We start from the raw sequence: 121,157 nt of genomic DNA, 5'->3' as shown, positions 1-121,157 counted from the left end.
ACGACTCAACCATCTGGACCATTATGTAAATGAACTTCAAAAAACAAACATAATTATGTAGGTATTTCCATCCTTCATCGTGACTCATTGAAACTCATTCGCATTCTCCCCGGAATAATGAAATTAAGATAAGATAACCAGATCCATGCATGAATGGTATTTTCCGCCCTAGGTGAACTTTTTTTGCCATCCTCGTTAAAACTATGCCACTCCCCCTATTTCTTCCACAATTATTCGTTGCCTATTTTTGAAAATTATTTTTAAAAATAAATTCAAACCAATGTTACGAATTTTTTATAAAAAATTCAATGATGAATACTTACACATTTTAACTATTCGAATTGAAAAATAGTGAGCAAACGAGTTCGAAAACGGAGTCGAGCTTCCCATTCTTGTAGAATAAATGCAAACTTAAAATTTTATTGAAGGGCGAAAAAATTTCGAGAAGAAAAACTATCAACTTTTCATACCGACACCGTTGAACAGAAGGAAATCAAGGAATACCTACTTACATCTCTCTTTTTGTTCTTTTTATTATTTTTTGACAAAACATTAACCATAATTTCTTATTTTTTTCTCAAAATTTTGTCGCATTAGGCTCGCATAGTTTCGCCTATCAGGAAATCCAGGCCTGAAGATGAAGATAAATCATTCATCATTTAGAAACCATGTTTCTGTAATTCTGTTTCCTCTGTTTTATACCTTTCTATAACTGTCAACTTACCAATTGAATTCAGAATAAATTCAGAAATATTTTAGGGCTAGGGAGGGCACAGTCGGCTGCCGGTGGAAGGCTGCTGAAAACTGAAAAGTTAAATGAAAAAGCAGCGACTTCTCTTAAGTTTCACATCTCTATCCAGTATCCTCGTCTTACCAAAAAATGATGCTACCAAAACAAAAAACACCACCGGGCTGGCTTTTTAGTTTTTAATTGTGATAATGGAGATTATATTTCGCATTCCTTCCAAAAATGAAATATTCATTGTTCATAATTCCTATTTCCTTCAAATTCCAGAAAAATAATATGAGATCTCATTTCCTAGAGGATTTGTGGTGTTGTCAATGTCATTCATATCATGTACTTATATGTATATACTTATGTGATTCTGAAATCAGTGAAACTGAAATCTGAATAATACGAATGACTAGGTATTTAATAATCTTTTCCTCTTTCGAATATGTACTTTTTTAGGTGAATAATCCAGGGTCACGCTCGTGACCCCACCCCGCCCCCCCCAAAAATAAAACGAAAACGACGATTATAAACGAAAACGAATAAGAATAATCCATGACCAAAGTGATATAGACCAGTACAAGTGTCTCCACTCCCAACATAAATGGCAGTCAGAAACTGAGTTCACGCAAAACTTCTCCAATAGGGTGCGCTGGCAGCGTTGTGGATATTATCCTTATCAATACAACCATAATAAGCAATGCATTTTTTCTGATTTTTCACCATAATTTTAGTAAATTTAGAAAATTTTGACAACATGATGTATGGTTTTAATTAATTTAATCAATAGTTATGCCTTGTTGCTGCGTACCCAATTGCCGAAGTGGTTATCCCGGCGAACCTAAACGGCGAACATTTTCAGTGCCCAAAGTAAGTAGCCAAAATTTGAGTTATGACATGACCAAGTCCATTGGTTTGAAAACTTGATGTTCTATAATTTCAGGGTCCACCAGATTTTTTGAAACAATGGCAGAGAAGTATTCCTCGCGAAGGTGTGAAGCCAGGGGACCGGATATGCGAACTACATTTCCGGGATGATGAAGTGGTGAAACAATTTCAAGTTTTAGTAAATAAAAATGGAGATAATGAAACCTTTAAATTGGAGCGGGATAGAGCTTATTTGAAGGAAGGAGCTGTTCCCAGTATCTTCCCAAACTGTCCGAAATACCTTACAAAAAAATGCATCATGAAAAGAAAATCGCCAAAAAAAAGGTCAATCTCCGTAACATCAAAAACAAAAAGCAACGTGAAAAAAAGCAGGAAAAAGGTAATTTTTCAATTTTCATGGACATTGCTTCTGATGTCCCATATAATATGCTTAAATTTTTTCTTATCCTAGATATTTGATACTGATTCCGAGAACAACCCTCCGTCTACTTCCGAAGAAAACATCTCAATGGATATTGAGCAAAGCACCTATACCTTGGAAGATGAATTCAGTGCAAGGCAACTTCAACTTCCTCCGGGGTGGCATAATTTTTATGCTGCAGAAGATCGGACCCTCATTTTCCTACACTGGGATGGTGCGAAGCGAGGAGTTGATAAAAAAATTATCATAAAAGAATCTCACGAAGTTGAAGTAATAATATAAATCAAATCAATTAAATCAATACCAGATTCTCATCATTATAATACAATGCAATCAGTTTTGAAATTATATTCTTTTATTTTTTGAAATTTTGTACAGGTGATCATTGGGAGGATTCTGTTACCGATTGCTGGGTACAAAAAAATTGAACCAAACAATCTTCAGGCTCTTTTAGAAATTGTTCATCAGATCCATCCTTGTAAGAACGCGGATTATAATTTTAGGTAAAAATCACATTTCTTTTCTCTAACATCTAATAAGTTCTAAGTGAAAAATAAGGCAGGTACACCTACATCTTGAATTTTTTGAATGAATATTCTCTTCAATTATTCAGAATTTTGTGCTCTGAATTTTTCTGTTTTTGAATTTTATTCAATAATTTAATTATGACATTTTTGATTTTTCAAATTTTAGTGGTGAAGGTAAATGCCGTGGTTATGTTGATTCTCAAAATTCCAACTGTGTTATGTGTGGTTATTGTTTGATAAAATATCGCGAAATGAAATATGTTAACGAGAAAAAGAAACGTGATGCTGATAAAAAAAAAATGTATTTTCGGAGATTGAGAAGTTCTTTGAGAACAATTTTTCGTAGAAATCTTCGTTTGCAGTTCAAGGTTTGCATTTGTGTGGTTGTGTGTTTTTCATTTCGGAGTATTGAAGCTTTCAGTGTGTAGTATGCATGTTACATAGCTGTACTTTTAAATACTTATATGATTTTTCTCAACTTGGTTCAGATATGTACATATATGAAAACAATTTTAATGTCACGAATATGCTTTCAGAAGTTTTCTATTTCCAAACCAGTTTAGCAGAAAGGAAAGAACTCTACCAAAAAAAAAAGTGGCTGCTAATAGGGTGAGTTGAAAGCTTTTGATGACATGAATTTGTTTCATAGGTTTCATTTTAATGTCATGCAAGTCTGTATGTACGGAAATACCTACATAGATTATAAATTAAATGGACTTCGCACACTTGGAATACTTGGATCAACTAGAGTGGTAATTTTGTTTTTGTTCACGTAAGCATTTTTTATTTTGGTAAGCCCAGTTATAAACAACTAACAGCACGTGTATGTGGGAATTAAATTTAATTAAGTCAAGGGAAAGTGTTTTGAATTTTGGTCTCAATTGAGAACATTGAGGTGACTGGTAGTGGTAATAATTTCTTTTGCATGTATTGTGATGTCCGCATTGGTTCTTCTTTTGTGAAACTAGTAGCTTGAAATTACTAACTCAACAGACCTTCATGGTTATATTTTCATTCAGCTTTCAGGGATTTAATTTTCTTTCTGATGTAGGTAAAAAAACTGACAACGGTACTTCGTACACAGAAGAAATGTGCGCAGACAAACAAGGATACCTTGGATCGTGAAATAGCGAATCTGTGTCCGGAGCAACAAGAAAATATACGCGCTATTCTCATGGCCTCAAAACGATTTAAAGGTCAGGGTAGACGGTACACTACACACTGGATATATCACTGCCTGTTGTTAAGAATACGCAGTAGAAAAGCCTACGATCATTTACGCAAAAATAATATTATGGCGTTACCATCACATTCCACTTTATATCGTTATCTTAAAAAAATCAAGCCCACCTATGGACTACAGAGTGAAATTTTTGAAGCAATGAAACTGAAATCTAATGATATGTCTGAATTAGAAAGACATGGTATATACATATTTTGCTCAACTTTGTTATATTATTGCTTGGTTTAAAATTTAAATGAGTGGTTTCATTATAGGTTCCTTAGTGATAGACGAAATGTCTTTGACTCCTAATCTGCGATTCGATAAGCACCAAATGAAAATTATTGGGTTCACTGATTTGGGTGAATATACCCCTTTGGACCAGAAAAATTCTGAAGGCGATCATGCACTAGTGCTGTTATTTCAACCTTTCGTCGGCAAATGGATTCAAGCAGTTGGTGCCTATCTCAGTAAAGGCTGTGCTCGTGCTGATCCTTTGAATCACATCTTGTTGGAAGCCATTGCGTTATTGGAGCAGTCTAATTTCTATGTTGATGCAATAGTTACCGATGGCGCCAATTGGAATCGTGGTGTTTGGCGGCTGAATGGAGTGGACGATGAAAATTGTTCCTGTACCCATCCCTGTGATGAAACTAGGCAACTTTATTTTGTCAGTGACTTTCCACATATAATTAAAAATATTCGTAACTGGATTTTGAAACAGGAGAGCTTCTGGGTAATTAAATATTGTTCTCTATCTCTAGTCTATAGAGCATTTCGTGAAAAATGCTACAGAAAACCCATACACCCCCCCCCCCCTCTTCCAAATTTTGAATGTAATTGAACTATTTTGAAAGAATTTTTTGAAAAAATATCACATTTTGATTTTTGTAACCAAAAAATGATTGCAGATTTAATATGTATAAAAAAATCATCATATTTTTGAAATTTGTAAAAAATTGAATTTTTTTAAACAAAGTAAGATCGCATTTTGAGTACTTACAAAAAAGATATCATTTACGGAATTGAAAACAGATCACAATTTCAGAACTTTGAAAGAAAAAAATGATTGCATTTTTAGTGTAAAAAAAAACTTGTCAAATTTCAATATGAGCAATTTTTGAAAAAATGAAGATTCAAGTTTGCTTTTTTTTGAAAATAGGAATTTAGTTATGAGATGATTTTTTTGGATTTATTTATTTACAGACTCCTGATGGCGTAGTTTACTTGTCTCACTGGAAAAAAATTGTTGAAATTCAAGGAGTTGATGGTATTCATTACTGCCCTCGTTTAACAAGATCACATATTTATCCAAAGCAATACCAAAAAATGAATGTTCCGTTAGCATATCAAGTAAATGGAAATTAAATTAATGTTTGACCAATTTCACCCATTGGTTGCACACAGCAACTCAAGTAATTAATCCCTTCATATTTTATTATTTCAGTTTTTTGGAGAGGAAATTCCAGCTGCATTGGAATCTTTAAAAAACATTTTTCAAGATCCGATCGAGGGTACCTGTCAATTTGTTAGTCGTATGAATGATCTGATTAAAGCGATGAACTCTAGAAGTAGTAAAGGAGCTCTACGAATGGATAGTGATGAATATAAGGTAAGCAAATCACTGTTTCAGTGACAAGTTTTATTTTAATTTTTGTGCTTTCACTACTTTATTTACCTATTGTTTTGTATTTGTAATTTCAAGGTGATTTCATCATTCATCGATTACTTAATATTATGGAAAACCCATTCTCCTGGACAATTCATTACTGAAAATTCCTTCAAAGGGCTAATTGTCACCTTGAAATCCACTTTAGGTGTATTCCACTATCTCATAACGGAGTTCAAGCTGTCATTTTTCATGACGGTAAAATTAAACCAGGATTGTCTTGAGGTTGGTATTTTTCCTATCAATCAATTTCAGCAATATTACAGAATATGTAGGTACCTATAGTATATATTTGTAATTTGTGGTCTTATTTTAACAGCATTTCTTTGGTTTGGTTCGTGCTGGTGGTGGTAACAACGATCATCCAGATGCTGTGATGTTTATTTACATCTTCAGATTATTATGTGTTTATTCTCTTGTACAGCCTCCTAAAGGGAGTAATGTTGAAAATAATTATATGGTCGAAAACTTCCTAAAATCTTCAGATGTTCAAAGCAAGGATGACAAAGAGAAATTAGATCACTGGAAATTTACATTAGATCGCATTATTGATAATGGAGGTATACTTAGCCTTGATTATGTATTGTAATATATAATCAAGGATACTTAGTCATTAAAGTGATTATTACTGTTATAAAATTGCTATATTTTTGTGTAATGCTTTCTCTTAATTGCAGATTCCTTGGAAGATGTAATTTTTGAGCCGTTGGCCACGAATGACGCCATGCAACTGTTTGCTGGCTATGTTTTCAAGAAAATAAAAAACTTCGTCCAATGTTCTTCTTGTTTAACTACTGTATTGGGTGAAAAAAGTGATAGAGGCATTTATTTTAAAATCAGAGATAAGTATGGCGTTCTCCACACTCCCAGTAACCAACTTTGGGCATTGTTACAAGTAAGTACATATTATATCTACTTTCAATGATCAGCTGAGGTGATGTGCATGTACACTCACTATACTGTTTCAAATTTCAGATTTTGGAAAATTACGTAGCTGAAGAAAGAGATGAAGGCGGTATGAATTGTGATATGTTCTTCAATATTGCTTATCGTATTCAAGAAGGCGATAGAAAAATTATTTTAGTTGGCTGCGAACAGCATCAGGCAGAACTTACAGCCAAAATAGTTCAATATTATATAACTGTTAGGTTATTCTTTTTATGTTCCTTTGTTAACCGAGAACGGAAATTTGGAGTTAAAAGTAAAAATTTGAGAAAAATGTCCAGGCTTACTAAATGAATTTTAAATTTATTTGTATCTTGTATTTTATTTTGAATAAATGTCTTGTATCAACTGCAACTAATGAATTTCATATTATTTTACAACCTTCACTTTTTTGAACATGAATTTTAATTTTTGTAATTGTATCTCATATCAAATTTTGAAAAAAATGTCACGTATCAACTACAATCAATAAATTTTATATCAATTACAAATTTTTGAAATTTTTCTTCATTTTTTGAACAATTTCATCTTTATTTTGCAGAAATTAATCGCTATTAAAATTCTCATTTCCGTGATGTATTACTTTGTTGAGCTACGATTTTCATTTTCATTCACTTATTTCTAAAAAATTGACCCCATTGTCGGTGAAAATTTGAATTTTGAAACGAAAATAAGAACTGCATTTTTTTCAGTTTTTAAATTTAAATTTTAAATTGCTTACCCAACTTCATTTTTGTTCTGCCCTCAGTAAAAATCCTAGCTATGTCACCGCTTGCAATGAAAAAGAAAAGAAAACTGAAAACATATTGGATTTCTAGATATTTTTTTTTCAGTCATGACTTCTGTTACTGTGTTCTGTAGCTTATTAATAATTTTTTTCATTTCCATTATAATTATTATGCATATTTAAAAAAAAAAAAATTAATCAAGATTTCATTTTCCATCATTCTTCACGTATTATTGCGTAATTTGAATACGAAGTTCAGGAAATTGTTTATCCACCCTACATGCAGCGCCACCTAGGGGTAGAGTTTTGCGTTACATCAAATCGACGGCCATCTACGGAAGCAGCGGCTTATGGGAGTGGAGACACTTGTACTGGTCTATATCACTTTGTCCATGACCATGAAATATTTTTAAGAATTCCCCAAAAATTCTATAAGACGTGTTTTATTACTTTTAAGGCTTTTAAGAGACGTTTTTCCTTTTCAGTTTTTCGTTGCTAGTACGAAAGTTGCACGCGAAAAACAGTGTAACCACATTACGGCACTGCCTTACGAGCATCCTTTCGCGTATTTTATTTCGATTTAAAATTTTTTTCATTGCAATTTTTGTATTTTGGTAAAATAGCTGTTTTCAGTGTTGGGGGGCGTTGTGTCCGCTCACCTCGGCTTCGCCTCGGTTGCGCGGGTCGCTTTGTTGTTCATACTATGTCTGTTAACTTCCCTCGGCCTTCGGCCTCGGTGAGTACAGTTTTTTTATAAACAACCGCAAGTGCTACATACACGGTAAATGTCCAGCCTCCGTCTGAACTCACCAAGGGGAGTAATGCTCATCGAGTGAAATATAAATTTTAAACGGCTCGGCTTCGCCTCGCCTAATGCGCACACTATCCAAAAAAACAGTATTCGTGACGAAAAAGAAGGAAAAAATAAAATAAATTCACATGATCGTTCAATAATCAATTTGAAAAAAATTTGAATCGAAAAAAAATTTTACAAAATTTCCGGATCCGGCGGGGATCGATCTCTAGACCTTCCGCACCGTAATCCGTGTCTTTCACCACCCAGCCACGGACGCTGCTTGCCGATCAGCGTTTTCGTTCGGTATACAAGCTGGCAAACAGCGACGAAAACTACCCCCCCACGCGCGCGTATACATGTACGCGTACGCGCTCGCATACGGCATACTGTTTTTCGCGTGCAACTTTCGTACTAGCCGTTTGAAAAAAAAGTAAAAATCTGTCAATTTTGAGCTTTCTAATCGAACGAAAGAAGCTAGAACTACTAGAAGATGGAAATGGAATGATGACGTCATAAGGCAACCGAGAGGCCCGGCACCTTTTTGTCTTGATCTTCACGTTGAGCTTGAGCTTGAGCTAATCCTACGCTAATTTTCTGGCTCAAGAGCAGTCGCATTTTTATTCTAATCGGGAGAAAGAAGTGCATACGAATGTGCGAAATAATTGCCAATTGCGAAGTGAATAATGTTTAATAAATCGGCGTTATTATAAATCTTTTGTTTCTATATCGTCTATTTGTTTCGAGCTGTACAAATGCTTGAAAATTCAGCTTCTTACTTCTATCGCCGTGTTTATAATTCGGTGTAACTAGTGTTTCCGGCGCGTTTACTATTTACGGAATTCTAAATGTTTAAGATGCTAATCGATTTTAAATGATCAACAAACAAGTTTTATTTTTATATTTGATGTAAATCTGTGATTATGTTCGAGCAACGTTCCATTATTGTCTGCTGGTTGATACTTTGTTTCTACTCGCTGTATACGTCTTCTGAAGGTGATTAGAATATTACTCTTACAATCTATCTTCACTTCTTCATATAGTTATCGACGAAATAACACACACCGCTTTCCCTGCTGCTATCTTTTTTCAATTTTTGTAAAAGTCGTTACTCACCGGAAGTGTTTCGTTTATATTTTCGTTGATGTAATGGGGAAATGAAGGAATGCTCGTAGATTTTAATTTTAATAGAATACTAATTTGAGTCTACCCAAGAATATAGAAAAATTATCATTGATCAGCGACTCGTTTATTGCTCTTATTTCACACCTTTGTGTTTATGATTGCCTCAAGTGATAACACACATGTTCTTTGAATCGTAATCGTGTCTCGCCGAATGGCATTTCTTCGTTTGTTTATGTTTTAGAGTGTTTCATTGGCAGAAAACATTCATAATTATATGTTTGCTATATGTTTGCTATTTTACCTGCCAATTTTTTTCTATATGCCTTTATTCTAAATTTATCTGATGGAGGTATTTTCATTTCAATGTGAACAGATTTCATGTTGCTGAGTCGCGAATGAGTTGAATTCAAGTGAGAAAGGGTGTGAGTAGGTGTGTGTACTCCTCCAGTCAGATTCGGAAGTCTTTATGTATGTACCAATTATCAGAGTTCGCAAATTCGTTGAAATAAAGACAATTTTATACATTAGTAATAAGAGAACACTCATTTCCGAAATATGCGTAACTTTTTTTGAAAGAAAAATAACACTGGTTTTTGATTTATACTAACACAATTTATTTATTTTTTGTTTCAGAATCACTACCACTTCCTCAAATACTCGAAGGTAGAGGAAATAACTACACAACTTGCAGCAATGTGTCTTTAACGTGTCTGATACCTCCTCAAATCAACCCTGAAGACCTTATTGTTCATTGGTTAGTGAACAATGAAACAACCACATTTGATAACACCAGGTAATGAATCATCCTAACGCTCCACTACATACCTGCTTCATCGAAAAAGGATCCGAAATTCCGAATTTATCTAATGAAAACAAACAAACAGAAACTGATCTGAGTAATCAACGATGTACTGATCCTCTCCTTACTCATGAAAATGAGCTACCTATACATAAAAACAACGAAGTCAAATGACTCTCCTATTTTATACATTCATTTGATAAAAATTATGCTCAACACTGTGTGAGCCTACGTGATTCACATAAATTTCATAACGCGTTGAATTATTCATATTTTTATTATTCGATTAAGATATCCTCACGTGTCAACTATTCACTAACTCTAGTTGATTTTCAATTCAGAAAGATGAAAAATTTTAACCTTTGAAATAACGTAATCTGTGTAGGTAGATGTCTCCTTGCTGAATTTTGCCACTTTATTTTCGATGCACTACTTACATATTATTGAATGACCAATTTTTGAAAACGAGGTGTCGTTGAACTCGTAATATTTCACACTACTTATGCTGAAGGTTTTTATTGTGCCACCTGGCTTTGTGGCGGATTCATGACGTAATGTAGTTGGAAAAATGGATAAAAATGCTCAAAAATGCACCTTTAATGCAATTTTGCAAAGGGGCCCGATAGTATGAATGCATATTTGTTTTTAGGGGACCACCCCTTACATAATCCGTTTAGTTTTTTTTCCATCACCAAGTTCAAAGAATTAGGGGTTTTGGCCCCATCCCCCTATTGTGCAACTTGGGATTCAGAAAATTATCATTTTTCTCTCTTTCGCTACTCAGGTTCACAGTCCAGCACAAATTTCCTGTCGCCAAAAAAGTACCCACAATTCCTGTTTTCATGTTGATAATTTTTCCTTGATCATTTCTATAGTGGGTTTATTAACAATTTTTGTAAAATTTTTAGTACGTCTACATGTAAAACTTGTTTTCAGTGTTTAAAGATGTCATGTGATTTTTTTTCGCAATTTTGAAATTGAGTCACGGAAATATGAAAAATGTAAAACTAAAACGTTGTTCATTTTGACCCTGCTTTTCGAGAAGCAGCTTCTATGACGATTAGAATCAACCCTCGAGCTGCTTAGAAACCTGCTCCTTGGTTCTCCCGGTCCGCCTGATTTTCGAGTGTTGAGATCTCGAGATCCATCCGACGAAAATCGATGAAATTTGAAATATAGATACTATGAAGCAATTAGAAAAAAATGTCGGATGCGATTTTTAATTACTTGAATAGTTTTGGAATTATCAATGATTGAAAAGTGTTCAAATTTCGTTTATTTTCAATTTCAAATTCTGCGAAAAATACTCAACCAAATGAAAATCGCATCCGACATTTTCTTTTAATTGTTTCAAAGTATATATATTTCAAATTTCATCAAATTCTGTTCAGTAGATCTCCAGATCTGAAGATGCTTGGTGGTAAGCAAGGTTTACACGCTGCTAGTTTATTCAATTCAAGCAACCGCAACTACCGCGAGTAACTTGATTTTTTAAATTAATTGACGGATTATCCATTCTATTTCACGACGAAAAATAATAAATACAAGTAAATTTATTTATTCAGAGATGATCAAGTACTTGAAAGTAAATGTACTTGAATTAAGTAAACTTGCAACGTGTGAATCTTAGTCAAGGATTCTGCCTGCTGCTTATGCAATAAAGTATGCGGAATCGGCCCTTAATCGATTGAAAACGGTTTCGAACAGTTTTATACTATAATTCAACATTCTGCGTCGATTAGAAGTGGTTTCAAGCCGTTCTGGAGCCTCCAGCGTCATTTAAAAAATTTACACGCTAAATTTGAACCGGTTTTATGACGCTTTTTGATGAACTAGAATATTTTCAAAATGTAGCTGAAGGCTCCAGAACGCTTGAAACCACCTCTAGTCAACTCAGCATGTTGTGAAAATTGGGATATAGAGTGAATTTTAGCTTTTCAACTTTATTTGGTAAAATTTTAACTTTCAAAATCTGCTCGAGACTTCAGAACTTCTCAAAACAGTTTGAAACTGTTCCCAATCGATTCAATGGGTCCAAAATAGTTTGTACTCCAAATTCCAGCTTTCTAGTTCAACTTGGTAAAAAGTTGATTTTTTCCCATTTTGGCCATTCGATTTTTATAAATTCACCATGAAATCAAAAAATGTATTTTAGCACTTGAAGTTTTGAGCAGGTGATACATTTTTGCATGATCTCCCGAACTAGCTTTGTCCGGTTCGAAATTTTTCGTGCTAATTGAGAAACTATGGCTAGTTGTTGTTGTCGTTGACAGGGACGAAGCGAAGGGGGGTCTAGGGGGGGCAGCCTGCCCCCCCAGTGTTCCGCGAAAGTTGGGAAAAGTTGGGAAATTGTGAGAAATATAAGAAAGTTGGGAAAATACAAAAATTCCGACAATAAGTATTTTAGTTTTGGAGTTTTCAAATATTAGAATTTCTTACAATCATCAAAGTTGAAAACTTTCCCAACTTTTGAAGCCAAAACAGTTTCTAAATCCATGATTTTCCCAACTAAAATTCACATTTTTTTCAAAAATTTTTGCCCTCGCTTTGCTCGGGCAATTGTTGTGCCTTTTCACGTCAACATTACAACTGTTTTGCTTCTTGAAATTACAAATTTTTAAAATCTTTTACCCTCGCTTCGCTCGGGCCAATTTGTTTTTTTTTTTCACGCTTGCAAATTTCAAAAAACTATTGATAAATTTCTTAAAAAGTTGAGATCAGAAAAACCGAATTTTTTCATTAAATTTGATATTGTTCTACTTTTTGAATTACAATTTTTCCAAAGCTTTTAGCCTCGATTCGCTCGACCCAATTTGATTCGTTTCTACTAACAAGGGAGGTGCCCCAGGTGACATGCACCGATTTTAATGATTCTTGCACCATTGGATAGAGGACATCGAACATAGTCTACCACAAAATTTTCAGCTGCTGAAGTTGATATTTCGATTTTTCAGAGCAATTTTTCGATTTTCACATAGCAATTGTGAAAATAGAAAAATCGTCCTGGAGGGCTCAAATATCAACTTCAGCAGCTGAAAATTTCACCGTGGGCTAGTCTCATCATATGTATTGAAATGCCCAAATAATATTGGAGGTTTCGGTATGCGACCTCCGCCGACTATTTTTGGCCAATTCTTCCAAATTGCAATGTGAAAATCAAAAAATCGCCCTGGAGGGCTCAAATATCAACTTCAGCAGCTGAAAAATTCACCGTGGGCTAGTCTCATCATAAGTATTGAAATGCCCAAATAATATGGGAGGTTTCGGTATGCGACATCCGCCGACTAATTTTGGCCAATTTTTCAAAATTGCAATGTGAAAATAGAAAAATTGTCCTGGAGGGCTCAAATATCAACTTCAGCAGCTGAAAATTTCACCCTGGGCTAGTCTCATCATATGTATTGAAATGCCCAAATAATATTGGAGGTTTCGGTATGCGACCTCCGCCGACTATTTTTGGCCAATTCTTCCAAATTGCAATGTGAAAATCAAAAAATCGCCCTGGAGGGCTCAAATATCAACTTCAGCAGCTGAAAAATTCACCGTGGGCTAGTCTCATCATAAGTATTGAAATGCCCAAATAATATGGGAGGTTTCGGTATGCGACATCCGCCGACTAATTTTGGCCAATTTTTCAAAATTGCAATGTGAAAATAGAAAAATTGTCCTGGAGGGCTCAAATATCAACTTCAGCAGCTGAAAATTTCACCCTGGGCTAGTCTCATCATATGTATTGAAATGCCCAAATAATATTGGAGGTTTCGGTATGCGACCTCCGCCGACTATTTTTGGCCAATTTTTCAAAATTGCAATGTGAAAATCAAAAAATTGCCCTGGAAGGCTCAAATATCAACTTCAGCAGCTGAAAATTTCACCGTGGGCTAGTCTCATCATAAGTATTGAAATCCCCAAATAATATGGGAGGTTTCGGTATGCGACCTCCGCCGACTAATTTTGGCCAATTTTTCAAAATTGCAATGTGAAAATCAAAAAATTGCCCTGGAAGGCTCAAATATCAACTTCAGCAGCTGAAAATTTCACCGTGGGCTAGTCTCATCATAAGTATTGAAATGCCCAAATAATATGGGAGGTTTCGATATGCGGCCTCCGCCGACTATTTTTGGCCAATTTTTCCAAATTGCAATGTGAAAATCAAAAAATCACCCTGGAGGGCTCAAATATCAACTTCAGCAGCTGAAAATTTCACTGTGGGCTAGTCTCATCATATGTATTGAAATGCCCAAATAATATGGGAGGTTTCGGTATGCGACCTCCGCCGACTATATTCGGCCAATTTTTCAAAATTGCTATGTGAAAACCGAAAAATTGCTCTGAAAAATCGAAATATCAACTTCAGCAGCTGAAAATTTTGTGGTAGACTATGTTCGATGTCCTCTATCCAATGGTGCGAGAATCATTTAAATCGGTGCATGTCACCTGGGGCACCTCCCTTGTAAGTTACAATTTCAAGAAACGTATGATTGAATTTGAAAAATATTGAGACCAGAAAAACTGGATTCCTTTATTAAAATTGATGTTTTACTTTTCCATTCCAAGTCACATATTTTCCAAAACTTTTGCCATTGCTTCACTCAGGCCAATTTAGTTATTTTTTTCACTCTATGAATTTCACAAAACCACTGATAAAATTAAAAGAAAGTTGAGATCAGAAAAACCGAATTCTTACATTAAAATTGATGTTGTTCTACTTTGCGAACTACAAACTTTTCAAAGCTTTTGGCCTCGCTTCGCTCGGCCCAAATTGATTCTCATCTACAAAGTTACAATATTTTTAAATATCTATGATTGCATTTGAAAAATGTTGAGATTAGAAAAACCGAATTCTTTCATTAAAATTGATGTTATTCTACTTTTCAAATCATAAATTTTCCAAAACTTTTGCCCTCGCTTCTCTCGGGCCATTCAAAATACTTGCTGCTTTTAAAAGTTTTAAAAATATGAAAGTTAAACAGAAAATTCCAGAAATACTCATAATATTCAAAGCTTATAAAAAATGCAAATTTTTTATTTCATTCCGAACAGAACCACCAGCTTCTCAAATTTTTTCATCGTACCAGAGTGTTCAGCACGTTAAAATTTTGTTTAAAGTTATAATTTTTTGGCTACAAAATGTCATGATACAATCCCCTTACTACTTGTAACTCAAATACCCTCTTTTTTCATCCAACTTGGGAATTTTCAATCAAATAAGTTGGGAATTTTCAGTCAAATTAGTTGGGAATCTCAGGATCCTTGCCCCCCCAGCAAAACCACTTCGCTACGTCCCTGGTCGTTGACTTATTTTTATAGAAAATTGGAAGTGGGGATAAAAATTTTGGATCTCCAATTTGAACCATTATTTTTCTATGTACCTGGGTTTAAAATTTTGAAATTTACATTGAAAATGAAAAAGTGTTTTCGAAAATTTTTTAGTGTTAATCGATCATGTCCTATCCATTTTGAAGTAAGAAAACCATTTTTGAAAATGTTACACTATTTTAAGGTCATTTTACACCACTTTGGAATAGGTTTAAAAATCGTATTATTTTTGCAAGTGATGAAAAACCATTGGAAAGATGAAAAAAAAATTCAAGAACGGTTTTCTTTTTTTTTTAAGTGGATAAAAAATGATCAATTAACTTACTTATAACACAAAAACAATATTTTTTTTTCATTTTTATTGTAAATTTAAAAATTTGAAACCCTAGTGGAAAATTGAAAGTTTTAGGGATCCGAAATTTTTCATACAGTCTTTCGAAATCTCGATCCGTACAACTTTTCATCAAATCCCCCTCCAACTTTCAAAAAAAAAGGGTCAAAGACGACCCATCCCCTACTAGATACGAGTGCCTTCCTTGTGAAAAGATCAGAATGATGTTTTGGTCACTTTTTGGTTGCTTTTGAGATTTCTTAATTGAGTCAAATCGCTTATTTAGCCAAGTAATTCTGCCTAATTTTTTTTTTAGCAGAAGTGTACTTAATTTAAATCCTGATTGTTCTGACGTGTAGGGTGGGGTGAATTGCTCCTCAGTCCTCAGGTCGATCCGGCTATGACTGAGCAGTGAGCTCCACAGCTCTAGTGTGAATCACTCGAAATCAGTTTCACATCTTGCATGTAGAATTTTAGCACCAACGACAATTCACACCAGCAGGGTGTTAGAGAAAAGTCACGTAATGAAATAATAACAAAATGCTGACGAGTTATCTCGCTCTTTGACTGGCGAATAATGTCGTCGCTCTTCGCGAATATCGTGATTATCACGTGCAATATGCTGAATGCTGTTGTTTTAAAAATGCTTTCAATCTATAGTACTACTATATTCAAAGGAGTCTCCGAGACGTTTCAGTTGACCGATGGGCTGATACACGATATTGCTAATACGGTCAGGAAATACAGACAACGTGATCTTTTGTTGAAAGATTATTGTTTCAAAAGTGATTTAGAAAAAAATATAGCTGAGACGAAATAGGTAGGATTGAAATATGTACGAATAGATCAGATGGCTTATCGAAAATTGACGATTGCGCTGAAAAATACTCGATGCAGGTTGCATTAGGGCACTAGTTGCATAAATCGAGTACTTGGAAGGCGTGGTGATGTGTCATCTATTAACAGGATATACGATTACAAATATTACTCGTTATATGCATTAGAACAATAAGTATACGTAGATAGGAATGGACCGTGGTGTGAATTTTCAGCGACGACCAAACGAACGCGAGCTAATTGATATAATTACAGACGTCAATTCATACAGACTCCAAATGGATATTAAAATTAGTGTCCGCCGAAAAAAAACCACACGACAGGAGAACTTGTACTTTACTTTACTATACTATACCATGTAGGGTAGGGATGTATAGTATAGTATGTGATATTTGAGATGCGAAGCCTGTATGAGACTTTTTAGGAGGGGGATGAGGCTGGAGGTACGATATGTGGAATTGTGGACGAGTCAGCTGTGCTTATTTAACTGACATCTACTTATCGTGTAATTGTTATCGACGATCTTTATATTTGTACGAATGCTTGTGCTATAAAAATTTCACTTTTTTCTCGAACTGATATTTATAGGATACACAATATTTGTACAGGTCGTTGAACTATTTTTTGACAATTTTCATATTAAAATTTTTTTCTCTACATCCATTTTAGAAAGAAAGCAATTACTCTTTCACATGGAAAATTTTGTTTTTCTTCATAAATCTTTTTCATCTGAAATGATCGATTTTGCTCTTTGACGTCTGCGAGCAGTTCGAAAGATGAGTTTCCAAGAAATTAGACTACCATATTGAAAATTGAAATAGAATTTGATTTATCATCTGCTATCCCTTTCAAAATTAGAAATTTCCTCGAAACGATTAAGCATAATTATTTGAATTTGAAGAAGATGCATACCGAATTGATGGTTTGTGATATGTAAAATTTTACCTCCTTGAAAATAATTTGTATCACTATTCCTCTTTCCTTCAATTTTATTTTGAGCCCAAAATTGCATGCCCCATATTATCAATGAATTTGAAAACCTTTTTTTGAAAATTGTAGAAGACTGGTGTGTGCATGAGTAAACTAAACATTTAGTTAGGTACCTGTTCAGATATGATGAAAAGAATCATAATTGGTTTCCAAAAATTGCAGTTTTCTCGCCAATTTTTTTCATTTTTTCAATTTTTTCAAATTTGAATGCTCTTTGTACTTTTTTTGAAAAAATATAAAGAGTCGAAATAATTACAAGTTTGTAACAGATTTTTTTACGTTTTTTTTCAAATCATTTTTTCCATTTAACCCTTTGATTATGTGTGATGAAAAATTTGAAAATTTTTTCCATTTTTTTGTCAACAGTTGATTGGTTTTTAGGAAGAACTAAAAGTCTTGCAGAAAAATGAAGAGAAACGGAGATTTTACCCATAATCACTGAACTAATTATTTTCTTTTTTTGAACCTTGGATACCCATGGGTTATCTTATATACTTAGGTAGTTAGGTACATAATGAATTAATGAACTTAGACGTTTGTAAATTATCCTTAAATATTTTAGCTACATTTTATCTGATTAGTAGTTACTAAACGTTTACAATCATTCCTTCTTTCGAAAGACGTAGGTATGTACTTGAGTACTTACTTACTTACTTACAAATTGTATAATTATGAATTATCGAAAAATGCATCTGTTTCTTTCGTTGATTTCTTACGAAATTACGGAGAAAGGTCAGGAAGATGGCCGGATACACCGATGATTAACCTCCTTATCTAGAAGATCTTTTGAATGATGAGTATTAGTGATAGTAAGAATTAATGAATGAATTTTGGCCCATTCTTGTACGACTGATAACTGATAAGATTGTAATGAATGAACTACATACTTCACTTAATTTTGCTTGAACTAATGTATACCTAATTTTGATTTTAAAAATATGCCAACGAATATAAATTGAGAACGCAATTTGTGTAGTACACAAACATGATGGGAAAAACCCGTTATATGCCTTCAACATGACTCATATTAGGCCATTTTTTAAGTAACCAAGTAAAAGTAACTTTTGGTTACTTTTTTGAAAATTTAGGTAACCGAAAGTTATTTTTTGAAAAAATTCCCAAAATCCAATTTTCCTGAATCTCGTTGCTAAAATGGTATCCAATCTCACGTTTTTTTTCAAAACTGCGAAAACCTCTCTGTTTCTTGCTAAGCATTTCTAAAAATTGTACATTTTCGCAAAAAATTCCAAAAAGTTTCATTTTTTCCGAAAAATTCCAAGTTTTATTGTTTTTGGCAGGAATTGTTAAAAATTGCCGAGTAGAAAATTTTCGCTTTTTTGACAAAATTGAGAAAAAATGTACCTTTTTTGCCAATATTTTCCAAAAAATTATGTTTTTTAGAAAAATTGTCGAAGTCTTTCACTTTGCAAATTCATTGTCAGGAATTCTCAATTTTTAGCAAAATTGCCAAAATTACTCAAAATCCCTGTTTTTTAAAAAAAAATATTTTAAATAGGAGTAAATTAACGAGCAGGAAGATATGTAACATGTCTATTATATACCTACATAGTTAAATATTCGAATTAATATTTTATCGATTGATCCAGAAGGGTTTAGTAAACCTTGTGAACTTTACGTACTTTGAACTTAGTTATCCTGAACGTCTCATCTATCGTGTTGTAAAGAAGCAGAACGTTTTCGTAGTAATGATATCATTAATAAAGTACATTAAATACCTACCTATGTAGGTTACATTCGGTATACATAATAGGTAGATTACAATACGAATTAGAGTGGAGAAAAATCCTCTCAAGTTCGTACGTTGACTTAAACGTTGACTCGGAACAAATTTCTACAAAAGTTCAGTTCCTCTCACAAGTGAACCTTTACAGCTCGCCAACTCCAATTGAGTAGGCTAAAATTTGGATAGTACTTATATTTCTGCAAAAAAAAAAAAATCATTCCAAAATTTCCCTTCTCTCTAAAGTCACCCTCCCCCCTCCCGCCGAATCAATTATAACCCTTTTTAAGGCAACCTGTTGAGTACTTCTAAGAAATTCTAGACTTACGTATACATTTTCCCCGCCCCATCCCCTTGCTCACAATGACGAAAAAACGGTATTCACATTTCGCGTTATTTTTTAAGAAACGCTCACCTAACTACGTTTAAAGTTTCTATTGAGGGAATTTTTTGTGAATTGCATCACTGCTGTCTGTGTCTGGATATTTCTTAGAGACTTGGAGATAATTATCGTCCACTCGGTACGGTACGAGTATTATGTATATTCGTGATTTGATTACATTTATGAGAAAATTAACGCTGATAAATGATGTACAAGTTAGGTATGTCTATGTGAGCCCGTATTGTATGTCTCTCTCTATAATGAACAATAATGGTCAACCGTACGGTTACTTGGTCAATTAGTCATCAATTCATCACGTTTTCTTAGGAAAAAAATATCAGGGTGTGAATTTGTCGATGCTGATTGTCGAAAGATCGATTATTTTCCTACGAGTTTAAAAGCAATCAACTTCAAACTTTCTTAATCTCAATATTTAATCGGATCCTACGGAGCCTTTTTCGATGATTTTTTTTTTCAAAAAAAAAATGCTTACCTCATCATTTTACTAATATTTTTCATTTATTTTTGTGACTTTCTCAGAATTCTGGAAGAATCGGGCAAGGAATGTAAATCGTCGCCATCGTCATTATGCTTCGTTTTGAGTATAAAATGTGTAAATAAAACCGATTCTGCGAATTATTCGTGTCATGCGAGGAGTTCAGATGATAAGATCTACGCGTCTAATTCATTCGCATTGAACGTTCAGGGTGAATTATTACTCATTTTTATCGCAATTGTAGTTTTGCTTTAGAATTTCAGTATCCACAGCTGCGAAATTACTAACGATTTTAATCGGTTTATAGAGCCAATTAGATTGGTGAACAGCTCGGGAGATTTGAGGATTAAGCCGGATACGAGTACCGTCGCCGAATTCTGGTGCGAATTCAGCGGACCTGGCGAATATCAGGTGACTTGGAGTCGACGAGAGGGCAACGATTTGCTCAGTTTACGACCAAGGTAAGATCGATGTAGAAACATAATATCTATTTTTAGATCAAAAAAATGGTAATTTTTATCCCCACCCTCGCATCTTGCTCCCACCAGTAGGAAAATGAGAGTGAAAAATGCATTGAAGGGATCTCTAGGCATAATTTTCTTTGATTTCTCAAAATTTCAAATTTTTCCCAATAATTTATGAATGAGGAATACGTTGAATCCTATACGAAAAAATTGAAAGATATCGAATTATGGAGCGAGAAATTTCGTTGCCATTCAAGAGCGATTTATATCTTGTGTGAGGCTTTATTCTCGAGCTATTCCGAGCAGGAATTAAAAAGTTCAATTTCATTAAACAATTTCAAAAACCTCCGTATGGGTCAAAGCTCGACTTCACCCTGTTGTAATAAAATAGTTTAATTAAATTATATCTGTTTTTTTTTTTTTTTTCAGTGATTACTCGCAGAAAAAACTAGATAATGGAAACGTTAATTCAACACTAACGTGGCGAGATTTTCAATACAAAAAAGTGGCCTTTTTTTGCTCCGTGGAAAATGGACCTAAAAAGGAAAATATTCTATATGTTCTGAGTAAGTGAAATAATTACGATAAATTTTTACACATTTTTGTATGTAAAATCATACGAAATTACTCCATTTAAATTATTATATCATCAACCGATTCGTTTGACTAAAACATGAATCAAATTACATCACACGATGGTCGAAAAAATTTTCACTTCATTGATATTTTGTTTACAGGCGCACCTAGTATAACCCTAAAGAAAGTAATACCCACAGGCGCAAAAACCGTGTTCATGAATTGGACGATTGACGATGGTAATTCAAATATCACCGAATACTGGGTTCAGGTTCGTCAGAGTATTTTTTTTTGCGATTATCGTCAAATGAGATACGAAAAAAAATAATAAATAAATAACGCATTTTATCACATTTTTACAGATGAAAAAAGTTGTCGGTACTGATCCCGGATCATGGACTTATTACGGAGAACAAATTAACGGAGAAAAAAATAGTTGTATCATTAAAAATTTAGAGCCAAATACGACCTATCAATTTAAAATACAAGTTAGAAGTTTACTCGGTTCCGGAGAGGATGCCAGTGTTAATGTTACCACGTTCGATAATGGTGAGTTTTGCTGATTAGGTATGACAGTTTTCTAGAAATTGAAGTTTTTTGACAACGTGTGGAAAGTGACCCGAGTCGAGCAAAGGCAAAAGTTTTTGAAAATCCATTAATCTTTGAGCATTTGGGGTGGGGGGATTTCGAATGATGAATTGGCGGATAATGATCGGAAAGAAGGGTGTTTTTAGAGTTAGATTGTGATTTCTAGATGAAAAAACACTTCTCCATTTTTTAGCCCCCCCCCCCCCCCCCCGCAAAAAAAACCTCAAAAAACTGGTAAAAATAAAAATGAACCAGGTTCTTTGGGATTTTGACACATTTTTATTTTTGTAAGGTAGAAAAATTATTTTAAAAATGAAATTACCTATTTAGTTTGGAAAATTTGGTTAGTATATTTTTTTCGAAATTTTGAAATTTTTTGCTTTTGCTGGTTATACAAGGGTTGATGCTATAGGACCTCCTTCGCCCAAATGTAGGACTCTGAAAGTAAAGATAGGCTCTTCGATATATTTTTCCGGCAAAGTACTAAATAAGAGCTTTCAATTTGAAAGAAATCAGCTCCTTAGTTGAATGAAAATTCATAGAACGTTGTAGGGAGTCCAAAAACTGGCGCATATCTCGGCTCCTAGATGAGACCAAATCCGTTCAAATTTTATATTTGAGGTTGAAACGCAATTTTAAAAAATACATTTTTTCAACATTTTTGGATTTTAATTTTAGGATCCCTTACCACAAATTTTAGGCTCTTAAAATCCAAATTGGCTTCTCGATATATTTTTCATGTAAAGTACTCGTTGAGAGCTTTCGATTTAAAAAAAAAAAAATCAACGTCCTAGTTTTAATGGAGTCCTAATCAAAAATTCGTGGAACTTTTGACTCTCATGTTTATTCGTAAGAATTTTTGGTTTTTATCAAGTAACTCCCTTCCATGATTCAAATATTTTGACGAACTCGGGCCTTATGGGACCGAAGTAGTTCAAATTTTGGATTTGAAGTTGAAAGTACTCCCTAAGGCATAATTCACTTCCTCTTCAATTCAATTTTGAAGGATTGGCCCCTTTTTTGTTTTCTTTAGGCAGGGCAATCCATTGGATTCTAATTTCCGATCATTAAAAATTCACTAACTTCAATTTCAATAATAATCCGAATCGTTTCAGATAACAAATTTACTCCGGATGTGACCATCAAAGGGACCGGACCTCATTCTATAAATATCGGTTGGGTTATCCCTCAAAATGAGATGAAGAAAGATGTGCATTTTTATAAAGTTCTGATGAAAAATAAATTCGATAAAAATGAAGAAACAGCCGTGTATTCGGATTTCAGTTACGTATTCACGAATCTCGATAGTGCCACCAATTATTCCTTTCAAGTAAGTGATACTGAGCTTGGATTGTACATACTTTCAACCGAGCAGATTTCAAATAAATACGATTACATATTAATTTTGTCTACGTAACGATGATGATTTTTTTCCCTCTCAGGTGATGGCCTGTAATAAGTACACCAACGAATGCGGCGATTGGTCCAAGCTGGTGGTTGGAACCACGATGGATGGTGGTAAGACGATTTTTGTTTGCATTACGATTACTCGACTGTCGACTCATAAATCAACGATGTCGTATCTTTGGCGCTGAAAACCTTCCCTCCGCGATTCAAAACGTGATTTATCTGTTGGTTAAATTTTCTACGAAATTCGTACGTGGGTTTAAACTTTCTCCTCGTATAGTTCGCTCGCTAGGTGGGGAGGAATTTTTCCCCTCGGCTCGCAATCAGTTCGCTTGTTAGGTAGAAAAATACAAACACATGTCCGTCCAACGTTACGATTAGTTTACATAGAGTATAAAAGTATGTACTCGAAACTGAATTTTTTTCTTTCGCTCTATTTTCTTTGGTCTTTTCGGTATAATCACATCCGACAATCAAGTACACTACACACCTACATTTGAAAATATTTGAATCTTATTTTTTTACGCGTTGTCAATAAATAAAAATCGGAAAAAAATTGATATCGCGAATGTTCGCTTCTCATTGCGTCATAACGACTATCAAGTTTATGATTATTTACGTGATTTTTTTCCATCACCTATCGCGATGAGAAAAAAAACGAGCTGGTGTGGAAGGGGAAAGTGGGGATTTGAAAAAAATTGTCTGACAAGTGACATTCTCTTACGAAGGAAATGAGATTGTTATTGCGGTTAGTCAGATCCTGAATTGATGTTTTTTTGATGTCCGTGTACTAGCTAATAAAAAGCGTACAGTTTGAAACGTTCTGAATTTGATAAAAATTATTGCGCGTTTTGAAAAACTAGCCATTCGGTTTCCCGATGAATTTTTGTAATAGTCGTCGTCTAAATTTACTTTGTTTTTCGATAATAATTGTGATTCGGCGATGAAATCTTCGATTTTCATTTTCATTTTCATTTTAAACGTATCGAATTTATTGTCTGAGGAAATTGGTGAGTTTTTCAATATTTTTTGGGGTACTTTCGAATGGGTAAAGGGAGGGGGCAGGAAATTATTCATCGAGAATATTATCGCAGGTACAACGACAAAGTTGCTGTGACAGTGATACCTAAAGCTAGCGGGTTGTTTTCAGTGCATCTGCATACTGTCCAAGTTATGTGCATGTTACAAACAAAACAAAAAAAAAAAAAAAAACAGATTCTGAAATCTGTAAACCACGAATTATTTTGTTCAATGTTCAGATAATGTACATATAAATGTTTGATTTAATCGAGTAGAATTTCATTGTTTACCTACCTACTGAATTTTCCTTTATCGTTATTCTGTTTCCGGTGAAAACTTGGTATTTCCGCTTAGAAGTGATGCAGTCATTAAAACATCATGAAAATTGTATCAAATTTCGCGCAGATTCTTCAAAACCACGATAAAATCATTAAAATGAATTTTAAAGACTTTTTTTTTGACATGAACAAATTTTGACCCAACATCTCCTTTCTCTCCAAGGTTGAAATTATCAAATAACGTTTCCTGCCAAAAAAAACTGATCTCATTTTTTGAAAGCTAAATAGTATTTTCAAATATTTTTGATTAGGGGAAGGAGGGTGGCACTTTCGTGGTTTCATTTTTGAAATCTTTTCTTTCGTTATCTTGAATTTATTTCATAATAATGCATCATATCTTTGATTTTATGAATTAATTCGCAATGCGAAATTAATCATTTTCATTTTACAGAGGCGGGTCCTCCAGAAAATGTAATGCTGAATTGTACCTACGATATAGAGTCTATGCAAGGAAAAGTGTTTGTAAATTGGACGCAGCCGACAAACCCGAATGGAGAAATTGATCGTTACAACGTAAGTCATTAAAACCTGTTGAAAATGATTTCGAGTAGCCACTAGTCAGCGTATTGATAAAAATGGTTGTTTTAAAAATATTTTTTCTTTAGATCGTGTTACAAGGCGCTGCGAAATACATAAACGAAAACGGTACCTCAGACAGTTACACCTATGGTCCTAAACAGAAACACGTCAAAACCGATCAGAAAAGCACCCAGTTTGAAAATCTAAATCCGAATACAAATTACACGTGAGTGTATTTGAATTCTCGAGTTCGAAATACAAATAATTTCGCTCTTCTCGTGCGTACCTATTCTGAATTCTGATGATGAAAAATAACACCGTCGTTATGACCAAACAGGGTTTCAGTATCAGCAGTGACCAGATCCAGAGGTTCGGGTATTCCAGCAGCTCGTGATTGCTTCATGTCACCTGCTCCACCGAGTGATTTGGCGTTCCAGTGGTCCAAGATGGAAGAAAAAGGACAATGGTACTTTAAACTCAATATGGGAAATATAAACCAGAGAAATGGAGTTATATGTTGTGTCAGGTATGATGAGATTTTCTGTTTAAGATGACGACCACGTAGATTTATGTCAACTTGTGACATTTGGTTATCTTCTTGCAGAGTATTTGTGGTGAAATTGAAACCTCAACAACGTATTGAAGAATTGGGTGATCCTCGAAGTATACCCGTGTATTCGTACCAATACGTTCATAATATTCTCGAAGGCGGACATGCCGCTTATATCGCCGATATTACCGATAAGTAAGTTGTCCTTGTCCGATCAGTTCGTTCTACGATACCTACCTACACTGTACGCAGATTATTTATTATGGTTGTCTCTTTGCAGTAAAACACTCGTACAAAAACACATCGTATTAGGTGACCAAAAATTCACCGGCAATTATAGTAATGCGACGTGTAGCAAGTGTCCGTATACGCCGCCGAAATTATCAATTGTTCCTGAACCGACAGCTATTCCTGCCAAGCAAGATACATCCACGCAGTCGATAAATTTGACCGAAGATTCTAATTATCTGAATGAGAAATTTGTCGCTGAAGATGCAGGAGCCGAGGCCAAAAGTGCTACCCCTTACGATGGCACATTGGATAGAAACAGCAATTATACCGGATTCGTTTTAGTCACCGGTTCGTTGTTTGGTATTAGTTTTAGCTGAAGGGTGGGTAGAGAAATATTTTAAGATGTGTTTGACATTCGAGTATGTCGGAATACTCTCTTTATTCTGTTATTTTTACTTTAAAAAGTGGGTTTCAAAATTGGAAAAATCGATTTGAGCTGCTGGAATTTTTCAATCATGTTCCCTCCAAAAATAAACAAACACGACACCTTGAATTTTGTAAACAGCACGATCTGAAACCTCCATAACCAAACTTTCGGCTGTACGAATTGATTTTTTGATTCTTCGCGAATTTTATAAAATTCAAAATCGATCATTTTTCAATCGAGCGATGGCTTAGCCCTTTTTGGAGAAATTTTAAGATTCTGGAGAAATCTAAAATTTATTGTACTACGGTACTGGATGCTCCAGAATTGCTCAAAATGGTGAAATTAGGATTCGAGAACATAATTTCTGAAAAGATACAGCCCTTGGCGCTAATTTCAAAAAATTTCTTCATCAATAATTAACTTTTGATTTTTATCATTTTTCTCATCAGAAATATTCTGGTTCAAAAAGGAGGTGTCCGACTTGAAATCGACTCAACTCTGGATAACTACTTTAAATAGGCCGAGAATAAGCCGTAACTCGATTTTTAGCTGTCCAAATTATTAATTTTCATATCATCTGAAAAAATTTCAAAATTCTGGAAAAATTGAAAATCACGCCTCGCTGGAGGGATCTGAATGACCGGAAATTATGTAATTTGGTTTGGGGAAGTTGATATTACTATCACAAAGAAACCTCTTGAAGTGTCATTTTCTGATTTGAACAAGGCCGCAATTTTTAGAAAGAGCATAGTCTAAAGCCCCCAAAACCAAATTTTCAGCAGCGCAACATCATTTTTCGATTTTTGACGAACGTCTGAAAATTCAAAATCAACTGTTTTTGGTGATTTATGCTTTTTTTAAAAAGTACGTAGGTACTTGATCAGTAAAAATTATCAAAATAAGTTCTAAAACTGATATTAATTCCCCAAATCCAAATTTCATCATTTCCAGCCATTCTGGAGCCTCCAGCGTGATTTTCAATTTCTCCAGAATCGCTGGAAATTGCACAATTCGCTCTCGGGGGGTTAGTTCTGGTCAAAATAAAGCGATTCGCGCAAATAAATTTCAAAAATTTTCTCGCGTATGGGAAATTTTTGATTTTTGACCATTTTCCTTATGTATAAATTAGGTCAAAAAACCACTCTTGAGGTGTCACTCCCAAAATCGGCTCAAATGTGGAAAAACTCGTTAAACAGGTCGAATATAACACACAACTCGATTTTTTGCTGCCCAACTTCATATTCACGCCTTCTAGAACAAATTCAAAATCCTGGAGAAATTGAAAATCACGCTGGAAGCTCCAGAATGACTTGAAATGGCGAAATTCACCTTCGGGGGGTTAGTTCTGGTCAAAATAAAGCGATTCGCGCAAATTTCAAAAATTTTCTCGCGTATGGAAAATTTTTGATTTTTGACCATTTTCCTTATGTAAAAATTTGGTCAAAAACCCACTCTTGAGGTGTCCCTCCCAAAATGGGCTCAAATGTAGATAAACTCGTTGAACAGGTCGAGTACAACGCAAAACTCGATTTTTAGCCTCCCAACTTCATATTCACGCCTTCTGGAGCATATTCAAAATTCTGGTGAAATTGAAAAATTGCGCTGGAGGCTCCAGAATGGCTGGAAATGGTGAAATTTGGATTTGGGGAATTAATATCAGTTTTAGAACTTATTTTGATCATTTTTACTGATCAAGTACGTACTTTTTTTTTTTAAAAAAAAAGCATAAATCACCAAAAACAGTAAATTTGTAAATTCAGTTAACTAATCCGAGTCGCCATTATAGTTCATGCTAAAAGACCTAGCTGCATTTTTAAAATGTATTGGCGATTGATATTTCATAAACGTACATACTCACGAGTGTTTTGTGATTATGTTCACAGTGCATGGTGATGGCCAGTTTATCCCGGGCTATAGCCCTTACTTCAGCATTTTACAACCGGGTCCTGATCTTTCAGAAGAATCCGATGACGCTGCGGCCATATTACTGCAGGTAATTAATACTAAACGCGTGTGATATGCGCGTAATGTTCGCATACTGCATGAATAATACATACATATGTAGAAGAGTGCAATGTGATGTAGTAGAAGTAGAGTTGTTGTTGGTTGAATTATTGCGAAGGAGAAAAGGAAACATCAAATTTTGAAAGAGCTAATAGGGATTTTTCTCGTTGACGTGTTTGTCTTCACGTCACACTTCAGAATATCTCTTTTCAGATTCTATGCGGAATGATTGTAATATCGATAATGATGCTGGCTGCGTTCTGTCTGCTGCAACATTACACCAAGCAAGTGGCCGAAGCTCAAGGTGTTGAAATGACGCTACGAAATTCGTTCAGGTGAGCGAGTTCCGCAGGGTGCGCGAATAATATAAGAACTGCAGTTAATCGTTTGTACTGAATGAAGTATCATATTTTCTAGACGCTGGTGCCGCTCTTTACGTGGTAGCCATATGCCAGTTTTGTCAAGTCCGCCGGAAGTGCTACCTATTTCCAAGACCGCCTTGTTGGCCGCGTTTGCCGAACTGGCCAAGGATTCGGATTATGGATTCGAACAAGAATTTGAGGTGTGTTTTTCGAATTGAAAGTTTTCATTTGTTCATTGTATTGAGATTATTTCGGAGCTGTGAGTAATTCTGTGATTTTCTATATCATCTTGCAGATGCTGCCAGACCGATTCACCGATCGTACCACGAAAGCATCGGAGGCTCGTGAAAACACTTGTAAAAATCGATACCCCGATATCAAGGCATACGATCAAACGAGAGTGAAATTATCGCAAATCGACGGTATCATCGGATCAGACTATATTAACGCTAATTTCGTGATAAGTTACAAAGAAAGGAAGAAATTTATCTGCGCCCAAGGTACGAGTAATAATAATTGCTCAAATATTTTACCAAAACCGTTTGAAATTCAAAACTAATATAAAATTATGTGCAACTTTTAGGTCCCATGGAAAACACCGTTTGTGATTTCTGGCGTATGATTTGGGAACAACATTTACAAATCGTCTTGATGTTGACCAACTTGGAAGAATATAATAAAATGAAATGCGCCAAGTATTGGCCCGATAAAGAAGAAGAAAAGAAAACCTACGCTGATATAACGATTCACTACGTGAGCGAGAAACGATATTCGGGTATGTGCAGTTGAATTCAAAACTCTTGAAGTATTTCGATGTACGGTATCTAATTTTATTCTATTCGTCTAGATTACGTCGTCCGAGAATTAAAAATGGTCCGCGAAGTGGCCGGACAAACTCGTGAACCGGAAGAAAGAAGTATATTCCAGTACCATTTCCTTATGTGGAAAGATTTCCAAGCTCCAGAACATCCCTCCGGTATATTAAAATTCATATGGCGTGTCAACGAAGCGTATTCGTTAGAAAAAGGACCTATTTTAGTACATTGCAGGTATGCTCGAATAATGAATAAAAGTCGTACTTGTGCTTTAGTTTCATTTTATAATAAACTTTTTTTTTCAGCGCCGGTGTCGGTAGAACTGGTACATTGGTGGCTATTGATTCGTTGCTCCAGCAATTGGACAGCGAGGGCCAGGTGTTAATATTCAATACAATTTGTGATCTAAGACATCAAAGGAATTTCTTAGTTCAGTCGTTGGTACGGTATTCGACTTGATTATAAAAAATTATTTCTATCGTAAATTATGATTTTTATTATATTTTTACGCTTTGTTTTTTTTTCGATGTAGAAACAATACATTTTTGTATATAGAGCGTTAGTAGAGTACGCTCAGTTTGGAAACACCGAAATCAAAGCGAAGAATTTGAAACCAACGGTAGAAAAAATGAAACAATCTGATAACGGCAAACTGAAATCTAGACTGGAAGAAGAATTCGAAGTAAATTTTATAGTTTGTACACGTGTCACGTGTGTCAGCTTCAATGTTTACAATATTTTTCATTAATTTTTTTTTTCATTTGTAGAAATTAACTTTTACTGTAAACTCGCACGAACATAAATCATCAGCGGTCGGTACTGCGCCGGAAAATGCCACTAAAAATAGATCAACCTCAATCATTCCGTTCGATAGAAATCGAGTGATACTGACACCCATTCCAGGACGAGAACATTCCACGTATATTAACGCGTCCTTTATCGAGGTAAACTGATATCTATGGTGAATGATAACCGAATTCACAATTTTTTCCCAATGATAATATTTTTTGACCACCTTTTTTTCAGGGATATGATAACAGCGAATCATTCATAATTACTCAAGATCCGATATTAGATGTAACTGTGGCTGATTTTTGGCGAATGATATCCGAACAAAATATTTCCACTATTGTCATGTTGTCATCTACGGTAAGATTTTACTCGAATGTGATTCGCCTTGCTCATTTGTTCGTTAAAATTCGAAAAATATCTATGTTATTTTGAGTAGATTTTCATTTTTTCCCTCATTTTTTAAATATATGTATATTTTTTTGAATGATTAAATACTGACCAGCTCTCGCAAAATTTAAAAGGCTGAAAAATTTCGAAAACCTGCACTTGTATTAAATTGGTTGTATTTCGGTGATTTATAAGCGTATTTTTTGGATTTTATCGTTTTGAGGGCTGGTGCAAGTCTGCAAAAGTTGATACGACTCTGAAAGTAGAACGAAAAAACTAAAATTGAAATACAATAAGTAACTGTAAATTGAAAAATTATAACTGAAACTGAAATTGTTCCAGTTTTATTTCTTTTTTCGACTAAAACTAACATTTTTCTATTTTTTCTCTTTTTTCACAAAAAAAAATTTTTTAACACTTTTAGCATTAAGTACATTATTCTTTAAAGTTCGACAGAAAGAAAATGGCCAAAGTTGAGTTGGAAAAATTGATGAAAGAAAACTGAAAACAAAAATCTAAAACTAACGCTAATTCAACTTATATAAAAACAGAAAATTGAAAAAACTGAAACCAAAATTCAAACATTACAAAAAATTTTAACCAATAAATTAAAAAAAAACTGAAATTGGAATTTTTTCAGTTTTATTTATTTTTTTGGCAGTGAAATTGAACATCAGGAATCTTCCTGACATTACAGACTTTCTGAAAACTTGACCGAAAATGACAAAACTGAAACTGAAAAAATTGAATAATGCAAAACTGAAAACTAAAAGTGGAAAATGAAACGAAAAAACTTCATAAAACTGAAATAGAAACACAAAAGCTAAGAATTGAAAAAAATCCCACTGGCATTTTTTCCGTTTAATTGATTTTTTGACGTTAAATAAAATGAATTACCTTTCTGGCTTGAAAAGCGTTTGATAAACTTTACAGAAAATGCTAAAACTGAGATTAGAAAACTGAAACTGGAGAAATCGAACAATAAAAACTGAAAAATACCTGAAAACTTATAAAATTGGAAAATGAAGCGAAAAAACTGAAATTGAGTCTAAAGTCTAAAATACAAAAACAAAAAATTTAAAAAATGAGAATTATTCTAAAACTTTTTTTTTCATTTCGAAAACTTACCAGGTTGCCTGTTTGAAGCCATTGGGAAAAATTGCAAGGGCGAAAAATTTTTGGAAAGGAATTTTGGGCTCGAGAAATTTTATTTCCATTTTTTTACATGTTTTTTAAAAAGAATTTCGTATTTTGAAAAGAAATAAGTAAGAAAGGAGAAGAAGACCCCCCTCTTGTAAAATGACCTTCGTAACCTGTCCATGTCAATTTTCAACCAGCTATATCCCTTCGATTACCCGTATCATACATTTGAAATTAATTTTTTCGTTTATTTTTTCAGTCATCATCAGACGGTCAAAAGAAAACAGGCCGATATTGGCCCGATGACGAAACGGTCCACGGCAACATCAGCGTTAAACATCTCCAAAGCGAAAGTTGCCCTTACTACACCAGACGTGAATTCTACATAGCGAATGTAAAAACCGATGATAATCTAGTCGTCACTCAATACCAATATAATGGCTGGCCAACTGTCGAAGGCGAAGTACCTGAGGTTACTCGAGGTCTGATCGAGCTCATGGATCACGCCACTCAGCACGCCGTCAATGCCGGACCCGGTCCTATCGTTATACATTGCGAACTAGGATCTGATCGTAGTTCTATGTTCGTCGCTTTAAGTATTCTAGCTCAACAGTTGAAAACTGAACGACGTGTCGATGTTGTCAACGTCGCGAGAAAGTTAAGGTCTCAGAGGCAAGGAATGCTGACAGCTTTTGTAAGTTTATGCCCAAAATTACATATACATACCTACGTAGTTAGCGTAGAAAATTGAAGAATAAAAGAACTCATTAATGATGATGAAATTTACTCACTCGTGTTTTCGTTTTTTTTTGTTTACAGGCTCAGTACGAATTCTTATATCGTGCCATTTTAAATTATGTCGATTTGCATCACTTATCCGATTCTGAATCGGATTAATTCAATACGCTCGAGTAGCGTGTAAGTTATATTTTTTAACGACGAACATTTTTTCGAGTCTGTATGTCAAGTATGTGTTGTTTTTTTCCCTCTCCTTTTCAAAGTTTAATTACCATGATAGCATTTAATAGCGAGAAAAAAGGTAAAATTTTCGCGAGTGTTCTAATCTTCTTTTTTTTTTATTAAAAATCGTTGAAAAAAGGCCTTATTTTTAAGCAATATCGTACCTACCCCCAATTTCAATTTATCGATTGATACGAAGAGGATTTCAATTCAATATTATAAATAAACAAAACTGATCAACGATCGAATCGTATTAAAGTTGTTGTTGCAAGAAATATTGCGATAAAATAATACGAATTTAATCAGGAATTAAAATAATTTTTCATTTTTTTACCTTTTTTTTCGAAACACTGCGTGTGTTCTTTTTTTTCTTAAATTAAGCTTTATTTTTTTTAGTTGTGTATTTTATGTTTTTTAATGTTATTTTTATTATTCGTGTTTTGTAGTAATGCTAATAATTTCAAACAATTTTTTTTTAATAAGTTTGGGAGGGTAAACTAGTCATAAATTAGGCTTTTGATTTTATTTGAATTTTTCAATTTTTTTTTTTGGTTTATAGCCTAATTCGATGTGTTTTTTTTTTAATTTTTGAGAAAAAAGTTCCTTTTTTTATGCGTGAAATCAGCATTTTAAATTATTTTTTTATTTTCTCTTCGCTGCATCTTGTTCATCTGTCAGTACTGCCCAAGTTTAGTAACTTTTAATGAATAATTTCCATTTTTGCAAGTGGTCAACGAGATGTAATGTGGTGATCTAGTCTTTAGTTGAATTTAATATATTACTGTTGGTTTAGAGGAATGATTTGATATAAAAAGGGGGTCTGGGGATCGGAATTTATCAGGGGTTTCGATCATTAGAACCTCTTTTAGGTCATCTCAATAGAAAAATGTGAATTTAATATCTATGTTTATATTAACCGTGAGAAAAGTTTATGTGATTTCAAATTATTTTATAATTGTGATAATCGTGGCTGGCAGAGAACTTTGTATGGAGATGGAGGGGATGGTAAAGTACAAAATAGGTACCTCGAATTGATCTTCTGTTATTTAGATCGAAAGATGAGTTAAATATTCAAAACGTCATACATTTTGCATAAAATTTGCATGAAATAGTCAACCTGAACATTTAAAATCATCGCTTGTTTCGTCGTCTCTAATTTATTCTGTTTATTTTCATCGTACGAGTTTCACGCGAAATAGATGTGTTTTTATCGACAAAATCGGTTTTTGCTGCTAGAAGAATATTGAAAAAAAGAAATAACTTGATCCGAGGAAGCTAATTAACGAGAATAAATTTTCATTAGCGTGAGATTTTCTCAGCTCGAATTAAATAGGTACATATACGAAGCGTTATTCATCGTTCGTCAAAATTTTCCACCACCGTTGTATAAGATTATTTCCTCGAAGTGATTATTGCTTTTCGTTTATAGAAACGTACTTTTATCGTTTTTAAAACGCAATTCTAAGAAATAATGATCTCGATTTTTTCGTTCCATATTTCAACTGCTAATTGAAATTATTTTACAAACGCCCAGTTCCGATTATTGATTCTGATCGGAAAATGTTTTCAGTTTTTCTCAACATTTCGTTTTTGAAGCGTTGAAAATCGAAGACATTTTTTGAGCAAAATCGATTGTGACTTTCAAAAATATACTTAATCTACACATTTAGATTTTAAAAAAAAATGATATTATTTCGATGCAGAATTGAAAATTGTTCAATTTTGTCGATTATTTTTCAATTGATTGGATTTTGAAAAAAAATGTAAATTCATTGGATTTTGTCGATTTTTTTCGATTAGTTCGTAATTACACTTGAAATTCATTAAAATGAACACGACTTTTTTCGTATTTGAAATTTGTTAAAATCGAGATCATTTTTCGAGTGAAATACATAAATCGCAATAATTTTTTAAAATTACTCAAATAAATAATTTTAAATTTGACCTTTGATTCGGATTTCGAAAAAAAATTTGAAAATTACATAGATTTTGTCGAATATTGATCACTGTTGATATTGTTCAAATGAGTAAGTTTGCTCTGTATCGATTATCGATTCTGATCAGAAAAGTTATCACGATTTTCCTCGACTTTTTTCATTTTGAAATTGTTGAAAATCGAGATTACTTTTCGAGAAAAATCTATTGCAATTTTTAAAAATAAATTTTAAAAAAAATTGAATTTAAATTTTAAAAAAAGTCGAAAGTTGATTTTTTTATCTGTCTCGATTATTGTTAAAATTGTTCAGATTAAATTTATGCTCGTTTTAATCAATTATCGATTCTAATCAGAAAATAATCACGACTTTTCTCTCTACTTTTTTGTTTTTTAAAATTATTGAAAATCGAGATTATTTTCGATTGAAATCGACTGTAATTTCTAATAATGAATTAATCATTTTTTAACATTATTTCATCCAATTATGGACTTATGTAGAAAAAAAATTGTGTCGATTTTTTTTTGGTATCTCGATCATTCTTGAGAAAGTGTGTTCGAATGAATGAGTTTGCTCGAAATCAATTATCGATTTAAATCGAAAAAACATCAATATTTTTATCAACTTTTTTCGTTTTTGTTGAAATTATCGAGAATAGAGACCATTTTTCGAGTAAAATCAATCATTTTCAGGAATGAATGAGTCATTTGTTTACATTTGATTTCATTTTGGATTTTAAAAAAAAATAGAATGAGAGGTTATTTAGATTTTGTGTGTTGAAATGAGTGAATATGCTCGAAATCAATTACGACTTAATTCGAAAAAATTGAGATTTTTAAAACTTTTTTTCGTTTTTGATGAAATTATTGAGAAAATTGAGATCGTTTTTTTTCATAAAATCGATTAACTTACTTTCAAAAAAACGAATAAATTATTTTTTTTTAAATTTTATTTCATTTTGGATTAAAAAAAGAAAGATCAAAGGTCGATGATAATCGATTATTAATTCTGATCGAAAAATAATCACGACTTATTCTGTTTTTGAAATTTGATTTCATTTTATATTTGGGAGGGGGGGGGGGGAGAGTTGAAAGTTATTCAGCATGTGTCGTTTTTTTTTTTTCAATCTATCTCGATCACTGTTGACATTGTTCAGATGAGTAAATTTATGCCACGTTTTTTTTCGTTTGGGGGGGGGGGGGTTGAAATCGTTGAAAATTGAGATCATTTTTCCAGTAAAATCTACTACAATTTTTCAAAAACGAGCAAATAAATAAATAATTTTGATTTCATGTTGGATTTTGAAAAAAAAAGAAAATCGAAAGTTGTTTAGATTTGTTGATTTTTTTCGATTTTTCTCGAAGTCTAAAAATAAAAAAGGCGATTTCCTGTAAAATCAATTTTCAAAAAAAATCGTAGGTTCAATTTTTTAAATCAATCGGTTGTTTCAAAAAATGATTTCGATTTTTACCATATTTTTTTACTTTCATTTGTGGAAAGGGAGTCAATCAACAGATAGATCTATTTTTTTTCAAAAAATTTTGTTGAATAAATTTCGGTTTTTGTTTCAATAATTTGGGGGGGGGGGACAATGAATACAATTTTTATCAAACAGAACGTTCGATCCAATCGAGAAACAAAATCATTTCAGTAACGAAAAATTTCAATTTTATCCCGCAATACATGAAAAATTCTCTAGTCTAGCCTCGGCATTTATATCAAAAACATGTACGTTTATTTATTTTGTTCGTTAATTTAGGCACATCTCGTTACCACTCAGCTTACGCGTATATTTTAACGAAAGCATTTGCCAATACGGTGAGCCCGCATCTTATACTTTGTTTCACGTATGTAAAAAAAAAAATCTTGACATATTATGCGTATCTATAATAATACCTGAAAAAAAACTCAGCCTACCAACGACCATCATTTTCTAAGTCGTAAATTTTAAGAAATTACATCAAAATAAATAAGAAAAAAAAAACACGAAAATATCTACTAATTTCTCTTATTCGCGTTATTTATGAATAAGCGTAAAAGTTACTTTTTTTTACTAGTCATTTATATGCAGGTATTATTCCCGAAGATAAAAGAGTAAAAAATTTTGAAAATTTTGTAGAACATTTCGAGGCAGTAATAATGTTTTTATAGATAATTCGTCTTGTAGAAGAATTTTCTATGACTTGCGTTCGTAATATTTCTTATAGGTATACATATTATGTAATTAAATAAGAAGTATTACGTCGATACGAGTAGTCGAATTATACAAATTGTATTACATTTGTAAGTACTTATATTAATTAATTAAGCTTTTTACATTTGTATAATTGGGAACATTACCTTGCATTTTGTTTTTTCATTTTGTTTCGTGGACATTTTTTTTTCTTTTCTATTTTAGTCGAATTTTACTTTTATAAAGTAAGCTATAGAGTTATTTATATATCGTTGTACATAGAAGATGGTCTGTATTTTTATGTCAATTCGCGAATGGATTACCACGTCATGTACGATGATGAGATTATAATGGGCGATTTTTTATTCCTTTCACGGTGTGTAATGTAGTATAAATGTATATAAGCCTTCGATGGAAATAGGCTACGATACAATAAGCTCAGTGTGTAATGGACTGATGTTCGAGTACGCGATTTTAAAATGCTCAAGTGCTCTGTCTATATCAAAAAAAAAACGCTATAAGCCATCATCCGTTCAAGGGTTAGATCCCTTCAAGACTGATATGGTGCTTAATAAGTTATCTACGCTGATTGTCAAAACATGAGAATTTTTATAGTCTTCTATAGACGATCAATGTATTGGCAATTTTGCGCTTCTGTGTACGTAAAGTATATATGTATAACGTAGCATTTATCTTATCCTCATCTTCCCCCAATTTTGTATTTATTTTATACGTAATTTTTGTTCGGACTGGCGGCCATTTTGTTGCTACTTTTTTTTGTCTACCTATTTAAGACGCACAATGCTCGTTTGGCTAAATTTTACTTGTATCTGTGGTTTTTAACAATTTTTTTCCCCCTACGTTGTGATAGCGGTTCGAGGAGGTTGGAAAAAAGGCCCCCTGGGGGAGCCAATTTTGCAAATTTTTATTCGTAAAAGATCGAAATGAAATGTGCCTTATACGAATAACTAGACGTTTTTGTATTTTTGATACGATTTTTTGTATGTACGAGAATGATACGATACGAACCGCTGTCGCTGTTGACGCACATTTCAATTTTGGTTGTGTTAATTTTAATAACTAATTTTTTTAATTAGTTTAAGTGGTTATTAGATACGAAGTGATTTTTAATGCGTTATAGTCGTCGTAAATCGATTGGATCCTAATCATTATACAAGTACTCGAGTTATCAGTTATCAAATTGCAAACCGCTCTCGAAAATATCAATGTAATCGATCAAATTTCTAAGTACACTATTTAATGTACTTGTAAACATTTTTATTATATTATACATTTTAAAAATTACTGTATATTGAAGTTTTTAATTTTTTTCATCGCCGTAATTTTTCACGCTTTTTTTTTTTAGTATTTTTTATTTTGAAAATGTCGAAGCTTAACGATCAATGTATATAGCTCTGCTAATTTGCGTCTGGTTGAAATTTTGTGTAAATACGAGTGAAATATTATGCGAATCGTGGACGTTCATTTATTGATTTTTTTGTTTTAATTTTTGACCAGTGAATCATAATTCATAATGCTTAATGTAGTTGTACTAGTTACCTACTCTATTGGGTTTTTGTTTTTACCGTACCTACATAATTTTTAAAACTTTCCCCTTGTAATCTCAGATTTACATATAAATAACGCGTATACCAATAATTTGAAATCAAAATTTGTAAGCTAACTTGTATCTTGTTTTGTCTTTTTTTTTTTTTTTTTTTTTGAATAGGTAATTTAAAGCAGCCAGTTTTTTTTTATATTTTTGTAATGATTTTTAAATTTTGCTATTCATTTGTATGATGATAAGACTATGAATATTCTGTTATATCGTTCTATGTATATGTATTCTAATAATATATTAATTTTTATGAAAAACATACCTCGTTGAATGTGTTATTTTGTGAGAGTCGATGGTTTTGGATATCTCGTTATTAAGCTTTTTTTTCTTCAATTTTTTTATCTTTTGGTCTTTTTTGGGTGTACAGCAAATGCATAGTCGAAAAAATACCAAAAAATGTTCGAACACTTTTTTCTCGATTTTTTTTTGATATTTTTTATCATTTTGCAATGAGATGGTCAGTTTTAAAAATATTGTCATAAATTAATTGAAAAAAAAAGTTTTAAAATTTTAATTTTGAAATGGACAAAAAAAGATCTACCTAGGTGATTGAATTTGAAAAATCCGGAAAAATTTAATAGACGAATATTCGAAGAACTGAACTCGAGAAAAATTCAACATTTATGGTGAAATGTCGGTTTAAATAGGTACCTAATGAAATCAAAAAAATCGTCCATTTCCTTCTTCGGTATCACCTTTTCTCTCAACAAAAAGTGAGTATATTTTTCTACTTCTGAAGTATTTTCAAAATTCAATATTTTTTTTCAACCTCTTTTATACTATTAGAAAATAAATGTTGAAAAAGCAAAAAAAAAATTTGAGAATTTATAAAGAATGTAACTTGACAACATACATTTTTATTTTTTTTATTTTTTTTTGGGGGGGGGGTGTTTATAATTACTAGATTATTACACCCTACGTGAGATTATATTGAATTTGTCAGGTTGTGTTTTTTAATAAGAGTAATAAATTTTTCTATTTCGGAGGGGCTGTCAGGAATGGATAGAGAGTTTTCATCTAATTGGAGAGATAATCGGTCTTGGTGTAATTGGGGACAATAGAATAGTAGGTGTTGAACAGATTTCGTTGATGTGATTGAACAATTTTTCTGATCAAATATCAAAATATCAACGAATTGCTCCCCTCGCTTCCTCTCACATTTTTCTGAAGAAATCGCTATGCATAAAAATTGTTACCTTTTTGAACTTTTTGAAATTTTAACGACTTCTTTTTCTATTTTTTTTGTTTTTTTTTTGTTTTTTGAATCATATTTGAAAATATTGAATACGGTTTTCTCGAGTACCAAGCATTTTTCTGGTTCGATCATAAATACCAAAAAAAGCAAAAAGTTTCTTTCTTCACTTCCCTCCCTTTTACGAAAAGAAAATTGAAAACACCAATAATTTATTACAAATTTCTGAAAATTATCACATAATCACTTTTTAAAATTTTTAAAGTGTTTTCAAATCCCTTCTATTTTGTGACTTTTGTTGCAGTTTTTTAAAATGCATAATTAAAGTAGAAGTACATATCATTTAAAATATCCTATCCCAAATAAATGTCAAAAAAAGGAGAAATATTGAAAACAATTTCTAAATAACATTGAAAAAAATGTAATCTCTTTCACTGTTTTTGTATTTTGTTCAAATGTTAGAAATCTAGGAATTTTTTTGACTGAATTGCAGAATATTTAAAAAAATTACTCCTCACCTTTTCTCCCCTTACCACAAAAAATGGCAAATATCTGACATTTATTTTCTGGTTTTTGAAAATTGATATTTCTCTACATTTTGAATATTTTTTGTGTACAGTAAAAATATCCACTTCTGGAGAAAAAACATTGAAATAATTTGCAAAAAGTTTTACTTATCCACGAAAAATTATTTTTATATTTTATTCGTTTTTTAAAAACATTTAAAAACATTTCTTATTCACTCTTTGAAAAATGAGCATGAAAATTGAAATGTACAAATTCTATTACTTTCTGGTTGTAAATCCATTTTTCGAGTTGTTTTTTTTTGTTTTGTGAATGAACACTTTGTCTCGTTTATTTTTCATCATTTTTTATTCTTATTGAATTTTTTTGCTTATCTCGCTTGAAACTCATCCCACTTTCAGGTATGAAAAGTTTTTTTTTTTTTTTTTTTTCCCCAATTACCTAAGTAATTGACTAGGTAATGAATGACTCTGTTTGTTTACAGAATAATAACGTTCAAATTGAAATTTTTTCTACAAAAAAAATGCTCCCTTCAGATTTTTGAAAATCAATACCCTTTTATATGGAAAACTACTCGTATTTAATTTCGTTTTCAGGGATGTCGATTCGATTTGTCGTTAAAATGTCAACCTACGAGTACTGAACTTGACCTTCTTTAATAATTAAAATATAGATGAAAAAGGAAAATATGAAAAGTTTCAAGCAGGTAAACATTAGGTAGGTATTCACTGAATTTTTGAAAAGGCCGTTTATAAAAATTAAGTAGGTATAATTAAATGAGCATTGATCGAGAATGCTACGAAGTTCATTTATCGAGAAAAAGAAGCCTGTTCATTCTCATTTTTAATTTAATGGATAAAACATTTACTTCCAATTCACTAGTGATAATTTCTAAACAACTTTTTTTTATCGTCCGGATTGTGAAATTGATACCTATACTACCTAATACGATAATTTTTGAAGAACTTTATTTTATTGATAACTAACTAGGTTCCTATTTAGTATGTTATGGTAAATAATATTTCATTCTTGGATATAATTATGTATCTAATTGGAGAACAGACTGCACAGAATGTCTCGCTCAATTAATCAATAATATGAAATAAATTAACTCGATATCTCTGTCTTTAGGTTATCTACGTTCTTGATTCTCCTCTAGAGATATACTCGTACCAATCTAATGTTTTAAACCAATTTTCAAATTCAAATTACATTAACAAGGTTGTTAACTGGTGAATGCGATAATTCCGCGTACAAATCAGGGATGAATGTATGCAGATAAAATTAGATAATCGGATGAAATTTTAATTCATCACGCAACGTTCAAACGAATTCGAGGTTAAAGAAATGTCTCGAGTCATTATTATTGATCCATGATCGATTTTAACTTCATATCTCGACTCGATCACGCGAGAAAAGCTTGATTCAAATTTCAATCCGCGCAATATTTCCGTGCCAATTTTTCTCAACGTAAGTCGTAAACCTACCTTTATAGGCTGTGTGAACTGTGAATTGAATGAATTGATTGATAGTAGGGAGGTTGATGCGATCAATTTTTTTATACGATGGTTTTAAATTATTATTAGGCGTAAAATGGTTGAATTGTTTGAACAACTGATACCTACGTATTACGAAAATTTGTAAAATCTTATACGGTTTAATTATCGACTTGACGTGAAAATTTTGAAACGTATTTATCAAATAATCAAACAAGGAAATAAAAACTTAAGGTGCCTATACGACGTGAATGACGGTTCGATAAGACGATACGAATTAGGTTTTATTATTCTAGTCATTTATATTACTTACATTTGTAGCGATTGTACAAAAATAAAATAATTGAAAAGTCTTACGCGTGTGTCAACATTGGCACAGAAAAAGGGATCGTAAAACTGATATAATTAGGATCCGTATTTACGATCCCTGCACTCCCTCATCCTCCTTGTCGTAGATCTCCTTTCACCAAGGCATGTTGGTCTGGTTTTGTACTCATTAAATCATAAAACAGGATTAAGATATGAATTTTTGTGAGAAAAAAATGAAAAAGAATAACTTAAGAGTATAGACTATAAAATTGTCTTTATTCTTCAATTTTTTATAAGCCAATTTTTTAATCTTTTGCTCTTTTTTCTTTCATTGTGAAAATCATTTTAAAAAAAAATATCAAAATGCGATGAAAATCATTGAAAACCCCAATTTCTTTCTCATATTTTTTCTACAATTTTCTTTAGGTTTTCTTCCTGATTTCAAGGGGTTCAACCCCAAAATTGGCCCATTCCAGAAAATACTATTATAGCCTGGCATCTCAAAAAAAAAAAAAAAACGTAAACAATCAAGATTTTTAAAATGGTTTACTTTATTAGTAGGTATTCTTAGATCTAACTATGAAAAAAAGAAGGTGCAATCTACTTGAAAATGAAAAATAGTCTTATTTATAACGATTGATTTTCCCTTCAGTTCATCAGTTGGCCAATTTTTACGGAAAAAATTGCCTTATCATATTTTATAACGAAAAGTTTGAAGTAATCACCATAAATTTTTTCAAAAAATTTCATCAATGCCAAGTACTATCTTACTCAGAACAGTCAGAACGTCACTTAATTTTCAAATTACCTCAACTCACCTCTACATAAATATTTTTTTCCAAATAAATTAGAACCCAGAACGATTTTGAAGTTGAAATAGTGTGTTTTTTTTTTGACATTCAGTGTACCCTTTCCTTTAAAATAATTTTAAATTCTTGAATTTAAAAAAAAAAAAAAAAAAATACAAAATTTGCAAATTTTTCAAAATGATTTTTAGAAACAACCTTTTAAATTATTTTTATTTATTACATATTTTTTCATGCCCACATTTCAAAAAAATTTCATGATATTTCAATTGTGAAGTTTTTTAACATGAATAACTCGCCTTCGAAAAGAAACGTCCCCTCTCCCCTCTCTCCTCTTTGTAATAATTTCAAAGGCTTGTAGATCAAATGAATGAAAAACAATAAGCCAAACAGACATTTCAAAAGCAGCAACAAAATATTGACATTGGGCTTGGCAGTTAATCTTATCTACCCCCTCTGGCCACCCCTCAACTAATATTCAATCTTCAAGATAATGAATTGGACTCCATAATATTTTTTCCTTACACTTGTTTTTTTTTTTTAAACTGAAATCGGTGATTTAGAAAGTGGGAAGAGAGGGGGTATTTTACGCTATCGCACAAACTTTAGACTGGAAAACTGTATTTTCAAATGTCCAGTCCAGGGTAGTGGCCGGTGGTGGGGGGATTTTATGATTTACAATAATTTCTTCTGCTTTATTTTGTTTAAAGTACATAATTCTTCTTGAAACAAAATTTTCTGTAATTAGAATTTTTTCAACTTTTTTTGGATGGGGAGGGGGGTGTTTATTATTGCATGATTCTTACACCCGTTGTGTGAGAGTGTATATCAAGTTGGTTAGATTGAGTTTTTTGATTAGATAATATCCCAGAGAACCTTTTTTTGCAAAAAAAAAACAAAAACAAAAAAAACGATTGTCCTGTGCATCTGTAGGGATATTTTTAGTTTAAGTTGAAAAGTTCAACATAAATTGATTGTTTGTGATTATAAAGTCGTCATTTTTTTCAGTTTTTAAATCACAAAACATCGATTTTTGAGACAGAATAAGGACCTTGTGAAAAAAAAATTAGAAAGAGTAAGTACCTGTTTGTGAAGTGTAAAATTTCCAGCATCGACTACAAGTCTGGTGAAGTGTGAGGGAGATTTTGATTCAGATGATACGTACTTGAAATTGAAACAAAAAAGAAAATACTTTACACTGTTTTGAATTTCTGTTTTTTTTTTTTTTTTTCATTAGGTACATTACCAATCCTAATCAGACTACATTTTTCAATTTTTTTTTTGAAACTTTCTGTCTCATAATGTCTTGTTAAATTTAAAATTAAAATCGGGTTAAGAGGGCTAATTTCAGCATGAGAGGAAAAAATAGCTTTTTTGGTGCTCAATTTTTTTTAAAAAATACGAATTTTCAAAAAGTAGGTACCTACACTTTTTCATCTCGTCTAAAAAGTGCGTAAGTGAAACGATCAACGTAAATTTTTCCCATTTTTTTCACAGTCTCCTGTTTGTGATGGAGTAACTTAGTTTTAGAGCCCACCATCACAATCTTTTCATCTTCTATAGAATGAGGGGGTGCAGGGCTGACTTCAAAAACCAAGACTTCACACTTATAGGTCCATACTCCATACTGGGTATATTTTGGTCAAAAAGTACGAAACTTGACCCGTCAGTAAAGGTCATCCCATACAAATGGTTCTTTTCATTTTTTTTTTTTTTTTTTTTGTATCTTTTATGCTCCAAAATTTAAAATTTGTATCCACTCGAAAAATGATTTCCATGACCAGAGACCCGCATTAATATAAGATATCATTCTCACGTGACTCTCTTTCTTCCTGGTACATCAAAAAAACCTAGCCAATTGCCAATACAGACAATGTTCTGTTACAACTCGTTAGTAAAAAAAAAAAAAAAACTAGGCTACAATAATTCGTAGAATGCAAAAGAACAACGACCGGCGCCACTTTACACCGTATATACAGTATGCAATTCTTAATTAATCATATCGAACGATGATTAGATACTTTTTTTAAAAAGTCGATTCGATCAAAACAGTACGATTTCGGCCCGAAGTAACTATAGAAGCATTTATAAGTACATACGTAGATGTACTACTGTGAGATTGCAATCAGCCCAATATGGAGGAAAGGAGGTAAATTCATTCATGAACTCATCAACTCACGATGATTAATCAGCAGTTATTGTTCCGATTGATGGTTTTGTTCACTCTCGCGCGGTATACTTAATTAACAATAAACACCAATAAACAATACAAGTCGAAAAAATTGATAAAAAAGTGGAGTACGACTATACGAAGACCGTCGATAGATTCCGACAGTGTAGGAAAAAAAATTGTTTTCTATTACGTAATAAATTTAGTTCACCGTTAAATAGGTAGTGACAGTCGACTGCCGACGAAAAGCGACGACTTGACGAGCCTCAAGTTTTAACCTACTTGGAACATGACAATAATTTTCACTATGTAAACACAACTCCCGCTAAAAAGCGAAAAATTTGCATCTGGCAGAAAGTGAAATGAAATTTTTCGTTACGATTGGTCGATGATTATAAAGCGCAAGTCTGTAACATATTCGCGAAATTTTCTTAACATAAAAAGTGGGGAATGGTATTGGCAAGGTCAACCCGCCGCTACAACGTATTGACTTTACCCCATTATCCATTGGTGTTGTTAAGATGCTTGGTAGCTAGCATGTTTTAGTATTTAGCATTAATTAGTATTAATGAAACTCGTATATAGGAAGTGTTGAGTTAATGCAACTCGCGATATTATTGAATCAAACTCGCGTGTCGATTTAGTACATAATCGATTATCCCTGACCAGTGTAATGTACCCGATATTAAATCGTTTCGTGCGATCGAATTATTTATTTTAATTTTTTTTTCTATTTTTTTTTTTTTTTTTTTTTTTTTTTTTTGGTTTAAAAACCGAGTCTTGGTGAAATAATGAACGAGGATGATTCCAACGAAGGGTAAGTTTGAATTTCTTTTCTTATCAGTGGTAACCTGTAGCTGTTGTTTATATTTTTACGAAGCTCTTATTATCACCTCGTGACGTTTTTTTGACTAAATTTTTACCTACCTACTTACCTAATATGTGATAATTTTTATACTTCGTTGGTGACTTTTTTTTTTTTTAAATACGTACGATAAACTCCTTCGTCGTGATTTTCTTCCAATTGTTGGAAAGTTATTGCCGGAAGTTATTATTTCCTTTTCGAGAATTACCGTAATGATCGAAGTAGTTTCCTGTTATAAAATCTATGCCTAGTTCGTTGACTTGGATATTATTCCATAGTGTTACGATTAACGTCGTTTAATTCGTTTTATTTCAAACTACTTTCAGTGTAATATTTTCCCTTAGTGGGTAAGTTGTCTTATGGTGAAAATTTTTTCCCCTGTTGCCTAATCGGTTGTAATCGACTCGTGGTTTGATGAAAAAAAAAATTCAATACGTGGTGTTTCTCTACCTACCTTCTTGTTCTTGTATAGTTCAATAAAAGGTAAAGTAAATTGTGATATACTTTTTTTTTACTCCAAGTGTACCTTGCCATCGAATATGTCAATTTTTTAACACATTGATAAGACGACACGAGGTTGAATTTTACCGGTTTATTGTATTGTAAAGTATGCAGTCTAAAGAATAAAGATAATAATGCGAGATATAGGTACCATAGACATATTGTTTCAGTTGTACGATGTTTAAATGAAAAAAGGAAGAAAAAAAACAGAATCATACAGGTCACGTGTTTTACTTGGCACATACGATTAATAATCAATCATCGTCCTACAATCGCATATAGCGGTCGTTTATCTATTTACAACTCGAATATTAAATTGATTTTTTAATCATATTAAGATATAAACTCGAACTAACCAGAATTTACCGCTTGACTTAAAATAACGAAAAAAAATTTTCGAAGAGGAATTTTTCCTGGATCAAGTTTATTTTATTGAGAAACACACCTCACACCTGTTTAATTGGCAGAGAATTTAATAAACAGAATTTTTAAAGTTTATTTTGAGGTGAAATTGTACGTAGGTAGGTAACTAGGTTTTTTTTTGAGGGATTACCTAGTACCTACCTCAAAAGTAATTTTAGATATCTGGGATGTAAAAAATGTCTAATTTGGTTCCATGGTAGTAATTTTTTCTAAAACTGCTATACATGATGGGTTCTCAGAAAGAACCAGGCAATTGTCCACTGTTTTAATTTTATGGTAGTATGTTTTATGCTCCAACTTCTTGATAAAACTGAATTTTGCGATTCGTTATTAGAAATGCATCACAAACCTCTCTCAACCACAATTCGAAACGCAAGCAAAAAAATACAGTGGAAAAAAATGGTTAATTGGTCTGTTGGTAGGTTGGTTACTTGGTTCTTGGACTTTAAATCGAAACATTCTTGTTATTATCATATGAAACTGAAAAGTTTGCATTGAAAGTGAAAGGTCCTAGATGTCAATTATCTTCTTTTTATCACCGATTTGAGTTGTTCCATCTCATCTTAAATGGGTATTAGGTACCTCGTACCTCATACTCGTATTATCTACTCTATTTTTCAAAACAAAGTACCAGCATATCCTGAACATGGACGTTTCTGCTTTTTCATTAACGTGGACCCTACAATTGCAGCATCAAAAATTCAAAATTTTAATTGAAATATTAAATATCCCAAAAAGGCAATAACAGAGTTATTTCAATTTTTTCTTCCTTTCAACTGGTTATCAAATTGTTTTTTCTTTCGTTTTGTAAAAAAAAAAAAAAAAAAAAACACACACACAAAAACTTTACTTGAAAAGGAAAAGTTTTAAAATTATAAGAAATTAAAAGTATAAGACGTAAAGTAGATAAGCAAGTGAACTGGTACTAATAGCCAAAAAAATACGAACGAAGGTACAATTTTTCGAGAGAAATTCAATGAAAATGAACCTTCAAATTACTGTGTAACATACCTATTGGAAATACATAAAGTTGCTTCCAACGCATGGAAATAATGGAATTTTCACTAATGATGAAAAAATGAAGGAAAAAAAGAAACATAATTGTCATTTTTTGTACGTTTTCAAGTTGAATTTTTCACTCCTACGAGTACATATTCCCATGAAATTTTTGGGTAAACGGTTATTTCAAAATTTAAATTTTCAGTAAGTACATATGACTTGAACCATCTATGTCTTCGATTTTTTTTTTTTTAAATTGGTACAGGATTCAATAAAAGCTTGTGGAGGGGCCCCAAAAAGCTGCAGGAAAAATTTTAGACCTCTGGCTTGAACTAGCACTGTTCTAACTGGGGTCTCAAAATTTAAAATTTACATTAAAAATTGAAAAAAAGTTTTTTTGAAAACAATTATTATTTTTGGCGATAATTAATAATATTAGAGCCACTTAGAAGTACCTAAGAACACCAATTTAGAATTTGCATGAGGAAAAAATAAGCACATAAATCATAATTGCTAAAATTATGAAAAAATTTCAAGGAAAAAAAATTAAAATTGGACGAAAAGTTGAACGATAATTTGAGCCATTAAAAAAATGTCACTGCGTGAGATATACCTACTTAATTTTTTGTTGATATTAAGTAGGTATGTGGTGTCAACTGTCAACAGAGAGGTTCATTTCTCTGGCGTTATCGCAAAAAAGGTAAAAAAATCTAAACATTGAATTCATTTCACGCAAAAAAATTCAAACTTTCAAAATATTTGCCCCGTTTTTTTTTTTTTTTGAAAGAAATTCTCTAGATTTACAATAATAAAACACAAAAAAAATACGACGCAGATAATTTATTTGTGTATTCATTTAACAAATTATACCTAATAAAAAATAAAAAATAAAAAATTGTGTTGAAATAAGTTTTTTTTTTTTTTTTAAAAAAAAACGGTTCTTCAATTTCTTTGATTTTTGCGTCCAAACTTTGGTAAAAAAAAAAGTATGAATTTTGAATCTGCAATCAAAAATTTGGTTCCCTTTTTAGCACTTATTCAATAGATATATTTTTTAAAGGAGTTTGAAGACTCCGAATAAAGTGTATTGTATACAATTTTGAATGTTTCGCCTCTCATCGCAACATGAAACTGTTTTTTTGAAGAGGGAGGGGGGAGGGCTAAGAAATGAATATTCCAAAAAAAAAGAAACAGAAATAGAGCATATGAAATTTCTCTTACTGAAGGGTGCTTCATGTTTGTCTGATATAGGCTTTGTTTTTGAGATATTTTGAGCTAAAATATTTTAGGGATTGAAAATTTGAATTTTTTCATCACCAAAAATCGATTTTTCAGAAAATTGTTCAGAAATTATCCAAAAAATTAAGAGAAACAAAATTAAGTTACAGAACATAAAATTTCTTATGGAGGAGGGTTTTGGAGGGGGGAGGGGATAGAAAAGCTAGACTTTATTGAACAATGAAAACTAATTAATGGGTCATTCTCATTACGTACATTTGAAAATTGTGCATCTGGGATAAAAGACCCCCGCCTCCTTACCCTTCCAACTTTCTATGCCACACTAGTCTGAATCAATTAACCATATTATTCATTTCAAAAAATATTACTTATCAAAATGGTTCAATTTTGAGCTCAATTTTTCCATTTATTTTAGGTAGGGTAGGTAAGTGGTATACCAAAAATAGAGTAGATTATTCAACTAAATTACCTACCTATACTTTTGGAATTTTTTTGCCCTTTCATCGTGAATTTTTTTTTTTTTGATATTGTTAGGTGAGAGGGAGAAGAATGTGAAATTGCTTTCAAAAAAGGATCAGAAGATGAAAGCAAATAAGCATTTTTTAAACTCAAACTGATGAATTTTGAATTTGGCTTTTATGCTACCTATGCCACCCCTCGTCATTTTCACTCTACTCCAAACGAATTTATTGAAACCAAGCAAGATCGAAGGGGTACCTAGTACCTACACCTGGCTTCAAATTAGGTTGTGCATGACTTAGATTAGATTGGTACTTAGGTATTTGAAGAGGGGATTCTTCAACTGCTTGCTCCGTTTTAAGACCTTGCTGAAAAATTTCAAGTCTGAGGTATAGAAATAAATTTTTCCTATTTTTTCTAGAATTTCTCCTTTGATCAAAAATTTACCTTTACACATAACTGACGCAGCTGGAACTTAACTCGAAGCAGTCAAGAGGGTATCTGAAGCTAGTGAAGCAGCACCCAAAGTTTTATGTACAGCTTCTGCCGGAGTTCGTTCTTAGCTCTTCGAAAATAATTTACTACTCTTGAACAGGGCCACCCAGAGCCAATGCAACTAATAAAGAGGTTTTTTGAGAGGGGGGAGGGGGTTTGACTGATTAATTTTGCCGATTGATATCACATTCATATGACTTATAAAAATGTTTATTTTCTGTTTTAGATTTTTGGGAGCTCAAATGTGATTTTTTTAAATTTTAAAACAAGGATCAAATTGGCCCGAGCGAAGCAAGGGCAAAAGTACGCCTAAAAACGATGTTTTTTTTTAGGAAGTTGATTTTGAAAAATAAGTGCACAAGCCCGAGCGAATCGAGAGTAAAAATTTTTGAAATTTGTATTTTGAGAGAACTAAAAACGGTGCTTTTTATATTATATGAAGTTTATATTTTGACTTTTAATATCATTCTACTCATTTTAGAATTTGAAAGATTTTTTTTAGGATGTTGATTTTGAAAAATAAAAAACAACAGACCCAAGTGAGGGCAAAAGCTCTTGAAAGTTTGTATCTAGGGGCAAAAACATTCGAAAAACTGCCCATTTGCCTTCCTCTCGATGGCCCTGCTCTTGAAAGAAATTGAGAATATTAAGCCAAATGCCCTCAATCAAAAGCGATTATTTTTACATCAGGGGGTTGCAATGAAGTAATTTATTCCTTTGTTTTATTTACTTAGTAAAAAATTATAAAAAAGTTTAAAGTTCTAGCTCGCCATAATGGAAATTATTTTGAATTTTTTGATTTTTCAAAAATTTGCCCAAACTCTAAAAATGATCTTTGGCACATAAAATTTTGGTTACGAGGAGGGCATGATCTTTCGATGAAGGTTGGTTCCGTTTTCATTAAAATAAGTACCGTTTGAGTAGTTCCCTCGTAAGGTCTTAAGTATTTGTTTTTTGATAAGAAATAATTGTGACAATGACAAATGCATTAAATACCTTTGGCTATTGAAGATTCCTTTCTCCTCTTCTTACACAGTTTGTGAACGATTTAGGTTTAAAGATTTTCAAATTGAAAAAAGCTTCAAAAGATGTGGTCAAATCAGTTTGGTTCTTAAAAAAAAATACTTCTCCAGTATTACAGAGCTATCGAGTCAGAACTCACGATTTGTGTCAAAAAAGGAGTGGTTTGTTCCCTTTTTCATCTGCACACTGCAAATTTTACTACGATTTTCAAAAACCTAGTAATATTAAAGTGCAAGGGCAACCTACTGCGTAAAACTCGTAAATACCTATAATGAAGTCATTTAATTCAGTGGGTCTGGGTACAATTTACTTCAAATTACCCGCCAAAAAAAATATCATAAAAAACAACGAACCATTAAGTGGCCCCCTACGGTTAAGTATACGTTCGAGTCACAGTTTTCAATTTTCATGAACATTTTAAATCAAGTTCAAATGAAAATCATCTCGTAAGTACATAGCAGCAAATCGACGTTAAAAATATCGAATGTTCACTTAAAATTAAAAATTATTAATTTATGTCTGATGTTGTTCCAATTTGCTATTTTATTCACCGCCAGACTCAACTTTGGTCATTACAATTTTAATTTTGATATTACAAAGTTCTATTGAATTAGAGTATACGTCTTATAGTTATAGGTATCTGATTAAAACGAGTTGAAATTGTTTTTAAGAACCATGTAGGTAAACTAATTTGAACTTCGGTTCTTTGGTTTAATTTTTTGATTTTCATAATTACAAGGCCGTCACACGTAAATGAAACGTAAACCTAAGCATACCTTACCCACCTACCTACCTAGTACCTACCTACGAGTAAAATCGAGCATAATTTTTCATTCATGTAAAAAATTTCAACGCGTGAAAAAAAATCGAATTCATACACGCTCGTATATGGTTTTTGTACTAGAAATGTACCTAAAAGGTTGAAAAATAAATACAATAAAAATTCGACGTGTGGTGGAATGACAATAAAAAAAAACATAAATATAAAAAAACACACGTATGTTACGTTCTAATGACGATAATATTTACCTAGAAATTCTACATTGACAATGTCAACGCACACAACTTGATCGATTTTTGTTCGTTAAGTCGCAAAAAAAAAAGGAATAAAAGGTAATAATTTCATCAGAGCGTAAACGTAAAATATAGATAATGAGTAATTATTAACACTCAATTGAAGCGAGCAGACATTTAATTGCATAGCTTATCGTATTTCGATAAACGCTGCTGTGTGAAATTTTTCACTTGCACATAAGCGCGAGAAGCTATATATTGCGGTGTAATTATGGGCTTTGTGTAACTAAAACAAACCCGTTATAAATTTGAAGCTTTTTCGAATTTATATGCTTTTGTCCGAATGTAGAGTATAATTATAATGATTAGAAAATTTCGTTCATTAAGACGACTGCTGCGTAGGCATGTTGAGAGGTTCGCGTATGAATACAGAGAATTGTATGTAGCATATGCTGGAAATTTTTACAGCAACTGGTTCTTCGATCGATTTGGATTCAGGCGACGTTTGTTGCGAATTTACGAGAATTAACTGGTTGATGGGAGTTTGAGTATGATTCATTGTGAAATCCACGCGATCGTTTGATGGATTATTCTGCGAAATAAAGTGTAGATAGGTAGATAACAAGTTCATCGGTTTGCTTCGAGTATTACACAATTATCTCAAGTGTAGCTTTAGGTACCTACTTGTTCTGAAAAAAACGTGACAGAAGAAAAATGCTGCTAAATTTACAGCATTGGGTATATCTGTCGTATTTTTCATGAAATTTTACTGGGGATTTCACGGACAGGATCATCTTATATTTCTTTTCTAATAATTAACTACTCGTACAAGGAATCTCTACAAAAAAAAAAAAAAAAAAAAAATGAGAAAAGTCGAAGTTTCTAAATTTGAATACCGGGCTCATTCAACATTGACTGACTCTTTTTTGTATTTGAATTCATCAAAGTATGCTCATAGAAGAATATCAATACCTAAACCTATACATTCTTTCAACATAATTTAAGTAAGCATCAGGCAATCGTGAAATCGATTACAAAATTGATGAATTTCCACGATGCATTTGTGGAAATCCATTACCCATCACATAATCGCATCAATCATCGGGCTAATGAAAATTAACAACCAATAACAAATCGTTAAAACTTTAGGCAGCTATAGACCAAGAAAACGAATCATTTACTTATAGAAGATTTAAACTATTATTAGTCGAGTATCAGAAATAAAAATTACGTTATATCACAAATTTCAAGCATCATAAACGTTATTAATCGTGCAGGTGTAATAAAAAAATTGACGCAGCATTCAAAAAAAAAAAAATTCAGACAGTAGCCCATTATGAAACCTATATCTTTCGAAGGATAAACATTCCATAAATCGAATCCTTCCACTCGATGGACAAAATTTCGAAAACAATGAAATAATTCATCAACATGGGTAATATAATATGTCTGCTCTCGCTGACGAATCTCTCTCGTTCTCTCTTTTATTGTGAAAACACTTCAATAAAAATAATAAAAGTGCAAAGCTTATAAGCCTCCGCAAAATACATATAATCATTGATAACATTACAATTTTTCTGAAAGATTCCATTGTTCTCAATCACGTTCTCGGAATATTATGATTTGTGAGCGAATGATTGCGAATTCCTGTTATAAGCAATACCGCATAAGCGAAAAAGGAAGATGATAACTCAAATTCTTTTAATTATTTGTATTGCGTTGAGTTCGTCAATGATTTAATTAACCTTTGCTATATGTTTTTCATGTTTACAATTGACCAAAAAAAAATAAAATAAAATAAAATAAAAAATAATACATTGTGTGGTATTTCAATTTCATTCTTATATACCTACATGATAATAAATTACCTATTTAATTTTTTGCGGGTTTTTATAAGGTTATGATGTGCCCAAAAAATCATTCACGTTATATCATCATTCATCGTAACACGGAATCTAAAAACTTGTGATATAAAATTTTAACCGCACAGTGATCAAATCACACGCTGAGGGTCAACTCATTTAATTTTATTAAAATCACGCGAATAGATAGTTGAACTAATTCGAAGGCAAAAGGTACACCATCAGATGGTATTTTTCCTTGGACAGATTCACCTGCTCGAGACATCGTTCACGACTTCCTCGTACATGATTAATGAATCATTGTGGAAAAAATTTGCATTTCCTTTTAAGTGTTTTTGAGTGATACTTACCATACCCAATATTAATCGATAAATAAATTACATGTAATCATTTAATCGATTGTTGTAGGTACACGTAACCTAAATTAAATAATTCTCTTACCTATTTGCTTATGATGTGGCAAAATATCTAGTGAATCTGCATTCATCGTTGAAATTATTACACAGGATCTACCTATCTGAAACACGATTTTTTTTCTAAATGCTCACGATAACATATTATCAACATCAAAAAATGGTTCCGGTTTATTTGATTCGAGATTGAAAAAAAATCACCTAGTAACTCGTTTCAGTATTCAATAGTTTATAATTAAAGGTTCACAAACTCGTTGATAATGACATTGTCCTTCGTTGAGGACATCGCTATTGTATAACTTCATCTTGTGTACTGGTGTAGGTAGGTAGATACCCCAACAATAAAATAATTTCCAATACCTTTATGGTAACGATTTCACGCTCGCATCTGATTATCATGCATTAATTTTTGAGCATTTCTCATTATTTAGAAACAACGTTAGCATTCTGCGAATGATGTAATTTGCTACAGCGGTTTGTCATTCATTCGATAGGTTGGTATAAAATTAGAATTTTTGCAGAAAATGAACACCGTTTTGTGAATTTGCAAAAATGAATTTTACTGACCTTCCTGGGGGAAAAAAGAGTAAAAATATACTCGAGATTATAATTATGCTGTATTTGTAAATTAATTTATACCAACTCGATGAGATGAGAATGCAATCAAGGTTACAAAGTTTATGAATTCAAAAGATGTTTGTTTTCGCCTTTCGGTGATTTTTGTTTTGATTTGTTTTTCAGGGTACCCTAATGAGACATATTTTTACTGAATGAACACCTAATTATCGCAATTTGGTGATATTACAAGGTTTACGGTTTACTAATAAACCGCAAAAATTATAATGATAAACGTTTGAAATCATAAATTTTATGATTCGAAAAATTAAAATTGAAAATGAATTTTTCTATCGTTCACGGTATGCGCAGCATCGTAACTTTGAACTTGACACTGACTGTTTGAAATTATACTGACGTAGGCTATTTTTTGTTTTTATTTTTAAAGTATACGACTTTGCTTGACATTATAATCTTTTGAAGAATGAAAAATAAACGACAGTGCTATTTTTAAGCGAAAATTTGCACTTGAGATTGCAAAGTTTTGTTTGCAAAATACTAAAACACCAAAGGCCAAAATGAATTTGAATTTTGAAATTCAAAGGAACAAGTTCATGAATCATGACGTTCTTGTTCATGTTGTCAAGTTCATGTTTATGGTAGAACAAGAACTTATGATCAGACCTTCTAAAATTCTATTTTTTTCATTCGTTCAACTTTCCTTTTCACTTCTGAAATCGTCTTTTTTGATGATGGGAGTTTTTCGAAATAAAAAATTAAAAATGACTCATCTTTCATCAGATATCGTGCTATGATGTTATAAAAAAAAAGGAAGGGAAACACCACTGATAACGATCAGCTGGTGGACGTCTAATGTGTTGTAGATAACACTATTAACGTTAAGCTTGCCCGAGATGCTTATTTAAATTAAAAATAAATTACGTATATTTGTTTTCGGTGCGACGAGTTATTTTTGTAACAAGAAATTAGGTACACCAAAAGTATGTTTGGGTAGTTTTTTCTGCAACATTGACGTAATAGTTTTATTGTTTACAATCATGTTTCATGATCAGGTTTATTGTTTCTGTTCTAGGTTTTTACCCAACATCAAACAGCCTTTTTTCACCGCATACGATATTCAAAATGGAAACACAGTAATTAAATCTAGTTTTTCGTGCAAACAGAAAGATTTCGATGACATGTATGTGTACAAAGAATACAAAAAACCAGGTATACTTTGCAAAATCTTCTATGTAAATATTCCTGTCAATTAGCTGCTTATCTAAAATTCATAATTGTGTTTCTCTGTGTTACAGATATATACGAAAGAATAAAACATAAGAGAGAGAAACTCAATATTCTCCAAATCTTGGTGTCTATATTTCCGATTCTAGAATGGTTACCGAAATACAAATGGCACACGGATCTCTTCCACGATATAGTATCCGGATTAACGGTAGCTATAATGCATATTCCACAAGGTGAGCTTTTCTTCATCCGATAGGTATTTCTCGTGGATATCGAAAATGGAGTTATAATATTGGTTATTTCACGTGTACAGGAATCGCTTACTCGATATTAGCAGGTGTACAACCTGTCGTTGGAATTTACATGGCTTTTTTTCCTGTAATTATTTACGCAATGATGGGAACTTCTCGTCAACTGTCAATGGGTGAGAAAGCGTCCAGTTGAATATAATTTAATTTACGATTATCAATCAACTAATATGTGGGTTTTTTGCTTTAGGTACTTTCGCTATTATTTGCATGATGGCTGGCAAATCTGTGAGCGAGTTCGCTAATGGCAATCCGTATACTGCCATTCAGGTAGCTTGCGCGGTCACAGCAGTGGTTGGCGTTTGGCAAGTAAGTCACGTTCTCATCTCATCGTACGAATTTGGAATTACATTTATCTAATGTAATCCTTTTTTTTTAAAAGGTACTTTTCGGAGTATTTAGAATGGGTTCTTTGTGTGTGATATTATCGGAGCATTTAATCAGCGGATTAGTCACCGGAACTGCGATACTGGTTATTAATTCGCAGCTGAAGCATTTATTTGGTTTAAGTCTTCCTAAGCACAACGGATCGTTGAAAGTTATCTACGTAAGATGTGTCATATTCACAAAGATGTACCTGTATCGTGATGTGAAAATTTAACGATGATTTTTTTTGCAGACTATGACAGATGTGGTAGAACGATTCAAAGAGATTAATTACGTAGCATTTGCTATTACAATTACTGTAATGGTTGTGCTGTTATCGTATCAACAGTTCTTAAAAGTACGAATTTATTCCAACGATGTAATTTTGCGATGTATCAACCGCACGATGAGTTTAATTTATGGATTCGTTTTATAGGATAGAGTGAAGAAAAAAATACCTATTCCAATTCCAACCGAATTGATTGCAATTGTTTCGGGGACTTTATTATCTAAATATTTCGATTTAGCCACGAGATTCAAATTGACTACCGTTGGGGAAATTCCTACAGGGTATGTTACCATACCGTTCATTTTCTCAACTCGTTCTGTTTTAGTACATAGAAATTAATTTTGAGTAAATATTACGATTATAGATTTCCTGCACCTGCAATCCCTCCAGTAGAATTATTTCCAAAACTAGTCATGGATGGACTTGTCATAGCTGTTATTTCATTTTCTGTAAATATTTCTATGGCTAGTATATTCGCAGAAAAACACCAATATCGGATTAACGCTAATCAAGAGCTTATAGCTGCGGTTAGTTAATGAATGAAATTGCTTGTTCACTGAAACGAGAAGTCTTTTATTTGAAAATTTAATTTTTTTGATTACAGGGAGCATCTAACATATTCGGAGCGTTCTTTTCATGCGCTCCTTTTGCAGCTTCGCTATCGCGTAGTCTTATTCAAGACACTACTGGTGGACGTACTCAGCTCGCCAGTTTAATTTCATGTTCCTTTTTATCATTAGTGATACTTTTTATCGCACCATTTTTCGAACCATTGCCACATGTGAGTACCACGATCGTTAAACCAACGAAAAAAATTGCCAAAAAACACGTTCACGTGATTAATATTTAATTTTTTTTTCGACAGTGTGTTTTAACAGGTATAGTTTTCGCAGCTATGAAAGGCATGTTGGTCAATGTGAAAGATTTTTTTACTGCTTGGCGCCAATCTAAACCAGATGGATTTATCTGGTTGATGACCTTTTCTTCTGTGATACTAATCGATATAGATATCGGCTTATGTGTCGGTGTGATTATCTCATTGCTCTACATCACAGTTTTGGGACAAAAAGTCAAGATTGAGGTTTTAGGCAATATTCCAAATACCGACATATACGTTTATAAAAATAAATACCAAGCGGTAAGTTAAATTTTACGCGAATCGGGCTAGATAAATATTATTAAATTAGATTAGATCACGTTTTTTTTGTTACGTCGATTACTCGATTAATTACGTGTATTCGAAAGCAACTATATCAATCACGGATGGGTGAAGAAACATTGAAAAAAATTTACTCTCTGTTTCAGCAATTTTTCCATACATTAATCTTATTGCGATATACATAAGTTATAATCTTGTCGATTTCGTCATTTTCAACGATGATGAATAATTATTTGCAATCGTGTGTTTTTTATACAGGCTGTACACATTCCTGGAGTTCTCATTTTGCACATCGTTGCTGGAATGAACTTCGCTAACAAAGAAAGCATCAGGCAGGGAATTTATAAGAAAATTAACAAGCATAAAGATTTAAAAGTGAGTCTAGTACTTCATCTCTATATTTTCATACCTCGCGGTATAATTAGAAAATTACGCCATAAACAATAAATATTTATCCTATGATTGTTCGTAGATGACATACGCGATATTAGATATGTCAGCAGTTTCCTACATTGACCCGTCATCTGTGAAGTGTTTATTACACATGTACGAAAACCTCAAAAGCAAACATATTACCCTTTATTTAGCAAAATGCTCAAGTATGTATTTATCTTGGACATGTTTTTCAAACCTGCATACTTCGTGATTTATTGATTTAATTTTTTTTACTCATTTCAATAGGTAGTGTATTGAAAGTATTATTACGCTGTCGTTTTTTCGACGTTTTCCCTGAAGTACAGCTCTTTCCATCGATTCATGAAGCTGTTTTACATGTTCGATATTCGTAAACGTTTCTGTGATATTAATTCTTAAATATTAATAAGGATTTCTTTATTTCTTTCTTTCCTTTTTTATTATTTAAATTTGTCAATTTTTAAAGTTACATTATCGAACAATTGATTTTGTCGATTCGTTGTTTTGCATTCGAATTTATTATTTTGTTGTAACAGTTTCTTTATAAGGAAATATGTATGTATGAAAGTTTATATTTTATTTATTTGTTTATTAATAAACTATTATTTTTTTAAAAAGAAAATTTATGATGTCTTTTAAATAAAACGTTTTCTGTGATATCGTGTTTGTTTGTTGTTTTTTTTGGTCAAAATCTTTAAGCTGTGTTCAAATTTTTATCTTTTACTTATCCAAAAACTAAAAAGGTTTTATCTTCATTTCAGTTGCTCAAAGAACGACTAAAATCAACGTTCTTTTTTTTACTTTTTCAGGAAATTTTGTTTGCTTACCTATATGTACCTAAGCTTGCCTTAAAATTCAAGTTGAAATTTATTTCGGCGAAATTCCAATTTCCAATTCATTAGATTTTGAGTTAGAAACGAAGCGTAAAAACACTATATCAAGTATTCATTTTTTTAAATGCAGATTCAGGGGATTGGATTCGGAATTTTCAAAAATCTGGTTAGTGGTTTTTGCTTTTGGACGTTCTTTGAATCTCTTTTTTCAACACTTTTTACATTTGAACTTGAAGTTGAAAGTATTCTCATCTTAGTGAAATCAGTAAAATTCAAAATCCATTTTTATTTTTTAAAAGCTACGTTACTAGACTGTCCTGTCCTCCTGTCCTTCCCTACCATACCTACCTACCCTGATAGTGTACATCTACATAGATTTTAAATCTGCCAAAATCCGTGTGAAAAACATGATTAATATGGAGATCACTCAGTCTCATTTTCAGTTTCAAAAATGTTGAACAAAACTCAAAAGACATAAAAATTGAAAAAATTAAATAAAATTACAAAATTAAAATAAAAACAAAAATCAAAATTCAAATTTACTTTTAGCGATCCCTATGTGCATATTATGAACTAAAATGGGCACATGCGCACTACGTTTCTGACCTTACTGCGCGGGACTTTGATTTGACCGTTGTGTTTTTGTTTTGACTTTTGTTGCGGTTTGTGATTACATTTTTTGAAAGTTGAAACTGAAAATGAGTGATTTTCATGTTGTAATGGTTTTATTTTACGTTTAGTTTTTAATTTTGACGAATTATTCATGAATTATTGTGGGAGAATTTCTCCTTCAACCTTGCCTTACTAATCTGACTACCATGAGTGAATTGCTGGGTAAAATTCTTTGTAACGAAATCACTGTAGAAGAAGTGATTTGGTGGCTGTCGGCGAACCACGTAAAAGTAATATTCATTCGTTTTCTGATTTTACATATAACCGCTTTGAATGTAGAGCATCATATTTCGATCCATTTTCAGGTGTTGAAATGTGGAACAAATCAACTAGACTTCTCTCGATTCTTGATTGAATTTTTACGTGAACATACCTGCCAGTAAGACTACACTTTCAAATTACTTGTACTGTAACGTATAATGATGTATTTAATCCGATCGTCTTTTTGTATAGATTACTACCAGTACCTGAACCGCAAAATGCCGAAACACCAAATACTACGAAGACTGAAACACCTAACGCTTCTAGTAATGATAAATACCCGTTACTAGTCAAAAGTGCTGATTCTAGTTTCGCTAGTCCGTTTAGTGAGAAATCATTTCCTTCCTTAAAAAGCCCCTCTTCTTGTATTAATTCTCCTGGTGAGGATAGATTTAAATCAACGACTAAAACTCCAGTTCAATCTCCTTTTACTGAAAGATCCTTCAATACTCCTAGATCCGATGACAAAAGATCTCCCAATAATGTGAAATTAAATAATACTCCATCTCCTAAACCGTTACAATTAGGAGACTTTTTAGTAATTAAAAGAAAAACTCCTAAAATTAAAGTTAAAAAGCACATTCAACCAATTTCACCGGCTACTGAAAATAACACCGAGTCTGCTGTTGATGATAATGTTGCTGTTCGTGATGCTAAAAGTAAATATCTGGATATTGCTTATTTTATGTGCCTTTATGTATGTGAGAATTAATCGAATGTTTTGATTTTAGATCAGGTTTCTGAAACGAACAAGGCGAAGATTAAACCAGAACATGAAGCTTTGATCGAAAAGCTCGCTTTACTGTATTCGGCCACTATCAGTTCGAATTTAGTGCAAGATTTATTGAAGGAGTTGAACTACGTGATGTCTTTATTGACCAATAATTCTGAATTTGACTCGAACGTTACATGCTGTTGTAGTAAAACTGAGATACCTCTCATGTTCACGTCAAATGCCAAAGAAATATGTCTATTTAAACGTTACTACGAGGGAATTTACTTCGCCTGTGTAGTATTAGAAAATCAGTGGAGCTTATTGAAGTATCTCAATAAAGCAACGTTAACAATAATATCGGAAAATGATTCCATTCGAGCATATTCGCCTCATCTGAGCCAGAAAATTATTTCATTTATGAACGAAGTGAGTCTTCATTGTTTTAGATTTTTTTACTCCGATTCAAACTAACCACAATTGATGTTTTATTTTTTAGAACAAACTGGACTCCAGGAACGTCAACGTATTAAACCGAGAGATCCTCGGTGACACTGTGAAATTCATGTTCGATACAGATTCGCGTCCAAACTACGTAAACAATGAATCTTTTTACGCTTTTAAGAAGCAACGTGACGAATTCTACGGTTTATTACACGAGTGGGAAGAAAGCTGTCAGCAGCAGCCTTCCGCTGAGTTTTTCAAAGCCAAGTATAAAAGATTGAGATCCATTTTTACCATCAGTTCGGCCATTACCAATATGTCCAGATTGGCTGATTTATTCGTGTCACAAATTTTGGCTTCGGTTTTCAACGAAAATTCGGTTCGTGATTTAGGTTCTTAATTATACGTTTTGTTTACTTTCTGTTCGGTTCATATTAATTCCAAAACTTGATACGATTTTTGCAGGAAACCGGAGAAGGAACGCCAATGACTAAATTTGATTTACTGACTAGAAGATTCGTTATGCCGTGTTCAATCGTCGTCGGAAACGAAAAACGATTTCCTGGAGTGCAGGAATTTTTCAAAGATTTTCTACGGTCAGCTGAGAATTCATTCTTCTACACTCACGTTCAAAATGCACTCGTTCATCGGATAATTTCTCTGGATAACTTTGAATTTTCGTGTGAAGTTTCTGGTGAGTTGAATAAACACGAAGGTGAAATTTTTTCTAAAAATAATACTTGAATCGGTATCAAACATCTTGCATTTGTATTTTATCGCGGTAGATTTTTTTATCGCTAGGAAGAAAAACTCTGAACAAGACATGACAAGCGGGTAAATCTTGTAACGATTTTTTAAGACTGTCCTTCTCTCTGACGATAGCTTCTTCTAAATGTAACGTGGCATTTTTAATAGATCCGATCAATTTCTGCCATTTATCGATGATTTCTCGATGTCTTCGGTATTTAGGATCAGTGCTGGGAAACAACGATAACGTATTCACTCGCCTTTTGAATACGCTGATGGCTAGTTCCGATATTTGCTTGAAATCTTCCAAATTATAATTAGTCGTGTTGAGTACACATTTGCTAAAATGATCGAAACGTTGATGAACTGAATCTAATAATTCGTCGTACTGTTTCCATCTTTTTTTCGGTTCGACTGTACGAAGGATGAAGTTCCAATCGATGAACCTGCCTTGACGACTGACTTGTTTCTCGTATTGTTTATCTTGGCCCAGAATTCGAAAACACGTTTGCCAGAATCTATGCTCCACTCGGCCTTCGTCCAGAGCACTATGAATGATTTGTTGATCGTATTTTACTTTCGTTTCGCAAGTTCTGAATGATTTTACCATCGTGCCGGTTAACTTATTGTAATGTGTCTGATTCGACATGAAGTACTTGACATCTCCGTGGCAATTCTCTTCTGTCCATACTTGTAAACAGCTACCGTGCGTATCGAGCCAGGTCACCTCGTGAGGCCACTTTTTGTAAAAATTCACGCATTCGTCTATTTCAAAATTAACGATACGGAGTCTCGGACCGCGTAAATTCTCATTTTTCCAAAAAGTCGCCTGGTTCGCGTAAACCGATGTTATTATACCGAAGATAAGAATTTTCATGGCGGATTCGATGTAAGTCGCATTATTTACGATTCTCACGTTTCAAGTATACTCTACATTGTACACAAAAAATGATATTGAAGAATTGCGACGTTGAGAAATATTTTCCTTAGCTCTTGATTAGATTCATTTGGGAGATAAGTTTTGGAATTATCATCTTCGGATCGAATGTATGCCAAAGTATTCGGTGTGTGAAATCGATTTTGAAAACTGATTTCTACATCAGAAATAATCTTTGTTGGGCGTGATATTTCAATATGAAATACGCTGAAAAGGTTATCGACGCTTTAATTATTTGGTAGGTTTTGTAGATAACGATTGGATTGGCTGCTGTAGTTCAGCTATGGAACGTCATTATTTCGTAGAAGTTATTTTGAAATTTTGATCCAATGGAGATGTGCTTGAAAACGTGAAAGGAGTGGAATATGATTAAATAAAAACAAATCAGATTCGTTTTCCGCCCTCCAAGAAGCATTCCTCTGCATATGTAACGCAATTTTTACAATTTCTTGAGATTTTATTTTCTTTTAGGCGGAGGAGAAATGCTTCAGTGGGTCTATAAGGAGTCGAGAACAAAAAATGAAATTATATTTACATTCAGCATCTTTCAAAACGTATTATTCGATAGATTAGGTTTCACTTTTCTATTTCAATTGAAATGTAGGAGGGAGGGGAATAATTCTAGCTTCCAATTACCTCGAAATTTTTAAAATAATAATTGTAAGTATTTTTTCGGTCAATTTGGTGTGGAATTGATCCAAGACCAATTTGGGCAAAGGCTGGGCCTTGAGAATTTCATCAAGGCCAATTGAGAATTTAATTTGCAATCGTGTGAATCATCTAGATTATCATTTTAGATACTTTTAAAAAAATTTTGTCGTGATAGTGCTATATTTTTTTGTTAATTTTTATGTCAATTTTTTTTTTATTCTCTTGTTTTTAATCATGTTTTATTTTTATTTTTACAGTCAATTTGCAAAAACAAGAATTATTTTTGAACTGCATCAATAAATTATGCCTTCTGGCTAAATTTCTATCTTTGATTACTTTCCTGCCATATCAAGACGAATATGAATTACCGTTGCATTTTCGATTACCACTGACTGAAGTGAGAAAAGAAGTAAGTTTGATCGTTTAATATTTACTGTCACATTTTTTTATTCGATCATCGGGTAGAATTTTCAATAAATAACGTGTTCTATTTTCAGATTCAACCACCTTTGGACTTGAACGGTTGCCTGATGGAATCAATGAAGAAAGGTAGAATGATTCTAACGATACCCTGGATCGTTGAATTTCTCAACGGTATCGATACAACGTCCATATTACTGCCATACTATAAAACAATTTTTGCCAAGTTGCAATACCTTCTGTATAAATTGAAGTTGCCTTTGAGTGAAACTCTAGTCCATGAAGGGATCTCGTTGCTCTATTCGGAGGATGCCAAAGACGATAAAAATAAAAAAGAACTCAGAACCGTTCGTGCTACCGAAATTAGCAGCTTGGTTAAAGAAAAACGCCTCGAAATTAGCGAACGATTTGTCGGCGAATGTCTTCGAACTATCAATTGTTCGCAAATTTTGATTACATTATACGTGAATTCTTTATTTAATAATGTGCCTATTTCTACGATTATTACCTCGGAAGGTACGTAAAAAAAAAAAAACTAAAAATACTCACATTTTTAATGTTATCATGTTTGAAAAGTAATAATTATGTAATTTTTCTCCTTCAGATATTTCTACTATTGAAGAGAAGCCTGTTTTAATCAGTAGCGAATTCTATATCGACGAGACTGCTTTGTATCAATGCTGTCCTCAGCTATACGAATTGAAAAATTTACTCGAAGGAGGCAAACGATTATCATATAAGTCAGTTATTCCCAAGATGGAGAAGACGTTTTGCGAACAAGAGAGCGATCCTAAAGCTGTCGATGTAATGAATGATTAAATCAATCAATTTTTTATTTCACACTCGAATGAAATTTTTTAATTGCAATATTATTTTCATTTTACAGGTTCTATTAGAAATGCATCTGTTCGATAACATGCCAAAATGTGTGAAAAATTCAGTCGAATTTGTAGCCGAAAGAATCGCCTCGCTTTGTGTGAAATCAATTCGTCAAGAAATGATACCATCTTTAAAAAATGAAATTAATAACGAATTGCAAAAATTACGAGACGAGAAACGAGTTTATAAAGTAAGAATCTTTTTTTTTGGCAGATTTATTCAAATAATTCAATTAATATAAATTAACCTGATTTTTTTTTTCGATAGGAAGAAGCCATAATGGACCACATGATGGCGAAATTCTACAGTATCTTAAGAAGTGGCGTTAAAAAAGAACTCTCAAAGTTCTATCCGAATATCGAAATGTCAGTCAAAGCTTTAATCGAAACCGAAGTTGCCGATGAACAAGTGATCAACATTTGTATCGATATTTCTTGTCGTAAATGTATTGAGATTGTCTACAATTGGATTTTCAACTACATCAACGTCGATGGTAAGCTAAAGAGATGTTGAATAATTGAACCTTTACTGCAGACTTTCAATGTTTTATCTTTTTCTTTTCTGCTTAGAAATAATCAGGAAGAATGAAAGCATCAAAGCGGAGTTGGCTAGATTGAAAATGACCGAGGCTCAGCTAGCGAACGAGAAAAAATCCAAGAAGAGTAAAAGCGACGTGCAAAGGGCTGAATTTCAAGAATGGATGAGTAAGGAGCGAGGTCAATTGAAGGAAAATTCATCAGAGATATCGACCACTGTTCAAGTGTTACATATTTTAAGAGTAAGTGAATTAAAAAATATCAATGAAATAACGGGAGTGTGATTTGTGATGATTTTTGATTGGTGGTTTTTGTTTTTGTTCTATTAACGTTGTAATATTTTATTCCAGAATTTAGTTCGAACAGTTTTAAGTAATTATTATGATCTCCCCGTCACCTTCGAAGAAGTGGACGATGCTCTGAAGGAATGTTATAATTGTATTAAGTATTCGCCGGATTTACAATTCGTTTCTTTCCGAAGAATGATGATGCTGACGATAGAATTATGTCAATTGTTAGGTGCGTAGCTTTTTACCTACCTATTTCATGAAATCATGATTTTTAGAGCATTAATCGACGCAGCATTATTAGTTACATTATGATGAACGAATTGCTTCAATTTCTAACCAGCAAGATATTTTTTGTTGTAGTTTTCTTCAACCCAGAAATAATTACCACAGAATTACTAACAAAATTCAAATCAGTATGGGAACTCCAGAAAGTTTGCAGTTTACGTCTTCCCTTCGAACACGTTCTCAGTTACCGAAATATGGATTATTTTTGCTCGTTTTATATGGATAAGTCACAATGCGTTTGTATCAGAAACGCCATCAGGGAATTTTTAATTTTCACCATTAATCACGAATTTTTATCAGTGAAAAAGTTACTTTCACAAGTTTTAAGATTGGGACGTCACGAATGGCCCAATGTAAGTATAATTTCTACGATTCGTGTTTTAATCCTCATTGTCTTCAATGGGTTTACTTATATGTATATTCATTTTGTTTAGGAAATTTTAACCCATTTATCGACTTGTTTGAGCCAAGTCATGGATCAAGTTCAAAAAGGCCAAGAAAAAATAAAATCAGCTATACAATGGATCGCGGAATTTTTGCACGAAGATGATTGGATGTAATCATTGGATCTCGATAGATTTCTCTTTGACTTTTATATATTTTGTATTGTTTTTAATTCTCGATGTGATAAATGTGTGTTCTAAGTAGACGATTCGTGTTTTATATTTGTGTATTTTAACGAAGATGTTTGAAATTTTTACCTAAAAATTTCTTATTTTTATTTATTTATTTTTTAAAAAATTTTGTATGGCCGTATTCAGACTATTCGATGTTACGATGTGACACGAATTATCGTATTTTGACTATTAAAATTTTCTTCGTGTTTGACTATTTAATCACGTTGTTTTTCTTACCTACATTGTTTTGTATTTCAGAAAAGTAAATTGAAGTGTTGGTGGTGGAAACTACCGTCGATTTATTTGTCAACGTTGTGTCGACTCTAATCGTATTACCAGTATTCCGAAGTTGTTTTAAAATTAATTATTCGTCACTCGTGATTTAGCAACAATTCGGGTACTTTTGTTTATTCAAATTATGTCTTCGACGTTTGCGTACAATAATAAGTATACTCGGTTAGAGTACCTACCTGTGCGTGTAAATAACTTAATAAGTTGACGTTCATCGATGTTTATTCATCGATAATTTAAACTAAGTGAAATCTGCGAACGCAGAATGTGTATTTTTCAGATGTTTGGCGTTATTTTGTTGAGTGAAGAAGAAATAGAAAATAGAGATATCCGAGTGAAAGATACATTACCGTCCAAATTTTTACCAGTTGGCCAAACGTTCGAAAATTTTTCAAAATTCTCCGACTTATCACTCTGTAGACTTGATTGAACCATATTTTCTTGGGTTGAAAAAATAATCGTCTGATGATGTTCAAATTCAAACAGTGCAAAGAAAATAGGCATGAATCACCAAAAAGAGCAGACCTGTCCCAATCAATTTAAGCAGAAACTATGTAATTTAGATTTAGAAATATCTTATTATTAAATTCATTAGTTTCGAATCAAATAGGTAAATAATACCCCCTCATTCTGCCTTAAACAACGAGGAAAATCCTCCACGATTTACATCAATTCTAAGAACGCGTGTCCGCTTATGAATTAGCTAGGTATAGGTACTTTTATTTTTTTTTCGTTTTCAGAAACCTTTTTATAATAGTACGTAAATCCTCCCATTTATCATTTTGTAGGTGGTACTCTTTAAACATCGGGATCTAATAACATCTAATTTACAAATTGTTTAAAAAATCCGAAGAATGGAAAAACAACCACGCAACCAACATTCCTCCCCCGCAGGACGCATCAGATAACGAACTTGATTGACATGATTACGACAGATCTTATGAATTTTTTATTCGTCTGAGTTTATTTTAGTGCGTGTAACGTGAAGCAAATAGCAAACACACCAGAATAAATGTATCATTCAATGTAGCAACAGCATTAACCTGTATAAAAAATTTCTCATGAAACGTAAAAAGCTTCGTAACTCGAGCTTTCAAGTTCAACTAATAACTAAGTATATCCAGCAACTTTATAAATTGTGTGTGACGTAAAGTAAAGTAAACAACAGCTTATATGCTGTATTTTCATTTCATTATTCTATCGTATATTCACGAGTATAAATGGTACATTTTAAGTATGTATGGGAATGGGATATACCACGACGACGGCGACGCGACTGCAAAATCCGCACATGCAAATAGTATAGGTAAAGGAAAAGGTCATATCGTTGGCGAGAGGGAAAAACATTCTACTCTCGTAAGTCGTACAGTACCTTACCTACTACCTAGTCAGTCAAGTTCTCTTTACTAGCATATGTTACTATCATGCTGCATTCGAGCCAAGCTTCGTGTACAGTGTGGTTCGTTATGTGGAAATTCTCCTTCTACCTGTGGATTTCGCGTTTTCATTATTCGCTAAAAAATTGACGAATGAGCATGACCTCATTGAGTGAGAAAAATGTGATATATAATGGGTGATTAATAGTTTTATAGTGAAGTTAATTATTTTTATAATTCAAAATGATGGCTGAAGAAGTGCCTCTGGAAGAGTTTGATGATCTAGAGGAGAATTTCATTCATGATGGTAAAACTTGCACGTGGAAGTTACGCGGGAATAGTTTGACTTGGATTTTCACGCAGCAGAAATCTAGTATGTTTGAATTTTTATTACAAATGTTTTCTTATTTTGGTCGAAAATTATTTTCCAGCCTGATTACTGGTACCTAATTGCTTCACTTTTTTTTTTTTTTTTTTTTTTATCATTGTCGTTACCTTTTACTACTTACCTATTTCTTTGAAGAATAGCATAGCGCAGGCTACTCAACTTCAGTGATTTGAAATTGAATACTTATTAAATTAAATCTCTGTATCGAAGAAAAATAATTGACGGTACTTTCAAATAATAAAAATAACTTACCATATGTAATATTTCATCTTTGATTTTATTTAAAATCAACGTTTTTATCATTTATCAATTTTTTGACTAAATAAGTAAGTAGGTACCTTTTGTGGTGTTGTTGAGTAAACCTCTTCATTTCTGTTCAAAAAACACAGAAGTCTTGTAGGTACTCAAACTGAAAAGTTTTGACGATTTATTCACTCTCTGAATCTCTCAAGGGGGCTGGGGGATTATTGTTTAATCTTGGCCTCAGGCTGATTTGCCTCTTAGCGACGAGATAACGATAAGAGCAAATTTGAAATAAAACCAAATAAAATAGAATTTTACAGTTTTTGAACGTTTACTTCGTTAGTTTTAGTGAATGATTGGTGAATTTCAAGTGCTAAATTAAAATTCATCAATCAACTAAATAAACGTTTTAAAACTGTCAAATGTCAAATTCTGTTTCATTTAACATTTCAAATTTGCTCTTATTTCGCTGGCAAATCCACCTGAAGTTACCTAATACAGTCCGCTTGAAGTTGAAAAGCCTATTTACTTGATACATAAAAGATTTTAGAGATAAATACCTACATAATAACGAAATAGGTACGCGAATTAAATTGCTTATGCATAAAATATCTGGGTGGGGAGGGGGGGTCTAAGGAGTAAGGAGTAAATATTAAATTACATATAAAAATTTTAAATTTATTTATTTTTATCAATTTTTTCAAGTTTTAACATGATGCGATGATGCCTCCTGATTGGTCGATTCATCGAACCATTCCCTTATCAGTATATCAGTTATCCATTCATCCTGGATATTGATTGGAGGTACTCGTGCCCTGCTCCCCCCACCGCCGGTATTATCATCACTGTTGAGTGAGTGTTATCAGTAGGTATCTCCTCGAGTGACTCTGACGTCTGATAATTAATTTTTATATAAAAAGTTGAGTTTAGTGTTTTAATTTTAAAGTAATGAAATTTCAAAAGAAAATAATGTCGAAGGTTGTTTCTAATGAATTTCGTGATCACAATCATCTAAGTATAGTAGGTATTCTAAGGCGTTGCTGTCATGGATATTTTGAGTAAGAATCTGCCAGAAATGAGAAAAAAAAGTTGATAGCACATTTTCAGGCGATCAAGGTATTTGATTCCAGTATTCATTTTAAAAAATATGCCTGCAATGTGTTTGAAATTTTCACACAAAGTTGAATAGAGAGAGGCTACCTACCTACAAGCAAATCGTTTCAAGTATTTTCCATAAAAATTTGACATTTTGACTGTTTTACCAAAGTGTCTTTCTTATCAATAAGTACCTATAAGATTCGATAACGTATGCCAATGTTTAAAAAAACAAAAAACGAATGACTTCCTTTGTGATTCATATCTACGAGTATTTTTCAATTTTTAGATTCGAAATTAGGTACCTATACGTTGAAATTTTGAATAAACTATAAAAAGGAATTACTATCAAAAGAAAATCTAAACCGTAAAATATTTTAAGTACATTACGTGCCCTTTTGTCAACAAATGAAGAAATTTATTTCAAACCTTAATCATACATCGTCATAAATTACCTACTGAATATTTCATTTCAACGACATAAGTAAGTACCCATGGTACTTGAAACACTGGGTTGACTGGGTGGGTATAGTAATTTTCCTAAAGAACGTTTTATCAAACGAAGTTGTCTTTTAAAACAAAATAAGTATGAATGTATCTGGGAAGGTATTTCAGTACCTATGTGAAAGCTGTTTCAACGCAGAAAAAAATTGATCAATAATGAATCATGGGTATTTTCTCGTATTATTTTAATATTGTTTACGAGTACCTACCCATACGGACTGAATGGAGGAAAATATGTGCTTGTCTGTGAGTTCAAAGCGTCTACACTTTTTGAAACGAAAGTTGTCTCTTTGTGTGGTTTTACAATTTGTAATTTTGAATATTACAATTGATATTTACTGCTATGTACAGCATGTACCTAGCTACCTGCTACACAATAGTAAGTGTCTTTAGGCAGGTTGTGTACGTATGAAAAGTAGTGGGAAATGAAGGAGATTATAGCTACCTATCTATTGTACATTACCTACAGTCGTGTATTTTTTCTAAAAAAAATCACCTTAATTCGTAATGAGAATGTAATTTAAGTTTGTTTTTATACCTTAGATGGATAAAGGTCATTCGACTGCGAACAAATTCACTATTATATTTTAAAACTTGTTCACCTTGATTCAGCTTCTCCCTCGTAGTACTTCGTCATTAATTTGAATACTGTTAATTAAAAAGTGTAGAAAAGAAATACATTTGTACTTACTAATAATGACAAGTTGGTAAAATTCAGAAAGACTTTTTTTCCCCTCCTAATAGACAAAACAATTATGTACTACATTGCACTATAAGAATTATTTTAAAACCTAGGAAATTAATCTGTCAACTGCATTTCTGTTTTTCCCTCGAGTTCAATTCGTTCGATTGTTCTATTAATGGGATATTTTATTTTTATTTTGTTTCAGAATACAATCCATTAATAACGACCGATATTAGAGATATAGTTGCAATTCGAAGCGTAAAAACAGACCATTATTTTTTAAAAAATCAGCACCATAGTAAAAATAAAGTATCTCATAGTTCAACAGCTGTATTAGACGGAAGTACGTTGAAAAGCTGCAGCAGTTTGGAAATTCACTATGCCAAGTACAAAGATACCAAAATATCTCTCCAGAAAATAGTATTATGCCATTCTGAGCCTTCGACTGTGATTAAATGGACCGAAGTTATCAAACAACGGATCGACAGTTAGTTTCGAATTAATTAAGTGATTATAGGTATCGGATGCGGAGATACTTTTACGTCTAAACTATAATTTTCTACGTGCTGGTTTTCAAACGCTGTTTACCACGTGGTATGGGTATATATAGGCCGGTAATTGTTGAAAGATTGACCTGTAGATTCGTTTTTTTGAAGAATGAATTGAGATTCACTGCGTGGAGGTGGGGAATTTATATAAAATTTGAAAAAATTCATATTAAATTGAGAAATGTCATTGTGAATAAAAAAATAAAATTGCATTTGAGTTTGAAAAATTGTGGACATTATATAATTAAAAATTTTCAGTTTTTTGATCAAATGTGTTTAGCATATTTGTATATTTTAATTGGGTATGCTTTTGAAAACCAACGTATTAATGAATTATTTCGCTTAAACTTTCGATTATATTGCGAATAAAATTACGCAACATCCTAACAATGGATTCGTTTCGGTCACGAGACTCAAGTATCAATACCATTACCATCGATACCTACCGTCATTATTTTTAGACACTTATTCAACCCAATCATCGTATTTTACTCACTTGTCAAACCTCTAATTTCATTCACAGGTATTACAAACCGTCCGAAAAGTTTACTAGTATTTTTAAATCCTTGCGGAGGTAAAAAACAAGCGCCGAAAATCTACGAGAAAATCGTGCAACCGTTATTCGCATTGGCTGAAATCAAGGTCGATCTCATCACCACCGAGTACGCCAACCACGCTAGAGATTTTCTCGTCGACAATGGCTGGAAGAATTACGACGGTGTGGTGTGCGTCGGCGGCGATGGTACATTTTCCGAAGTCGTAAATGGTATCATTGCACGGATCGTCAAGGAGAATAACCTCGATCCGAATGATCCGCAGTGTACGATTCCTTCTTTGTTAGATTTAAAACTTGGCATCATACCTGCTGGAAGTACAGATACAGTCGTGTACTCTTTACATGGCACCGGTGACGTACTTACGGCCGCTTTCCATGTACTTTGCGGTGAGTATTTTGTAGTCTACCTGTCTTTATAACGCTGCTCGCGGTTTTGTAATCGTACGTTATGTAATTTAGCCAACCGTGAAGTTCACTTCAGAGTATCGTACAGTGGCGAAGTGTCTTATAAGAGTGTAAGACAAAGAATGTAATGTGAAATATGGGAGAGAAATTTATATTTACTTATGGTACCTACTTGACTATTATGGAAGCTGTGAAAGATTTGTTTGCGAAACCTTCGATTCACGATTAATATCAGCTTACATTTTATAACTGACCTATAACGGTATAACATGTCCTCGTCGATGGAACCCTGTTAATTTGTCGCATTGTTTTAAAATTAATTCCTCATTATCACGTTTCTTACATCCTATTGAAAAAAATTCTGTCATAAAGATACGCGGACAGATAGCTATAGGTAAATATCCGGTACCTATTTGAGAACTGTTATTACTTATTAGGAGTATTGATTGTTGACTCTTTCTTCATTTTTTTATCAGACTTTTTTTTTCAACAGGTGATTTTATTAAAAGTGATATATGCAGCGTACATAATGAGAAAAATTATTTATGCTGTTTCATCAGCTTGATTTCATATGGTTACCTTGGTGATATTATCAAACATAGTAGAAGTCTTAGGTGCTTGGGACCAAAACGATATGATTTAGTTGGTAAGTAAAGTATACCTACTTACTTATATGAAAATCTAGTACATATTATCATACGTTATTCTGGACGTTTTTGTCACGTCCCTCTACAAATTAATATTTGGTAGGTAACTGGGTCTAAATTAAAAATGTATTTGATGCATGAGAAAAGTACCAATAAGTAAGTACCTATCTATAAGTAAACATGATATGCATAACAGCTTCCACGAATCAAATGTAGAAATTAATGGTAAAAATTCATATTTTCAACAGGTGCTATTCAATTCATCTTTCATCAATCATACGAAGGAACGGTTTCGTATCTAAAAGACTCGGATGCTTCTCCAGACATCATATGTAAAAAAAACGACTGCCATTGTGCTTCCAAAACAAACGAAAATCAACCAGAAACAAGTACGAATGCGAAAACATCATTATTTTTTATTTTTATTGGTATTAAAATTAAAATTTTAGTAACTCAATTTTTCTGTATGTATAGAATGGGAACATATACGAGGGCAATTTTTCATGGTAACTGCGGCTAATATTTCGTGTTCTTGTGGCCGAAGTCCAAATGGTATTTCTCCGTATGGTCATTTTGCTGATGGTTATCTGCATTTAGTGCTGATAAGGCGGGTTACGTTTTTAAAAAAAATTAAACTATTGTACACCCTTTCTTCGAAAAATCGATTTGTGGTAAGTCCTTTTAGCAATTGGCAAAAATATAATATAGAGTAGAAAATCAGAGTCACTTGTACATAAGTACCTACCTAAACCTGTACCTTCTATAAAAAATTAGGATGATTTTCGTTATATTGTCGTTCACCTTGAAAATGACTTGAACACTAAAATGAGTCATGTTTTCTGGCAACTTTTTACCTAGTTTTTTTTGTACTACAGGGTGGCCAGAAATATCGGGTACCCCTAAAAAAGTTTTCTAACTAAATACTTCGGTTGGTCACATTGAATGATAATAATGATAACACATGATTGGTTGTTGGACTGGAGAGATAACATTCCACCAATCATATGCATCTATTTCACGTTGCCAACCTATATTTTTAATGAAAAACTTTCTTAGGGGTACCCGATATTTCTGGCCACCCTGTATGCTAAGTAGATGTCAGAAATGAGATAATTTTTTGCATTTTTGGAATGAGAGCATCTTCGCGTAATCTGCGATGTGTTTGTCGAGATTATTACGATATACTTTTACCTATACTTATTTTCCCTCGAAAATCGAGCAATCTGATTGTTTAAATTGATTAATTAAGGAAATGAATTACTCTTACATTGTTGAAATTCAATCCTTGGACTAAAGAGTGATGAAAAATTGATTTATTTTCTTCGTGACCTTAAAGTAGAAATAGTAATAAGGAATGTCCGGTTGTCCCCTGTACTATTGTGTTTTTTTAATATTTAATTTTATTTTTAGAACGAATTAAGTTTTGTTGAAATGTATAAAACAAGATTATTCAAGTTTGAAACTGGTTATGGATCTGGAGTAATACCAGCGACCAACATAAGTTCATGGAATGTTGATGGCGAATTAATAACCATTCCTCATCTTCAAGTTAGGTAAATAAAATATTGAATGATCCTATCCATATGATTGAGACTTAGCTACCTATTTAAATTACTCAATTTTTATTTTTTTTTAGATGCCATCATCAAATAATCAATTTATTCTGTAGAAGAAGATTAAACGAGACGTCTAAATGAAATGATCTAGAGAAGAATGCGTCTGCAAAAAATATGATTCATATTTCAAATATAATCAGCTGTTATCCTTGGGAATTTTTTAATTTATCTCAACATTGTTATCAATTTATAATAATTTGTTATTGTGTGATTTTATTTTGTATTTAAAAAATTTTATAAATTATTTTTTACGTAAAAACTGTACGGTTTATTCAAGCAGTCTACTCATTTATTAGACAACTGTTTATCAACTGCATACATTTTTTAAAAATTGAGTAGTCGGGTCTTATAACGTTCAGTAAACTATTTCACCACAAAAAAATTGAATTCGGAATTTTTTAATCAACACAGTATATTTACAGCTTTACTGCACAGTCGAACATAATTATACAAAAACATATTTTACAATATTCACGAATAGAAAGTAAGACATAATCAGGTAAAAACAGGCTTACAAACGATTATCAAAATACTAAAACTACCTTATTCTTTGATTCTAGGTTTTCTCGTCTTGTGATAGGTTGCCATAATATCAGGTAAGGTTTCGTTAAGATTTGGCCCAGTAAAAGGAATATCAACAGTGTAATACGCTGCAGGGAAATAATTCACGCATAGCAAAGGTGTTCCGCGAGCATTTTCCATAACGTGGAAATAGGTGCATTTACGCTTCAAAGCTCCTTGAGTAGTATAATAAGGAGGTGCTAATATATCAAGGAATGCAGCTGGACCATCGACAGCTTCAACTTTATGGATATTTCGCTCATAAGGTGTCAAAAATACGGCGGGATCGTTTTCGGATAAAATTACAGGATCGTGGGCGATCGCAGGAGTACCCAGTGTTTCGTACATCGTAACGAAATCGTTAATATAATAATAATTGGCGGGCGAGTAAGAGCTGCTGTTGTAATCTCTCTCCTGAATGAAATGAGGATCTTCCAAAGAATAACTAGTTAATTTTACCTTGCCGGAGAGTACTTTTAAAACACCGTGCATCAGAGGATGATCGTGTAGCGGCATTTTTGAAAACTGTTTGAAAACAAATACATTGATCATTACGTATTTATCGTGGAATACCTCCATGTATCCGACAGGATTTGTAACGCTATCCGGGTCAGCTTGAACTGTGTAATCTTTAGTCAAGAACACATCCGTCATCGTTAATTGACTAGCCAAGTTGATTAATTCTTTGAAATTTTCTTGAAAACTACTCATCGGCTGTTTCTTGGCGAATGTTTCTAAGGCTTGCGCCGCTACTTTCTCGATGCTCATCACTGTAAAAATGACAATTCATTAGTATTAACCAGCGAAGCAGAAATTTCACGAGAATTTTACACAACGTACTTTTGAATATTACAGGATTAAATCAAATTTCACTACTTTTGGTGTCGCATATTAATTAAATTCTATTAAATTAATTAAGTTAAAATGAACAGCATGTCACGAAACGAACAGCAAAACAGCATAATAATTCATGAAAAATCTCTACTGATAAAAAAATGATTGTAAATAAAAACGTAAAAAATAAAAATGGAGATCCGAATGAATTAGTCTGTGAATGAGCAGTGTTACCAACACTAAATTCATTAACAATTTTTCCTTTTTTATTTTTTTTTGCTGTTTGCCAATTTGCGGCGTTGATATAGGCAAAACATTTGCCATGGTATCCAAATTTCATGAAATAAGACCGATATTATTTCGGTAGGTATTATTTTGAATTTAAAACTTGAAACTTAAAAAGGAAGGGGGAAAGGCATACCACCCAAGCTTTCTCAAAAGCTTCCAAAAAAGCGCTTAAATTGAATGTTTAAAAGAAAAACAACGTAAAATACGAGTAATTATGATTTACATACCAGTTGGATACAGCTCCCTCCATTCTTCCTGACAAAAAAGTTATCAATTAATTAATTAATACTACATTTCCACTATTCATGTTGGTTTAGGAAACAAGTTCAACGTCTAAATTAGCATGAAAGTTACTGAAAGAATACTAACAGGACTCAAAGTGGTGGTTGTTATGCTATCGGGATCTAGGGTGGTCGTTCTCTTCCTTGTTCTTGGAGCTTTTGGAGAAGTTGGAGCTTTCGGAGATGTTGTTTTTGCTGGTTTGGCAGGTTTAATCTTGGTACTTGCTTCACATATTGATGTGAAACTCATCAATGAAAACAAAAGAATGACAGTAATTCCGAAAAATTTCATGTTTGAACGAAAAAATTTAATCAAGCCATACTCGAAACTCGAAAGATAAAGAAAATCTCTCGTGTAACTAGAAAAATTTAATCAAGTTTCAACTCTCGAAAGTTAGAACTACCTACTGATGAATATCAGTTTTGTTGAATCGATTTTTGATACTATTATTAGATAAGAATGATTATGACGAATCGCAATTAGTCAAAAATTCGTATACGTATTACATAGTAAGACTGGTATTCAACTTATGAGAAATTCAAGTACCTACACCTATTGATAAACTTGAGATTCCCACCTTTCCCGAATAGTGCATTGATCCTTGATTCAATACAAAAAAAAAATACTCGTATGCAACATAGTCAATATATTAATACTTCTACCTTACCCCTACCTACCATCTATCTGTGAAAGATATCTATCTATGCTTTAATTTTAATCTGTCACATGTAATATTTTTTGTTCAAAAGTTTATTGGCGAGTACAAATGTAAACTGTCGAGTGAGGAGGAGCAAACGTGTACACAGAAAGTTGAATTAAAATCTATGTCAACTTGCTTGATGAAGTTTATTTTGAAGGTACATAATTATAAGATTGAACGGTTTTTGCTTATTTATGTATTATACAATGTTGTGCATGCATTCAACTCAATGAAGCCACATCCGAACTAAAATTAAAAGTAGAAGTTAATATTAATCAAGTGCCGACTCAATTTCTAGAAATGTCAAAATTGAAGAAATTCTTTCTCTAATGTGTAACAAAAAATGAAAACAAGTACCTAACATCAAGTAACAACGGAATTCAAGTTTACGCAGCAGAGTGGGAAAAAAATTTGAGCCGATTTTTGAGTAGGTGTAGCTATGTAGGTACCACACTTGAAGCTGCATGCCGATCAAAATTCAAAAATGCTTCGGCGGTGGCGTTGAGTACCGAATTCTTCACTTTCTTCAGTGGCAAGCGGCTAGATCGGCGTCGCCTCGCCGCAAAAGCTAAAAATGAGAATGACTGGACTAGCGCCATTTATATGGGCTGAAACTTTTTTTTTTTTTTTTTTTTTACAGAAAAGTAAAAAAAAAATTGTCTGCAAGAGTTACGGACAATCGCGGGGTGCTAAATACGGAGACTCATAATCATAAGCCCAGCTAATCCAGCTAGCTGGCTTTAAATAAAATGAAGTGGTCCTAATAAAAATTGAATTAGAATAATAATTAATTTGATGAATGATTGATTTATTGATGTGATTGATCATTCGAATTCGATTCCCAACTTCCGAAGTACTTACTTTAAAAAATAAAAACTAAAATAAAACCAAAGTAAATGTACTACCTACTACCTATTCAAAATTGTCTCACTTTAATTTATTTCATTTTTTCATTTTTCATGTTTTTTAATTTAAAAAAAAAAATAAAAACATAAAAACAAAGGAAAAGCCGGACCCAGGGTTGCCTTTTGGTTGCAAAATTACACATGTTGATACATGTTATCAGTCTTATCTTACACAACACAATCTGTGGAAATGAGCAAAAGCGATAATATTTTTATTTCTGGTGATTTTATGGTTCAAAGTGGTCAAATATATCAGTATCACTTTGGAATTGTACTGATATTTATCAATTAAAGTGATCCCAGAATATTTTTTCAAATTAATTCCATATCTGTAAGCTGCAAACATTTCCAGCACCGTACCAGCCAAAACAGGTTCAATGGAAAAGTTGAAGCAGTAAAAACACCGGTGTTAGGTTAGTGAACTTTTAAACGTGTAAATATTTAAAAATACCTACAGCTCCGTGGGTAGCATTTTCAAGTATTTGAAGATGTAATGCTTTATTTATTCATCGCTGAAATTGATATTTTCTCTAATTTGCAGAGTTTTTAACTTTGAAAGTTCGAGAGTGAAATTATGAGACGTGTCCAAAACAAGTAACCCACAATCGTCGTTCGCTGACCTGTCCACACTCTCGCCCGAAACAAATCAAAATTCCCTCAAACTAACTATGAAATTGTTCTGAGAACCGCTTGATCTCATCTTAAAATAGTAAGAAATTAGTATTCGTACAATCTAACAAGTATATTTGCTTATTCGATGTGGTGTTATAGATATGGCATCAGTAATGACGAATAAATTCGATTACGTGAAAAATTTTGAACGGGACGATCGATGCTTACCAAATTCATGGATAATCGTCCGACTGGATGGTAAATCATTCAGTAGATTTACTGAAATGCACGGTTTTGAAAAACCCAACGACAAACGAGGACTAGATTTAATGACAAGAGCTGCCGTAAACGTAATGGAAGAATTACGTGACATTTGCCTCGCATATGGCCACAGTGACGAATACAGTTTTGTATTTCGTAAGGATACTACCACTTTTAAAAGACGTAATTCTAAAATAATGTCAGTTGTGAATAGTATATTCGCAGCAGCTTACGTATACCATTGGAAAGATATTTTTGGTATGACCAAATTACAATACCCTCCTGGGTTCGAGGCGATGATTGTGGTCTATCCTTCTGAAGTTAATTTGAAAGATTACCTCAGCTGGAGGCAAGCGGAACTTCAGCAGACCAATTTACATAACACTATTTTCTGGGCTTTGATTAAAAAAGGCAATCGAACTGAACAAGAAGTAAGTTATAAAATAATTTTTTTGTACGTGTGTTTTTTCACTGTAAATTGAAACCGTTCGATTTTTCACAGGCTCAAGATATCTTAAGAAATTCTGCCCATAAAAGTGAAATTTTATGTCGAGAATTCGGTATTAATTATCCCAGCGAGCCTGAACTATTTAGAAAAGGAACCACGTTAGTTAGAAAATTGATTCCTAGTCCTGTCGACGGAAAACTGCGCCAGTTCATACTACCTTTATATTGTGATCTAATCGGAGATGAATTTTGGAAAGAAAATCCTGAAATTGTTGGATTGAAATCTTTACAAGTATGTCACAGACCTGTTCATATGAACGGATTTGTGGTGAATAAACCAAATAACTCGAATGAGAAAATAGAAAATGATACGAATGTTAAAATGGAGACCGGACACTGATTATTATTTTGTTCACTCAATATTTTTGTTATCGCAACTTTTAATGGCTGATTTTAACGTGATACGTATATATTATACATTATTATTATTATTTTATTAAAGTTTTTATTACAAAGTATTTTACGACGTGTTATGAAGTACGAGTATATTCGCGAGGAAGAGAGATTTTGCTAATAATATGAGGTAGTAATATGAGATCCTAACAAATCAGATTGTTTTAATTTTTATATAAAAGATTGGTGATGATTACGTCGCCAAGATACCGCCTTCAATAGGCACATTTGCTCCATTTATCATGCCGGCCTTTTCGCTAGCCAGAAATATTATCGTATTCACGACATCTTCGATTTCTAAAATCATCAAGTAATCACTCTTGATTAATTTTTCATACTTATTGATCGCTTTAGCTATAAAATTGTAATTACCAGCAAATCTATGCAAAGGTATCCTATCCAGTACGGGTCGGGCTTTTTTAGGATTTGACCAGGCTGCTTTTCCCAGCTCCGTCATAACGACAGTAGGATTGGTGGCTACAACGCGTATATTGAATTTCCCTAATTCTAATGCCATTGCTCTGGTTGCTGCATCGACGGCTGCTTTTGTAGCCGAATATACGGCATGGTCTTGAAAGGCTATCTGTTCATTGGAAATATTATTAAAAGTGAATTACTACTTCTAAAAATCTTATTCGGCCCAAGTACAAAATGTCTATATGTAAAAATAAACATAGACCTTGGATGCTTGTGATGATGCATTTATTATGACACCTCCTCGTTTGTTCTCTATCATTTTTTGTGCAACAACTTGACTGACGCAAATAATTGATTTAAAGTTCACATTAAAAAGTCTGAAATCAAAAATGTCCATTACCTACCTACTAATACGTACAGTTTCGATCAGTTTTTTTTTAAAAAAGTGATAAGTTAATTACAGAACTAGGTACTGAACAAGCGATGCTTACGAGTCAATACTTTCAGGCTTCACTTCCAAAAGAGGTTCCAGTATGTTAGTACCAGCATTATTACACAAAATATCAATCGGGTCTTGTACACATTGTAAAGCGTTTTTAGTAGCTTCCCAGTCTTTTAAATCAACAACAATCGGAATCACTGTTGGCTCTTCCGAAACCAATTTATCCAAATTTTCTTTAGTTTTTGAAAGCGCGTATACTTTACAAGCTTTATACTTTACGAAAGCTTTTACTAAAGCTTTGCCAATACCTACATAGGTAGGTGATTTTAGAATACAATACTTCATTGAACTTTCTAAATTATGTAATTCGTAATTCTATTTTCAGAAATATTCTTACCTCGACCAGCACCAGTAATCAGAACATTTTTATTTTCAAATGAGATATTCATTTTTCGAAATTATATTTCTCTTCAACAAAGTTTTATTGGTCGAAAAAGACTTGACTATGCAACAGACAGAACAATGAAAACAAATTGATAAATAGGTAGGTACATAATAGGTATACTTGAGTGAAGAAATGCGATAAAAATTGGGTGGTTTGCCCCATTCACTGGAATGAGTGACAAAAAATAAATGCAATAAGGATTTCATATAAAATATAATCTATCCTCATCTTAAGTTCATGCTCTATTGATACCGATACGATATTTTCTCATTAATTTTGTGCATGAAATATTCTCAGTTCAAACTTCAACTAGAAATAGGTACAAAAGTAATGGTTGTGTTACCTGTTCAATTTCTTTGAGGTTACCTACGCTACTTATGGAATCGTTTGCAAAAATTGCTAATTGTCTTTGATGCAGAGAACGGATATGATGTGATGTAATTGCAGAAATTAATTTAAACTCGAAGAAAGAGGCTAAAACAGAAAATGTCAGCGAGTCAGCGAACAGTTGCTTACATTTAATTTAGGTTTTGTACACTACGTATTGTTTTTGTCGTACTTATCAAGTCCGTTTGTTCAGCTCGTTCAAGATTTTAACATTTTGTTTTTGACTGGAAGCTGGAGAATTTTCAAAATTGAAAATTTTTTCGTACATTCGGCTGGCAAGCAAACTTGAATGTTGAATGTTTCATTTCATTTTCAACTTCTTTTTAATTACAAAAAATTAAAAAAAATAAAAATTGTGTTTTTCTTTGACAATTCTTTTGTGGACACACTGTTTTTTAGGAAAGCCGAAATCTGAACTTGATTTAAAAATGTGTTTTTAGAAAAACAAGTGCATCAAGGTGTAATTTTATATCCAAATTAACTTTAAAAATAATTCAAAATTTAAAAATTGCTTCAAACTTTGAAATTTATTGCACTAATGAGTGAAAAATGTCATTAATGTTTTGTCCAAATTGAACCATTCAACAAGTAATTTAATTTTCCACTTTTCGGTCGGTAACCTTTTGGAAGTGGTCCATGAACTGTTTTATTTTTCTTTTTTTTATCAGAAGTATTTTTATTGGCGGGATTATTTCACAAAAAAGATGGTTTCTGTAATGAAAAAACTGCAAAGTGTAATCCGATATTGACTCATTTTCGAAATTATTTTGTCGATTCGTGTTCTGATTAGTGTTGAATTTCACGTAAAGCAATATGACTTTAATCAAGTTGTGCCAAAAGTTCTTCGGCAAGAAAGATCTTTACGAAGTGTTTGGAATTACCAAAACTGCTTCGGATAAAGAAAGTAAGCTCGAAAATTCTTGAAGTTTGTTTTCTAACCTATTTTAAATTTCGAAATGCTGAATTATGGATAAATTTTCAGTTCGAAGGGCATATCATCGCTTGTCTCTGAAAGTACATCCTGACAGAGTCTCCGATGAAGAGAAACTCGAAGCCACGGAAAAGTTCAAAGTTGTTAGTGCTATACACGCCGTCCTCAGCAATAAATCTAAACGTAAAACTTACGACCGCACAGGTATTGATTGTTGAGACTTGAGATGTATATTTTTACAGTCATATCTCAGAATTGTGATTGGTTTTGTATCGTACGTTAGGTACTGTGGACGAAGAAGATGACCGCGATATGGAAAATTGGAAACAATACTGGCAGTCTATATTCAAAATAGTTACGCAGAAGGACATAGAAGAATATGAAACGAAATATAAAGGTATATCCGAAGATCAATATCAAAATATTGTACTTCATTTATCAACATTTCAAATGTTGTGTGTTTTCAGGATCCGACGAAGAGCTTGAAGATCTGAAGAAAGCTTACGTTGACAATAAAGGAGACATGGATCGCATCTTAGAATACGTTTTATTTAGTAGTCCCAATGACGAGCCGAGATTCGGCGAAATCATCAACAAATGGATCTCAGACGAAGAAGTTCCTGATTTTCCAAAGTTTACCAAAGAACCAGAGTCCAAAAAACTCAAAAGAAAAACGAAGGTAATTTAAAAATACCTGATTCACGTTTTCAATTCAGTTTGAGAGTTTTAATCTGATCGTAATCATTTGCAGTACGAAAAAGAAGCCAAATTAGCTGAAAAAGCTGCTCAAAAAAGAAAAGCCGAACAAGAAAATGACGAGGATGATTTGGTAAAAGCTATTCAACTTCGCCAGTCTGGTCGTGCCTCGCAACAAAACGATTTCCTTCAAAAATTGGAAGAAAAGTATTGTCAACCCGAAGCTAAAAAAACTAAAGCCAAGTCAACGAAAGGAGCCAAAGAAGTACCACGAAAAACTTGCGGGGGGAGATCTCCAAGAAAACTAGGTAAAAAAAACTAATCTGAGTCAACGAAAGGTGCCAAAGGTACTTGAAAATCCTGTTGGAGGATTCCTCCAAGTTTAAAAGTTATTCCTAAAGAAGTTAAATTTTAGAGTATGGAGTTATTTTAATGTATTTTTTTATTGTCGTTTTCATTAATGTCCTCGTATTGTTCAATTTGTAAAAGTAAAATTACTATTAAGTTACTAATGGTTTTTATCACTTATTTGTGACATAGTAACACTTAAAATTAAATGGAAAAATAAAAAAATTATAAGATCAACAATATTTATTTGACGAATAGATAAAAAATTAAAAACGAATATGTAAGCGCAATAATTAATTCACAACAATGAGTTAGGTATAACGTCATTAAAATTGAGTATCACGGTGATTCAAATTGTTCATTCTTAAAAAATATTGCTACAGTTTTGTTAAAATAGTACATCACAGTCGTACAGTTATAAAAATAGTGAAACAATGTAAGTAATTAAAATCACATAATGACTTTCATATCGCAAACCGCGCCAACGATCAAAAGCTTGGTAAAAAGTAACATTGTCGTCGGCTCGTAAATCTATCAAACATCCCAGGTAACTTAAATGATAAAGTGCGAGTATAGTGAAAAAAAGATTGATGAAACAAACTCCAAGTTTTCTTCCAGTGAATCTATGCTTATCACAGCTCAGTCTACAAGATTTAGAAGAGATGCAAGCGTTCATTCTGTAGGATAATTTTCGTCTAAACGTGTGCTCGACGTAAGTATACACTCCCAATGATAATAGCACTCCGGATAGTCTGTAGTTCAAACCATGGAGAAGAGAGCTCACAAAATAAGTACCAATCACAGCGAGAAAATTTCCATAGCTTTGCAGAGGTTTAAAAGTGTCTAGAAAATAAAGACATGAATAAATCGTAAGTTCAAAAAAAAAAAAAGAAAAGAGACGTAATATAAGGAGAAACACTCACATCGTTTCAGCCAATTATGCATCGGTATATTCCAGTTGACCACAACTTCGACGAGAGAATGAGGAAACTCTATCATATTTGGTTTAGTGATGGAATCTGATTTCCCCTTCAAAGACTCAAAACCAGCTGCAAGAGCTAAACTACTTGATAAATACATGACGAAATAATGACCTGATCGAAATTCAGCAGCTTTTCCGTACATAATACCCCAAGTACTGCAAGGTAACAATACGAATTATTTTTTGTACACAATCACTGCCAAAATTTTAATCACATACGAACCTCTGCGAATAACGTTGCAGAAGCCAATCAATTAGACACATCGATAATACGAAGAATGCAAATCCAAGAACCACAGATTTAACTACTTCAGTGACATATTGCCGAGTCTGAAAACAAAAACAAAAAGACTATTGATATCGAAAGACGAACGTGTCGTCAGGACACTCAAATTCATTACACTTACCGGTCGTTTGGGCACAAATATTTCCAAGTACGACTTGAAATCCACCCAAGGTCCAAAAATACAGTTTCCAAAACAAAATATATACCCGAAGTATTCAAAAAATGACGGAAACTCTCGAATAAATTTGCCTTCGTAGTCCATCGTCAGTGACACAGCTTTCATCACGATTAGCATTTGAACGTTTCGTATTCTCGGCCATTCCAATCTTTGAAATGTAAATTCACTAGAAATTATTATTCGTTTGAAATTTCAATCAACATTCGCTAATGAAAATATTCTTATAAATGCAATATTCTGGTTTACCATATAGTAAGGTAACTGAGCAGTAATAACGAAGTAAGCGAGGTTCGTATTCCATTTTTTATACATCCCACCACAGTCAAGTAAAATATCACCGCTACGGCGATACTGTGGATGATGCGATGTTCAACATACATGTATAAAATTCCTATACCCAAAATACCGGATAAAATGTGTTTTATTTTCACATTTATTCCAGGTGTAACTGAAACAAACACAGAAAAAAGTGTTACCGGCATCTCCGTTAAATGGTGTTATAAATCGAACAGTACTCACAATAATTAAATAACTGGAATGCAAAACACAGTGCTAATGTAGGAAAAAACGATCTGCATATATCTCGAACAGTTGGTATCGCGCAGGATTCAATTATTTCGGCGAATGTGATGTACGAATTCTGATCGTCATAGGAATAATGACTATCGTACATGCCACCATCATCTAGGTCATAATCGTATTCTTCTTCGAGATCGAAAGATCCCAAATCCATCTCGTTTATTATCATATTTCCACGTTTTCGATTCTGAAATAAAGCAAAGTTCGTAAAAAAAAAGATCTTGTAGCGAAACTAATAACAAGAAATATTTTACTACCGGTGTTTCCAAAACTCATGAAGAATAATTCGTGTTCTCGACAGTCATCATAGAATTCAAAAATCTACAATCATATAGAATGGAGATTCATTCCTCATTCGTTTTAAAACTGGTTACATCATCAAAACTGGAATTTTTAGTAGGAAATGGAAATTTCATTTCTTCAAAATTGTGATAAAAAAATCAAAAAAAATGTAAACAAACTTCAAAAAAAATGAATCAGTGTTACCAAATCGTAAAAATTTCAAGTGATAAGACGAAAAATCCCCTTAAAATTTTCAAAAAGGCAACTTGCACGACATTTTGCAGACATAATAAAATAATTATATAAAATATAAATGAGTCAGTGATTGAAAAAAAATGATAAGGGAGATGATTCTTCAAATTTTGGTGTTAATTGATGTGCTTTGATTGACAAACTCGAGGAGTCGAAGAACGAACGAGGTGTTGAATTAATGAAATCAAAAAGTGTTGATGCCTATGTACTTAAGTTATTCATTTTGTTTCGAAAAAACTTTGAATTTTCTTTCTGCAAAACGAACGTAGGATTTCGAAAAAGTGAATAGTGATGACCACGTTGGTGTTTCTCTGTCTTTGTAGTTCGTAGTTGTGGAGTTGATGGGAAGATTGGATTGGAGAAGCAAGAAAGATGATCACTGATCAGGTAAGCAATGAACAAGATTTTGGAATTTCTAATTAGATAAAATAAAAGTGTAACATTACCTTACAATTATTGTATTTTGATAAGAAATGCTTACATCGAAATGCCTGTTCCAACAAAAAAAACTAGGAAACACTTGAGGTAGTTACTCAAATACTTTCGACTGCGTTGATCTGTTGAAAATTCATTTTGTATGGAACCTTCGTTGAAAGTATTAGTCAATAATCTCTTACGATAATCAATTTTTTAACTGAAAGGAATTCTGATTAGGAAGTAGGTATCTATCTATCTCTTACAATAATTCGTATTTTTATCTTGGAATGCGATGATTCATCATCGTTTTACAAAGTTCGTTGTCCAGTGGTAATTTGAATGTGGAAATAATCTCCCTTCTCCCTCGAAGTCGAAAGTTGGCTTTGAATTATGATTGATTGATCCTCGATTACTGGGTAAGACATTTCGATTGACCCCCAAGATTTTCTCGAAGTACTTAATGGAATTTCTAAATTTAATGAGACGTGACGGTAAGTTATTAATCAATAAAACTGCAATTAACTTCCAAATGATTTGTTAGAAACAAAATTACCATGAACGTATTTATTATGTACTTGATGCAATACGCTTATCTCCAATATTTTATTACTTAAGTACTAGGTAAAAAAATACTTTCCACTGCCTTATCTACCTATACCTAGGTAATTACTTTTAAAGATCCTAAAATTTAAAAATTACTACATTTTTTTAGCGATAAATCCCTGATTAATTTATTTTGAATGGAATTCTTAAGCGAATCCTCTATTAGAGATTGCAAATATCCAGACAGAATGAAGTTGGCGAAATGATTTTCATTTTCACAAGCTCTTGATTGAGATCCGTGAACTTCCACCGTTCCCACTGCTACATTTATACTTTTTTCGATGTTGTGTGGCAGAATACTCGGGTGCCCTCCTATCTTGCGGAAAATACTTTCAAAATCAACGTAATCGATCGTGAATGGTAGAACGTTTTTCTTTAAACGGTATTCCCATTCGAATTTGCCCCTCAAATTCTCAGTTCTGATTCGTTTGATTACTTCATTCTGTGGTGGTAGATGAAATAGAATATTATGACGAGGTTCCGGTTTGATGACTACGAATTCGCTGCGTTTGAAATTTAATAATCCGTCGATCAAAATTGGCCCAGCGCTGAGCGATTTCCCTTTCCACGTGTTGAATTTTACATCTGGTATTATGTATAGTTCTTTAAGACTGGTACCATTCCAGGAGTCTAATGGGGTACGAGCTTCCTCCATGTGGAATATTTTGGAACAACTTTTTCCGAGCGAGATATCGTTTTTCTTCATTAATACTTTCAATTGGTTTGCGTAGTATTCTTGTAATGGCTTTAGTTCGTCTAAGAAAGCATTTAGTCGCTGGTAAATTGGTATTTGATAGAGTGTATCTATAGATAGAGCTACCTGTAGAAAATGAAACCACAAGAAATAGGTGTCAAATTTGAAGATAGGTTTAGGTACAACAAATTTTTAGTTTCACAACAAGGGATAGGTCATATGTGTTCTGTTTTGCATTCAAGAATTAGGTAAGGAGTTTCAAAGGTTGTAGGCTTACTTACCTCTGATTTCTCAAAAGCTAATGCAGGGGTTGAGTTATTTGAAGATTGCATTTCTTCCATAATACCATTAGCTTCATCTTTGACAATATATTGTTTCATTATGTTGACACCTTTGGTCGTTAATGAAATTGTTCCCTTTTTTATAACTTCATCCAACGAATTAATTATGTGTATGTCAGCTGCAATTGTAATTTTAGGAGGTATTGATACTTGAACCTAGAATCAAATACAAAATAGGTTGTAATAAGAAAAATTTAAAATCTATTTGTTGTTGAATTTGATATTTGAACAAGATAGCATTGGTACCTACCTTAATAGTATTTGATGAATCACAACCTATTGTTGTAGAATAATTTTTCCATTCTTGGTCCTCATTATCCGATTCCCAGACCCTTAAATTTGTGAAAATTGCATCTGCATTATCCAAACGTAACCTGTGTAGGGAAGGAGGTCTAAAGTCTTTCACAGATAGTTTTATTGGATTGTAAATGTTACAATTTGAAGAAAATTCATTCATAGCTTCGATTATTTTTCTCTCTATTAGTTTATTGGTTTCCATTTCTGATAAGATCTCTTGTACCTCTGTTACTGTTACATACTCGGATTCACTAAAAGGGTATGGTGTAGTGGTGCTTACTACTATTTCATCATGTCCAAGAGTATTGGTTACAGTGTTTTCTTCTGAATAACTTGTTGAATAAGCAATTGTGTCAAGAGTATTAGTTATACCTGAATCAGTTGAACCACTTCCGGAATAATCTATTACTGTCGGATCTTCTGATCCACTTCCTGTATAATATGTTTCTGTTGGAGTGCCAGTTACATCGACATCTTCTGAACCACTTCCAGAATAATCCATTGTTGTTGGAGTGCCAGTGGTGCCCACATCTTCTGATCCACTTCCTGTATAATACGTTTCTGTTGGAGTGCCAGTTAGATCCACATCTTCTGATCCTCTTCCTGTATAATACGTTTCTGTTGGAGTGCCAGATACATCGACATCTTCTGATCCACTTCCAGAATAATCCATTGTTGTTGGAGTGCCAGTGGTACCCACATCTTCTGATCCACTTCCTGTATAATACGTTTCTGTTGGAGTGCCAGTTACATCCACATCTTCTGAACCACTTCCAGAATAATCCATTGTTGTTGGAGTGCCAGTGGTGCCCACATCTTCTGATCCACTTCCTGTATAATACGTTTCTGTTGGAGTGCCAGTTACATCCACATCCTCTGATCCACTTCCAGAATAATCCATTGCTGTTGGATTGCCAGTTACATCTACATCTTCTGATCCACTTCCTGTATGATAAATTTCTGTTAGAGTGCCAGTTACATCCACATCTTCTGATCTACTTCCAGAATAATCCATTGTTGTTGGAGTGCCAGTGATACCCACGTCTTCTGATCCACTTCCTGTATAATAAATTTCTGTTGGAGTGCTAGTTACATCCACATCTTCTAATCTACTTCCTGTATAATGAATTTCTGTTGGAGTGCCAGTTACATCCACATCCTCTGATCCACTTCCAGAATAATCCATTGTTGTTGGAGTGCCAGTGTTACCCACATCTTCTGATCCACTTCCTGTATAATAAATATCTGTTGGAGTGCCAGTTACACCCACATTTTCTGAACTACTTCCAAAATAACCTGGAGTAGGAGTTGTCATTTGTAGAGTAAGGTGTTCTGAATTATTTTGCTCACCCATGTTTTTTCTATGTTTAATGTTCTTTCTTGATGATTTTTTATGACCTTTGTGGAATAATGATGCAATTACTTCTCCGGTACCATTTTTAAAACTGTCTAATGCTTCATCAGCTATATCCATCCATTGAGCTGGACTTCCTAAATGAATAGAAATTGCAATATGATTATTATACCCTTAATATAGGTACCTACTAAGACTGATAAATCTGTTGAATACATGAGCAATAAAAATAGATAATTGGCAATGAGCACTCTATAGAATTCACATCAATGACAAATGGGATTGTTGAATCAAAAACACAAATAATATGTTCACTTACCATTTACATAGCAGAAGAAAATTATAAATGACAGTAAAAGCAATTTTGGGGCCATTTTTGAATGGCTAAATGCTAAACGTATTTGAAAATTTATGTATGGTCATACACTATGGTTGTTAAAATAATGAATGATTGTTATTTTGGTATTAGCCTATTTGGCTGTGTAGGTAATTTAATAATGTCGTATAATTACTTTTATGCACTCAGTATCTTATCGTGAAGGAATGTTGATTGTATTATTTCATTTCGGCATATCAAGCAGCAGGCTTAAAGAAATTATTAATTCGCGTGATTTTGACCTACGTGTTTAGAGAACAGTGCAGATTATTTTCAGTTCAAACCAAGTAGATAGGACATTTTGGTATTCCTTATATGTACTCAAATTTCAACATTTCTTAGCCGATCTGTATCCTGCAACGTGATCTAAAAATGCGAATTAATTTTGAGGACGCAGAAATCATCAAGTCAACTGAAAATAGTTACCTACATGATTTTCATATGTACGCTGGCATCTATGGTGTTGTTCAGTTTGAAAATTAGCCATTCCCCCAAATAGGTGTCCAACTACGCTTCACTGGAGCAATAACTTTTGATGTTGAATCTCGCACAAATTAAGGAAACCATTTTTCAACTGCCCCTATTGGTTTTCGTGCTTTGATTAGTCGGTATTTTAATTTTGAAAACAATAGTGATGAGAAAAATGGGTGTCATGGAAGTCAATATTTTTATTAAACAATTTTTTTCCAGTTGGTTGAGGTGTATGGACATACTTACCTACTTCGTGTTTCGATTAGAGCAGCTTTTAACTTATGGTTCCTGGAGGAATGAATCTTGGTGTTTGGGGGGAGGGGGTGCCTCTAAAATCAACAACATTTCTCGCAAGGGAACATCCAGAAGTGTCAGTGTCTGATTTGAACGGAACTGAGATTTTTGAAAAGAACATAGTCTGAGCTTCCTTTACCAACTTCAATTTGAACTCAAACGGTTGGTTTCAGACAAGATACAAGTCTTCGTGCTAATTTAAAAACTTTCCTGTGAACCAAACATTTTTGAATTTTTTTGGATTTTTTATCTTGTGATTGTACCCATACAAGGGCCAAAAAAACGCAATCGAGGCATTCCTCTGGAAATCGTGCCAAATAAGCGTAAATATTTTAAACAGGTTTGGAATAAGTCAGGTTTCGATTTTTACCTGCTTTCATTAATTTCCATGTCTTCTGGAGAAATGTTAAAATTGATGGAGAAATCGAAAATTACGCTGGGGGCTCCAGAATGTCCAGAAAGTGTGAAATTCAGTTTGGGTAAGGGGAAGTTGATATTGATTTCAGAACTATAAATGAATTATTTAAAAAAAAAAAACGTAAATTGGTTAAAGTGGTCATTTTTAAATTTTTCAAAAATTCGCCAAAATTCGAAAAACATTTTTTACAGCTGAAATTTTAATCATGGAAATTTCAAACCACGTTCTTTCCAAAAATTACTGCCCAGTTTAAATTAGAGGTGGGTACCTCGAGAGATTTCCTTGTCCAATTGACAGCTCGTTTAATGATGATGGCCAACGGGAATTCCCTTTGTCTGTGAATGCCACTGTACAAAATTATAAAAATGGTGCAAAAACAATACGACTTAATAAGATTGTATTTATTTTTTCATAAAATTATACTTTAAATACATTATTATGAAAGTTATGGAGAGTACGCATTAGAAAATCATGGCCTTTAATTTTTACAACATTTTTTTAAATTTAAATTTCTGAAGTACCTACGATTATACTATGAAGAAATAAAAGCTTGCCGTTTTCATGGAGAATCTGTGGTGGTTATGTTGCCAAAATGCCACCTTCAATTGGTATATTTGTAGCATTTATCATACCAGCTTTATCACTAGCTAAAAAGATTATCGTATTCACGACGTCTTCAGTGTCTAGAATGATCAAAGAATTAATTTTTATAGGCCTATTAATTTTTCATCTCTACTTATTGACTTATTTCAGTTACCTACTACATTATAAATATAATTACCAGCAAATTTATGCAAAGGTATCCTATTTAGTAAAGGAGCAGCTTTCTGAGGATCTGACCATCCTAATCTTCCCATGTCTGTCATAACGACTGTAGGATTAACGGCGTTGACACGTATGTTGAATTTTCCTAATTCTAATGCCATCGCTCTGGTTGTAGCGTCAATGGCTGCTTTTGTAGCCGAGTATACGGTGTGGTCTTGCAAAGCTATCTGTTCGTTAATAATTTCATTAGTGAGGTTAAAGTATTGGTAAAAATACTCTCTGTTCAACCAAGTCTAAGATGAAAGTTCTGTGTAGGTACCTTAGATGCTTGAGATGATACGTTGATTATGGAACCTCCTCTTTTGCTTTCTATCATTCCTTTCGCAACTATTTGACTCACACAAATAATCGATTTGAAGTTCACATTAAACTGTCTGCAATTATGGTAAAATCATCATTAGCGAACATAAATATTTAACGTCCCTTTCCTGATAATTCATTTGGCGAAGTGCCAAATCTTGATCGAGTGTACGAGTACTAAATTTTGACCAGGCACATTATCAAATTTTTCGGGGGACATGACATCAGAAGATGATCAACATTGAATATTTTGGTTCACCCATCAAGATTTAGCATTTTGCCTTATGTATGTATTCAGCACTGGCTGTCCTTATTTTCTAATAAGGTAATAAGTACCTATACATATGTATATTCCAAAAATATTGAATGAACCACAAAGCACTTACGTGTCAATACTTTCAGGCTTCACTTCCAGAAAAGACTCCGCTATATATATACCCGCATTATTACATAAAACATCGATAGGCTCTTGTATGCATTTCAAAGCGTTTTTAGTGGCTTCCCAATCACTCAAATCGACGACAATTGGAATCACTGTCGATTCTTCAGAAACCAATTTATCCAAATTCTCTTTAGTTTTCGAAAGGGCGTACACCTTACTGGCTTTGTATTTCACGAAAGCTTTCACCACAGCTTTGCCAATACCTGTAAGTGCAGATTTAGTGATTTTAAATGGTATTTCAATTTTCTAAAATACGATAAATTATGCTGTACATAGATATTTTGATGGATAGGTACATATTCTTACCTTGGCCAGCACCAGTTACCAAAACATTTTTGTTCTCAAATGAGATATTCATTTTGAAAAACAACGGTTTTTTCCCGGCGAAATATCGGTATTAACGACCTGACTGCACTACAGAATGATGAGAGTACGTATTAATTTTAACAGTATAGATAAAGAAGTGCTCACATACTTGAATGAAAATAATTACTTACTCGAATAAACGAACTGATAAATGTAGTAAACATTTTACGTAAAATATCACCGCCCGTTTTTATCTACCTACATATGTTTCATATTATTTGGTATTGATATGACTATGAGACACCTTGAAAAAAAATACATATATCTACCTAGCTACTATTTAATAACCGGTTTGGTTAGCTTTTGTTGATAAGATATTATGTACCTTACTTACCTATGCATCTTTACTAATTTCATGCTTAAAATTAATACCTCCTCAATTTGCTCTTATTCAGTATATGACAGGGATTAATCCTGATACTAAATATCACCCCCCCCCCTGGTTCGCCATTTTCAGTCGTTGTGTTGGAGCCTTCAGTGCGATTTTTGATTTTTCCTGAATTTAAATATGTCATCAGAAGGCACGATTATCACTTTGGATTGTTAAAAATCGAGTTATGGCTCATTTTTGACCTGTTTGAAGGGTTTACCTACATTTGAGGTGATTTTCAGACAGACACCTCAAATGCGTTTTTCTGACCACCATAAGGAAAAAAATTTTTAAAAATTCAGTTTTCTGTTCGTAGGATTTTTTTTGAAATTTTACCTAAAACGAACTTTTTGAATTCGAATTTCTCCATTTCGAGTCATTTTTGGAGCCTCCAGCTCGATTTTCAATTTCTCCAAAAGATGTGGAATTTGATTTGGGCAGCTAAAAATCGAGTTGTGGATTATTTTCGACCTATTTAACAGCATAATGGAAATTAAAAAAAAAAAATCAAAAATTCTCTGTTCGTTGGAAAGTTATTGAAATTATCACAAATTTGTATCTTGCCAGAAATCATCCCCCACTCCGAATTTCTATTTTGATTTCTCCAAAATTTTAAAATTAATACAGAACGACCGAAAACAGTCAAATTGTGTAAGGGGAGGGGGGGGGTAAATGATGCTTGATTTAATAATTATGTAGGCTATTTTTTTAAAAGCATAAATCGCCGAAAATAGTCAATTTTGAATTTTCAAAAATTTTCAAAAAAACAATTTGGGCCGCTGAAATTTTGGTTGTAGGGGTTTCAGACCATGCTCTTTCCAGAAATCATGACCCTTTTTCAAACCAGTGGCGAACAACTCGACAGGCTCCCTCGATAGATAGCGAATGGAGGGGAAGAAACGTGCAAAAATCATTAGGAATAACTAAAAGGCCTACCTATCTATCTTAAAAATTAAAAGGATTATTTCCTTTACAAAGCTGAAATCTACTAAGTTTGAAATATTCACTGAATACACACTGGAAAATGTTTGAATCATTCAAAATGATGATTCCATTATACACTAGATTGGATATCAATAAATGTGATCATGATAAGTTGCCTATCTTCAAAACGGAAGGGGTGATCTAATTTCAGGAATTTTTGAAATTAAGAGAAGTACCGAATTTGACAAAAACTTTCAACGGTAGTATTGGATTTTTATTTCTTTCAAGCTCTTCTAATGTTTCAGGTCATAGTCCTCCATCGCTTGCAGCTAAGTTTGCATTTTGTTGAATTTTCATGTCTTGTTTCTTGAATATTTTCAATTTGTTTGAAAACTAAATGTTTCATTAGAATAGATTCATGCCTCTAAGGTACATACCTAATACGAAATCAACTTCATTCACAACGTATATTTTATTTCATAATGTCGATAATTCAATACACAGTTATACGCTAATATTCGAATGACTCAAAAGTTAAAACTAGGTACATAAAATGATAGAAATCGGTAAAAGAAAAATTAATAAAATTTAAGTAAACGCTTTAACGTATCCAATATGTAAATCAATAAAAAATTTCCTAATCTAATCATCTTTGAAAAAAGTTTCGACAAAAGAAAAATCTGCATCACGTAGTTTTTCTTTCAAAGATGTTCTGAGTGATTCGGTTATGACAGATTTCAAATACTCAGAAAGTAAAGAATTGGTAAATTTTACTTCATAAGCGTTAGATTGAGATTTAGAACCTTTGCGAGTAATTTGCGTTCTTCCAACATATACTTGTATATCCTGATTCCAAGTTGCTCCCCAAGTATCTACGAATTCGTAATTATGATCAAATTGAACGTATTCAATTGTAAAGAAGAAAACCATCGACGAATTAGTATTGAGATTGTTGTGGTAAAATCTACTCTCAAATTGCCCATTCAAATTCGCAATCTTCATACGAGAAGATAATTTATTCACGTATCTTCTTTCGTTATAATCATATTCACGCGATACGAATAATTCGCTAGTGTTGTAATTCGAAAAACCACTCATTATAATTGGTCCAGCATCCATGACTATTCCTTTCCAGGTTTCAGTTCGGGTGTTCGATATAACGTACAGATTATTAAACAGATTGAGATTATGGACCAAAAGTGATGATGACGAAGAATCGTGTTTAGGTGATTGACTTCGATCGCTGAATTTGATTTGCGAACAACTTGCTGTCGAATTTAGACGAGGCGCTACCTTACATGCCGTATGCACTTTGAGCCCCCCGCGATCTGATGGCTGATTATTGTAGAGGACATCTCCCTTGATTTAAAAAGTGATGTTGTCGCTCCCCCACGTGGTCCACATTTTTGCTAGGGGGCCAAAACCCCCTCATTTTTCAGTTTTTCGCGATTTTCTCAAAAATGGTTGTATTTAGAAATAAAATACTTCAGAGAAAAAATGTAGAGCATCGAATTTCCTACCAAAAATGTTCTATGCATCTATTCCATATGTCTGATAGTTTTCGAGATATTGTTGATTGAAGTTACGCGGCGAGCGCATACACGTGTATATTATGTATGTATTAGGCATGGTTAATGCGTAGTACAGCAAAGTGGCAATTCGATATCAAACAAATTGCAGTACAAGTTTTATTTTAGTTTCATTTCTTATAAGAAAGCCCACTGTAATCATATTGGGAATTCTTCACAATCCACCCCCTTCCCCCTGAAGCCACTACTTTTAAGAATTCAGCTCTTGAAATCGAGTTTTTTGCTTTCAGTGCATCGAAATTGTTACCTTGACAAAAATTTATCTATGTACTTATATGAAAAATTCCTACAAATAGCTGTTTACAATTTATTCGTATGCCCCATAGGAATGCAGGGGTGGGGTCTGAGAAGGGGGGGGGGTCTCACAAACGGTGTTCGAATAGGTACATGTACACCTACCTAGTACCTATGTATATATTTGAGGCGCTAAGACCCTTACAAGGTTATAAATCTCAAAGCTTACGTGCTATGTATTTATGTTTGTACCTGCACTGAAAGAAATGATTTTCAAAACGCTTTATTCAGTCCTGAAATTGATGCAATGGTTACTGCACAGTACAGTAATTTTCAAATTACCTCGTTTTGATGTAATGATTACATAGGTTAAATCAGAGAATGCATCAAGTGATGGAATGAGTACACCGCTAGGATGGATTTATTGCATCACTTTTCAAAATTCGTTTCTATGTTCTTAATACATTTCTTTGGGGACTCAGTCCTGCAGACATGGTATTCAAAACATCGTTTGGTGGGTAATAATTACATTGTATAGTAAGCAATGATTACATTCCTTAAACATGACTGAGAACCATGTAGTGATTTACTGAATACAGTAAACGATGCACTGAGTACATCGCCATACTGCAATGAAATCATTTTGTTTCAAACAGTGAAAACCCTATAAATACTTCGAGGGCCTGAATCAAATGTTCTACTCGCGGCCATGTCGTTAAGTGTAGGTAGTTAGGAACGAAAGGTCCCAGGTTCGAATCCCGGTTAGGTCAGAAAATTTTCGTTAGGAAATAAGTTCTTGAAAAATTTGTTGCAGTGAGAATTATTTAGATGTGCAGAGAAACGTGAAATTGATAGTACCAATCCCCCCCCCTTTTTAAATATTGTTGAATAAAAGCGATGGAATGGTTACCGCACTTCTGTGTAATAGTTACTTCTCTAAATATGTACTGATTAATGCGTTTCATTCCTATACCAAAATTACCGCGTTTTAATGCACTGAGTGCATCGTTTCAATGTAACTAGTACTGTTTATTTCTTTCAGTGTGGTGACCAAAGAGTCCTCTCAGGGAGCCGATACCTCTCCCCTACAATCTTCTATAGAAAAGTTTTAAAATTTGGAGCTCTTTTACAGAAATCTTGGAGAAGTTTTGTAAAAAAAATTGTCACGCCAACAGATCAAAATTCAATGTTATTTCACAGCATTGATCTTTTGCATTTTTGAAATAGAACCGAAGAACTTTTCATTTTCTTTCCGCAACACATCTCACAAATCTCAATGATTTGTTGAAACATATTTCTCTAGCTATCAATCAATCAATCAATCAATCAATCAATCAATGCTATAGAATTCATTAAAAATGAATGAAACGGATTTTAAGGGGTATTTTATTTTGTAAAAATTTCAAAAGAAAGGAATTAAAAATCGAGAATTTTGGAATAAAATCGCAAATGGGGGTAAAGGTACCAGCCCCCTGAGAAGACTCTTTGGTCACCAGGTACAAACATAAATACATACATAGCACGTGAGCTTTGAGATTTATTGTAAGGGTCTTGGCGCATCAAATATATACATAGGTAGGTACTAGGTACATGTGCCTGTTCAAACACCGTTCGTGAGATCCCCCCTCCCAGACCCAACCACTGCCTTCCTATAGGGCATACGAATAAATTGTAAACAGCTATTTGTAGGAATTTTTCATATAAGTAGTTGAACTTTTGTTAAGGTAACAATTCCGATGCACTGAAAGCAAAAAACTTGATTTCAAGAGCTGAATTTTTAAAAGTAGTGGCTTCAGGGGGAGGGGGTGAATTGTGAAGAATTCCCAATATGATTACAGTGGGCTTTCTTGTAAGAAATGAAACTAAAATAAAACTTGTACTGCAATTTGTTTGATATCGAATTGCCACTTTGCTGTACTACGCATATAGCGTAACCATACCTAATACATGTACACGTGTATGCGCTCGCCGCGTAACTTCAATCAACAATATCTCGAAAACTATCAGACATACGGAAAAGATGCATGGAACATTTTTGGTAGGAAATTCGATGCTCTACATTTTTTCTCTGAAGTATTTTATCTCTAAATACAACCATTTTTGAGAAAATCGCGAAAAAATGAAAAATGAGGGGGTTTTGGCCCCCTAGCAAAAATGTGGACCACGTGGGGGAGCGACAACATCACTTTTTAAATCAAGGGAGATGTCCTCTACAATAATCAGCCATCAGATCGCGGGGGGCTCAAAGTGCATACGGCATGTAAGGTAGCGCCTGCACTAATTTGCATCCCGTTTAGCTATTTCTTCATTTAACTGGCTTGAGAAGAAGTGTCGTAGTGAAGATTCTGTTTTTTTATAAAAATTTTGCAGATTGGTATCTGATAAGATTTCAAGTGCCGAATTGGACTGGATATCGATCTGTAATCAAAGAGTTGGTAGGTACAGGTGCCTATTAACTATCGAACTCTTAGTATCTAGGGGTGTGATTAATCAAGAAAAATATTTTCTGTTTCATTTTTACCCACCTTTGAATTCGCGAAAGATAATTCGGCGAGCGGGTCTTCAAGTTCCACATCGTCAATACTTGTAATTTGTTTCGCGATCGTACCATTCCTGAATATCAATTTAATTGATCCTTGATCCACTGAACCGGTATTTGGTTTGATGATCGATAGATTAGCAACGATTTGCACATTGGTAGGTAATTTAATTCGGATCTGAAATATCATCAATTTCAATACACACAAAATTTGTCAATCACTTTGATAAATACAAATACTTGGACGATTTTTTCTTACCTCGGATTTCGTTGAAGAATCACACTTGATCAACGTTGAAAATGTCTTTTGATCATATTCGTCATCGTACCAATGAGAAGCTGTCACGTTGCGAAAAATTATCACACTCTCAATGTCCAAATTGATTTTCGTCCTCGTGGTTTTGAGATAAGGAAAAACCTCCGGTGTTAATTTTATAGGTTTACGAAGATTATTGAAATTCATTGGTATGTCGTTCAGTACTTGGATGATTTTTTTCTGGATTTTTTCATCGGTATCGTTTCCAAAAGGTAAAATATCACGAACGTAAATATGATAATCGAATTCTTCTCGAGTGTTATCAAGTTCTTCATCAGATTGCACCGAGTTAGTGTTAAGAGCTTTAGGTGACGAATTTAACGATGAGGTTTTCAAGATATTATGTCGATGTTGACGTATCTTTCCAGAAAATGGATGGAATCTTCCTGTTTTTAAATACGTACAAAATGAAGATTAATTTTTGCACTCGCATCAAAGGTGTGAATGAGTTTTTCTGAATGATTTTAATACTTACTCAGAGAAAAACAAAAAGGAAGTAGCGCGATGCACAGAATAATTAAAAATTTCATCTTGATGCACTTGAAATTTAAGTTAAAATACAGTAAACGTGAAATGTGAAAAATGGCACGATTCAATGGAAATAACAAGCTCGTGTGGAAATTATCAACACATTCGAATATGGTTACAAAGTGATTAACCAGAATGAGACGAATAGCATGCTGTGGCATAGCTGTAATCTGTGCATTGTATTTGAATGTTGGTGCATGAAAAATAAATATGAGAAAATCTTTATTCAGGATGGAGATACTTCTCGTACATTCGTATCTGCATTTAGTTCTTATCAACGTGTTGAGTTTGAATAAAACTGAACGGAATAGTTTCAATGATTGGGCAATTCCACGTCAAATTGCACGATGGTTCATCGATTTTTTTTTTTTTTTAATCTACGATAGATGGATTAAAAATGATGAATTCATTTCTGGGGGATAAAAAGTAATCTTGAAACATTTCTTAACGTTTATTAATTTAATTACGTTTTACAGTTATTTATAATTTTATTTAATAAATTAACGAATATAATTGATTGAAAATGGTGTAATGGAAGCATAAATAGAAATAAGTAGGTAGATACCTATTTGAAGATTGGGTATCGATTATTTTACGCCTTTAAGTTTAATAGGGTATGGATTATTTATCTAAACAAAAAAAGTACTCAACATTGGGAAACACAAATCAGAAATTAGCTCTACAACTAATTTGTACTTTTTTAGCCAATGATTTCTTCAATTTATCTGCGATAACAGTTTTCAAATGTGCGTTAAGAGCATTCGAATTTGTCGTTGAATTAAATCGAAGATTTCCTACGTGCACCTTTACTTTATTATTTTGTTCATCAATCATTGAAAAATGATCCCAATCATTGGAATATTGATCACAAGGATCATTTACTTTTTCTTGTACTTCGAACCGAATGAAATCAATGACGAAAATCGACGCTGGTGCGTTTTTTAAATTCCAGTTGACTTTACCTTCCAGATTTTTAGTTTCTAGTTTTATTGTTAGGTTGACCATTCCGCCCATTTTATTTGTCACTGTGAATTCGGTATTATTGATGGAGGATAAACCGTACATTGAAATAAACCCATCTTTTGAAGGAACTCCGTCGAAATCAAATTTCACATTCTGTACGATGTATTCGAGATCATTTAATTTTTTCGAAATCTCATTCTGGTTCGAAACCTTTGAGCAGATTTCTGGTATAGAAATACCTTCTTCGTTTAGTTTTCTTTTTAACGTATTCGATAAAATTTTATTCATGGGTGATTTCACTTGATCGAATAAGGTCTCTGATTTCGTGTGAACCAATTGTCGAAATTTCTCATTTTGGATATCGAGAAAAACCTGAAATAAAAAATGAAATAATCGAGTGAAAAGGTAAAATATTATTAGGTAGATCTGATGTGAAGGTGATGGCTTACCTCTGTTTTACCAGACACCATTTTTGATGACACATCGTATGCTGTACTTCTCGAATCATCGTTACGGATGGAAAATTGTTTTGAAAAATAATTATCTCGTAGGGTAAGAGTTATCGTCCCTTCGCCTAGGGTATCCGATACTGAATTGCTTCCTTGTGATGAAGAATTCGTAGCATTTGTTATTTTTACATTCGCTGTAATTTCTATATCGTCCTTCAATTTTACATCGATCTAAAAAAAAAGGTCGATTTTTTCATTTCTGTCTCAACAAATAGGTAAATATCAATACGGAATAAATTAAATTGAAATTAGATAAGAACATATTATTAATTTTGATATTGAAAGTAGGTCTAGGTAGGTCTAGGTAGTAGGTACCCTTACTTTAGTCTGTTTTGATGAATCACATCTTATCAGTGTTGAATCCAATATCTCGTTTTGAAAATTGTATTTAGGTGTGATTGTGTAAGATGTGTGAAGTGTGAAATTCGTCGGGTCTAATTTGATGTTTGGAAGATCTTTCGGATCGCTGGATTGCATGAGTGAAAGATTGATTTCCATGTACTTTCGATAACTTGATGAAAAATGAGTTATCACATCGATGATCCTTTCCTCAATTTTGTCATTTACGTGTGGATTTGAAGACGAAACATTTTCAGCTGAAACATGACCAGAAATAGGACTGGATGCGTCAATGCGTAGATGGAAGTTTAAACAACTCATGTTTTTGAAAATTATAGGTAATTCAATATTTTACTTCAAATTATTTGATTTCTGAGCTCTCAGCGAGCGAAGTTCAAATTCGGAAAAATCAATAGGTAATATTGTTTTAACAAGAATTTTCCACCACGTTCTCAAAAAACAAAAAAAAATTATATAAATGGCATTATTTTTGTCAAGCTGTAGGTTGGCACAATTTTCCAAAGTCAAATTTTGTCTGTTTCAAATAACACCCATTTTTCGTCCCCCCCCAAAAAAAAAAATTCATTGTTGTAGAAAAAAAATTGTATTTCTCCAAAGAAAGAGATTTTGGGAAATTGTTCCTAAATTGATGGTAGCGGTTGAGAGTACCTACCAGTAATATAATTTTGAAAAGAATAGAGCTGAAAGTTTTTTGAACCGTTTTGAAGGAATTTTCCCAAAACCGTGAATTTTTAAATCAATCAGAGAGACTTGACCTTCCCTAATCGTCTTGGAAGGTCAGAAATAGAAATGTGGATTCAAACATCAGTTCTCCAAGTTTCTAACTCGATTCGACCAATTTGAATTCTCAAAATTTTTCAAAATTAAGAGAAATGGAATTTAGTACCTGAAATTTTGTTTCGTGGTGCTTCATCATGACCTCTATTTTTAAAAGTAGGTCTTTAGTGCAAATTTGGAGGGAGAGACGTAGTTATTTTCAAAACTAATTTTTCTTTTTAGATGCTCAAAATTTTTTTCAACATTGAAAAGAATGAATGTGTTATCATTAAAATTTTTTTAAAACATTTTTTTGGGATCCCCCTTTCCCCAAAAAATGTAAAGGTCTTTTGAAGAAAAAAAAATCAATAATACTCATACTTTGAGATTAATTCTTGGAAGAGTCAGAGTTTCACTTTCAATCTCTCCATCAAAACGTCAATTTTTTTCGTTATTCTTTTTTTTGGAAATTTTTTTTCATTTATTTCTTTTTTTACTCGTTAGCAATTTTAGTTTCTGAAAAATACTTACTTTTCAATGGCTTTACTGACACCTAACCTATTTCATTTAAATCTCCTCATATTTCTTTAATTATTAAAAAAAATAATAAATAACTGCTAAAAACTGGATTTCTATGTGGAGAAGGCTTTCAATAGAATTATCATTTAATCAACTTTAAATAATGTGTGTACTGTACTTACCCTTTAGGCAATAAAATGCTATCAAAAAAATCAACGAACGAGCTTTCATTTTCGGAAATGGATGAAAGTATGTAATGTACTAGATATGCAAGGACGTACTAATAATTTTTATCCTAGTCGAGCTACTATTTATACAGGTATTGAGAACTGAGAAGTAGCTGCTCTATTGATAGACATGAAGTTTTAAATCGAAAGAAATAAACCAGAAATTACATTTTTTCCTCACGTAACACTAATTAAATGCGAATTAATTGATACCCTATAAAATAAACGAATAAAGTTGATGGAAACGTGTCAAATTTGTTGAAAACTGAGTAACTAGGTAAAAAATATTTGTCATTATATTTTTCATAGAAGAATAATATTTTTTTTAGGTCCTACGTAATTCTTATAATATGCTGTATTTTTCATTTTTTTGAACCGATTATTTCCACTTGAAAATTTGATGCTGTCCATAGCGAGTATTTAAAGGTTCTTCGCTTCAAGTTTCGCAGTACCTATTTTTTTATGCCAGCGTGAATTAATTTTGTATACTTATATGAGTCATTTCTTGTATTCAAGTGTGAGTGTGAGTGATTGAATAATAGGTACTGCTCCTTCAAATTTAGAAACTGACAACCTCACTAATATTCATGTATCTTTTTTGAACTAGACATGTAGGTACTTTGCAGAAGACCTAAGTTTTTTTTCTCATGTGGAAATCGGGGTTATTTTCTGGGTGGTCAGCAATTGTGACGAATATGTATTTTAAAAAAATGAAAATGCATTATCTACTTTATTTTTTACAATTTATACAATAATTACGTTTTATCTCAAATTACTCGTAATTATTAAATTATGACATTTTTGTTTTTATAGAAGCTGTTGTGGCCATATGGACGATTTGGTGAGTACAAAAATTAAATTTTTGCTTGTACAGCATACATATGCTAATTATTGACAATTTTCACATGATAGAATTGTTTTTGAATCCATTTCCAGTTGAATACTCGACATTCATACGTGCCTTCGTCTTTACTGGTTACTTTCTGAATCGGATAGGTGGACACGTAATCATTTATGGCACAGTTTGTTTGATCCTGTTGATTTAAAGTGTGGAAAAAAATGCCATAAAAGTTATTATTTACACAAATTTTTCTAAAATATAAGTTCTATTCTGATTTGTTTCCAAATTTTTAAAAATTTTCAATTTGGAAACTGGTGATTATTCCTACCTCCGAACTTTTGCATTGACGAACTGTTCCATTATTATGGCTCCACTCTAGAATCCATTCATATTCTGAAAATCCGCGACGACTGAATTCGCACTCAAAAGTAATAGATTGGCCTGCTTTTACGTTCACATAATCGTGAGTTTCAATTGTTACAGTTCCATTCTCTGTTTATAAAAATATTCGCCATTTACTCGTTAATCAATTTGAGAAAAATTTCATTTTTCAACGTTGAATATTGCAAATCGACTTACTGTCTGGCTTGGTCGTAATTTCAAACGTCTTATTCGTACAACCGTTTGAATTACACGCTACACAAGCGTAATTTGCTGAGAAATTTCTGTAATGGGCGGTGTCAAAATGAATTAATTCTTTGTTGACCCCATAGGAGATTTTGGTCGTCACTTCGTGTCCATTCTCTGACCAAGTTACCTGGGGTGCCGGATACCCTGTTTAATTATGAGATTTTATGAGCATATTAGCATAATAAGTAAGTACATAATATCGGATATACGCGTAGGTAAGCATCAAGTAGTGAGTAAGTACTTGAGAATTTGCGATTGGTTTCTATTCATTTAGATACTTAGGTATAACTTGGTGCTTGGAGTTGGGATTTACCTCTGAAACGACATGCTATCGCAAGTTCGTGCCATGTCTCCGCCGTCCAAGTGAACTTGATGTATTTTTCATGTTTTTTATCTACCAAATAAGGTAGCCCAAGCGCGTTCTGGATTTTGTTTAGTTCGTTTTTCAGTTGCTCTTCGTTGCCATACTCTAAAAATAGTTTTGGTTATTTAACGTGATTTATTTGTTCACATTTTGTATAAAAATAGTCATTATTGGGACGAGTTCTCCCGAAAATACCATCGCGGTACATTAATTTTTTTTTTTTAAATTGCCAATTAAGTGTTTAAAATGTTTTATAAGTTTTTCCGAGCCAAAAAAATGTTCAAAATTTGAATTTTGCTGAACTGTCGAAAATCCAAAATTAAATCAGCGAATTGACATGTTCTAAAGAAAAAATATTTCCAATTCAAGTGTTTGTTAAATTAACAAAGAAGATTCAACTTGGATTCCAGTTGTTTCAAAATATCTAAAAAATGTGATAAATGAGTCAACCAGGGCTAAAAATTCACGGTAATGATTATGTTTACTTGTGCAGTTGTCAATTTCTAACAAACGGCTGGTGAGTAATCGTAAGTGTGGTGCCTCCTTTGTCTGTAATCCTTGCTCTACACAAGAATACCATCCTTGATCGAACAATGTGACGTATTTTAATTGAAGTCTTGTGGGATATTCACCGATATCCTATGAGAATTGGGCACAAATGGGTATCGATTTTATATTGATTGCTTAGGTATGTAATGCATGTAGTAAAATTGAAGTGGGTAGGTAAGGTACAGTAGCTATTATAGGTATTAGGTACCTGAGTAATCACGTATTTCGATAACTCATCCAACGAGTTAGTTTTTATCAACTCTTGTACACGCTCGCCCGATAAATGATACCATATTATTCGCGAGCTCGACTTAATGGTTCTAGTATCGCAAATTAATGATGCCGTTTCGCCACAGGTTACGTGGTTTTTCTTTTGAATGGTATTCTGTTGCGTTGTTGGCTCCTTGGTATTTCCAGCTGGTGCATCTGCGATTAAAAATACCTATTAAGTAATTGTCCCTAAGATGGATTTTTATGTAGGTACTCTAGGTATACCAATTAAATAAGTAGGTATAGTACGAGTAAATAGAATTTGAAATGTGCTTACTGTCAATGATTTTCACATGGAAGAAATGTTTCTGTAACCATTTTGAATTGGATACGTGGCCGTGGCATTCGTAGATTCTTTCTTGTTTGTTGAGTGTTCCGGGCACTGTATAAGCTGCCACAAAGGGTTGCGTATTCTTCAACACAATATTATTTTCAATTCAACAATATTAGATAGGTATTTTGAATGGGGTGCGAGGGGTTGGGGGTTGGCGAGGATGACTTTGACTCAAAATTCGTATTTGCTTAAATGTTTAGGAAAGGGTGGTGAGGAACGAAAAGAAATCAGAAGTCCAACATTTTCAAAAATTAATCTCAGTACTTAAAGCAGTTTGAAATGGAGAAAACTGAAGGGTTCTGGTTTTTTGACCTTGAAAAATCTCGTGACATGGCCCAATTGGTACCTACCCCTTCAAAAATGACGTCAGAGGTTGACATTTGACATGAACCTCCGGAAGGTGCCATAAATGTACTGTTTGGAGATTTTGACTTTTCAACTCCTTCCTAGACCTGTGTATTTTCAGTTTTGTTTATTATTATTTTTTTTTTACCAAAAATATGTCGACTTACATTTTTACTCTCGAGAGGGTGATCTCCATTAACATGAGATATCCATGTTGCAGTCCATGGCTGTGTACGGTTTTCGAATTCATATTCCAATGTGATTGATTCGCCTGCAAGTACGGTCACATTTTCATGTGTTTCGATTATGAACAGACCTGTATCTTTTTCTGCGCATCAAATAAATTAGGAACAAGATGACAATTTTTTGCTCATTAAAACAAATAAGATACTTAAATTGATAGATATTCTAGGAGTGATTTACTTTCTGGTGATGTGAGTGGCAAAATTGAAAATGTTCTATCTATGCAACCATTCGCGTTACATATGTGAATGGTGTAAGATGTTACGACAAGCTGTGTCGAATTAGTCACCTCGATATAACTTCTGGTACCAAAAGCATTATTTTTGTGGGAAGGTGTATTTGGATCCTCTTCTCGATTCTTCACTGGTTGTCCATTTATTAACCAAGTAATGTTCGTAGGACGTGGGTATGCTATTCAAGATCAAAATTTTTTTATTAATCGGTTAATTTGGTGTTTACTTAATATGTAGCTACCCATAGAGATGTAGTTGGCACCTCAACCTACCTCTGAATCGACATCCTATCGCGATTTGCGTTATTTCTCCTTCACCATTGGTCGTAACATATTTCGCTACTTTTCGATTTGCAAAATAAGGTGCTCCTTCGTTATTTTGAATTTTTTGTTTTTGCTGCTCGTCTCCTTTTCCATCTGGAAGCGGAATAATTTTATTGTCTGTCCTTTGAGCAAAAATACTCGTATTCTCAAAACTAAGGATTTTTTACTTTAACGTGCGATGTAGCTCAGTCCCCCTTTACCTTTTACTGTTTTCAAAATTGGAAACTAAGGAGACATGAATTTTTTTGACTCAGCGAGAGATGTAGGTATACATATTCAAAAAATGTATGAAGTAAATTATTTGAACTCAGTACCTTCGAAAACCGAGTAAATGACCTATCGCGCATCATTTTAATTGTTTGGTATTTTGACCTTGTTCAAGGGCAATAAAGGCATTAATTTATCAAATTTTCAGTATTAAATGGACCTAATTTCTGCAGTTTAGGTCGAATTCCCACCTGTCAACTTTTTTTGTAGATTTCGATTATTTTATTTAATTAGGTATTTATTTTTGATACATGTATTTCCAGTGCTAAATTCAAAGGCATGGAAGAATTTTTTTCTTCTTGAAATAGGTACAGAAGTGGATTTTTGTTGTCTTGTCTTCATTATATGAGATTTACAAATGTAGATTAGGGTGGACTTCGAAAAAACAAAATAAATTATAGCTTGGGAGGTGCCCCTGGAGGAGAGATGTAAGTCCTTGAAGAGAGGACATTTTCGAAAAAATCGTTGTTTTTTCGCTCCAGCCCCTATCCAACCTGTTTTTGGAAAAATGACTCAGTCCCAAATGAAAGTATTTTGAGAGTTTGCTTCGATACCCAAGGCTACTTTTAAAGTTGTCCTGAGCGGTTGAAAATTTGTACACCACTAAGACTACTTTTAAAGTTCTCCTGATCGGTTGAAAATTTGCACATCGCTGAATTTTTAGGGTAAATTCGTGTTTTGAAAATTTATTTCTTGGAAATATTTTTCATTGATTGTGCCAAAATACTGAAAGATACGTTTGTGAAATTGGGGAAATACAGGGTGCCCAGAACTATCGTGAACCCCAAAGAAGGTTTTTCATTAAAAATATAGGTTGGCAACGTGAAATAGATGCATATGATTGGTGGAATGTTATCTCTCCAGTCCAACAACCAATCATGTGTTATAATTATTATCATTCACTGTGACCAACTGAAATATTTAGCAGAAAACTTTTTTAGGGGTTCACGATATTTCTGGGCATCCTGTATTTTGGAACGCAGTGGTGCCAATTTTTTCGCCATTATTGTTAAATAATTCCAAAAATCTATAAAAATGGCTAAGAACTAAAAGTATCACATTTTTTTGATTTTTTCAAGTTGACAATGATGGTCAAAAAATTTGCACCACTGCGTTCCAAAATATTTCCCCAGTTTCAGGAATGATATCTTCATATTATTTTGATGTATTAGGTAAACGTGGAATATTTACAAAGAAACAATTTTCAAAACATATGTTTATGCAAAAATCATGAAATGTGCTCTTGGAGTTGACAACAATGGCGCGACCAACTCAAGATCAAAAAGATAGTGGTACCAAGACTAGGATGAGGTCTGGATAAACTAAAGTGGCCAACAGTGAAGCAATCCATCATTGAATGCTTCAAAGACCACTCAGTCACTATCAGAGTATGCTCCCCGAAGCAGGAACAGCTTCAATCCTGATCTAGACATCAACCAAACATTGACCTGAAGAAGCCCAGTAAATAACCTGTCAAGATGCATTACCTCAAGTTGTAAAATAACTACCTATACTTGATTATATTTTTCAACACCAATGCATACCTTGCTTAAATATATTTATTTTATTTATTTCTTCTCAAAACCTTACGCTTGAACAAATTTAGTGCGGGTTTCTAATATTGTAATATTGTACATATACAGTAAAAGCCGCTTATTAAAGGGTTATGTTATAAATCGCTTGATGTTATTAAAATTGTTTGGTCCCAATCGTTTATATCTCATTACATTGAAATTCCATCGGTTAATTGTAATTAAAGCATCGGATAATGTTATAACTTTTACCGTAAACTGGGGTAACATTGAAGGGTGCGGTTTTTCATCACGTTATGCTCCATGGTGGTGGAACTATGAAGTATGGAACAATTCTGACACCAGGAATGGATAGAGTACACTTTGGCAGTAATGTTTCCTATTTTATTTTATCATTTTCAACCAGTGGTTCCAACACCAAGTGAAAAAGTAAGCGAAAAAAAGTGGTGTTTTAATTAATTTTGATTAACATGAAAAGCTTGGTGTCTGGAATTTTGAATTTTCAAATAATGAGTCAAGTGACATTGTAGATGTGTTGGTACACCTCCTGACTAAATTAGCGCATTTGTTCATGTGCCAAAGTTCTTCCCTGAGGAGTGAAAAAATGATATTCAAACTGGGGTAACTTTGAAGGCTATAATAAAATCATGAAATGTCAGTAAAATTGGCCAAAAATGCATGAAAATGCTTGATAACTTGTTAAAAACGATGTGAAAACTTGAAAAACAGCTCTAAAATCATTGAAAAATCATGAAATTTGGTTGAATTGGCTAAAATGCATGAAAAACGCCTGAAAACTAGAAAAATGTCAAATTATCATTTTGGAGCACTCTTTCATAAAATCCATTGTGAATATGGATCATTTTGTGAGTGCTTGACGCGTAAAGTGACCAAGAAGTGAGTATTCATGTTTTTGATAATTTTTGACCTTGAACGAAGCTCATTTCAAGGGGTCTTCAAAGTTACCCCAAACGCTGGGTAACTTTGAAGGGCACTTCTTTTGGCTCTTGCGCTTGACAGGAAAAAGGTAGGCAACTTCTGTAACCGCCAAAACGTAGTACTGACATAGCTTTATCAAAAGCACCTCACACATTTCCCCTACCTCCACCATTCATACCTCTAAACATAAACAATTCTGAAAAATCCTTCAATGTTGCCCCAGTTTATGGTAATTGATTTTAATGCTTTTTTTTGCATTTTTATTATTGCCTAATTTTTCTGAAATTTTAGATGTTTTGTTGTGATTGACCTCATTTTTAATACTTTTTTCATAACATTTTGAAGTTTCAATCTATTTTTAACACCTTTTCTCGCAAGTTTTGTGAAATTTTAGTCTAATGACTACATTATTTAATTTAAAATTGATCACGTAAAAATTTCTGACAAAAAAAATTCACTTTTTTTCAATCGGTTTGTGTTATAAGTCGCTTAATGTTATTAAATTGGGATGGGACAAATGTTATAACATTAAGTGGCTCTTACTGTATAGTAAGCTAGATAGACAAATTTAACTAATCTTACCTATTTTTCCAAATTTTTCAGCTTAAATTAATTAGTTGTAATTAGTTTATACCTACTCTTAAGTTCAATGATGAGTGGCCAGTGAGAAGCCCTTAGCAAGTGCACGGGCCACCTCACAAAAGTCTCCCCATATCCAAAACTTTTGTAATGCAAAGGGGAGACCAACACTTGTTGACCCCCTAAGCACCAAATTCTCCTCCCTAAAATCCCATTAAAAAAAACAGCAATGGCATAGAATAGATCGACGCAGAATCTCAACAAACTCATTTTCATTTGGGACTGCGCCATTTTTCCGACATCAAGTTGAGAGTATAGGGACTGGAACGAAAAAAACACGATTTTTTTCAAAAATTCCTCCCTTTTTGAGGGCTTACATCTCCTCTCCAGGGACACTTTCAGACTTGAAAAATTGTCTGAGTTACTTTCAACTCAAAATAAAAACTCAATGATGCTGAATTTGGTCAAAATCCGTCGACCCTTTTTTGTTTTTTTTTTTTGGGGAGGGGGAGGGGAATAATCCAGCCGCTGTAAATATCTTTTAAAAAATGGAAACAAAAAGCTAGCTTTAAAGCAATATCATTATCGATTTATGTATTGCATTTACCTGCACAGTCAATAACTTCTAACCAAAGTCTGATCTGTTCCTGTATTTTTCCATCGTTTGACTCTTTTAAGCAAGAATACCATCCGCTATCATAGACAGAAACATCGTCTATGGTGGAATTGACGTGAAACGCATTGTAATCGAGTGTGCTTGTTGAATCTTTAGTACATAATCAGTTAATCACAAAGTACATCGTGTGAGTGTTTGTCAACAACAATTAGGTGGATGAAATTTCGATTAAAATAAAAGATTTGGATACTTACAAGTTCCTCGAACAGTGTATTCCCAAAGATCTGATATTTTCGTCGAGTTCAACTGGTCAAGCTGACGAGCTGATAAACGATACCACGATACACTAGGGTTTTGCCCTCGTTTCCCATCGTAGTCTTCTTTGCACATCAAATCGATTTTTTCGCCACAAGGTACAATATAGCGGAATACATCTGAGTCGTCAGCTGGAGAATTTTTTATTCGAGTTAGTGATGTTTGGGTACCTCGGGGTACCTAGTTTTATTATTGTACTGGAAATTCAACACCTTACCAGGATTTTGTGATGCGGTTGATGAACATGCTAGAATTATGATGCTGAGCATCAAGTAGGAAATACCACCTGGAAAAATATCATTTGGCATTCGTTAAATTATTCAGAAACTTGTTTTGATTTTGAGACCAACGTTTACTCATCGTTATAATGGAACAAGGAATATATGTTAAAGCCATAATTTTTTAACAAAAATTTATGCAAGTAAAAAATTACCGAAGATTTAATTTTTTTACATTCGCAAATGTGGTATTGCCTGAACTTGCTTCCAGATAATGCAGTGTACGAATTTAAAAGGCTTGAATGTTATTTGCTAAAATAATATTACATGTAGGTACATAAATAAGTACTTAGGTGCAGACAATACTTACGGATTGAGCGTGGAAAAACGATCGACATCATCGCGGATCTTGTATTCTGTCTATGACACCGTCCTACCATCTCGAGTTATTTTCTTTCACTATTTTTTTTTTTTTTTATAAATTACCAATTTAATGGATCCGGTTGAATTTTTTCATTCCATGTTATCTTGCAGATGAATATGCAGGGTGAAGAAGTGGGAATTTGATGACCTTTGCTGAGCAACATAGATAGGCAACGTTGTATAATGTATAGGTATACCAATACCTACTCGTGTATATCTACAGATGCGACGATGCATGATGTAAACAAGATTATTTTTTTTGCTCCTCTCAACATTATTTAAATTCTTCTCGCCCATGTTATTTTTTTGGTTCTTGTTTATTTTGAGTCTAGATTAATGAATACCTAATGATCATTTAAATACACTATAAAAACAAACGATATCATTTTAAAATTTAAAAAAAGCATCCAACTTGATTAACCACGAATACAAGTCTATAATTAGGTCCCGAATTTCTGGTTAGTTGACTTCGGTTGACCTATCGATCAAAAAAATATCCTGTGTTCAATTTTTTCACGAACAAATTGTTTGATTAGCAATTCAACGATAATGATTTTTTCGATTAGATTTGTAAGTTTGAAATAAAATTATTATATTTTGCTAATCCGTTTTGTCTCGCTCCTCTCAAAAACATTTTAAAAATTTCATAACCACCCTTTAAGGGTTTGTTTGGAAGTCGTTGAAAGTGTGTATTTTTGGATTGAAACCAAAAAACCAAAGTTGTAGCATCCCAGACCTAGATTGGCTAAAAATAAGGAATTCAGTTGTAGGAGGTTGATAAAGAATCTGAAAACTATCTCTAAGTCTATTGATTGATTATATCCAATTATCCAAGTATACCTATTATTTGCATTATGATTACTCTATGAACTTGTTTGAATTTGGAAAAACCCTATTCCAAAAGCCCACTGGGTAAAGCTCCTTCAGTTAAAAATCAATCGATTAGGTATTCATTTTTTATTTTTTCATACTTATATTGTATCTGTATTCTGGACGGACCATTGGGTACTGGTAGAAATTCGATTAAATTCTCGAGAATTTTTGTTCTATGCAACTTTGCCCCAGAACACTTCGTTTTCAAGCGATACCGCTTTGAAGCTGGAGTAGTTTTTTCTTTCAGTGAAAACTATGGTGGTGCAAATTAATTGACCCATGATAAATCATCATTTGAAATGAACTCGTTCTGAAGGAACTCCTTCGAGGTCTAATTTTACATTCTTTTGAGGAAGTTTATCCAATTTTTGGATCGAGTTAATCTGAAAAATTGTTTGCAAAAGTTCAAGAGTTTCATCAAATAATGAAAAAAAATAAATAAAAATGCATAATTTAATTTATTTTCTATACAATTTTTACTTGGCATAGTTAACAATTGGAATATCTACCAAATTGTACTGTAAGTAGGTCTGTTAACAATATTTTTAATTTTACAACAGTAATGAAATGACTTTTTTCTTTGAGGTACTAATTATTATGTTTAACGTTCTTGTTTTTTAAAATTTTTTATAGGAGATGCAATGGCCAAATCTAGTGAAATATTCTGCCAAATGGTGAGTACAAAAACTTTAATAGCAACTTGTACAACTTATCTATTATGCTAATTATTGAATTTTCACATGGAAGAATTGTTTCTGTATCCATTTCCAATTGGACACTCGACATTCATATGTGCCTTCGTCTTTACTGGTTACTTTTTGGACCGGATAAGTGGACACGTAATCATTTATGGCACACTTTGTTAGATCCTGTTGATTTAAAGCGAAGAAAGAAATGCCATAAAAGTTATTATTTACACCAATGAGTTCAATTTTAATTTGTTTCCAAATTTTCAAAAATTTTCAATTGCTAACTGATGATTTTGCCTACCTCTGAATTTTTGCATTGACGAATTGTTCCATTATTATGGCTCCACTCTAGAATCCATTCATATTCTGCAAATCCGCGACGACTGAATTGGCACTCTAAAGTAACAGATTTCCCTGCTAATACGTTCACATTATCGTGAGATTCAATTGTGACAGTTCCATTCTCTGTTTATAAAAATATTCTCCATTTACTCGTTGATTAATTTGAGAAATTTAATTATTTTTGTAAACGTAGATTTCAAATTGACTTACTGCCCAGCTTTGTTGAAATTTCATATGTTTTATTCGTACAGTCGTATTGACGAATACATGTTTTGAGAGTGTAATTTGCTGAAAAATTGTTTATTGGGATTTATCAAAGTACGTATTTCACAAAATTACCCTCAACTTCATGCGTAAAAGAGTTGAAATGAGAATAAGTAGGTACTTATTGGAACTCAAAAATCGTAAATATATTCGTAATTACCTGGACAATTGCTAATTTCTAACAAACGACTGATGAGTACTCGCGAATGTGTTCCTTTGTCTGTCTCTACTTGTTCGACACAAGAATACCATCCTTCATCAAACGGCATGACGTACTTTAATCGAAGTCTAGTGGGGTACTCGTTTTCCTGCTGCGAAAAACAAAAATAGGGTAATTAGGTATACTTATGTGTTGGCAAATTATTTTTATAATTAGGTATGTACTTAATATTTTTATATTGATCTGGAGCCAGTTTAAGTACCTGAGAAATCGCGTGTTTTGATAATTCCCCATACGAGTTAGTCTTTATCAATTCTTGTACACGCTCGTCTGATAAATGATACCATATTATTCGCGAGTTTGTCGCAGGTCTGACATTGCAGGTTAATATGGCAGTTTTACCGCAAGCTACATTGTTTTTCTTTTTAATGGGTGTCTTCTCTGTTGGTACCTTGGTGGTTACAGATGGTGTTGGACCTGTGTGATTAAAATGTTGGTCTAAAATTTAATTATTATGCTTCACGTGAAGAAAATTTTGATGTACCAAATAAATAAGTACAAATAGGTAATTGATCCTAATAGAAAGTGCTTACTGTCGACAATTTTCACATGAAAGAAATGCTTCTGTATCCATTTTGAATTGGATACTTTGCACTCGTAGATCCTTTCTTGTTTGTTGAGCGTCTCAGTGATTGTGTAAGCAGCGACGAAGGATTGTTCATTCTTCATTTGGGTTCAGATATATATTGTCGCATTGAAATATGTAAAGAGAATTAGTTCGATTTAAGTTTTAGCTACCACGATAGCTTGGATTTTACTGTAGGTGTTATTTATTTTTAATGTCGATACCCCCAAAATTACTTCAATTTTTTTTTTTTTTTTTTTTGGTGGAGGATTGAAGCGATTATTGTGAAGTACCTAATTAGAATTATTGGAAAATTGATTTTGAATACGTTGAAGACTCCGACTTGACTTACGTTTTCACTTTTAAGAGGGTAAGTTTTGCCATTATCATGAGCTATCCATTCTGCAGTCCATGGCTGTGTACGGTTTTCGAATTCATATTCCAATGTGATGGATTCACCTGCTTGTATGGTCACATTTTCATGTGTTTCGATTATGAACTGATCTGTTTCATTTTCTGTGCATCAACAAATAGTACATACAAATATAAATATTACAAGATGATGATTTATAAAGTATTTAAAACAATTAAGATAAATTGATAGAATATTCTATGTAGGAGTGATTTACTTTCTGACGAAGTGATTGGCAAAATTAAAAATGTTCTTTCGATGCAACCATTCGCGTTACATATGTGAATGGTATAATCTGTTGTGACATTCTGTGTCGAATTAGTTGCCTCGATGTAACTTCTGGTACTAAAAGCATTATTTTTGTAGTAAGGCGCACTTGGATCCTCTCTTCGGTTCTTCACTGGTTGACCATTTATTAACCAAGTAATGTTCGTTGGACGTGGGTATGCTATTCAAGATAAAAAAATTTTTATTAATCGGTTAATTTTGTGTTAACTTAATACCCATAGAGATGTAGTTGGTACCTCAACCTACCTCTGAATCGACATCCTATAGCGATTTGAGTTATTTCTGGTCCTTTACTATTGGTCGAAACGTACTTCGCAACTTTTCGATTTGCAAAATAAGGTGCTCCTTCGTTGTTTTGAATTTTTTGTTTTTGCCGCTCGTCTCCTTTGCCATCTGGAAAAGATATATTTTATTACTCTTCTTTGAGCAAAGTTACCTACATGTATTAAAACTACCATGTTTTCAGTGCCCCTATCATGAAGCTCTCACAACAAAAATTTGGCTCTTACGTAGCACTTTGACTGCTATGCATTGAATTTTTTATTTGACATGAAAAATTGAGCTTTCAAATTAAAAAATCAGTTTTGAGCTTTTTAAATTTCAACTATTAGTCTTGAATTTGCTATTTATTCTCTTTGAAATCCTAGTTGAAATTGGACATCTCCATGATAAAATCACCAACGCTATCAGGCGACGCGGTAGCGTTGCCCCCCCGCCCTCCCACGGTTTCAAGCGCGTCATGAAACGCGTTCAACCGTAGGCGGCTCAACGCCACACGGAGTTATATTCTGTAAGTATTTCGTAATGCAATTCCGGGAGTTTTCAAACGTAATTTTCTTAAAAACTAAGCGTTTATTTAAAAAAACGCAAATACAGTTTTTCTTATTTTTCAAAGACCTTTCAGAATATATAAGAATAATTTTTGTACGATGAAAATTCGCGAAGTTTCAAGTACCCTGTTTTTTGTCATTTTGGGTAAAATTCTTCTTCAAGTTCCACTTAAAGTTAGAAGGATTGGCCGAACCAATTTCGATGAAATTTGGAATATAGCTTTGATTTGCCAACCATTACTGACTAAAAGCAAAAAATTGTAAAATTTTTGAAAATTGACCCTGCACCCCCCCTTTTTGGGCCCCAAAAATTCTCGAAATTGACCCAAAATATCAAAAGGCACTTCTCCACCACAAACTTGATGTTCATGCAAAAATTGAGCTTTGTAGCCCAATTACATCAAGCTTGAGTGGAGTCTAAAGATGCTGAAAAATGACAAATTTTGAAAAAACGAGCAGTATATTTATCCAAAGTACAATCAAACCAAAGCTGGGATAGATGTACGTACATCAAAAGGCACATCTACGATGTTCAAAGTACATTTGAACAAAATTTCAGCGTGATTTGTGCCCTATTCGAAGCTGTAGCTTTTCTTAATGAAGTAGTTTAATTATACTCAAAAAATGGCCAACAATCCATTTTTTAAGAAAAGCTGCAGCTTGGAATAAAGTCCCAATCACGTTGAAATTATGTTCACATATACTCCAAACACCACGGAAGTGCCTTTCAATATTTTCAAATCGATATGAGCTTTCATTTATGCGCAATAATAATTATTATTGCACATAAATGTTCAATATCAAAATGTCCATTAAGTTTAAAGCACAACACGTGTTGGCATTACAACGTGAGCGTTGTATGCAGTTGAAATGCGCCGTTCTCTAAGCAGCCCAAGTGGCTGCTTGGTTTAAGCTTCCGCTCGCCACGCAGTAGACTCCGGTTCGAACCCCATCAGAATCAAAAATTTTTTTCAATTTTTAATTTTGTAAGCTGATTTTTTCAATATGATTTTTATTTAATATGTTCAATTTTTAAAAATAAATTGTAAAAAAACGTTGTTTTTCACTTCTGAAAGTACAAATTTTCTTTTGCCCTTGTTTTTTTTTTTTTTTTTAAAGTAAACATGGAAAAAATTTCATTACGCAAATTTATTTAAAACAAACAAGATACATTTTTTCACCTGAAAAAACCTTTTTTTTTTTTTTACTTCTTGAAATGACGTTTTGCTTTACTTTGTTCAGGTTTGTTTGGTTTTCATTAAAAAGTTGACATTTAAATTCCAAAATTTTGAAGCCAAAAAATGGAACCTGAAAAACACATCGTTTCTCACCTCTTGAATTTTTGAACGTTTTTTCACTCGCATCACTCAGCTATTTTTTCTATCCTTTTCCTAAACTAAAAAATTCCATTTTGAAACTTCAAAAAATTCAAAAACGAAAATAATAATTTTTTAATAGGTATTTCTATCAATTATTGGTAAACTTGTCATTTCATCTCTCATTTCATTTTAGAAATTTGTATTCGCTATTGTGTCATTTTATTTGACAAAATTTAAAGTCTTTTTTTTTACTGATCGGCGAATTTTTGGTCAACCCCTTCCTCCATCACCCTTAAAAACCCACTGTTTTTATTCCAGTCAGTTTAATGACAAATGTCCAGTAATCTGTCCACTCTCTGCATGCTCCTGCCACCAACGCTATTTTCATTCATTAGATTAAACACTTCATCACAATAATATAGAAAAAAAAGTACTGATATCCTCCAAAAAAACTCTTCAAAAAAGAATTACACCCCGCCCTCTCCACGATTCCTAATGAACCTACTCCATGAACAAAAATTAAAAATTTCAGTAAGAAAATGTTATGATATCATGGTGGAATCCGCCCCTAACAAAAACAACCTACCACTTCACCATTTATCGTATAAGACAATCTATGAAACAGCTAATGAGCCAAAAATTTGGGCGGACAGATCCCTCAAATAAGTTTAGTAATCTAACTTGACTCTGGAGTGTGGAAGATTTGTCAGCCCCCAAATTTTTGGCTCATTAGCTGTTTCATAGATTGTCTTATACGATAAATGGTGAAGTGGTAGGTTGTTTTTGTTAGGGGCGGATTCCACCATGATATCATAACATTTTCTTACTGAAATTTTTAATTTTTGTTCATGGAGTAGGTTCATTAGGAATCGTGGAGAGGGCGGGGTGTAATTCTTTTTTGATAAATAGATTCTTGAAAAAAAAATCTGTTATTAGAGAGTCATGAATGAAGTTTTCTCAAGGTGTATTGTGAAAAAGTGTTTCAAAGGAAGCAGTCGTCTAAAGAATAGACTTATTTTTCAACTTTATTTTTTTGACCATATTCCATCCATTTTCAATTTTCATCATCATCATCAACGTCATAGTCGCAAGCGACTAGTGTGCCCCCAACAACAACCGCCACTCTTCTCTGTCTTAGGCTAGTATGGCCGCATTCGCAACTGAGCCAACTATTTTCCGGACTGTATCAGTCCACGTTGTTGGAGATCTTCCTTCCCTTCGTGTTCCGGGGACCTTGCCAAAGAGAATTATCCTGGTTTCACATATTTTATTTAGCCTGGCTGGTTCTTGCAGTTGTTCCACAATTGATGCATTTGTTCGGTGCGCAGTGTATGGTATCTTCAGCATCCTGCGCCATACCCACGTTTCAAAGGCATCAATTCTTTTTCGATCATCTTGGTTCAGTGTCCAGGTCTCCGCTCCATGCACCATACTCGTATAAGAAAACTGGAGAAACTAGCGTCCTGATTAGTCTCTTCCTCGTTTTTATGGAGATTTTCTGGTTGGTGGTGACTTTTCTTAACCGAGACATCGCAGCTTAACCGAGACATCGCAGCTTTTCCAAGAGCTATTCTTCTTCTAATTTCCTTGGCTGATCCTCCATCAGCATCCACAAGTTAACTCAAATAAATAAATGAGTTCATTTTTTCAAATTCATTCAAGGCTTCGGATTCTGGTAAGTATCCAGCTCTATCAACAACCATGACCTTTGGTTTCCTCACATTTATGAGGAGTCCCATGTCCTTACTGACCATCCTGACCCGCTTGATCAGTTCTGCCAGTTCCTCCTTCACTTGCGGCTATTAAGGTGGTATCATCAGCCCGATTCGCGCAAGTAGCAATTCATTTTGTCATGACAAAAGGTGAACAATATTCTTCTTCCTCCTATCTTGATGCCGCCTTCCCAGTTCTCCAAGGCTTTTTCGCATGAGGTACTTAATCGCAGTGGCAATAGGCATACGCCTCACCCTGTTAGGGTACCACAAAAATGCGATTTCCAATGTCCTGTAAAGGATAAGGAACCACGACGACGACGACTCGCCATAGATGGTGAACAGCAGAGGTGAGAGTATGCAGCCCTGCCTTACTCCCCATTCTGACTGAAACGGGTTCAACTCTTCTCTGCCTACTCTCACCATCATCTCGTTCTTGTCATACAGCGATTTGATCAGCTCAATTAGGTGCTCTGGAACTCCCATCTCGCATAGTATCTCATATAGCTTTGTCCAATTGACACAGTCAAAAGCCTTTGCATAGTCAACGAAGCATAGTACCGCAGAAACTTTTAAAAAATTATATGTTATTTCAAAGTTCAAGGTTATTGTTGAGTTCTGTGAAAAAATTCAATTTAAAATAATTTGGGAAAAAATTAAAATTTTCAACTCGCAAAACAGCAGAGGAAATGAATGAAAAAAAAATTCAAAAAATAACTGTATTGGACAGCTACAAAAAGTCTGTAATCTGGAAAAATTTCATAACTCTTCATTCACCTCCCTGAAAGATGTAAACCACTGAAATTTTGATATTTAGTTGAAATATTTCAGGAAGGGATAGGTGGTCACAAATTTTTACGGAGAATTTTACATCAGATATAGGTCTCCTTTTGGACCACTTTTTACTCGATTTGAATTGAAGGCCGATTTCACCATCTTGTAGGACGAGGAGATTTTTTTCTTGCATTAATGCACCTAATTTCAATTCAAGCCGATTTTCCATC

The 121,157-nt window shown here is 33.2% G+C and overlaps 15 protein-coding genes and 1 long non-coding RNA gene across 28 annotated transcripts in view; 6 read left to right on the top strand and 10 right to left on the bottom strand.

Moving 5' to 3' along the window:
• The first annotated feature begins 8,496 nt into the window (after positions 1–8,496).
• Positions 8,497–34,004, top strand: Ptp69D (Protein tyrosine phosphatase 69D). Of its 4 annotated transcripts, none has more exons than XM_065357458.1 (26): positions 8,497–8,921; positions 9,684–9,843; positions 19,990–20,156; positions 20,253–20,406; positions 20,839–20,975; positions 21,147–21,256; positions 21,348–21,534; positions 22,689–22,903; positions 23,016–23,091; positions 24,730–24,851; positions 24,944–25,083; positions 25,195–25,383; positions 25,462–25,602; positions 25,688–25,986; positions 27,949–28,058; positions 28,268–28,404; positions 28,487–28,631; positions 28,727–28,931; positions 29,015–29,206; positions 29,279–29,480; positions 29,552–29,687; positions 29,779–29,928; positions 30,014–30,190; positions 30,273–30,395; positions 31,825–32,259; positions 32,385–34,004. In XM_065357458.1, the coding sequence occupies exons 1-26, from the start codon at positions 8,849–8,851 to the stop codon at positions 32,460–32,462; spliced, it is 4,260 nt and encodes a 1,419-aa protein (XP_065213530.1). In that variant the 5' UTR covers positions 8,497–8,848; the 3' UTR covers positions 32,463–34,004. The 4 variants fall into 4 exon arrangements, with proteins under 4 accessions (XP_065213530.1, XP_065213531.1, XP_065213527.1 ...); XM_065357459.1 differs by having other exon boundaries at positions 8,498–8,921; positions 28,283–28,404; XM_065357455.1 differs by having other exon boundaries at positions 8,498–8,921; positions 28,472–28,631.
• Positions 34,005–45,240: 11,236 nt separating this feature from the next.
• Positions 45,241–59,037, top strand: LOC135841388 (solute carrier family 26 member 6-like). 2 transcript variants are annotated; one of them, XM_065358327.1, is made up of 14 exons: positions 45,241–45,565; positions 55,690–55,826; positions 55,913–56,077; positions 56,158–56,268; positions 56,343–56,461; positions 56,535–56,699; positions 56,772–56,876; positions 56,955–57,088; positions 57,172–57,334; positions 57,412–57,588; positions 57,673–57,945; positions 58,225–58,341; positions 58,439–58,565; positions 58,648–59,037. In XM_065358327.1, exons 1-14 carry the CDS (start codon positions 45,540–45,542, stop codon positions 58,752–58,754), a joined length of 1,926 nt encoding a protein of 641 aa, XP_065214399.1. In that variant the 5' UTR covers positions 45,241–45,539; the 3' UTR covers positions 58,755–59,037. The 2 variants fall into 2 exon arrangements, with proteins under 2 accessions (XP_065214399.1, XP_065214400.1); XM_065358328.1 differs by lacking the exon at positions 45,241–45,565 and adding an exon at positions 55,458–55,597.
• On the bottom strand, positions 51,883–54,335 carry LOC135841389 (uncharacterized). Its single transcript, XR_010557910.1, has 3 exons — positions 54,070–54,335; positions 52,451–52,604; positions 51,883–52,358 (listed from the first exon to the last, which is right to left on the bottom strand). It is a non-coding gene; the product is annotated as an uncharacterized LOC135841389 (long non-coding RNA).
• Positions 59,038–59,857: 820 nt separating the features above from the next.
• dlt (codanin-1 like protein dlt) lies at positions 59,858–66,883 on the top strand. The gene is made up of 15 exons (XM_065358326.1): positions 59,858–60,115; positions 60,191–60,264; positions 60,339–60,805; positions 60,878–61,287; positions 61,358–61,681; positions 61,768–61,996; positions 63,895–64,046; positions 64,135–64,573; positions 64,662–64,861; positions 64,944–65,126; positions 65,204–65,429; positions 65,506–65,714; positions 65,823–65,991; positions 66,123–66,400; positions 66,482–66,883. The coding sequence occupies exons 1-15, from the start codon at positions 60,032–60,034 to the stop codon at positions 66,605–66,607; spliced, it is 3,570 nt and encodes a 1,189-aa protein (XP_065214398.1). The 5' UTR covers positions 59,858–60,031; the 3' UTR covers positions 66,608–66,883.
• Positions 66,884–68,305: 1,422 nt separating this feature from the next.
• Cerk (Ceramide kinase) lies at positions 68,306–75,277 on the top strand. The gene is made up of 8 exons (XM_065354021.1): positions 68,306–68,704; positions 71,452–71,733; positions 72,318–72,737; positions 73,249–73,401; positions 73,651–73,791; positions 73,877–74,073; positions 74,813–74,955; positions 75,039–75,277. Exons 1-8 carry the CDS (start codon positions 68,575–68,577, stop codon positions 75,097–75,099), a joined length of 1,527 nt encoding a protein of 508 aa, XP_065210093.1. The 5' UTR covers positions 68,306–68,574; the 3' UTR covers positions 75,100–75,277.
• A 135-nt stretch (positions 75,278–75,412) lies between these two features.
• LOC135838409 (2-aminoethanethiol dioxygenase) lies at positions 75,413–77,392 on the bottom strand. Its single transcript, XM_065354022.1, has 3 exons — positions 77,071–77,392; positions 76,929–76,956; positions 75,413–76,349 (listed from the first exon to the last, which is right to left on the bottom strand). The coding sequence occupies exons 1-3, from the start codon at positions 77,272–77,274 to the stop codon at positions 75,562–75,564; spliced, it is 1,020 nt and encodes a 339-aa protein (XP_065210094.1). The 5' UTR covers positions 77,275–77,392; the 3' UTR covers positions 75,413–75,561.
• Positions 77,393–78,769: 1,377 nt separating this feature from the next.
• LOC135838410 (probable tRNA(His) guanylyltransferase) lies at positions 78,770–80,426 on the top strand. Its single transcript, XM_065354023.1, has 4 exons — positions 78,770–79,001; positions 79,130–79,297; positions 79,360–79,892; positions 79,964–80,426. Exons 3-4 carry the CDS (start codon positions 79,362–79,364, stop codon positions 80,306–80,308), a joined length of 876 nt encoding a protein of 291 aa, XP_065210095.1. The 5' UTR covers positions 78,770–79,001; positions 79,130–79,297; positions 79,360–79,361; the 3' UTR covers positions 80,309–80,426.
• LOC135838411 (L-xylulose reductase-like) lies at positions 80,170–81,695 on the bottom strand. 2 transcript variants are annotated; one of them, XM_065354026.1, is made up of 4 exons: positions 81,270–81,695; positions 81,041–81,155; positions 80,734–80,944; positions 80,170–80,658 (listed from the first exon to the last, which is right to left on the bottom strand). In XM_065354026.1, exons 1-4 carry the CDS (start codon positions 81,563–81,565, stop codon positions 80,555–80,557), a joined length of 726 nt encoding a protein of 241 aa, XP_065210098.1. In that variant the 5' UTR covers positions 81,566–81,695; the 3' UTR covers positions 80,170–80,554. The 2 variants fall into 2 exon arrangements, with proteins under 2 accessions (XP_065210098.1, XP_065210097.1); XM_065354025.1 differs by having other exon boundaries at positions 80,170–80,944.
• A 1,021-nt stretch (positions 81,696–82,716) lies between these two features.
• LOC135842024 (dnaJ homolog subfamily C member 9) lies at positions 82,717–84,187 on the top strand. The gene is made up of 5 exons (XM_065359300.1): positions 82,717–82,956; positions 83,035–83,187; positions 83,267–83,380; positions 83,451–83,662; positions 83,735–84,187. Exons 1-5 carry the CDS (start codon positions 82,866–82,868, stop codon positions 83,999–84,001), a joined length of 837 nt encoding a protein of 278 aa, XP_065215372.1. The 5' UTR covers positions 82,717–82,865; the 3' UTR covers positions 84,002–84,187.
• A 71-nt stretch (positions 84,188–84,258) lies between these two features.
• On the bottom strand, positions 84,259–87,479 carry por (Protein-serine O-palmitoleoyltransferase por). 5 transcript variants are annotated; one of them, XM_065359295.1, is made up of 8 exons: positions 87,033–87,479; positions 86,310–86,436; positions 85,993–86,239; positions 85,720–85,921; positions 85,417–85,639; positions 85,233–85,339; positions 84,951–85,165; positions 84,259–84,870 (listed from the first exon to the last, which is right to left on the bottom strand). In XM_065359295.1, exons 3-8 carry the CDS (start codon positions 86,219–86,221, stop codon positions 84,443–84,445), a joined length of 1,404 nt encoding a protein of 467 aa, XP_065215367.1. In that variant the 5' UTR covers positions 86,222–86,239; positions 86,310–86,436; positions 87,033–87,479; the 3' UTR covers positions 84,259–84,442. The 5 variants fall into 5 exon arrangements, with proteins under 5 accessions (XP_065215367.1, XP_065215368.1, XP_065215369.1 ...); XM_065359296.1 differs by having other exon boundaries at positions 86,310–86,373; XM_065359297.1 differs by having other exon boundaries at positions 86,310–86,373; positions 87,068–87,479.
• Positions 87,480–87,552: 73 nt separating this feature from the next.
• LOC135842020 (uncharacterized) lies at positions 87,553–90,774 on the bottom strand. 2 transcript variants are annotated; one of them, XM_065359293.1, is made up of 5 exons: positions 90,612–90,774; positions 90,289–90,429; positions 88,892–90,168; positions 88,582–88,797; positions 87,553–88,426 (listed from the first exon to the last, which is right to left on the bottom strand). In XM_065359293.1, exons 1-5 carry the CDS (start codon positions 90,664–90,666, stop codon positions 87,692–87,694), a joined length of 2,424 nt encoding a protein of 807 aa, XP_065215365.1. In that variant the 5' UTR covers positions 90,667–90,774; the 3' UTR covers positions 87,553–87,691. The 2 variants fall into 2 exon arrangements, with proteins under 2 accessions (XP_065215365.1, XP_065215364.1); XM_065359292.1 differs by having other exon boundaries at positions 88,892–90,429.
• A 1,457-nt stretch (positions 90,775–92,231) lies between these two features.
• On the bottom strand, positions 92,232–94,024 carry LOC135840733 (L-xylulose reductase-like). Of its 2 annotated transcripts, XM_065357392.1 has the most exons (6): positions 93,916–94,024; positions 93,725–93,832; positions 93,363–93,621; positions 92,936–93,050; positions 92,633–92,843; positions 92,232–92,534 (listed from the first exon to the last, which is right to left on the bottom strand). In XM_065357392.1, exons 2-6 carry the CDS (start codon positions 93,774–93,776, stop codon positions 92,431–92,433), a joined length of 741 nt encoding a protein of 246 aa, XP_065213464.1. In that variant the 5' UTR covers positions 93,777–93,832; positions 93,916–94,024; the 3' UTR covers positions 92,232–92,430. The 2 variants fall into 2 exon arrangements, with proteins under 2 accessions (XP_065213464.1, XP_065213463.1); XM_065357391.1 differs by lacking the exon at positions 93,916–94,024 and having other exon boundaries at positions 93,725–93,897.
• A 1,507-nt stretch (positions 94,025–95,531) lies between these two features.
• LOC135840313 (uncharacterized) lies at positions 95,532–100,492 on the bottom strand. The gene is made up of 4 exons (XM_065356764.1): positions 100,232–100,492; positions 99,700–100,142; positions 99,427–99,618; positions 95,532–99,319 (listed from the first exon to the last, which is right to left on the bottom strand). Exons 1-4 carry the CDS (start codon positions 100,443–100,445, stop codon positions 99,179–99,181), a joined length of 990 nt encoding a protein of 329 aa, XP_065212836.1. The 5' UTR covers positions 100,446–100,492; the 3' UTR covers positions 95,532–99,178.
• Positions 100,493–100,720: 228 nt separating this feature from the next.
• On the bottom strand, positions 100,721–103,714 carry LOC135840743 (uncharacterized). The gene is made up of 4 exons (XM_065357404.1): positions 103,574–103,714; positions 102,078–102,352; positions 101,697–101,927; positions 100,721–101,619 (listed from the first exon to the last, which is right to left on the bottom strand). Exons 1-4 carry the CDS (start codon positions 103,620–103,622, stop codon positions 100,951–100,953), a joined length of 1,224 nt encoding a protein of 407 aa, XP_065213476.1. The 5' UTR covers positions 103,623–103,714; the 3' UTR covers positions 100,721–100,950.
• Positions 103,715–104,329: 615 nt separating this feature from the next.
• LOC135842021 (uncharacterized) lies at positions 104,330–112,717 on the bottom strand. The gene is made up of 14 exons (XM_065359294.1): positions 112,587–112,717; positions 112,216–112,284; positions 111,938–112,129; positions 111,675–111,833; positions 107,700–107,843; positions 107,375–107,605; positions 107,119–107,279; positions 106,550–106,685; positions 106,211–106,428; positions 105,939–106,092; positions 105,403–105,558; positions 105,039–105,233; positions 104,788–104,951; positions 104,330–104,652 (listed from the first exon to the last, which is right to left on the bottom strand). Exons 1-14 carry the CDS (start codon positions 112,654–112,656, stop codon positions 104,503–104,505), a joined length of 2,199 nt encoding a protein of 732 aa, XP_065215366.1. The 5' UTR covers positions 112,657–112,717; the 3' UTR covers positions 104,330–104,502.
• Positions 112,718–113,951: 1,234 nt separating this feature from the next.
• The window catches only part of LOC135839782 (uncharacterized), an 8,441-nt gene continuing 1,235 nt past the window's right edge, over positions 113,952–121,157 (bottom strand). The window contains exons 5-13 of one of the 2 annotated variants that reach the window (XM_065355981.1): positions 116,539–116,685; positions 116,222–116,452; positions 115,945–116,108; positions 115,561–115,690; positions 115,230–115,444; positions 114,968–115,118; positions 114,754–114,831; positions 114,503–114,666; positions 113,952–114,381 (exon numbers count right to left, since the gene is read on the bottom strand). In XM_065355981.1, coding sequence (XP_065212053.1) covers positions 114,238–114,381; positions 114,503–114,666; positions 114,754–114,831; positions 114,968–115,118; positions 115,230–115,444; positions 115,561–115,690; positions 115,945–116,108; positions 116,222–116,452; positions 116,539–116,685 — 1,424 coding nt within the window. In that variant the 3' untranslated portion in view covers positions 113,952–114,237. Of the gene's footprint in view, positions 114,382–114,502; positions 114,684–114,753; positions 114,832–114,967; positions 115,119–115,229; positions 115,445–115,560; positions 115,691–115,944; positions 116,109–116,221; positions 116,453–116,538; positions 116,686–121,157 lie in introns of both variants that reach the window. The other variant, XR_010557644.1, reaches the window with a different exon arrangement.

The sequence above is a fragment of the Planococcus citri genome, chromosome 3, assembly GCF_950023065.1.
Source record: "Planococcus citri chromosome 3, ihPlaCitr1.1, whole genome shotgun sequence".
Classification (NCBI taxonomy): Eukaryota; Metazoa; Arthropoda; class Insecta; order Hemiptera; family Pseudococcidae; genus Planococcus; species Planococcus citri.
The sequence above is the reverse complement of the archived record's forward strand: the minus strand, read 5'-3'. Positions and strand labels throughout refer to the sequence as shown.

What these genes read in the sequence shown, in the direction of transcription:
- LOC135838409 (XM_065354022.1), bottom strand. Translation starts at nt 77,274, where the DNA reads ATGAAATTTTTCGGAATTACTGTCATTCTTTTGTTTTCATTGATGAGT. An exon ending in CAACCACCACTTTGAGTCCT is followed by an intron (nt 76,957 to 77,070) that starts GTTAGTATTCTT and finishes CTTTTTTGTCAG; the next exon opens with GAAGAATGGAGGGAGCTGTA. An exon ending in GAGGGAGCTGTATCCAACTG is followed by an intron (nt 76,350 to 76,928) that starts GTATGTAAATCA and finishes TCATTTTTACAG; the next exon opens with TGATGAGCATCGAGAAAGTA.
- LOC135840733 (XM_065357392.1), bottom strand. Translation starts at nt 93,776, where the DNA reads ATGAATATCTCATTTGAGAACAAAAATGTTTTGGTAACTGGTGCTGGC. An exon ending in AAGCCTGAAAGTATTGACAC is followed by an intron (nt 93,051 to 93,362) that starts GTAAGTGCTTTG and finishes CCATAATTGCAG; the next exon opens with ACAGTTTAATGTGAACTTCA. An exon ending in TATCATCTCAAGCATCTAAG is followed by an intron (nt 92,844 to 92,935) that starts GTACCTACACAG and finishes ATTAACGAACAG; the next exon opens with ATAGCTTTGCAAGACCACAC.
- Cerk (XM_065354021.1), top strand. Translation starts at nt 68,575, where the DNA reads ATGATGGCTGAAGAAGTGCCTCTGGAAGAGTTTGATGATCTAGAGGAG. An exon ending in CGAAAATCAACCAGAAACAA is followed by an intron (nt 73,792 to 73,876) that starts GTACGAATGCGA and finishes CTGTATGTATAG; the next exon opens with AATGGGAACATATACGAGGG. An exon ending in CTTCGAAAAATCGATTTGTG is followed by an intron (nt 74,074 to 74,812) that starts GTAAGTCCTTTT and finishes TTTTATTTTTAG; the next exon opens with AACGAATTAAGTTTTGTTGA.
- Ptp69D (XM_065357455.1), top strand. Translation starts at nt 8,849, where the DNA reads ATGTTCGAGCAACGTTCCATTATTGTCTGCTGGTTGATACTTTGTTTC. An exon ending in ACGCTACGAAATTCGTTCAG is followed by an intron (nt 28,405 to 28,471) that starts GTGAGCGAGTTC and finishes TACTGAATGAAG; the next exon opens with TATCATATTTTCTAGACGCT. An exon ending in GATTCGAACAAGAATTTGAG is followed by an intron (nt 28,632 to 28,726) that starts GTGTGTTTTTCG and finishes ATCATCTTGCAG; the next exon opens with ATGCTGCCAGACCGATTCAC.
- LOC135842021 (XM_065359294.1), bottom strand. Translation starts at nt 112,656, where the DNA reads ATGGTAGGACGGTGTCATAGACAGAATACAAGATCCGCGATGATGTCG. An exon ending in CGTTTTTCCACGCTCAATCC is followed by an intron (nt 112,285 to 112,586) that starts GTAAGTATTGTC and finishes ATATTTTTCCAG; the next exon opens with GTGGTATTTCCTACTTGATG. An exon ending in CCATGTGAAAATCATTGACA is followed by an intron (nt 106,429 to 106,549) that starts GTAAGCACATTT and finishes TTTTAATCGCAG; the next exon opens with ATGCACCAGCTGGAAATACC.
- LOC135841388 (XM_065358327.1), top strand. Translation starts at nt 45,540, where the DNA reads ATGAACGAGGATGATTCCAACGAAGG. An exon ending in GATCGTTGAAAGTTATCTAC is followed by an intron (nt 56,700 to 56,771) that starts GTAAGATGTGTC and finishes TTTTTTTTGCAG; the next exon opens with ACTATGACAGATGTGGTAGA. An exon ending in GTTGGGGAAATTCCTACAGG is followed by an intron (nt 57,089 to 57,171) that starts GTATGTTACCAT and finishes TTACGATTATAG; the next exon opens with ATTTCCTGCACCTGCAATCC.
- LOC135840743 (XM_065357404.1), bottom strand. Translation starts at nt 103,622, where the DNA reads ATGAAAGCTCGTTCGTTGATTTTTTTGATAGCATTTTATTGCCTAAAG. An exon ending in AGCATTTTATTGCCTAAAGG is followed by an intron (nt 102,353 to 103,573) that starts GTAAGTACAGTA and finishes GTCATGTTTCAG; the next exon opens with CTGAAAATGTTTCGTCTTCA. An exon ending in ATTCATCAAAACAGACTAAA is followed by an intron (nt 101,928 to 102,077) that starts GTAAGGGTACCT and finishes CTTTTTTTTTAG; the next exon opens with ATCGATGTAAAATTGAAGGA.
- LOC135838410 (XM_065354023.1), top strand. Translation starts at nt 79,362, where the DNA reads ATGGCATCAGTAATGACGAATAAATTCGATTACGTGAAAAATTTTGAA. An exon ending in GCAATCGAACTGAACAAGAA is followed by an intron (nt 79,893 to 79,963) that starts GTAAGTTATAAA and finishes GATTTTTCACAG; the next exon opens with GCTCAAGATATCTTAAGAAA.
- por (XM_065359295.1), bottom strand. Translation starts at nt 86,221, where the DNA reads ATGATAATAAACGAGATGGATTTGGGATCTTTCGATCTCGAAGAAGAA. An exon ending in CTGCAACGTTATTCGCAGAG is followed by an intron (nt 85,166 to 85,232) that starts GTTCGTATGTGA and finishes GTTACCTTGCAG; the next exon opens with TACTTGGGGTATTATGTACG. An exon ending in GCATAATTGGCTGAAACGAT is followed by an intron (nt 84,871 to 84,950) that starts GTGAGTGTTTCT and finishes TTTATTTTCTAG; the next exon opens with ACACTTTTAAACCTCTGCAA.
- LOC135840313 (XM_065356764.1), bottom strand. Translation starts at nt 100,445, where the DNA reads ATGCCACAGCATGCTATTCGTCTCATTCTGGTTAATCACTTTGTAACC. An exon ending in ATTCTTCAACGAAATCCGAG is followed by an intron (nt 99,619 to 99,699) that starts GTAAGAAAAAAT and finishes ATGATATTTCAG; the next exon opens with ATCCGAATTAAATTACCTAC. An exon ending in TATCTTTCGCGAATTCAAAG is followed by an intron (nt 99,320 to 99,426) that starts GTGGGTAAAAAT and finishes CTTTGATTACAG; the next exon opens with ATCGATATCCAGTCCAATTC.
- dlt (XM_065358326.1), top strand. Translation starts at nt 60,032, where the DNA reads ATGAGTGAATTGCTGGGTAAAATTCTTTGTAACGAAATCACTGTAGAA. An exon ending in TTACGTGAACATACCTGCCA is followed by an intron (nt 60,265 to 60,338) that starts GTAAGACTACAC and finishes CTTTTTGTATAG; the next exon opens with ATTACTACCAGTACCTGAAC. An exon ending in AGAATTATGTCAATTGTTAG is followed by an intron (nt 65,992 to 66,122) that starts GTGCGTAGCTTT and finishes TTTTTGTTGTAG; the next exon opens with TTTTCTTCAACCCAGAAATA.
- LOC135842024 (XM_065359300.1), top strand. Translation starts at nt 82,866, where the DNA reads ATGACTTTAATCAAGTTGTGCCAAAAGTTCTTCGGCAAGAAAGATCTT. An exon ending in TAAAACTTACGACCGCACAG is followed by an intron (nt 83,188 to 83,266) that starts GTATTGATTGTT and finishes ATCGTACGTTAG; the next exon opens with GTACTGTGGACGAAGAAGAT. An exon ending in ATATGAAACGAAATATAAAG is followed by an intron (nt 83,381 to 83,450) that starts GTATATCCGAAG and finishes GTGTGTTTTCAG; the next exon opens with GATCCGACGAAGAGCTTGAA.
- LOC135842020 (XM_065359292.1), bottom strand. Translation starts at nt 90,666, where the DNA reads ATGGCCCCAAAATTGCTTTTACTGTCATTTATAATTTTCTTCTGCTAT. An exon ending in ATTCATCAAATACTATTAAG is followed by an intron (nt 88,798 to 88,891) that starts GTAGGTACCAAT and finishes ATTTGATTCTAG; the next exon opens with GTTCAAGTATCAATACCTCC. An exon ending in TAGCTTTTGAGAAATCAGAG is followed by an intron (nt 88,427 to 88,581) that starts GTAAGTAAGCCT and finishes CATTTTCTACAG; the next exon opens with GTAGCTCTATCTATAGATAC.
- LOC135838411 (XM_065354025.1), bottom strand. Translation starts at nt 81,565, where the DNA reads ATGAAGTATTGTATTCTAAAATCACCTACCTATGTAGGTATTGGCAAA. An exon ending in AAGCCTGAAAGTATTGACTC is followed by an intron (nt 81,156 to 81,269) that starts GTAAGCATCGCT and finishes TTTTGATTTCAG; the next exon opens with ACTTTTTAATGTGAACTTTA. An exon ending in CATCATCACAAGCATCCAAG is followed by an intron (nt 80,945 to 81,040) that starts GTCTATGTTTAT and finishes TCCAATGAACAG; the next exon opens with ATAGCCTTTCAAGACCATGC.